A 144179-nucleotide genomic window follows, 5' to 3' on the forward strand; every position below is an offset into this window, starting at 1 on the left:
GCCAGCATGAGGTCCCAGCTAGAATCAGGCTGGCTTTGTGGTGCGAATGATGATGCTCATAGCTAAAGCTCTGACCCACCAAAGGACTGGCGAGGAAAGCGCCTGTGAAAACAAAACACATAAATATCAAAAGTACGTTTTTAAGTGTCTCCCAGTTAAGACTAGATTATCTTCTGTGAGTCTTTTGAATCTGACTTTCCACTTATAAAATGTAACCAGACACTCCAGCTTTGAAGATTCAGGATCTGGGAACAGGACTGTGCAATTTATCTGAACTGACAAAGATGTTAGTGCCTGAGTAATCCATCCTCCTGCTCCATCTCACCATCCCCATCCCTGACTTATCAGAAAGCCACTGCAGCACTGTGGTTTAAAATATATTGTCTCTGTGTTTTTGCTTCATCGCAAAATTCAGGGAATCTGAAGTTCCCATGCATAATGCAGGACCTGTATAACTTAGTCTTTATGTAGAAAGAATGTAAATTTGTATCTCTTTAATTACATTCACGAGTTTTTCTACACCAGCAATCATTTACTGAAGTTTTTATCTGAAAAGTTCCACGTATTGTATAAAAAATTCTTAAGAAAACAAAACATGCATTAATCTAAAGAGCCACAGTATGAGTCAGAAGGAATCAACTCATGACTGGGTATGAATGGGGGGCCTGAGAGGGCGAGTGAGAGGGTGGGGGTGGGGTGAGCCTGGAACTGAGGAGCCAAGGGCTGGAGAATCAGCTCACATTCCGACCCCATAAAGTCACTGGGTGAATTCAGCTCCCCTCTGGAGGATGTTTACCTCTAGAGGAGCATCTGTGTTAGATGCTGGACATTTCCTGGAGAGAGATCATTGCTGGTGACAGGTGCCCTGTGCATAAACACTGCAGCTCCCTCTGTATTTGAAATATCAGAAAGGGCTGCATCCTGGCACAGAATCACCCATGGACTTGGGAACAAATCCTACATAACAAAAACGAAGTGCCAACAGCTGAAGAGAAGTCAGCCCCACTCCCATTTGAGTACCTAGTGAACTTACTCTGTAGCATGAAGCAGCCATAGCAGAATTCTGTACCATGACTGCTCCTATTATACAGAAGAACATTTTTTCACTTGTTCTCTAAGACAAGGCATGAAATTTTGTTTCCAGTCCAAAGCAGTGAGACACACCATTGTGACAGGCACTGAATTTATCAGAAAAGGGACACACAATTTGTTCCTACAAATTGCAACCACCAGGCTAAACTGAAAGCTATGTTCATAGCCTCAATCCTCACCTCTTCGCTCTCAAACGTTAGCAGAGAATGGAATTTGTTTTAACTCTCTCTGTCTACACAATTACAAATATGTAGAAAAATAATAATAATGATGACAAATTAAAACTGAACTTAGCTAATGATAACAGTTGGAGAGTCAAATATCATCAATGGCACAACATTTTCTAATTTCATTGATAAATGAAAACTTTGCATATTTTTATTAAAAGAGTTAATCACATGAGTACTGGGTTTCCCCATGTGCTGATCCAGTTTTTAATTTCAGTTGAAAGCCAAAATGCAAAACCTAAAACATAGGAATAGAAATCGTTCCTTGAGATTATTTTATTTTTCAAATTAGAGTTTATTGCACATTTTCAAACATAGACCAATATTTCCACAAACACAAAGCGTTGGTTATTTTTATACACTGGTGGTGTTCTTGGGCAGAATAATGAGGTAGTAAAGTAGGTATGCCAAGGTCTAAGTGTATGGAAGGGCTTTAAATCATGAGTTGTTTACTAGCAGTGCTACCCTACAGAGCATGCTTAAATGCTTCCTGAAACAAAACTGACTTAGAAGTTAGCCACACTGCTCCTGCAGCTAACCAGCCAAATTACTCTTTATGTAACATTTGAAACACTTCTAACCAGAATTAAGGGATTTTTCCCCCTTATGCTTGGCAAGCATCTGAAAAGTCTAATGTGGAGGAGGTGAAAATTGCCATTTCCAAATCCCAAAAGCCAACTAAGTTGTCCATGGTGACTTAATCCAAATTCTCTCACAATGGAGTATTTGTTAGTGCCAAGTATAGACTTTAAGGAGCAAAGTCAGAGATTTCAAATGGATGATAAGCACATCCTTTCCACCACATTTTTTTTTCCCTACGAGTTAACCCCTCCAAGCTGTTTTCTCCCTCTGCTTTGACAAAAGTCCATCCCCATTTATGTCTCTCAGACAGAAGTCATGGCAGGCTGCACCCACTGCTGTAGGGCCGAATCAAGCCCTTGTTACACCCTGCCCAAAATGTTTACAACTGCATCCAGTGAATGAAAACAACGGTCTTTAGCTGAAACAACGGTCTTTAGCTGAACCAGCTTTGTATCCTTACATGCTTTCTTCCCTTATCTTAGAGGGGCAGCCATCAGAAGACTAGACAACATCTCTTCAAACCAGTCCTAATCCCACTGGGAACTCCAGTTAACACCAGTCTGTATTCCCTTGGTAAGAACACAAAGCAACTATGAGTCCTGTGCCCTGCCTAAGAAACTGGCGAACCTAATCAAACCGATACTTCCTAATATGGCTGTGCTGGCAGGTAGATCCAAACAAACCCTCTGGGGCCCTGAGGGGGCTGCCGGCGCTGTTCCAGCTGGGCATTGCTTCTTTGTAAATTACTCTCACTCAAATGGGAATTCTAGGTTTTGGGTCCCGGTGTAGAGTTTCTTTTTCTTTTTAACCTCCAAGTATACTTCTATGGCAGCATGGCCAAATTTATACCATGTTTCAAAGCCTTCATTGGAGGAGTGAACATGGAATTGCAACATTCAAGAATATTCAGCTTCTGTCCCCAAAAGGCTGGTGAGTTAAGTAAAACAAGGCCTTTAGTAAAATCCTGTCTGATAGTGACTAAAAATAAGCACAGAGCAATCCAAATGTATCTGAATGTATGCTTAATGAAATGTATCTGAATAAACATCATATATTAGTGAACAATATTTTCATACTTCTAATTCAGCAATTTTGAGCTACGCATTTTAATGTTACTCAGTTATGCTGCCTAAAGCAACTATTGTATGTTAAAAAAAGCTTAAGGGCTCTGACATCATGCATTTGCTGATAAAACAAATTTTGCTCTCAACAATATACCTAGCATATGATATATACATAACTCAGTTTAAAGTTTCTAGGATGACTATATACTAAAAGGCTATTGCAAAGTCTGTATTGTTAAATATTTTAGCTGAGGATTTCACCAGACACTAAGTCTAATCTGTTGGTCAAAGTGGAAGTAGGGGCGGGAGGGGAGGTACAGGGGGATTGGCATCCTTACTGCTCCAGCAAAGCAAACCTGCTTCTCGCTCCGAAGGCCTCTGACTCTACCGCTGGAGTGACACCCAGACACTACTGACCTGGACTATTTGCTTTCCCTGACAGATTCTCTGTCCAGGACTATTAGAGCTATAGACATTTAAGTCAAACTAGTAAAAAATGTACTTATGATTATGAATTTTTTATGAAATCTAGATAAAAAACCTATTAAATGCCATTTTGTTTTACTGTGAATTCACCTTACAACAACAAAACCAGAACTTCTGGAATCTGAACAGAAGATTCTGATTCTAAGGAACTTCAAAAGAACAGCCTGCATCAGCAGGGGTGAAAAGCATTTGAACTGACAGATGGGGATCTAGAGACAAGCCATAATTTTAAAAGTAAAATTAACTCCATCACAAAAAAGAATAACCAAACTCAAAATGATATTATGTGTAAGATATTATTTGGAAGAAAAACATTTCCCTTTGCATTCTTTAAAGAATATTTTTATTTTTGTTCAATGTCATGGGACTTCTATGATGAAGAAATGATGTTTCCCAAAAATGTCTGTTTTAATTGGGTGAATGCATTGTTTTTCACGTTTCAGTCACTGTTGATTTAGTCACACTGTCCCTTAGTTCCCAACAGCTCATCACAAATAAAGGGCACTGGTCTTAGCAAAGCCCCGCACACTTGAGAAACTGCCTGTGTCCCAAAGGGCAGAAAAGTTTTCCACATCTGATTTAGTTAAACTTCCTGCCAAGGCATCATTACCTGTAAGAGACAAATAAGCGAATTGTAAATAATATTAAAATTTTTCATGACATAAATAAATATGTGCTATAATTCAACAAATATATTTCATTTAGAAAGGACCAGAATTAACTGGTGTCCTACTTGCTTCTGATAAAGATTCTTAAATATTCAAAGGATGAGGACTGTAGTACTTAGTAGTAATGACTTATTTTCAATAAAAATGTTCTTTGGCCAAGGACCAGCTAAAAGTTATATAACCCAAATTAACTTTATAGCAATTGAAATGGGCCTGCTCTTCTAAAACTCAAATATTCTCAAGCAAATTTCTCAACAGATACCTGATGGTACATGATTCAGGAAAATACAGAGAAAAAAAGGGCAGGGAGGGTGGGAAGAAAAGAAGTGGGGGGAAGAAAGGAAAAAAGAGAAAAAGTGAGAGAAAGAAAAAGAGAGAGGGAAGGAAGGAAAGAAGGGAGGGAGTGAGGGAGGGAGGGAGGGAGAAGGAGAGAGAGGGAAGGAGGGAAAGAAAGATTTGGAAGGAAGGAAGAATAGGGAAGGAGGAAGAATAACATGAACATTTTCATCCTTTTAAGAAAGAAAATCCTGAACAAGCGTTGAATGAATTTTAAGGAATCAAGTCATTTACAGTGTGTGTGTCAAATATTCCAGATTAGCCTACTCTACATTTTCTCTCTGAGAATTCAGACATGCTATGATGAGCCAGCAGAAACTCTCTGGCATGAAAACTTAGTGTTTCCCCGAAAGAAACAAAAAGAGAAAGATTGGGCTTTCTTTTGGGCAATCTCTGAGGGACAGCTAGTTTCTTCTAAAATAAGAAACAGCTGAAGACCCCAACTGTGCATGCACCCCTGTGGCCCCAGTGAGTGTTCTCTCTCTTCCTGATGCGTTAGATCATGAGCCTAATAAATGAGTTACAACACTAAGAGCATCATAAGAAACCCTTCACAGAGCCTGTTGAGAACCCAGTAGAGAGTACACTCCTCACTTATGAAAGGGTTATGTCAGCTCCACACTCTCAGGGGATATTAGCACAATAACAGTGAAAGGTGGAAGCCATAAGGCAGCACAAACTGGCATTCAGAGCAACTAGTTCAGACTTAGAAACAAAGACTAAGATGGGCAGCACATTTCCAGGGGCCCCATTTCCTACTTCAGGACTTACATGCTCCCAAGATAACTTGCAAAAATATAACTCTGCATTTGCCACAGAACCTCATAATTGTCCAAGACACCTGCAAGCCCCTTGAGGATTTAAAGCATGCCTTATGGTTGGATGCTCAGTACCCATAACAGGCAGTTCACAAGAGGCAGTCCAAAAATGCTAGGGCAGAAGCTGAACAAAAAGATTCTCCTTTTCAGTCAAACATGGGTTTGAATTCTTGTTTGGCTGAGTCCTTTGATCAGTGAGCCAGTTTCCTTATCTGTAAAAAAAATTGGATGACACCCTTGTGGCAGAGAAGTTGTGAGGATGAAAGATAATGTGGTGTATGTGGGGTTACTTGCACAAGGCTTGGCACTGAGTAGATGCTCAGTCACCAATAGCTCTCTATTCCATCCCAACTGTGACTAGCAGCCACTGCCTTAGATCTTCTCTCTTGCAGCAACAGATAGTAAATGGCCAAAAATTACTTCTTAGAAAATCAAATAGGTGCATGTTGAACTTTGAAAAAAAATACTGCATTTTAGGTGGAGTTCAAGATGCTGAAATATATTTAATATATAAAACAATTCCAAAGGTGCTGAGTTTATGGCTTACAGTGGTAATGGAGAACACCACCTTGCGAAGCTTTGTCAGTGCTCCACAGAGGACAAGGTCCAGTCAGAATTCCTCGAGAATGTTTTTGACTTAAAGCAAAAGTGCACTTAGGGTCAAGTAAGGACCGTTATACAACAGTACAGAATAATAGGAAAAACAAGGTGAAAACTTTGACATGAGAGATTCCTTTGAATCTTAGACGTGGATTTTACTCATATTGAAGAGTTGATGGGTCTCTCAGGAAGTTCCTGTAATGAAAAATCAAACCATTTACCTGGGCAGGAGATGTCCAAAAAAACAAAAGTATGCTATGAAAACAAAGGAACAGCAAAGTATGTTAATGTATACAGTAGGTGTGGTTGTGGGTTTCAGTGTCCAGACTGAGTGTGGCAGTGGGCAGTTTCCTCAGCCCCTTTCTGATCATTCTGCAGGCTGAGAGGAAGGATGGTCCACTGAGTAAGTACCTGAGTGTGCGCGCCATCCAGATCTTCCCTGCTGTGTGAGGTGTCATAATTGCATACCAGGTATCCATAGTTACTTGTTCCAAACTCATTTTCCTTTGTGCGTCCTTCAGCCTCCAGAAGTACCAGGTTTTCCAGTTTTCTCGGAGTACCTTTCCTGAATCATTTGATGCACCAGTACTCAAAATCCTTGAGGTCACACATCAGGAGACATACTCTGAGAAAGACTGTGATCAAAGTCCATTGTCCACTTCTCAGACAGGTGCCGAGAGTGCCCAGCTTAAACCAAGAGAACAGGTCCCATCCCCAGACTACAGTCCACAGAACCAGATACAGAATCATTAGACAGATTACCTCATTCTCTGACTGCTTATTTTTGCATTCTAAATATAATATAAAAGATCCTACAGAGAGTTCTTCAGGGTTTTAAGTGCAACCTTGTTTTCCCCATGCAGTGTGCACCCCCCACAGAGAGGCACTGCCACTTTGGGGCAGCTCTGTTCTGAACCATTGCCCACTGACTTCCAGGAACCTCTTGGGCAAGGATTTTGATACCCTCAGTGCTATCATCTAACTCCCTGCTATTCTCTCAACCATGGCATGCAGGATTCACCTGGTTTTCTAGGCCTCTTGTAAAGTACGAAATAAGGAGCCAGAGGAGAAAAGAAAGAAATCAGTATAGGTAGGTGAGAGCCCAACTGTTGTCTTTCTTGAATTAACTTGTTGGCTGATCTCTTTCTCTTAGAGAACAAACCAGTGGGCCAAGTGGATCCTGGGTGATGTCAGAGACAATCCTGAAACAGGTACTAATTTACCAAAGGAATAAGCCTCCGCCCAACTTGCAGTGGGAACAGTAGGTCTTTGTGTCATAAGTCTAACCCTAGTCAATGGGGACTGCCAGTGATGTGTCGTGAGCCAGAGACCTCTATAGGATTCTCAAACAACGTTGTAACATTCAATGCCAGGCAATGGTGGTGTATATCAAGATGACTAGGTAGGACTAAAGTGAAAGAACAGTAATGTGTTTTTCTTGTAGGATCTATGAGTAAGACAAACTAGAAATAGACACCACCACAAAACTGGCTCCCACCAAAGGCCTTGAACATTGTCAAATGGAGGCAAAAATCTATTTTTGCAGGTACAATGTGATGAGTGTTTTAGATTTTTGCTTGTCTGGTCTGTAGTGGTGTTGCCAATCTAAAACATCACTAAATGTTCACATCACTAGATGAACCCAGTTACCTAGGAAACAGATTTATTGCAAGGAACTGTAACCAAAGGAAATTGGTGTTTTCCAATGAGAAATGTATACTAACTAGATGGTTGGTTTGATCATACTCTAGCCAGTTTGTGATAAATTGTAGCCAGGAATTGGACTCATACTAAAAAAAGTAAATATGTACAAAGCAATTATTAAAAATTGGGGACGTATAAGTAAATAGTCACCTTAAGCCAGTTAAGGGAAAGAAAGCAGCTAGACTAGAGAAGGAATGCAGATTGCAAAGTGATAATGGTCATGCTCTGGTTCTGTGAATCTGGGATGAAAGCTGTGTCTGTCTGAAGACCAGCTGCCTTGGGAGGGCTCCTCCAGACCCTCAGCTTGAGGTCTTCAATGGGGGCAGTTTTCCTGTGATTGGAAGATGTTTGGTGTCTCTTTAGTTGAGGGCATGGGTCCAATAGTTAACCCCTTAAGAGTTTCACATCTGCTCTACTTGTTAGTAGTACCTGACAGAATCCTTCCAGCCAAGGCTGGAAAGAAAATCTCTGGGCTCTAGATGACGCTTCAGGGAAGCACCAAAGTCAAACACAGTATTTATAGATGGCAGAGACTTAAAATGACGATGGTTAAGTTATTACTGATCATTTCCAAAGTGAAAGATTTGATGAGGATTTATTACAGCAATGCAAATGACAAAGAAAGCCAGTTGTTCCCATGGCATGCAAAGCAAACATAATGAAGGCAACACAAAGTTTTAGACAGAATGTCTATAAAGATAATGATTAGGAGAGTGTTTTCATCAACAATGTATACTAATCTGACTCATAAACACAAATTTATAACGTTTAGAGAACAATTATTGACATGTGTGATTATCCAGCAAGAGAACATATGTAACATACCAAGAATATACCAAGCATTTAATTAAAATATACAAAAGCTATATCAAGAATATTCACTAAATAGATTCTATGAGCCTGGAATAGAACAGATGTAGAACACACATCTAAGGAATAGAATAGATAGACATCTAAGTTACAACAAATAAGTTGATAGAACTCCCTAGGTAAGTCTGATATTTATCCTAAATTGAAAACACTAACCTAAAAGATGTTAGATTCAAGTTAAAGTAAGATTGTGACCAGGAAACATTTTAAATAACAACCAATATTATGGCTGATAACTATATTGTTGTTGTCTAATACCAGGATACTGAGAAACACACACACATACCCACACTCCTCTACACAAACACATGCACACCATGGACAGCGAGGGATTGATCAATATCTGGTTTCTTTTCATTCAGCACATGCTTTATAAAATATTTAAAGATTTTTCCTATGCATATTTAGCATAAAGAAGACCCAGCATCTCTTCTGATTTAACAATTCTTTCAATAAGGCTCATCAATAGTACATATCAAATAATTCTAAGTATTTTAGGCACCCCTTTTTTAAGGTCGAAGAAGAAGTCTTTGTGATTTTCAAAGGTCTGGGAAATCCCCCAAAATCTTTAGATACAAAAAAATTCTATTTTACTTTTGGAGATCAATTATTAGGAAGGAAAAAGTTGTCATGAGATTTGAATACTTGAGATGGGATGGCTAAAATTTGGTTACTCATTTGAAAATGACAATAAAACACAAAAATAAACAGAAGTTAATGTAATTAGCAAGAGCCTTAGTTCTTTCAATAGTAAGGAAGTTTTGTTTTATTAAATACATAATAAAGCCAACTTAAAACAAACAAACGGAAATCCTGTAAAACAGTATCTTAGCAGATTACACAGAAAAATATCTGTGTAATAGGGCCAGACAATAAGTAGTAAATTAAAGAAGCAAGCCCAGTAAAATTGAGTAAATTTTACTTAAATTTCAATACATTTCATATGAAATGTATGAACTCATAGCTTTTATTTTTATTTTTTTAAGATTTTATTTATTTATCTTTGGAGGGGAAGGAAAGGAGAGAAGGAGAGAAATATCAATGTATGGTTGCTTCTCATGAGTCCCCTGCTGGGAACTGGCCTGCAACCCAGGCATGTGCCCTGACTGGGAATCGAACCACGATCATGTGGTTGGCAGGCCCGCGCTCAATCCACTGAGCTACACCAGCCAGGGCAAACTCATAGCTTTTATATTCATTATTTGCATTTATTTGTCCCTATATACCAGATAAGCTTCTTTAATGTTATATCAACTTCTTGCAAATTTGCTCAAATTGATCAATCACATTATAGGACAATTCTTATTCCAATGTCATTTCTGTTGCAGTGGCTACAAGCTTCTTTACCAAAAGACTCTACCCTTGAAGCCTGAATTACAGAGGTAGAAACATCTAATTGTCTCATCTCTAAAGCCTCATCTCTAATTTATTCAGGATTCAACTTTATTTTCATTCTAAAGTGTTTTCAAAATACTCAGTAAGACATTGGATTTCTGGCAATGGGGTTATTTCCCATTCTAGTTTGTGCATATGTATTAATCCTCAATTTCTGCCTTAACACCACTTACCAAAACTGAGGAAAGAGCTGGAGTCCCATATGCTTCAAGAACTGCTCCTGGAAGCTGTCTACGGGTATTAGGGAGCTCATTCTGGAGTTCCTCCACCTCTGCTCATTCTTTGCTTGCAGAATTTCATTAGTCTGTTTTTGTAGAGAAGACTTTGGGTATAGTCTCCAAAAGAAACCTCCCAACATTGATAGCTTTTCTAAGTTCCTCTGGCCTCCTATAAAATTTGGGATCTTTTAAGTCATCTTTAAAGCTTCCTGTTCTGATTTTTATACTCCCAGTAATAATGAATCAATTGCATATATTAGGGAGTTCTGGATTATACATTCTTACAATTATTCCAAGCCTTTATGCAAATGTCTTCCAATCTTGATGAATCTTTGAAGAGTTTAATAATGTCTCTAGGTTCAGAGAAAAACCAGGGGTCAACATCAACAGAAAAGGATGCCTTATCCTGAGAGAGGTTTAGTTTGAAGAAGCAACGGAATCTTAGGGAATTTTGTCTGGTAGTAGGGAAAAGAGTGGATCAGAGGGAGACAGGGGGCATAAGAAAGTGGAGCACAGGGAAGAGGAGGGAAGCAGCAGGACAATTGCTGCTAGGTTCAATTTGGGACTTACCGGCGATCAGATCTAGAGGAGACAGTTGCAAGTCTTCCACACTATTCTTTTGCCATTGCGAAGAAATATCTTAGGGGAAAGATTTTTTAAATTAAAAAAAGTTTCTGATGCTTTCTCTACTTAAAGAATGAGAATTATCAAAATGTATACCCCCTTAGGCCCAGCAATCCCACTTCTGAGAATATGAGGTCTGTCTGGAAAAAATTCAAACGTTGTTAATGTAAGGAAAACTGTTTGCACAATACTGATGTAACCTGGCAGTCAAGGAGAGTGACCTGGAATGTGCACGTGTGAACAATAACAACTTCACTGTACTAGTCAGTGGAAGCACTAGACATTATTGAATGAGCATGTGTACTTTGTGGCTGTCACATTCAAAATGACTGAGTTAATAGAGCAATGAATCTGCGTCAAATTTGTGTTAAACTTGAGTGTTCCTCCACAGAAACTATTCAGATGATTCAGAGGCTGCAGCTATGGGCAACTGTGATTGTAACCCTCATCATGACAACACACCCACTCATACATCATGCAGAGTTTGGGGTGAAACATAAAATTACCCAGATGACTCAGCCTCCCTACAACCCAGATCTGGTGCCCTGCTATAGGGCATCCTGTGTGGCATAGGGAATGTAGCCCAGCCCCTGATTTGGAAAACCGATGGGGAGCGAGGTCGTCACACAGGACCCACACCCTCAGATAGGTTCTCCCAGGGGGAATCAGGCCTGCATTGTACCTAGGCTGCTTTGAGTCTTGCGTTTGCTAAAACTCCCTCATCCTGAATTGAGGCAGAAATGTTTACTGCATATCTTTAAAGTAACCCTAAAATCTATGCTAAACCTCCCAAGGACAAGTATAACCAGTTCAACCACATTTCACTTTGCATTTGTAAATAACCTTCTTCTTTGATGTAGTTAGCAACATCCTCTCCTTTGTTTTCTATAAAAGGTAACCACCTAAAGTGAGCCTGTGCATAGTAAATGAGGACCATCCTCGATGTAGTATGCCAAGAAAAGCAATGAAAGCCTGTACAGGCAGGGGTCGGGGCCCTCTCTCACTCAGAGAGTGGTCATGCCATCCCCTTACCTCTACAGGACTTCTTTAGCCTGTGTGAATTTGTTTGTTGCAGCCATAACACATGGACCCTGCTGGCCTGGGTCTGCAACACCCTGCAACTTTTGGCTTTTCTTAAAACTAAAATTACCTTTGAAAAGGAAGAGATTTCAGACCATCAATGAGGTTTAGGAAAATACAACAGGGCAGCAATTGGAAGGGGCCCACTTTGAAGGAGGCTGAGGTGTCATTGTCCTATGTACAATGTTTCTTGTATCTTCCTCAAAATTTGTGTCTATTTAAGAGATAGATGTCATATTACATGCTCAGATACCTTCTGGACAGACCTCATATATCTGAAGAAACTCAAAATGCTAATGCAAAAGAACATAAGCACTCCTATGTTCATTGCAGCATTATTTACAATCGCCAAGATTTGGAAGCAGGCCAAGTGCCCATCAGCAGATGATTGGATAAAACACTATAGGACATTTACACAACGGATACTACTCAGCCACAAAAAAAAGGAAATACTACCCTTTTCAACAGCATGGATGGACTTGGAGAACATTATGCTAAGTGAAATAAGCCAGTCAGAGAAAGACAAATACCATATGATTTCACTTACATGTAGAATCTAATGAACAAACTGAACTAACAAGCAAAATAGAGACAGACTTATAGATAAAGAGCAGGATGACAGATAAGGGAGTGGGCAGGAAGTTAGGGATGGAGGATTCAAGCAAAACCTAAAAGGATTTGTGGATATGGACCATAGTGTGGTGATTGCTGTGGGGAGGAGGGTATAAGGGGGTTAAATGGTAATGGAAGAAAATACAATATTTTTTTTAAAAGAACTATTGGAAATTTGAAACTTTATTTCACTTTTTTCTAAGATATCTCTTAAATAAACAATCTTAGTCATATCAAAATCTCCACAAACAAAAAAATTTCTTTGGTTAACATATACCACTTAGTAAGATAAGTGCTCAAATTTGGATTATAATGTAAACACATTATTCAGGAAGCAGGAGTCCAGCCAGGAAGAAGAGGCACAGACTTAACTTTAGGCTGAGTAAAATCCATTAAAGTCTGGGAATATTTTATCCAAAAATGTTGCTTATAGATCTCTTGTCTCAGCCTTCTCAGCTACCACACAAGCCATCCAGCTACAAACCCTGGGCAAGTCTTGTGGCCCTCAAATATTGGAAGGGCTTGTAAAGGAGGTATTTCTCAGAACCAGATTCTCCCACTAAAAGGAAGTGAGACTGAGGAAATTTTTTAAATGTTTTTGATGGCAAACTTTGTCCAAAGGATGTCAGTGTTAGACCTCCAGAACTTCCTAGTCCCTAGGCTTCCTTGAGGAATGAGCTCATTTCAAGGTTACTCTTAATGAGGGACAATAAAACCACAGGGACAGAGACTAACAGTAGTGTGAGTAATCAGGTAGACTTTCCAGCAAAGGTAAGTGTTTATCAAATCTGATCAGACAGCCAAGGGGTGTCTAAAGAGCATTCCTTATTCCTTGTAAACAAAATAAACACAGCATCTGCAACGTTATTTAAAGAGATAGTTGTTCTAACTAATAGGAGACCCAAATACCTCAGCATCACAGTCAGGAAGCCCCCAAGCCTTGCAGGGACTCCAGAGACCTAGGAAGACTGGGCTGTTTCCCAAATATTGTGGATAGAAGGTCTCAGTCCTGACTAGATCTCAGTAGAATTCTAAACATCAAAATATTTGAATCCTCAAATATCAGCAAAAGGACCTGTTGATAAGATGAAGGTCAGTTTATTATTTACCGTGTGGTAAGAGACTGTTATCATATCACAAAGCTACAGTCACACCTTAAAGGTGGGAAAGGAAGGTAATAATTGACTGAGAATTGGGAGTTTACTTACAGCCTGGCTCATTTAGGATAAGTAAAGATCATGACACAATATTCCAGGAAAGGAGAAAACAAAGCGAGGACTTTGAGATGAGGGATTCCTTTGAATATTAGAGGATCAACTGATGTTTTCCATGGAAGAGTTGATGTGTCTTTTAGGAAGTTCCTGTAATTTAAAATCAAACCATTTTCTTGGGCAAGAGATTCATGGAAAATTAAAGTTAGGTCAGTAAAGCAGAGGAACAGCAAAAATTCATGGTCATGTAGACAGTAGGGTGTGGTGTTAGTTTTCCGAGTCCAGAAAGAATGTGGAGCAAAGATATTCAAGTAAGACTATATCATAAATAATGTCAATAAATAATAATCTAATAAACAATAACAATAAAACTGCTATTCCATAGAAATTCAAAAATAAACTTTTTAGAACAATCCATGTCAACACTGAGATTAACAGAGTAAAAAATATTTAATCATTTTTTTATTCTACCTGAGGACATGTTTTCATTAATTATTTAGAGAGAGAAGAAGGGGTAGTGGGAGGGAGAGAAAGAAACATCAATAAGGGTTAGGAGCATCAATTGGTTGCTTCCCAAGCATGCCCTTACTGGGAATTGTACCCACCCTCACTAGGGATCATATGCACTAGGGCTAGAACAGAACCTGCAACCTAGGTATGAGACCTGCCCAGGAATTGAACCAGCAACCTTTCAGTTATAGGCCAATGCTCCAACCAACTGAGCCACATTGACCAAGGCAAATTTAATGAGCTTTATTGAGCATTTGTCCAGTGTTAAAATTTCACAAAGTTTCTCATTTATTTTCCATCACAATAGAGTGTCATAAGTATTATTTTCATTTTGGCAGCTGGACTATTGAGAACCCAAGAGGTTAAAATATAGGTTGTCCAAGGTCATGCAGTTGGAAAGTGAGCCTTGATTTAAACGCAGGGTTTTGTTTCTCCAAGACCAACATTGTCTCACTATATCATAACTGCCTCTAAACACTAGAAAATCATGAAGAAAAAGGAAAAATGCTTAATCCAAAGGAATACCCATGCCCAGAAGCTTCCCAGGATCATCATTCATCAACGTATTTTAAGACCAAGACTTCCCCTTTTCCTCTATGTCTTTCTTCCCTTTGGACAAAATGCAGTTGTGCTATGTGCCATATTCCATGTATCAGTGTTCCTGGTAATAGCCCCTGCTCCTGGCCTCTTTGCCGTCCCCCAGCCATGCAAATGCAGGCATAGTCATAAGATGAAAGTCCCTCTCCTGTCCACAGAGAGCCATGGGGTCAAACTGAACTGCTTATCTTGCACATTTCTCACACTGTGCTTTGCATTTCCAGGAGTATATTAGATTACAGTAAGACTGGGAAAAGAACTTCCTTCTTGGAACTGACCTCACTGGAGCCCTCTGAGAATTAAGGGAAAAGAGGGTGATTGCCAGGTCTGGGTGGTTTCAGGATATCCCTAGGGAAAGTTGAGGAAGAGCCTTCAATGAATGCTGCATTTTTTGTCTTCTCCTGAGTTTTTAATGTGTATCTGATCCAGGCCCCAATGACGACAGGATGTGCATGCTCTCAGCCAAGAGGGGCCTTTTTCATGCTTATTAGACCCACCATGAAAACACATCTGAGTAAATTCTAACCTGAGACATGGGCAGGAGACACATGTAGAAGCTGTGATTGTCCAAGTCACTTTTTCATGAGCTCTCTTTGTTCGTATGCTCAGGGCCAGTTTCTTTCAGAAAAATAGAACATCTATGAACTATACATTATCCTCACTCAGATGATGTGATGCTTGGAGAAGTTAAATATATTGCTTCTATGTCTCAGACATCAAGAGAAGTTTTTTACAAGGCTTTGGTCACAAATAGAGCAGTAGAGTGTCTCCCTTCAGTTGGTGGGTCACAAACAGGTATTTGAGGCACTAACAGTCTATCCCTGTCCACTGCTCAGAGCCACCAAGTGCTGTACAAGTGCATATACTGAGGAACATGAGGCTTACAAAGGAGGGTCAGGGAGGGCCTCACAAGAGAGTGGCTGTTTGTGCTAGAGCTCCACAGATGACTGGGAATGGACCACAGAGACTGAGAGGGAGGATGAGCTCATTGGCCAATTGCAAGCATCCTAAGAAGTAGCTAAGTCACCAATAATAATAGCAACAATAATGATATTTCATCATTTACTAAGCATCACATACCATAAACTTTAAGTCTGTGACCTCATTTAGTTCTTACTAAATGCTTACTAAATAAATACTAAATTTTCACAAAACCATCTCCATTTCAGATTCAACACATTTATAGCACCTTAGTAAGTTACCAATTGCCCACATAAGTAGCTTGTTGGTGGCAAAGCCAGGATTTGAAGCTACATCTCTTCATCTAATGCCTATATTCTTTCTCCAAGCCAGGCTGCCTTCCCTTCTACTCCTCAGCCAGTGGGGCCCCACCTGGCCTGGCCTAGGCATGCACTGAGGCAGAGCCACCAGGGGCATGACATGCGTTTACAGTAGCCTCCAACATAGAGACCACCTGCTGAATCACTGATGATTGCTTTTTGGCATTATGTTTTATTTATAACCCTATAAGGTAACTATTATTATTCCCACTTAATAGGCGATTAAACTAAGACTTGGTAAGTTTAGTGATAGGGCAAGTTCCAACTGACTTTTAGCCATTATCCAAGTCAGTTTTGGAAAAAGTAGGTCTCACCTGCAGCTAGCTCATTTCATTCATTAGAATTTGTCCTTGTACACAATTCAAAACTTTCCGACATTCTGTTAGTTGATTTAAAGTGTGCTCATGTTTGTCTTTCCAAAAAAAGAAAACTACTTAGTCAACAATTTCTCTACTTCTCCCCTTCCCAGAAGCTGACCTAATGCTAAATTCTTGAGAGTTTTAAATTGTTTTTACCTCTCAGTGTGCCCTCAAAAACCTCCACTGAAGCAGTTGGTGAAGAAATGGTTGAAACAAGTGAAATAAACTTCCAAATTCCTTAATCCCATACTTCTGTTCTTGATTTGCTTCAAGGTCAAAGTGGTTATGACTTCCCACCCAAGCTATTCACAAGCCCTGAGAGGAACGTGGTGCAGGGGACTGTGTGGGGGTCTCTTCAGAGGATGCAGGGGAGGACTGAAGACTTGGAATAAATATGAAAGCATATTACAGCCAAACTTTTATTATACAGAATGTAAAATTATTACTACTTTATTTCATATTCCACTATTTCTATTACACTCTTACTTTCTGATTCATTGTTTCTGATCTTTTTTCAGTAAGCTGTTTTAGTTAAAAAATTCACTGGATTTTGCCCTGGCTGGTGTAGCTCAGTGGATTGAGCATGGGCCTGTGAAGCAAAGGGTCAACAGTTCGATTCCCAGTCAGGGCACATTCCAGGGCACAATTCCCATTCCAGGGCACATCCCAGTCAGGGCACATTGCAGGCCAGGTCCCCCGTAGGGGACACATGAGAGGCAACCATACATTGATGTTTCTCTCCCACTCTTTCTCCTTCCCTACCCCTCTCTCTAAAAATAAATAAATAAACTATTTTTAAAAATTCACTGGACTTAAAAGTGATGTAATAGCCTCAATGTATTGATGAAACAGTGATACAATGCTTTTACTAATGAAAACCTCACCCCATTATAGTTCAACTTTGCCTTTCCTCAAGTGAATTGAGAACAGTGTATACTCATTTTTTTGTTTTTTTACCCAGTGAGCTAAAGGATTGCACATTCATGTTTCTTATTGTTAGTGTTTTCCTTTTTTCTTTTTTTGGTCTCTTGCTCCCTTTCTCAATTTAATTCACTTTTTTTTTGGTGGTGGTGGTAGGGTGGGATTTGTATAAACACAGAGACAAGGAAAAAAATAAATGTTGCATTTCAATGAAGAACAATGCATTGTTTTGTGGTTTTTTTCAATTTTTTTATTTAATTATTTTTCAAGTACAGTTTTCTGTCTATTACTCCCATCCCATCCCACCCCCCTAGAATGCATTGTTTATAGCACACTCTTCCAGATGGTCTGATTTTTACATTGTTCATTACCATCAAGCTATTTTGTGCCTCTTTGTAAATTACAAGAAAATAAATGTACAGATTTGTCTTGTAGTATATTTCACTGTTCCTATGGAAAAGCCAGTTTTGCCTCCATTTGTAATTCAATTCTACTTACTCCATATAATTTTTTTTTATTTCACTTGATTTGGTTTTAACATCTTTCTGGTTACCTCATTGATTAAGCAGTAAAATAAAATTTTCAATGTGTGTTTATTTTTATGTCTATAAGGATTATACTTTTACCTTTTCTGAAACATTTTCTTTTGACAGAGATACCCCCAGAAAGTAAGTGGTCCATCTGGTTGCTCTGTCCTTGCACAGTGCCCTAATGTGAAAATCTAACATGATGTTACCAGTCACCAGTCTGGGCTTCACAAACTCTTAGTGCCTTTTCATATAACCTAACTAAGATTAGCATAACATTCCACCCTCGTGTCATTTAATGTCTATTGGTAAGTGACTTTTCTTGATGATATTGTGCACTTGTGAAATTCATTGCTCTGTGTTGGCAACATTAAGATGGAATGTGCTGGAGGACACTGGCCTGCAAGTATCATTTGAATGAAAGAACTACAGGACTAATGGCTTTTCTTCCTAGTTAAAGAAAATAAGCTCGGTAAGAAAATAATATAAAATATTTTAGAGTTATTTGGAAAGTTATCTAGATTAGTGATATAGTTCAAGCAGTAGGTTTCAAGAAATGTCTTATCCTCAAAGTTCAATGATAACACCAAAACTCCATTGGTGAAAAAAATCGGTAGTGTTTTTTATGGTATGAAGCCCTTAATGAATACATTTGGGACATCATATTCTTTATTAAAGGGTTTTGGAGCCAAATCAGTATTTCACTTGAGTACAAAGTACAGTAAGCAATTTTAAGTCTGATAAATCAGAGCAGAACTAATTGGATTAAATACTCATCTCTAGATTAAATGGAAAATAGTACTGAAATACCTAAAGATTAAGAAAAAATTAGTTGATACATCTTCGATTCCTGCATGGGTTAGCCAAGGATTTTTGTATGATTGGAAATTAATACTAAAATAAAAATCGGAAAAATCATATTCTAAAAACTGTACAGCAGATATCAGAGAAGGGTACTTCCTAAAATAACCTAACAATTTTTCTTCAGTGCATTTACTGAAAGGCAAAGAAGACTTTTATCATCAACTTTATTAAAAATAATTTTATTTTTAAATTGCAGTTAATGTACAATATTAATTTAACTGTACAACCTAGTGATTAGACATTTATATAACTTATAAAGTAATTATCTGGATAAATCTAGTGCTCATCTGATAACATACATAGTTATTACAATATTATTTACTGAACTCCTTATGCTATACTTTGTATCCCCATGACTATTCTGTAACTACCAATCTGTATTTCTTAATCCCTTCACCTTTTTCACCCATTCCTTCAACCCTTTTCTCACCTGGCCACTTTCAAAATGTTCTCTATATCTATGAGTCTGTTTTTTGTTCTGCATGTTTATTTTTGTTGTTGTTGTTGTTGTGTTTTAGGTTCCACATATACGTGAAATCATATGGCATTTGTCTTTCCCTATATGACTTATTTCATTCAGTGCAATACCCTCTAGGTCCATCCTTGTTGTTGTAAATGGATTTACAGAAGAATCCAAATTGAGACTGGTAGGAAGGGCAGAGGTGCGCAGACTGTTCCTGCACCCATGTGCGGCAGTTGGAAATCAGGAGGGATACCTCAGTTGCTGGGGTCCTGCTTGAGGAGGGAGGGATCTTAGCCCCACACCAGGCTCCTCAGGCCAGTCTTCTAGTGCCAGGAATAGAAGTCCCCGTACCTCTTGGCTATGAAAACCAGTGGGGATTGTGACTGAGTGATACAGACAGATTCTGAAGCCCAGGTGTTCCCCGATTTTAGGTGGTTCTGCATGATGATTGTTCTATAGTTTAGTCGTAAGTTTGTTGTGGTTGTCCATGATCAACTTTTTAAAACAGTATGCTGTAAACAGGAACCTTGATAGAAACTAATGGTCAGTTTCCAGTAAATCTCCACATATCCATACTTTTGGGAAATACAGGTGACACACACACCTTTGAATAACTTCCTTCGGCCCCTTTTTAGCACATCATTAAATTAATCCAAAAATGTAATTGAGAAGCAAAGGAAAGCACACTAAAATATGTTCCTGCTACTATTAAAATGTTTGGATACTGGATCGGAGTATGGAAGTATGGTGTGACTCACTGGATTGAGTGCTGGCCTGCAAACCAAAGGGTCCCTGGTTCAATTCCCAGTCAGGGCACATGCCTGGGTTGTGGGCCAGATCCCCATTAGGGGGCATGTGAGAGGCAACCACATATTGATGTTTCTCTCCCTCTTCTTCTCCCTCCCTTCCCCACTCTAAAAATAAATAAATAAAATCTTCAAAAAATAAAATAAAATGTCTGGATGCCAATTAAACCAGCAACAGGACAAAGTTCAAATTTTGCAAAAAGGAAACATTCATAAATTGATTCATAACATGAAATCTTTTTTCCAAACTACGTATTCCCAAGAACAGAGTTGTAACTTGTTACTAAATTCGTTATAAAATATTATATAGCCTTAGGAACTATAAAGATAGAACATATAAAACAAGGTACAGCCTCCTATATTATCTCTCTTGTGTTTCATCCTCATAACTCAAATCCTTCCCTCTCCACAATTAGTATACCAGGTTTTTCCCAACTTTCTCTAACAGCCAGTTTCCTAAACTGCATTCCAGACTGAGGGTAAACTGCCCCTGCTCTCTTCTCATCCCACTGGCCCCTGAGGAAAAAGGCAGACCCAGTAACAATAAATACGGTATGAAGTTAATGGAGAGAAATATCAAAACCAGAACACTGCGTTATCACATTGTGTCGTGATTCTCAGTTAAAAGTGACTCGGCCTTCCTGCATCTGTGTATCTACTTTCTCACTGTATGGCCATCTCACCAGTGAATGTCAGATCCCCCCCGCCCCCGACCCAGCCCTTACCCTTCAGGCTGGCTGGCACATGGATTCCTTCATGCAGGAATGTGATCACCAGGGGTGCACCAAACAGTCTCCTTGACTCGAGTATGGAAGGAAAGATCAGAATTCTTACTCACATTTATGTTTATTAAAATAGGGAAATGGAGATTTCTTAACAGTTAGTAATGGTTTAAATATAGGACATATATAACATATGTATATTATAGTTTTAAAGAAAAAATCACATAATACAAAGAATAGGTGATATTCATTGAGGTCTTACAATGTGCCATAGGTTAGCTCTTTGATCCCTCATAACAGCATACCCATACCAAAGCTTTTTGAGGAGTCCAAGGGCACTGTTAACCACTGCACATAGCAGCAGCTATAAATCTGGACCAGCCCAGGGAATGGACGTATAGGGCACACTACCACTGGTAGCAGTGTCCAAGCCCAAGAAATTATTAGTTAAGGTCATGCCCACAGATCAGCGGAGCCCTAGTCCTAGGCTGGGCTCTCAACCATACTGTTGCACTGCATGATGGAAACTCAAATTACCAAATTATTTTACTGATGAGCAGCTAACATTAAAGTCATATGGCGGGACGAGATGGAATGACACACCCTCCCCGCCACCCTATTAAGCACAGCTATGAACCCTGGAATAGTGCACAAGGCAACACCAGGAAAACTTTGGGAAGAGGTAAGAGAAAGGCATGTACACCTAGAGCCCAGGGCCATAGGAGCAGCACAGTGCCTGGACTCAGTCCCCACCCAGCAGAGGAAGCCAACCAGGTGTGGTGTTTCCCAACTTCCACCAAACAACAGCAGGCACCCAGGTGGAACAGGATTCCTCTGACAACCTGCTGCTGATCTACCAATGGGTGCTCATTAGAGCCCCACCAGAAATCAGTGGCCAGAGGGCTTTCCTTTCCATTGGGCCTGAAAAGTCCTTTTCCTGCTTAAACACACCTGGGCAGATGTAGTACCAGAGAATGGACCCAGCACAGTAAGAGTTGGTGGGGATACTGTACCATAGAGGGCTTGGGGCTCTTCTGTCTGTCCAGACACACCTGAGAAGCCTGGGGCACAGGTACAAAGACCTCACCACAGTTATCTCCCCCACTGACAGACACCCGGCAGCCAGCCTGAGAAGACCCTTCTGGTCTTCAGGCTGCACCAGCAGGGACCAGGGGAAGCATCAGGGCACCAGAAAAACCCAACAGACCAAAACAACACTGTAAAGATTCTGAAAATTAAACTGCCATTGGAACCACAGTCCACAAAATAGTTCAAGACTCATACGGTAAATCTAAACAAGATGACTATCTGCTAAAACATAAAAATTTAAATTAAATAAATAAATAAAATTAAATAGGGCCCAGAGACCCCTGACATAATAGAATAAAGGTCCAGGATAAAACTGAACTTCACCTGTCATACCAAGGACTAGAAAAAAATTATAATTTGCATGAAAAAGACAATGAACTGATGCCAACAATAACATTAATATAATGTTGGGATTATCTAACAAGGATTTTAAAGCAGTAGTCCTAAAACTGTTTCAATAATCAATTACAAGTTTTCTTCAAACAAATGAACAAATAAATCACAGAAAATAAAAATTTAAGAAGAAAGTGGAAATTGCAGATCTGAAAAACAAAATAACAAAAATGAAAATTAACTTGACAAGGTTAATAGTAGAGCAGAGATGAAGAGGATTGAATCAGAGACCTTAGGACAGAACAAAATATATTCACCCAATAAAAGAACAGAGAGAAAATGTTTTTTAAAAAGTTAACAGAGCCCCAGACCCTGAGAGAAAAAAGATTCAACATTTATATCCCAGGAGTCCCAAAAGGAAAAGAGATGGCAAGAGTGGATGGCTGAAAGTACTTAAAGAAATAATAGCTGTAAGCTTTACAAATTTGTCAAAAATATAAACCTAAAGATTCAAAATGCTGGACAAACTTCAAATAATATTTTTAAGTGCTGAAATTCAAGAAATGTGAGCCATGGATTTTAGATCCAGCAGAACTTTCAGGAATAGAGGGAAAATACATAATTCTCAAGTGAAGAAAAACTAAATAACTTGTTATTAGCAGGGCTATCCTTAAAGATAGGCTTAAAAATTACTTGAAATAGAAAGAAAAAATAGAACAAAACAAATCAGGAGTGAAGATGAAACAACAGAAAGAATAGATGTGGTACATTCAATACACTGTTCTTTTCCTTATGAGCATTATAAAGTATATTTGCTAAATGAAACAAAAATAACACCTTCACACTCAAAAGAGAATGATACTTAAAAGCAAAAAAAAAGGTAAAAAGAAAAGTGGAAGTGAAGTTTCAACACTTTACTGAAAGTGATAAAATACTGATACTGGTCAACTGTTAAAATCACGTATGTATATGTTAATACCCAGCACAACCACTACTAAAACAGTATAAGTAGATAGACTAAAATAATAAAGACAAATCAAGTCAGATTCCCTAAATATGTCCAAGGAACACAGAAAAAAGGAATAAAGAAACATAGAGGACAAATAATGAAATTGCGCACTAACATAGTAATAATCACCTTAATTGTAAATTATCTAAATATACTAATCAAAACAAGGAGATTAATAGAGTGGATAAATAAACATAATCCAACTATATGCTGCTAAAAAAGGTAGATAGAAAGCAAAAGCGCGGAAATAGATTTATTATATAAACATTATTTTATTTTTTAAATATTTTCTTTTTTTTTAATTTTAGAGAGAGGGGGAGGGAGGGAGAGAGGGAAACAAACATCAATTTGTGGTTTCCTCTGGTGCGCCCCCTACTGGGGATCTTGCCTGCAACCCAGGCATGTGTCCTGACTGGGAATTGAACCAGCAACCCTTTGGTTCTCAGGCTGGCAATCAATCCAGGGAGCCACACTAGCAAGGACATAAAAACATTATTTTAAAATACAGCAGTAATTCTATTACTATCTAATAGACTTCAGGGCAACAAAAATTAACCAAAGACCAAGATATGTGTATGTATATATATATATACACATAATATTGATCAATATTATATATATAATATATAATATATATATATAATATTGATAAAAACATCAATTCATTGGGAGGAAATAATGATCCTCATTGTGTATGCAGCAAACAATGGAACATCAAAGTATATTAAACTACTGATACAACTGAAAGGACAAATACACAACACCACAAATATAGTTAATGGTTTCAATAGCTCCTCTCAGCAACTGATATAACCTCTAGGCAAAAATTCAGTATGGAGGATCTGAAAAATAAAATCCATCAAGAGGATCTAACTGACTTATAGAAAACATAATATATAACAATAGCAAAAAAACAAATTTTGTCAAATGTGCATGGATGATTACCCAAGACTGTCCATGTGTAGGGCAGTAAAACAAATTTAAAAGAATTAAAATCATAGGCCCTGGCTGGTGTAGCTCAGTGGATTGAGCACGGGCCTGCGAACCAGAGGATCGCGGTTCGATTCCCAGTCAGGGCACATGCCTGGGTTGCAGGCCAGTTCCCTGCAGGCCAACTCCCAGCAGGGGACTCACAAAAGGCAACCATACACTGATGTTTCTCTCCCTCTCCCCTTCCCCTCTAAAGGTAAATAAATAAATAAAATCTTAAAAAAAAAAGAATTAAAATCATACAGTGTTGTTCTCTCACCATAATAGAATCAAACTAGAAATCCATAACTAAAAGACAAAAGGAAAACTTCCAAACAAACTTATAAATAGTTCATGGGTAAAAATGAAAAACTCAAAAGAAATTATTTTTAAATACACAGAATACCATGAAAACAAAAACGCAGTATATCAAAATAGGACACAAAGTGGTGACAAGAGAGAGATTTATAGCACTAAGTGACTATATTAGTGTACTCTTGGTTAGAAACAAGGAAAGGTCTAATTAGTTTCCTATCTCAAGGAACTAATGAACAAAGAACAAGATATATCTAAAGTGGCCAGAAGAAAAGATATAGCATAAAAACAAATCAATGAGATGAAAATAGGAAAACAATATAGAAAATGAGTAAGACATAGGGAGGAGAGGGGGGAAAGGTAGAAAACTGTACTTGAACAATTAAAAATGTTAAAAAACAAAAATAAAATATTTTTATTAAAAAAGAAAATGAATAAAACACACAATTATTCAATGAAGAAACTTATAAAATTGACAAACTCATAGCAAAAATGACAAAAAAGAATGAGGATACAAATCACAAACAGAATTATTGCCACAGGTTATACTGTCTCTAAAAGATAAGAGAACACCATAAACAGATTTGTATTAACAAATTTTACAACTTAGAAGAAATGGGCCAATTACATAAAAACCACAAACCACCAAAATTCATCAAAGACAAAATAGACAATCTGAATAGTTTCATAACCGTTAAAGTCAATTAAAAGCTGCCCAAAAAAAAGAAGAAGAAGAAGGTTATCTCTAGCACAGATGGTTTCATAACAGGAGAATTCCAACAAGCATTCAAAAAAAGCTAATCTTACACAATCTCTTACAGATAATGAAAAAGAAGAGAACACTTTCCAACTCAATTTATGACTGTATTATCCTGAAATCAAAACCAGACAGAGACAGTGGAAAAAATAAAGCTGGAGATCAATATACCTAATGAATTTAGGTGCAAAAATCCTCAACACAATGTCAGCAAATTAAATCAAATAATGTTTAAAAAGAATGATACAAAGTGACCACACTGGATTCTTCCAGGTATTCAGGACTCGTTCAGTTTCTGAAAATCAATCAATACACCCCATTCAACAAGCAAAGACAAAAAGATATATCAATTGACACAGAGAACAGCTCTGACTAAATACTCATTTATACTCATTCATAATAAAAATAGAAAGAAATTAGAAATAGAAGGAATTATCTCTACCTTACAAAGAACATCTAGCACCTACATAAACCCCTTAAACAAACATCACACTTAATGATGAAAGACTGGATGCTTTCTCCCTATGACTGGGAAAAGACAGGCTCTGCCACTCTTATTCAACACAGGATTAGAAGAAGTTCTGGCCAAAGCAATAGCAAGAAGAAAAAAAAAGACATATGGTTTAGAAAGGAGAAGATGAAATTCTCTGTATTTGTAAATGACATGTGTGTCTACAGAGAAATCCCAAAGATTTTACCAAAAAAAATTTCCTCGAAGTAAAATATAAGTTAAGCAAGGTCACAGAATACAGGATTAGTCCTCAAAAATAATTCACATTTCTGTGTATTAATAATGAGCATTTATAACTGGAATAAAAACAAAGTACCATTTATAATTACTCCAAAAATGAAAATTTAGATATATACTTTCAGCATGTACAGGAACTATGTGTATGAACATTTTATGCATAAATTTTTATGCACTTTGTGCAAATTTTATGCGCTTTGTGCCAAAATTTTTAAGTGCTAAAATAAATAAAAGAAGATGTAAATATGGAGACATATACTATGTTCATGAATTGGAAAATTAAACAAAATATGTCAATTATTTTCAAGTGGGTCCATAGGTTTAATGCAACTTCTATACAAATCTAGCAAGTCTTTCTGTAGTTAGACAAGCTTATTGAAAAAAAAATTTTAAAGGCACAGGCATAGGTAAAATAGTCTTGAAAAGGAATAAAATGGGAGGATGCACTGTATCTACTATGAAGTCGTACAGCTACAGTAACAAGACAGTGTGGGATTGGCAGGGGGACAAACATTAGATTGATGGAACAAAGCAGAGAACACAGAAATAAAACTACATAAATATTTTCAATGGATTTTTGACAAAGGTGAAAGGTAATTCAACAAAGGAATGTAAAGATACTTCTCAAGAAATGGTCCTGATGAAATTGAATGTTGGAGCATGGGCGGGAGTGAACCTCAAACTACACCTCATCTACAGAAATTAATTCAAACTAGGTCATACACTTAAGTGTAAAATGCATAGCTATGCAACATTTAGAAAAAGACATAGAGAAATCTTCAAGATCCAAGGTTAGGCAAATAGACTTGATACCAAAAGCACATCTTTATAAATGAAATACTGATAAATTGGACCTTGTCAAAATGAAAAGCTTTTGCTTTGTGAAAGTTCCTGAGGAGAGAATGAAAAAACCAGCTACGCACAGGGAGAAAAGGTTGGCTCACCACACCTCTGACTGAAGATTAGTATCCAGAATATAGAGAGAGTTCTCAAAACTCAACAGTAATAACAATGATGATAATAGTAATTCAATAGGAATATCAGCAGAAAGCATGAAGAAACAGCGTCCAAGGGGATATCCACACAGCAAATAAGCACATGAAAAGACAGTCAACATCATTAGGGAAATGGAAATCTGAACCACAGTCAGATCACTATATACTTATCAGACTGGCTAGAATTAAAAAAAAAAGTAACACCACCAAATGTTGCTGAGGATGTAGGGTGATTCATGCTTTGCTGTGGGAATGTAAAATGGTATAGCCATTTCTGAAAACAGTCTGGCAGTTTTTTTAAATGAAATTATACATGAAACTACCATATGACCTAGAAATGGTACTTTTGGCCATTTATTCTAGAAAAATGAAAACTTATTTTCACACGAAAACCTATACACAGATGCCATGGCATATTCATTTGTAATGGCCAAAAACTAGAGTCAGCCCAAATATCCTTCAGCAGGTGAGTGAATTAAAGACCCGTGGCACAGCAATACTATGAAATATTATCCAGGAACAAAATGGAACAAACTATTGATATATGCAACAACTATTGATATATTTGAATGAATCTCTAGGAAACTATGCTAAGTGAAAAAAACAATTTCAAAGGATTCACACTGTGTGGTTGTATTTATACAACATTTTGATATGGCGAAACTTTAGAACTAGAAGACAAACTAATGCTTGCCAAGGATAGGAACAGGAGGGAGAAGGAGGGCAAGGGTGGGAGGGAACTGGGCAACCGGAGGGATCCTTGAGCTGGTGGAACTGGTCAGTGTCTTGACTATGGCGGTGTAGACAGGAGCCACACATGTGACAAAACTATATAGAGCAAATAAGCATACACAGAAATGAATGCAAATAAAACTGAATAAGGTAGGTGAACTGGGTCAATATCAAAATCATAGCTGAGATGTTGTGCTACAGTTTTGCCAATGTTTTGGGGGAAAACTGGACAAAGAGTGCATGGGATCCTTCACACTTTTTCTTTGGACCACATGTGAATCTACAACTATCCCAACAAAAATTTCAATTAATGCAAAAAAAAAAGTATGGCTATGACTGGGTCATTCCTGTTTGGTCCAGAGACCTCCATACCACCCCTGTACCAACACATAGACATACAGAGGTTTCTGCTGGCCCAGATGCAAGACAGGAGGATTTAACTGGCATGGCACCTGGGCCTCAGCGAGGATCTATTGCCACATCTGCTCTTGCTGATCTGCATAGATGAGGTTATATTTAGAGTGAACTTGTTCCCCAGACTTAAAAAATTAAGATACATGGCCTGACACAGGGTTTAAAACTAAGGAGCTTCTAGAAAATGCAAGATGTATGTTTGGAATGGATTTTGAAGAAATCTCCTTAAAGACAAGATGTTCAAAATGTCTTCATATTCTTTTCATCTCTAATAGACGGGAAGTAAAAATACAAAAAGAAAAATCAAGCTGTGGGATAAAAAACCTTCCACTGCAAATATTTTCCTATTAACTCTTCCCTAAGAGGCACTGACCTAAATGAGATCATATATGCATGATCTACTTTAACTTCTAGTAACCTGGAGAAGTCGGTGTTGTTACAGATGAGAGAACAGGTTGGTGTAGTTAAGTGACCACGTAACTGTCACTTACAGTGTTAAGTGACACTGTAACCGTGTTTGTCTCTCCTGCAGCAAATTGAGAATTATATGTTTAGAACCTGTTGCCTGTTCACATAGCACTTACATAAAAATCAAATAATGTGTAAAGTAAAGACAGTTGTTTTGAAGTAAAGACTCTGCATTCCCTGCCAGCTCTCTGTGAGCTAGGACACTAGTGGTCATTGAAAGCCATGGAGGATTCCTATTTCTTAGCATTTTAACATGTAAGGGAGCACAGGAGTGGGGCTAATACTACATTTGCCTTTGGGGGTAATTGCTTGAAACAAACCTCTTTTTGAGTATGAGTTTTAGCCTCATCTCCTTATCAAACCACTGGGCAATACTGCTCACAGCCAATTTGCCAAATTAGACCTTGATTCTGTCCCTAAGTCTCTGCCCAACTTCTGACAAGTTCACCCAAATAAAGTCTGTGGGAAGAAAAGGAGCTCCCTAAAACCTATACAAAGTACAGTGATGTACCCAGGGTTCTTTCAACGTACAAGTACTCCTGAAGTCCAGGCAGTGTTTCTGTCAGACGACTCATGGGTACTGACAGATCTTCACATGAAGCTGCATTACTGAAATCTTACCCCAGTGGCCCAGAGCTTCTCCCAAGCCTGCTCAAATCCCGCATATTGGCCAAATTCTGCTCTCAGGTATATACCATGGCTCCTTCTGATTTGCATTTAAAGACTTTTGCATAGCTAGTCCCTGCTTGAGGATTAGGGAAGCTCTGCTGGTATCTGAGGATGACTCTGGCCGGTTGAAATTTTCTAGACCTGGTTGTTTAAGAGGCTTGTGACTGAACTAGAAATACAGCTACATTTCATTTTAATTATTGGTGGTGACAACACAAGCTCTGCCATCATTTTGTATTTTCCCTCTCTACCATGATTTCAAAATGACTTTGTCATAGTTTATAGTTGGTTGATTTCTCATAAATCACTGTTCAGAACCTCAAATCCTTAACATCTCATCCCCTGCCAGACACCTCTGGTGAAGTGAAGCGACATGGTTAAATGGGGAAAGGCAACAGCCCCAGCCAGACACACTAGAGCAGACAGCTAGGTAAGTAAGAACAGTTCCCATTCCTTGGAAAATGGGCAAGGAAGCACGTCCCACGATGCAGAATAGAAAACCAGTCCTTTGAGCCCCAGGAGCTGAGCCGCTCTGGGAACCCAGGAAGGAAATACATTCTTGGCTGGGTCTCAGTGACAGAAAGCAACACAGTTCTCTCAGAGCCAGGCCAGTGGACTGCCCTCCAGGAAAATCAAAGTCTCTACACTTTTGCTGACTGGTGAGGGGCTGCAGGGCCCTGGGCGCTGTAGGGCGGTTGGAACTTTCAACCCACTGCAAGAAACTCGCGCATGCCTTTAGCACCATTGACAGAAACAGCACCTTGTTTCAAATTTGGCTGTAGATAATGAAATTAGTCCCCAAATTACCATAAAGTGGAACAAGTAAACACAAAAGCAGGAGCTAAGGTTTTCAGGCATTTCTCCTCCCCCTATTACAGATCAGTAATGTCTATGGCTATTAGCTGTTTAAATTCAAAGCAAAGCTTCTGTTTTTCTAAGTCGCTATTTTGACCCCAAGCAGATAAAGAACACTAAATGACACATTCAGCAGAGTCGCTGTGTTCTTGCAGGGCTGCTCTGTTTACATCAGGAAATCCAGCGGGGCGCGGACGGGGGGTGGGCCGGCGGAGGCGGCCGGGCGCCGGCCTCCCTCGCGCTTGCCGCCGCGCTCGGCTGGCTCCGCCGCGCTGGCCCCTGGCGCTCGGCCGTTGACTCCATCCAGATGTGCGGTGGCTCCAGAGTGGCTGCCGCGCGCAGTAAATGGGCATCGGAGGCTCGTCAATCTGGGCCAGAGCAATTGCGGTCTCGCGGGCGGCTCCACTGGCACGCGGAAACGTTCGCGCGGGAGGGAACCATGCGGGGCGATCCCTGGGCGCGGGGAGGCAAGCGCTAATGACCGACCCGGGAAATGTTCCTGATACATTAGTACATTTCCTTGTAAATGTTTTACACTTTAAAAGAAAGGGGAATGCTGTATATCATTTGGAAATGTTGGCTGTCTATAGGTCCCTATGGATATTACTGGGTTAGTACGACTTGTAACCAGAGCAAGAGGAACATAAAAAAGTTGGAAACACTGCCAATTAGTCATTACAGGGAGATTGTAAAAACAAAAGAAAGAGAAAGAGGAGGGAACAGAAAAAATAAAGAGAATAAAATGCCTCAGGAAATAAAAATTAAAGAAACTAGATGCGATTTTTCAGTGTTCCCAGAATAGACCGGGGAAGCAGCTGGCAGCCTTCTAACCAGGAGCGACCTGGGAACCAGCAAATTCCCGGTGCGGCCCAGGAAAGACCCCTGAGATTTCTCCAACTATGCCGTGTTGCCCTCCCTGTAAAACTCAGGCTGGGTCAGTGGGCAGACTGTGTGCTTTGAAGCAAGACCCAATTGTGCAAAAGCCAAGTTAGACATTTATTTCTGATCGCCTGCCACCTAGTTGCTTGCTGAGTTATTAAAAAAAAAAAAAAGACAGGAACCATTTCTTTAACAATCACCAGCAGCAGACTTAAAGCAGACTGAGGCCATGCTGGCTGAAAACTGTTTTTAAGATTATGGTAATTCTTACTGAAATCTCCCCCAACCCCCACTTTTTGTCAGATTCCAGAATCAAGAACTTGTAACATCATAAAATGAAATTAATCTGGGTGCACCTCGCATACCTTCTGCAGTAACTTTACTGACCCTGTTCAGAACTTGAAGGTAAGTGAAGAGATATGGCCTGGCCTTCTGTTAAGGGCCCGCAGTGCTTCTTCAGGGAAGAGCTGTGAGAGCTCAGGAGCCTCCAGGAAGTGGGGTGCGGGGGAGGGGGTACTGGAGAGGAAGCTGGGGCCTATTCTCCAGGGAATTCGGGGGGGGGGGGGGGGGGGGGGGGNTCGGGGGGGGGGGGGAGGAGAGGGGTGAGAAAACTTGCTGGTGGGAGAGGAACTGCTTATCTCAGCAGTTTGGAGAGTCCACCTCCAGCCAAACTTCTTCAGCCCACAAGATTTTAGTCCCCACCTCCTCTGAGTCATGAGGACAGCCACATGTGCCTCAGATCCAACCCCTGGCTAGCTTACAATTTTGCTAATCAGCTAGGGTCCTTCTTGGTATCTGGCCACAAATCAGCAGACTCACAGGTCAGCTTTATCAATACAAAATAACTTGCATAAGATATGTTTAAAAACAATTATGTAAGCAAATTAATTTGGTTTCTAGCCACAGATTTTTTTAATCTAGTAGTAAGATCTCAAAAATGAGTAAACCACACATTATTTTAAAATAACATTAACTTAAATAAGAAATGAAGAATTCTTATACAGTCATCAAACATCCTCATGTGTGGGAACTGAGTTCCCAACCACTGTCCCTAAAGTTGAAAGGAGTGAATTAATTATATCTGAGGCTTCTTTAGAGACAGAAACTAAAATAGTAATAATTCTGTATCTCAAAGGGTTTTGCCTTTATAACATATGGTTCTGAAGTCCTTTAATGGAAAGGTTATAATCAGACTAATTGGAACAGCTTTGTAAACTGGGTCCATTCACATTGATAGGTCAATTTTGCCAGTGGGCAACAACGGATCAATTATGTCTTCTCTGAACTAAGGACTCAGAAATGATATAATAGTTTTGCCAGGAAACCTGTTTCAGCTAATATTATTTCTCTGTAGCTTCTCTCTGAACGACACTTGCCACGTGCCCCCATTTCTGTCTCTGCCAATGTCACCCTTCCTGGTAGGTTCATCTCATTCCTTGACTACTTCTTCCATTTCTCACCTTCTGCCTGACTGTGGTTGAACCCCGTTGCTGAAATCTTGGCTTTCTGCTATTCTCCATACACATTCTTTTCTTCCACAATTGCCTCATACTAGAAGTTTATACTAATGACTTCAAAAATTAAAGCTGCACTCTTGATATTTCCTTCGGGTTCTAGGTACATTCTTCTAGCTGCAAATAGATATTTTCATTTAACCTCCACATCATCCTTTGAAAGTCAGCACCTTGAAGAACAAATGCATTATCTTCCCAAATTCAACTAACTTAGCCCTACTGACTCTCCAATTTCTACGAAAGATAATCTCTCTCTCTCTCTCTCTCTCTCTCTCTCTCTCTTGTCTCTCTCTCCCATTGTCCTATTCTAATTTCTATGAGACCTCTGGGTGTCAGGCCCTGCCCCATGCTTGGAGATACAAAAGTGAAAAAGATATTTAGCATCTCTCCACTCATAGCCAACTAAACACGTGAAAGCCATGTGGATCACACACAACCTTGTAGAATACTTGGCTCAAATCCTTGCAGTCCTCATCTTTTCTTTATGTGAAGAAGCTCGTGTTCATTAACCTTAAAATTGCAATCAGAGCCGAGCTGTTCTTCCACTGAGATTTTCAATTCCTCCAGAAACCTCCCCTGGGGAGAGACTCTTGTCCTCCTATAGCATGCCTGCTGAAGCAGCCCTACTTCCCACCTTCTGGAAAGCCATCCTTCTACGTATCTTGAGTTCTAGAAGGAGGCTTATGTTCTTCCCCCTTTCTTCCCCTTTCCAGTAGGGTAAATTCTAGGCAAGCCTTAAAGTTGAAATCAAGCCTGCAGTCCTGCATAGGAGCCCCATGTCCCCAGTGGGGCATTATCCACAGCCTACTCTATAGATAACTGACTAATCTCCAGCACTACCTCTTTGTTTCCCAGTTTTAAGCCCCTACTTCCAGGTCTGTCTAGTATCCCCACTAGATGTCTCATAAGCACTTGAAACTCAAAGGCACTAAAACAAATCACCCTATTTTTATCCTCAAAGTCTTTTCATTCTTTCTCCATTAATTTTGTTAATGAGATTTATCTCTTATTTAAATTAAAAAAAAAAAAAAACCTTAGGAATCCTTCCAAATCCCTTTCTTTCCTCTACCCTGCAGTCCAATCATTCAAGTTCCACTTCCCATAGCTCAGGGCTGCATTGGGAAGTTTGTGTTTCCAAGATAGTCACCTCTGCTGCCTTCACCGAAGTGCCCTTCAGACCCACTTCTCAGCCTTCTCTGCTGCACCTTGTGTGTGGACATGCCTGTCCTCCAGCTTCCAGGAAGGAGTGCATCTCTCCACTGTCCCACCATTCACCCCAGGCCCAGTGCCATTCTTTGCTACTTTTCATAAAGCCGCCCACAACTTTGTACATAGTCCTTTCATTAAACTGTCCTCAAATCACCTAATTTGAGAGTAATTTCTGACAGGAAAACTGAGTTACCAACACATATACAGACCTCTGTCTGTCATACAGCTTTATCTTCTCAGGCCCAACACAACTCCTAACACACAGCAGGTAACTGATAATAGTTTACCAAGTGAATGAGTGAATTACTTAGTACAGGGGTGTCAAACTCATTTTGGCTGGGGCCACATCAGCTTCATAGTTGCCTTCAAAGGGCTGACATAATTTAAGGACTGTATAAATGTAACTAATCCTTAACTGTTAAGGAGTTGAAATTGCATTCTGCCCTTTGAAGGCAACCGTGAGGCTGATGTGGCCACAGGTCTAAATGAGTTTGACACCCCTGACTTAGTGAATATACATTGTTTGATACGTAAGTCTCTAGCGTAACTTCCATAACAATTTGGTCGTAAGTTTAGGGGCATCTCACAGAGCATCTAACCATATACTTACATATAATAGGTGCATTATTTACTAAATAAAGCTCAGTTAGTGAAAGATTGAATGTAGTCTCTGGCAGGAAGAAGCTAAAAACAGGAATTTTTTTTTTTAAAAAAAGGGGATGAAGAGGAAAAGGAGAAGAAAGGAGAAAGAGAAGCAGAAAAATTCATTCTGGGTTAAATGATAGCAGAATCACTGCGTTTATATTACTCCTTCCATTCTTCTGTGTTGGGGTGGCTGACCTGTCTCTGGTTTATCATACCACAGCCTTTTCAAACTGAGAATCTAATGAAAGATCAGAAAGGTATCTCACTCATACTCATTTATCCCTTAATTATTTTTCTCAATAAACTTTTACTGGCACATTTATTAAGTCAATCGTCAGTCAGTATGCTGAATATAGAAGGAATTCCCAAGAACTTATATCTTGTCTACAATAGCTAAATGTGACATTGGAAGGAGAACATGGACATGAACACAGAATGGTAAGGACTGCAAAAGAGTTAACGCCCTGCCACAGGAGCACAGAGAAAGGCATATGCGATTCTCTAAAAACAAAGGAAGACCTCATCCAGCTGATGACATCTGAACAGTGAATTGCCCCCTAGCAATTCAGGGAGAGTGAATGCATCCTTGGCAGTCCTAGGAATTTAGATCATCAGATGTCTACACAGAGAAACAATCATTAAGTAGGTCTGACTCCTAAGCCATTCTAGACATTAATTGGATCGCTAAGATTCCACTCCCCATGTCTGATAGTTTGAACTAACACACTTACACTTTGGTATCATTCAGGAATTACATCAGGAGGAGGTGGATTTTGTTTTCTCCAGCTGGAAAGCATTGAGCACAGGAAATATGATGTGATTCTAGTTCTCATGCAGCCCTGAGGAAATGGCCATAGTTCCTAACATGGACACTGGTCAGGGTTAGATACACAGTGTTGGGATGCCTGCACACTATTCCTAGTTCTGTAGATACAGAGAGGTGAACTGCATGTCTGTGCGCTGTACGTCCCTGTCCTCCTGTGTCCTTGGGGTTCAAGGACCTCCTCTTCTAACACAATTGCCTAAGGCTCAGTGTACATCCTTTCTCTTAAACAGACTTCGAGTAGATGACTCCTTAAGTTGTCTCTGATGACAATGCTGGTTTACTATTGTAAAATCCATTTCCCCCACACAGTGATGAAAAGAACGAGGTGTCCTGTCTGCCATGTGGTCAGGCAATGTCAGCGTCACATCACAGGGACTGCACAACAGTAAGAGCCACCACAAAGCAAACTTCCTTGTGAATTGAGAAAGCTTTCTCAATTCAAAGAGCTTTAAAACAAGAGTAAGTGACCCAGTTACAAATAAATTCTTTATTTTTCGCCTGCCCCAAACAACATTGGAGTCTCTACAATTGAAAGGATATTTTCCCTTTTTAATATTAAAATAAATTAGTAATATAAGTGTAGAGACATAGTAGCACAAACGGCATGCCTTGGGCACAGAGGCTGTGAAAGAAAAATCAGCAAATGAAAGTGAGGTTTAGTAGAGCACAGCCCTGAAGTCTTGGCTCACAAAGCACAAAAAAGAAGACCAGTGAGTGGGGGAGTTTCCTGAAGCCATGAGTACATTCTGGCAGAAATACAGCCTGTTTTTGGTTCCAGTCCACATGACATCACAATCTATGAATTTTGCTTCAGATTGGATTTGAATGAACTTGTAGATTCAAAACAAAACCCATTTGAAACAAGCTGCACAAAGCTGCTCTATCTTCCCAGCAGCAGTTCACTACAGTTCCTGATGGCCCTCTTCTGTTCTAGATTGCAAAGGGTATTGGAAGGCAGGCACAGGACTAACAGACCAAAGTCCAAACCAAACACACATACACACACACATATATAAACACACATACACACACAAGCACACACAGAGACAGACGCACATTCACACACAGAGACAAGCACACACCCGGAAACACACTCAGAGACACAGCAGCAGGGGATGGAAGAGACACAGGGACACTGGCCGGCACTTTGAATCTTCCATGGATAGCCTGCTCCTCTCTTTTCCTTCTTTCTTCTTTTTATTCCTATTGTTTTAATGCTGTCCAGGAGGGGTAAAGAAAAAGATTCACAGCAGCCTGCACATATGATCTGGGCTTTGAAGAAACCAGGGTAGAAAAAATGAACACTACTCAACAGTCCTGGTGTGGCAGCTAACATATTGTATCTATTCCAACATTTTCTTTTCTTCGGTGGAATTTATTTTCTAAAGAAGTGGGGGTAATATGTGTAAGGATCAGATACATTTACACATAGCAGGCATTTTTAACACTGAAAAACAAAAACCAACATGCTTGTGGACATACAGGATCATTACACAACAACTAGATTAACCAATTAAAAATGTCGGTTGTCCAGATATGCCTCATAGTGAATAACTGAACAACCAACATAGCCATCGTATTTAGTATGTGTTTTGATATCCAAATAATCCTATTAGTGAGCACCTGTCTCTTTCCTTACTCCATGAATATCCAGGCTAGGTGCTAAAATACCCTGTCTTTGATCTCCATGTAGCAGCCAAGAATGTCACGCTTTTCACATGGTGGGTGATTTTTGTCCCCTCCTGTCCCCAGAGGATGTTTAGCAATGTTTGGTGACATTTTTAATTGTCATGACTGGGGGATGAAGGTGCTACTGGCATCTTGTAAGGAGAGACCAGAGATGCTGTTAAACATTCTACAGTGCACAGGACAGTTCCCTTCCCCCTAAATACAGAATGATCTGGTTCAAAATGTTAGTAGTGTCGAGGGTGAGAAACCCTGATTTAACACATAAGCCTACCTTCTTCCCCTACCAAGAGAGCATCTCCACATAGCTCTCCCATTATGTCTCTTACTTCTTGTCTTCTTCTGTCATGTTCTCTTAATTACCAAGGTAAGAAGTCCCTTAGCTACCAAGGCATGAAATTCACAACTGCTGGGCTAAGAAACTTAGCAATTTGGTCTGTTAAACAGAGCTAGAAGTTAGTGTGGTGTGCACTATATATGCAAGCAAGTGTGATGGCCCAAACCCCTTGCAAAGATAAGTTGGAAAACAAATCAATGTTACTTCAGACCATGGTCATCTCTGCCAAAGAAGTTACTGAGAATAACAGTCCAAATGATTTCCAGAAAAATATTCTATCTTAGTAAGTTTTACAAGAGAAAAAGGAAAGCATTTTACCCATTTAGTACTACTCGTTTGAGGTCTGTATTTGATTTCTTTGAGTAAAATGCAAAGACTTCATAACTAATGTCAGAATAAATGGCAGCTTTTGAAATGGCAACCATCAGAATTTTCAAAGTCTTTCCCTGGCATAAGCTTGCAGAGGTCCTACATAAGCAAAAGAGGACAAAATTCCATCCTCAGCAGAAGACAGGGCCTTTCTGTAGTGTTGCCCTCTGTTACAGATTTTGTTGGGAGTTTTGGACAAAGTACGTGTTTAAGAAACTGGTAGGCTGGCTGCCTAATTGTGTCATTTTGAGTAAATCATTTCACTTCCTGAACGTCAGTTTTCTCACCTGTAAGATGGGATTTAATATCAATACAACAGTTAACAGTGACTAAGTTATTGCTATGTGCTGAGCATTGTTGAGGTGGCTTTCCTACATCAACTCTAACTTAAATATCACTGTAGCCCTGTGGTGATTGGGCATGTTGCAAATGAAGAAACTGAGGCTCACAATGGTTAAGTATCTGCCCAGATCGCAGAGATGGAGGGAGATAAGATTTCAGTGCAGGCCATTGTCTCTTAGCAATCATGCTCAAGATGGGTCCTGGAGGAGGAAATGAGATGATGCTTATAGTATCCCTTGGTGTGGTTTTTAATGAATGGCAGTTATAGTATAATTAAATCAATAAATTTACTTTTCTGTTTCCCCCTCTGTAAATGCTCCTGAAAGAGTCACATAAGAGAGAAGCTGGGTCTACTTTCATATCATTGTAGAAAATAGTGGTTCCTACTCTTAAATCTGCTGTCAACTCAGGATTCTATGCTCCCTGAAATTGTACATTAGGCATAGGATTGATGAAATCCTGATGAAACTCTAACAAGGATCAGTCATTTTAGTTCAGTCTTTTTTTCTTTAAGGAGAATCCCTCAGTCTCATTCTCACTGGAAAAGTGGTAAGAGTTCTTCAACATCACTGTTATTTGAAAGAGAGGAGACCTACATGTTGCCATTCTCAGATGAAGAGTTTGTTTATAGTCTTTGGAAGGAACAGTCCTGGTGTTGCACCTTTTCTAATTTTGTACCTTACTGCCTACATTGTGTTGAGTATGGAGAAGGATTCGTATGGGAGCTGGGATATAAAAGTTTCAAATTCACCTTCCCACTAGTTGACCTCAGAAGTGAGATTCCTCATCTGTAAAACATGGGTACCTCATGCTGATGGGGCAATTAAACCAGAGGTGAGGAAGTGTTTTGAGTAAAAATTCAAAGAACAAAATATGAATATGAGTGGCACTAATATGGGTACCTCTCATATGGGTGGCACCAATAGTTTCAAACCCTATGCTGACTTTCTAGTTTTTTTGGTATCTACTCTAACAGAAAGTTATCCTGACAGTATCTCCCTCCAACATCATTTGTGTTTACTCCTACTATGGTATTTATTTGGAAACCAGACAACTTTATTTAAGACCTTTATTCTACCAGAAGTCAGTGCAGCCAACCATCAAGGTTGAAAGAGTCATTTCTAGACTCAACAACATTTTCTAGGGGGTTCATGTTGCCTACAGTTAGACCTCTAGAAACTAAAGTATTTCTGGTTTTCACATCTATGTATCTATTGATCCTCATAAGCCACAAACAAATTCAGCAAATATTTATTGAGTGCCCATTTTGGGTCAGGTACATTCCTAATCATTGAATAAGATAGAAAATGTCTCATAGTATTGGACAAGACTCGCATTCCATAGAGAGGGAGAAAGAGATAATAAACAAGTAAGTACATTCATAATAAATTGTATGGGTAGGAGAAGTGCCGAAAGGACATACATAGGAAGATGTGATACAGTTTTTAGTGTGGCAGGAATGGAGCTTGTGATATTTGGGCAAAGCTCTAAATAATGTAGAAGCAGCACAACCATGTGGAGGGGTTTTGCGCTCCCTCTACCTCACCTAAGACTTTTACTCAGTTAGTATTTTGTAAGCGCCAGATCTGTGCCTAGCACTGTGCTGAATGGTGGGGCTGCAAAAGTATGTACTTGTGTGTTGGTCCTTCCATTCCAGTTGGAAGAAAAGAAGAGCCAGCCTCCCCACCCTCTGCTCCACTCCTTGGACTATGATTGAGGGAGACTGTGGTGCAACTGAGACAGTAATTGGGAGCAGGCCAGCACCCTCAGGAAGGAGGCGGCATATGAGGGTCAGCCATCTATCTGGTCACTGAAAAATATCTTGCAGCTGAGATAAAATCTTCATGCACTGTGATGGTATGGTGTCGATAACCTCTTTATTTGTTGGAAAGAACATCACTCACACCATTTCTGAGCAAACTTCTCAGACCACATTTAAAAGGGAAACATGCTCCCAGGGTGAGTCTGCACCAAAGATGTCACTATAATGCAATGGCAACCAAGAACCGTGTTGTATCTAAGTCTCAAGATTACAAACCAAAAGCAAAGCTTCCTCTTAGAATTTCTAGGTATGAAGAAGGAAAGCTGAAAGAGCACAAACAACATAGTGTATCCACATCTTCTGCTCTTCCCCTCCCTAATCCTTATGTCTTCACTTAGTTTTTCAAGGAAGTTCCCAACTACACTGTCAGCATTAATTGCACTACGCCCTAAGCCTAGCACATCACTGCCAAGCATGCGCCTCCCTAGAAAAGCCTCCAAATAGGCCCCAAGAACCACATCTGCCCGCCCAGGGTTAACAAAGAGGTCAGAGCTAGAAGGGTCACCGGCTAGTCATGTTGGTCTTACTTTACCAGCCTTGCTGGACAGTAGTTCCTAAGTTCCTAGGACAAGCACCAAGCACTGCGCAGGCCCAATCCCCAAGCACTGGGATGGAAATGTTATTCACAGGACACTTGTTACATGCTAAAAAGGGCTTTCCTCATATATATTTCATTTTCAGAGCAACCTGTGGTGTTGGCATTGTTATTCCCCTTGATGAGAACAATGAGAGGTTGAGACTCACTGTGACAGGTACTAGATTTAAAGTAGTCTACGCCCTGGCTGGTGTAGCTCAGTGGATTGAGTGCAGGCCAAGCACACAATTGTGGTTCAATTCCCAGTCAGGGCACATGCCTGGGTTGCAGGCCAGTTCCCATCAGGGGGACTCACGAGAGGCAACCATACATCGATATTTCTCTCCTTCTCTCCTTCCCTTCCCCTCTAAAGATAAATAAATAAATAAATAACTCTTTAAAAAAATAAAATAAATTAGTCTATTCCTTGCCAAAGTCCAAAGCCCAAACTCTTTCCAAAATGCCATACTGGTTCCCATCAGCCCACTGCCCCTACCCCCACCTCCCCCAGCAGCTAGAACTTGAACTGTGAATTAGAGATTCAGGGCCAATATCCAGTGTCTGGGGCAACCCCTGGCTTCTCAGGAATGCCCCCTTGAGGCCAAGCCAACCCATCCACTACCCTGTGCACTCCATAGGACAAGTTGGCTGGGGGGGTCTGCTGGAACCTGGCCCACTGGGACTTAAGCTTTTCCCTAGACATCAGCCTAACCCTCTTCAACTCTTGCAGCAACCTCCTTGAGAGAAAGGGGCTTTGCATGTCTAACCCCAGCTCCTTGTTTTACACATGAGGAGATAAAGGCTGAGACTGGTAAAAGGAGAAGCCCAGCATCATAAGTATCCCAGTGGCAGAGGTGCCCTGGGGCCCAGTCCCTACTCCCAAGCATCCTGCACAGTGTGCCTGATGCACTCAACCTTCTGGAGCTCCTCCCAAAATTGCATTTATGATGTCACAGCCTCCCAGGGCTATCCTGATGACACACTGTGTTTCCAGGATTGACAAAAAGATCACTTCCTGAAAACACTGACCACCTTAACCATAGAGGTATGGACACATGTATACAAGCCTGATGTCAGCCTGAGCTTACAGTCATGGAACATATATAGAGCTGTGTCACTGTAGATAATTAGGTATAAAGGGTGCCATGCAATAAAAAATCAGGCTTCTTGTCAACAATGCATTTTTGTTCCAAATACAAGCAAAAGCTTGCGTATATCGTCACAGAGGTAGAAGTGAGCCACAGAAGAAATGGGCTCAAGCAAGGAATGTGTACGTGCCTAAGGAAGGGGGTGGAGACAGGAGTGGTTGTACCCTCTAGAGAGAGCCACCACAAATACTTTTTAAAATCCTCACCTGAAGACATGCTTATTAATTTTGGAGAGAGGGGAAAGGAGGGAAAAAGAGAGGGTGAGAAACATCAATGTGAGAGAGAAACATGGATTGGTTGCTGCTTGTATGAGCCCAGACTGGGGACTGAACCAGCAGCCCAGGCATGTGCCCACCGAATTGAATTGAACCCATTCCTTTGAATTGAACCCATTCAAGGGATGACGGTCCAACCAACTGAGCTACACTGGCCAGGGCAACCACCACCAAAATTTCTGGAAACAAATACCATCCACTGATCTTAGTGTATATTGTCTGGTAACAAAAATACAAAAATTAAAACCTTAAGAACTCTAAAGAATTTTACTTATAAACAAACCTTATTTTACACATATCATCTGTATGAGGTATAAAGCAAAGCTGGGGGAATTTGGCTTTCTTTCAGCTTGCTGAATTATGTAAAATAAAATAGTATATTCTAGTGGTGAAGTTCCATTCTCAAGTCCAATTATGTGACTTCAGGTAACTCTTTACAGTCTTCCTCTAACCTGCTACCACATTTATGATAACGAAGTCATAATAATGCTGCTTGCTACCTGCATTTCAGGAAGCTTGAGATGATCCATTGAAATAAGGTTGAACAACATAAAAACTTAACAAAGTTATAATAATGTCATAATTTTTTCCTTTTGGTTCAATATGGTACTTCTAAGCACTTTAAAATTGTGGTAAACCAAGACAAACTAAGTGAATTCCTGAGAGTTATGCATTAATCACCACCCTTTGGGGGAGAGAAATAATATTTTTAAAAGCGCAGTAGAGGACTTGCTTGTTTATAACCAGCTTTGTGGAGAATCTAATCCTTTCATTGTTAATTGAGAACATATATGTTGAATTTGAGGCTTAGAATTATATTAAAACATACTTCATTTTCAAGGACCACAAAATGACTATATTTAATGTGGAAGAAATTGCTTTATGAGCTATTAACAAAAGCTCTTACACTCGTTGCCTGTTACGGGTTGGCAGCCATCACATTGTGGGAGCCCTGTCGCTTTGGGATTGGAGGGTTCTGTGTTCCTCCAGTCTTCCTAGAGAAAGCTGATGCCTGGCCAAAATAAATATGGGATAAAGTGGGCTCAGCACTCTCATTAACTCTGGTGTTTTCCTTTAATGGGACTTGAGAATGGAGCTTTTCCACTAGAATTTCCTGTTTCATTTTCCTTTCATCTCTATCTCCTTTATAGTCTGTGTCTTTCATTTATATTTTGATGTTATTCTTCCATGAAGTTTAGTTTTTATATCTTCCAAGAGGGCCATGGAATTGAAAGTGTGATTTTTTAAAAAAATCTCCAAGCAGATTACACACTTCACATTTTCTTATCATTTACTAAACTTATCACAAAGTCCTGAAACCTGGAAATTAATATAAGTCCTGGACTCCAGGACTGGTGAAAGGGCACATTTTTAAGCAGTATCCAAAATAAAACTTTTCTTTATGTATTCATAAAATTTCTCCTTAAAAATAATTGGATTCTTTAACAGGTGGGGAGGAGGTGAAGAGAAAAACTTTCTCTGAAATCTGTCTTCATACATTTTAATTAAGAAAAACATCTCTGCTCTACATTAACACAACTTTTAAATCTTACTCAGCTGGGTGCTTTTTCTCTTCCAACAGAAACACTAAAAAGGTCCGATTGCTCTCGTGCTTTGACTTATAATACGTACGCCCATGGTTGATCTCAGGAAAAGAAAAAGCTAAAATAAAAAAGTAATGTGTTGATACTGATTTTCCCCTAGGAGCAAAGAATATTTATAGTTTCGTTTTTCTGGGATCTTTTGCTTTTTAAGTACCATATGATTCAAAGGCTTTTTTCTTTTCTTTTTTTTTAACCTAGCAGAGGGATTAATGGAACCTTATTAGGCTGCACGAATTAATAACAAACTTCATCAGATTCCTTAAGGAATCAGAGAACTCTGTGTACAAGCCCCTTTCACAGAACATTTGATCCTCTCTAAATCAGATGACGTGCGCCTCACAGACAAATGCTGCTTGATGTCTTGGAAGCCTGGGCAGCTTTCATGTTTCACCTGGGACTGGCTCTCTGAAACCAGGTCATTCTGAGAAGCCACAGGGTATCTTGTAAACAGTGCGCCCAGCCACTTGTGGCCTGATATAGAACAGAAGCACAATTAAAGGGAACTCCTGAGGAATTTCTTCTGCTCTGGAGGAGGCTGACTGGACATGTGACCTTCTGGAAAAAGAACAAAAAGACACTCCCTTCAGAAGACAACGGAAATATCTTCTTTGAAAGGCATTCTTCAGGTGTGGCCTGGCCTCACCGGCCTGCTGCTGCAGACACAGCCTGGCCTGGTGACTGATTTCACAGGGTGCAGCTGCTGCTCGCAGTGCTTTCTCGGGGGCAGAAGGGAACCGCTAAGAACTCTGGAAGCTGGTTAGAGACGCTACCCACTTTGAAATATTATGAAGCTTCTCTGAGTATAGTTTACATTTTTTAATACAAACCTTTCCCCCTCTCCACTCTACTATAAATTTAGCAGCTCTTGAAGAATGCACATAGAGAAAAAAGCAAGGCCATGTGCTTCCTTTCTCAGCCATGCACATGCTCTGTGTCAGCAAAGAGCTTCAGGGTGTCTGCAGAAACTTCTGTGTGAATCTCAGGCTAAATCTGCTGATCCCACACGCTGATGACTGTTCCTATTGGGGTACAGGGAAACCTTAACAGTGATATGTTTATTTTGTTTTTCAAAAAAAATATGATCGATTCTAAGCATCTATTTCTTAGAGTTAACTCTTATTTCTAATTCTTATTTCTTAAGAGTTATATGATGAATTGACAGGGACGAGAAGAGGATGGGCTGTTTTGAATTTGGAGTGCTTTTTCTCCCTCTTTTTGTTTCTCTCTTTCTTTCATCTTTCAACTGTAAGATGGTTCTACATCTGCATAATACAAAGTAAAAAGGACACAATCTGATTGACACAGAGTTTCTCTGATGAGGCAAACCAGACTTGATAACACAACCCAGAAAGGCAGGAGGGAACAGCTGCTTAGCTGCTTCACTTTTTGAGTAACTCAAGGCGGATATGAAAAATAAATTTTGTAACTATGTGTGTGAAAATTAAAAGAGCAGAATGTTTATCTCCTTTCTGAATTACAAAAGAGGGGTGGAATAAAAAAATCTTGATTGGCATGATGGCCAAGTTGAAGATGGGGATGGGCTGTCGCGGAGACTAAGAACAAAGCTGGGGGGAGCAGTGTGCTCAAGGGAGGGCGACTCTGGACAGACCACAGGCACCCCCATACATGAACTCGGTGGGGGCTCACTCTGTACACCCACCTTGGGAATCCAAGCATGCCATTTCACTCACACAGTGAATACTATTATGTGCTAACTATTTTTCTATGTTCCGTGCATACTACAGTGACTAAGACTAAAAAGAAAGAAGTGTTACATAGTGAATTAAATTGACTATTGTGCTAGAGAGTGATGGGAGAACTACTCTAAATGAGCTTGTCAGGGATGAGCTCTCTGAGGAGGGGGCATTGGAGCATAAGGAAAAGAAGGAGCCAAGCAGGCCAAGTTAAAGATCAGCCAGACAACGAGAACAGACTGTGCAAAGGCCCTGAGGTGGAAAGGAACAGAAAGAAGTTCACCAATGGCCAGATGTTTGTGCAAGTGGGAAAGCACAGCAAAATGGAATGCAAGAGGAAAGTGGGATGAAGGGGTGTGTGTGTGTGTGTGTGTGTGTGTGTGTGTCAGGGTGGGTGATGGTCCAGGAGAAGAGCTTAGTGAAAAGCACTGTAAGACAATAGGATTATGATCATGGACAAGAAAATGGCAAGGTCAACCTTGGCAATTCCAGAGTCACAACTCCCACCTTCTATAGGATTCTTGGAAACTCCCCAAAGACTTCGTAGTGCCCTATGGTGGCCCCCTCGTCCTCCTCAGAGTACAGTCCTCCCTGCAGGTACACACAGTCCCCATGGTGCTCCATGGTGCTTGTTCCTCTCAACCTCACATCCATCCTCGGACGTCTGAGTCCTCCTCACTTCTTCCTGTGTAGAGGGAGATGGGCCTGGTTCTTCCCTCCCAGGCCCTCCTTACCCCAGGAATTCTTACCTTCAATATAAACACAAGTGGAAAAGAGCAAACATTGTGGGGAAACTTCCACGTGTCCTGCAATGTGCTCTTCAGATGTCCTTCAACAGATGACAGGCAAGCCCAGAGAAAGTGAACTGCTCCAAGTGCTGAGCCACTCCACCTCAGAGCTTACATATGGACTCCCTAGGGCTCAGCACTCCCAGACTGTGCTTTGCCTCTCCTCCAAGTAAGCAAAGTCTCTTCTTTTCCTTGCAGTGCCCCTGGAAGCTACTAAGAAATGTTTTCAATTACTTGTTTTCTTACTAAATCTTTCAGAAATTGCCACTTCAGTAGACTCTTTTGGTTTTCTTCCTGCTTGATGTCTTTGCAGCATCTAATACTGATAGCCAGTTCATCTATTCACAAGAGTCTCATCCTCATTTTAGAATAGCACTGGTCCTTATTCTCCTCTTGGCTCTGCTTTTCTGTTTCTCAGTAACCTTGTGTGTTCTATCTCCTCTCCCTTCTCTCATCTTCTCTTGATTAGCTTCCACTCCTTTCCTCCTTTCTCTCCCCTCTCTTTCCTTCTGTCTCCCTATTTCTCTCCACATCACCTCACTGAGTGCTCCCATCAGCTTCCCAGTTTCGAGTTCCATTAGTTCACTCTATACATAAATGATTCCCACACCAGTTCTCTAATTCCCACCCTTTCAATTTTCAGAATTATAAAATTCCAACTGCTTCTTGGATGTTCTATAAGCACTCAAACTAAATGGTTTTAAAACTAAAACCATTTTTTTTAAATAAATCTTCTCCTCCTGTATTCAAAAATTGTAACTGGCTTCATGCTTTACCCACCTATCAAATTCTTATCTTTCAAGACCTAGACCAAGTGCCGCTTCCTCATGAAGTGCTCTCTCAGACCTAAGCCACCCTTTTCTTTGTTCCCCTTACTCTTCTAGTTATATATACACATATATTATATTATACTAATTTATTTGTTTATTTGCCTCCGCACTTAAGAAAAAAATCTCTGTCTCATTCATTAATTTCTGCCAAAAAGGACAGAACACTGCATGAATGTATCACAAACAGTTACATTAATAAACTCTGGACATTTTAATTTTCTCAATATTAATTCATATTTGTGCTTCCCAAGACACAAATCCCCAAGGCTAGCACAAGAAGCTATTATAGATGGTTTAGAGACCTGCGGTCCTAAGTTTAAGAACTAAACCAAGCAATGTCTTAAATTACCTTTGGTTTGTAGCTTTTAGTCCCTAAATTTTGCTTTAGTGCTCAGAATATTTCACTGGATTAATGTTATGAAACTTTTTTCTCTCATAGCCTCCCAATCTCTGAGCTGTGAGTTGTGCTTCAAATAGCTCCTAGCTCTGCTGTGTTGTCAGTCCCCACCAGGCCTTGGGGAAGCACGGCAAGCCAAACACTGTGCAGCAGCAGAGACAAGCGGGAACCAAGGTGTCCAAAACAGCTGAGACCAAAACAAGCTGCAAGTCAGCCCCAACATCCACTGCTTAGAAATTGAGTATATGAAAAGGCTCACATGAGAAATAGAAAGTTTATGATGGTGCCTTGCATGGTTTGATATTCTCATGGTTAAGGAAGCCTTGAGGGCCCGGAAAAGCAAACATAAATCTGCTCTGAGGACCACATTCTTTCCATCAAGACCACACCAGATTGCAGGAGAAAATAAAATCTCTCACAAGAGCATCTCATAATCAAAATTTTATAACACACAAGAAAGTATTCATTACAAATGAATCGGCAGGTGTAGCTAAATCCAAGAACCTGAAATAATAGAACAATATTGTCAGGTAAGTTATAGAGTAAATAAGTTTAAATTATTAAAAAGATGAAATAATAATATCCATACATAAATAAGATATTTTAAATAAGATATGTATTAGAATTCTTAGGGAAGATACAGTCATTAAAATTAAAAATTCATAGTTGATTTGAATACCATATTAGACATAGGTGAAGAAAGAATTCGTGAGCCAGACTGTATATCTGAAGAAGTCACCCAGAATCTAAAGATAAAGAGAGATAAAGAGAAGATACCATAAAAGTTGCACTGACAGACATGAGATGGAGTACAGAACCCCAACACACTTCTGGGCTGATCTGCTTATGGTGTGTACACTTTTCATTCTGCTGTCATTACTCAAAGATCTCTGATTTGTTTAAGATGATAATATGCCCAGCTAGAAAAAATATATCTCCAAGCCCCTCATCCTGTCTAAGCAAGGGGATAACCAAATGACCCAATGAAATAGAAGCAGATGTTTCCAAGTGAAGTTCCCGAGGGTGCTCTTTAAAAGCTTATCCTTTTTTCTCTAATTTTTTTCTATGTGGACACTAGTAGCATGCTAAAGGTGGAACAGTGATCTTGAAATACATAAAGAATAATGAAACAAAAAGCTAAAAGGCCTTAAGTCAGCTTACCTCTGGACATCTAGCCATAATTTAAATGGGCAGCATGGGGTCTGGTTGTTTATTGCCATGTATACAACAATACAAATTTTGTATGGAAGGGAATAGGTTTTTATTAACAGGGTTCCCATTTGGGGACATGGGTCTGTGAACATTCCTCCTCTGAACCTTTGCATAGAACCTTTCTTTCTCTCCAAGATATTGCACACGAAATCCATGCTCAGAAGTTTCCCATCATTGTTTATCTGCCCTTCTGGAGCTTCAGTTAGCCATGCAAACAGATCTCTAACTTCTCTGGGGTATGCATCTGTGTGGGTTGCCATCATCTCGCAGCAGCTTTCTTTCAGTAGGTCTGGGGTGCATGGCCGGATCACTCTGGCTAGTTGGGCAAGGGAAGCTCCATCCACAAGGAGCCTCTGTGTGCAACCCTCCAGGAGTGACAGTGGAAGCGTTCAGGACCCATGTGCTGTCCTGCACTGGGCCATAGTGTCTCAGAGGCTGGAGCTCGCTGAGGCATGCATTCCAGTGTGGGACCCTCCTTATAGGTAGCTGGCTTCCAACCACATGGGACCTAAGCCCCAAGCAGTCCCAATGTCTGCGACTCCCACCAACAGATTTGCAACTACAGTGGTCTTTGGCTGGAAGAATGCACAGGGGGTGGGAGAGCAGCTGTTGTGGTGGCTTCCAGGTGGTAGGCCATGGCACTGGAGCTGTCACTTATGGGGGTCTGCACTGGAGGAGGCAACAAGTGACAGGTGGGTGGGTGGCTGCTATGGCAGCTTTCCACAGCTTACCACTCAGGAGAGAGATAGAAGGCTTGTTTCCTGAGCCAAGCTCCCCAAGCCCTCTAGCCCAAGCCTTATCTCATCCCCTCTTACCAGACCCTACTGTACTCTAGGCAGGCCCTGGAGCACTCAGGAAGGGACCTCGGGAATGTTTCTTGACCACCAAGTCCCCAAGGCCCAGCACCCAAGAGCTCCAGGACCCAGCAGCCAGGAAACAGGGGAGAATCCAGGAGAGTGGTGGTGTTTCCACACATTCTCCTTTTAAAAACTCCCCCAGTATCCCTTGGGTGGCCAGCATGCATTGACCTGGTGGCCAGCATGCATCACCCTTGTTGCCAGGGTGACAACACATTGGTTCAGAAGCCATAGTGTGTCTGCTATTCATGAGCCATCCCAGGAGCCTTCTAACATCTCCCCCATGTCCAGGATGAGGGGGTCCTTCCCATTACAACTTTTCCCTTAACACTTTGGATGTTTTGGATATTTGTAATTTTACATGGGCAAATGGATGATGGTCTCATTCCTCTGTAACTATTTCCTGCTGATCAAGAATGTGGTCATACCTAACCCCTGGCCCAGAGATCACTAATGTAAGGAGGTCTAAAGTGGAAGGGAGCTTTCACAAGAGGGAAAAGGATCTTGCAAGGTCTAGGTCAGTTGGTTGTCCATAGAAAGCAGCATGTGCAATGTCCAAAAGATGTCCAAGTTGTCATCCTTGTATTTTCACCACCTTAACCGTTTAGTCTTGAGTTCCAAGAGGAGGTGATGCATGTGGACTTCTCAAGTGGGGCCTGCACTGTTTCTGAGTCCGCAAGACTTCTCAAAAGGCATTTTGAGAAGATGTCCAGTTGGAAGGCCTTTGCTGATATGATACCAAGCAGTGACAATGTGATATCAGGTGAAACCAGTTCAACTATCAAATGGAAACAAACTTTAAAGATAGTTAGCTGTGCTAGAGACTCATGTTTATGACTGAGCACTGTAATTTTCCTTAAAACCTGATTTCTCTCCCTAGTATCACCCTCATTGTCACAAAAAAGACTGACAGTTTTCAAGGTTCCCTCATTGTTAGTGTAAAGACAATAAGAACAGCAATTGGTCACATAGACTGCTCAAATCTGCTTTGCTGGGATTTATACAAAGAACCTTTAGATGGACCCTTAGTCAACCCTTCAGTACACAAAAGCCAAGCCCCACTCCTACCATCTAGTTCTGCCTGCAGTACCTATATTTCTCAAGTCCTTGAGGTTCCCATCATTTCTTAAGTTTTCTCCTTTCCATCCTTCAGGAAAGCAACCTTCATTTCTTTCCTAGAAAGATTGCCATGAATCAAACAAGGTACCAGGCCATTTCTTCAGTGGGCTTGTGTTAGCTTCCAAAGTCAATCTTAGTTTTTCAAGGCTTTTTGGTAATGACCAGAACACAGACATGCCTCCTTCAGGCATGGGATTCCAGTCATAGTCTTGGTCATTAAAACTATTAATTCGAAACCAGTCTTACTGGTTTCATGCAAAGGAAATTTTGTCATTACTCACTCACTGTGAATGCCAAATTCTAAAGGGATCAGGTAGGGAGGAAAATATGAAACAGAAAGGAAAATCCTTGTCCTTCCAATATCCACCAAAATTGTATTTCTATGCTTTATATCTTTCATTATTTTACATCCTCACCTAATGTGAAGTTTTAACCGTTAGAAACTTCAATTTATTTTAAAAACAGAAACAAAATAAAAATATAAAGCAAATACAGACCTCAAAAATGGGGGGACTAGAAAAATGGGGGGACTAGTCCCCCATAGAAAATTTCCAGCAAAGTAGACAAGTACTGTTTGGAGAATAGCATACTTTTCAGGATTTTGCTCATTGTTGATGATGCTCCAGGACATCCTCCTTTTATTGGTGGTCTTCACCCCACTATAGAAGTAGTGTCTCTCCCTATAAACACCACCTCTTTTATCCAACCAATGGATCAAAGAGTTATAGCAGGCTTTGAGGCCTATCTGAGGAAGACCTTTGCCCAGGCTGCAACTGAGGAAGACACTGAGAAGTCAGTGATGCACTGCTGGAAGGATTACCACATCTATGACTACATTAAGAACTTTATCTTGAGCTGAGGTGATGTCACCAGGGAGTGTGCGAATGGCATGTGGAAGAAGACACTCAAAAGGTTTGTCCATGACTTTAAAGGATTTGCCAAGGATGAGGTGATTTCAAAAGTCAACAAGGCTATGGTTGTGATGGCAAACAAATTTAACATGGGTGTGCATGAGGATGACATCGACAAAATCTTAAAGGTGTTTCCAGAGGAATTGACTAATAAAGAGTTATTAAAACTGCAACAGGAATGAATAGCTGAAAAAAAGAGGTGAGAAAAAAAAGTTAAACTGCTGAAGTAAGAAAAAAAGAACCCCCATTAAAACTCATGGTGAAAGGTTTAGCACAACCTTTTTCTGATTTCAATAACCTCCTTAAAAACTTAAAAACATGGACCCAACACCAAAAGATTTCATTAATAGACAGAAATGTTCAAGACGCATTATGTACTTACAGTCTATGATTTCTTAAAAACAAGAAACAAACCAAGCAAACCACCATCCACACATTTCTGAAAAGAGTGATACTTCATCAACAAGAGCCTCAGGAAGGTATTTCAGAGGTGTTCCAGAAGAAGGCACTGTTATCATAGGAGGTGATAACTCACGTGATTACCCCTGAAAACCTCCTAGTGGAAAAAAATATGGAAGTGGAAGACAGGGATACTGTTAATCCTGACCCTGTGTAAGCCTGGGCTAATGTATGTGCTTATGTCTCAGGTTTTTTTTTCATTTTAATTGTTGTTGAAGTACAGTTTTCTGCCTTTTACCCCCCACCCAGCCCACCCCACACCCCTCTCCAACTCCCTCATGTTCCCATCCCCCTCGTTATTGTCCATGTGACCTTTATACTTGTTCTTGCAAACCACTCACCCTTTTCCCCTGAAATTCTCTCCCCTCACCCCTCTGGTCATTGTCAACTTGTTCTCAATTTTAGTGTCTTTGTTTATACTTGGCTTGTTTGCTTGCTTTGTTGATTAGATTCCTGTTAAAGGTGAGATCATATGTTTTTTGTCTTTCACCGCCTGGCTTATTTTGTTTCATAATGCTTTCCAGTTCCATCCATGCTGTTGCAAAGGGTAGGAGCTCCTTCTTTCTTTCTGCTGCATAGAATTCCATTGTGTAAATGTACCATAGTTTTTTGATCCATTCATTTGCTGATGGGCATCTAGGTTGCTTCCAACTCTTGGCTATTGCAAATTGTGCTGCAATGAACATTGGTGTGCATACATTCTTTTGGATTGGTGTTTCAGGGTTCTTAGGATATAATCCTAGCAGTGAAATTGTTGGGTCAAAAAGCAGATCCATTATTAGTTTTTAAAGAAAACTCCATATTTCATAGTGGTTGTACCAATCTACAATCCCACCAACAGTGTACTCCTTTTTCTCCACAACCTCTCCAACCCTTTTTTGTTGCTTTCTTTATGATGGCCATTCTGACAAGTGTGAAGTGGTATCTCATTGTGGTATTAATTTGCATCTCTCTGATAGCTAGCGATACTCAGCATCCTTTCATATGTCTCTGGACCCTTCAGAAGTGAAGAATTCAGAAGTGTCTGTTCAAATCCTTTACCATTTTTTCACTGGGTTGCTTGTCTTCTTAGAGCGGAGTCATGTGAATTCTATATATGTATATATTTTGAAGCTCGAACTGTTGTCTTAGGTATCATTGGCAAATACATTTTCCCATATGGTTGGTTCTCTTTTTATTTTAATACTGTTTTCTTTAGCTGTGCAGAAGCTTTTTATTTTGATGAGATCCCATTTGTTTATTCTTTCCTTTATGTCCCTTGCTCTAGGGGACATATCAGTGAAAATATTGCTGTGTGAAATAACTGAGATTTTCCTGCCAAAGTTTTCTCCTAGGACTTTTATGGTGTCAAGACTTATATATTGAAATCTTTTCTCCACTTTGAATTTATTTTTGTGTATAGTGTAAGCTGGTGATGGAGTTTCATTTTTTTTGCATGTAGCTGTCCATCTCTCCCAACACCATTTGTTGAAGAGGTTATTTTTACTTCATTTTATGTGAATGCACTCTTTGTCAAATATTAATTGACTGTAGAGACTTGGGTTTATTTCTGGGCTCTCTGTTCTGTTCCATTGGGCTATCTCTCTGTTTATATGCCAGTACCAGGCTGGTTTGATTACAGTGGCCTTCTAGTACAGTTTAGTATCATATATTGTGATCTCCCCTACTTTGCTTTTATTTCTCAAAGTTGCAGCTGCTATTCAGGGTCATTTATGGTTCCATATAAATTTTTGAAGTGTCTGTTCTATATCTGTGAAATATGCCATTGGTACTTTAATAGGTATTTCATTGAATCTGTAAATTGCTTTGGGTAGTATGGACATTTTGTTGATGTTAATTCTTCCAATCCATGAACACAGTATATGTTTCCATTTGTTTGTGTCTTCCTTGATTTCTTTTTTCAGTGTTGTGTAGTTTTCTAAGTATAGGTTTTTTACTTCCTTGGTTAGGTTTATTCCTAAGTATTTTATTTTTCTTTTTGCTATATCAAATGGGATTTTTTTGTATTTCTGCTTCTACTGTTTCATTAATGGTATAAAAATGCCTTTGATTTCTGTATATTGACTTTCTATCATGCTGTTTTGTCAAATTCATTTATTAGGTCAAGCAGTTTTTTGGTAGAGTCCATAGGATTTTCTATGTACACTATCGTGTCATCTGCAAACAATGACAGTTTTGTTTCCTCCTTTCTGATTTGCATGCCTTTTATTTCTTTTCTTGTCTGATTGCTGTGGCTAAAACTTCCAATGCTATGTTGAATAGAAGTGGCAAAAGTGGACAACCTTGTCTTGTTTCTGAACCTGGTGGAAAAGATTTTAGTCTTTGCCCATCGAGTATGATGTTGGCAGTAGGTCTCTCATATATGGCCTTTATTATGTTGAGGAGTATTCCCTCTATTCCCACTTCGCTGAGTGTTTTTATCATAAATGGGTGCTATACCTTATCAAATGCTTTTTCCACATCTGTTGATATGATTGTGTCATATGATATGATTTTTGTCTTTGCTTTTGTTTATGTGATGTATTACATTTATTTATTTGTGAATATTGTACCATCCTTGCATTCCTGGAATTAGTCCCACTTGATCATGATGTATGATCTTTTAAATGTATTGTTGGATGTGGTTTCCCAGTATTTTGTTGAGTGTCTATGTGGATTTTAGTGTCTATGTTCATCAGTGATAGTGGCCTGAAGTTTTCTTTCTTTGTTGTTTCTTTATCCGGTTTTGGGATTAGGATGATGCTGCCTTCATAAAAAAAAGTTTAGGAGTTTTCCATCATTTTGTATTTTTTTGGAATAGTCTGTGAAGGATAGGGGTTAGCTCTTCCTTAAATGTTTTGTAGAATTCTCCTGTGAAACCATCTGGTCCAGGGCTTTTGTGTGTTGGGAGTTTTTTGATTACTGCTTCAATTTTGTCTTCTGTTTGGCCTGTTCAGGCTTTCTACTTCTTTGTTGAGTTTTGGAAGATCATATTTTTCTAAAAATTTGTCCATTTCACCAAGGTTTTCAAGTTTCTTGGAATACAGTTCTTTGTAGTAATTTTTTACAATCATTTGTATTTCTGTGGTATCCGTTGTAATCTCTCCTCTTTCATTTCTGATTGTGTTTATTTGGGTCCTCTCTCTTTTTTTCTTGATAAGCCTACTTAAAAGCTTGTCAATTTTGTTTAGCTTTCCAAAGAACCAGCTTCCGGATTCATTGATCCTTAGAATTATGCTTTCAGCCTCTATGTCATTTCATTCTGCTCTGATCTTGGTTATTTCTCCTCTTCTCCTTGCTCTGGGCAATCTTTGTTGTTGATCTTCGAGTTCCTGTAGGGTTAGGCCATTTGTTTGAAATGTTTCTATCTTTTTTATGTAGGCCTGTATTGCTATGAATTTCCCTCTGAGGACTGCCTTTGCTGTATCTCATAGGTTTCAGGTTGTTTTGAGTTCATTTTTGCTTATTTCCAGAAACTTTTTCATTTCTTCCTTAATTTTATTCTTGACCCATTCATTGTTTAATAGCATGCTATTCAATCTCCATGATTTTGAGTGTCTTGGGATTTTTTCCTTGGGGTTGATTTCTAGTTTCAGTCCATTGTGGTTGGAAAAAATGCTTGATATGATTTCAATTTTCTTGAATTTGTTGAGGCTTGTTTTGTGTCCTATCATGTGGTCTATCTTTGAAAATGTTTCACGTGCATTTGAAAAAAATGTTTATTTAGCTTCTTTGGGATGAAGGGCTCTATATATATCAGTTAAGTCCATTTTATCTAGGGCATTGTTCAATGCCACCATATCTTTGGCGAATTTTTTTTTTGGAAGATCCATCCATTTTTGACAATGGATTGTTAAAATTTGCTACTATAATTGTGTTGCTGTCAATATATTTCTTGAAGTCTTCCAAGATTTTTGTTATGTATCTGGGTTCTCCTGTGTTGGGTGCATATATAATTGCAATGTTTATGTCTTCTTCATAGATTCTTCCCTTGAATATTAGAAAGTGACTTTCTGGGTCTCTCTTTATAGCCCTTTTTTTGAAGTCTACTTTGTCTGATATGAATATTGCTGCCCTGGCTTTTTCTCCCCTGTCCATTTACTTGGAAAATTTGTTTCTAGCCCTTCACTTTCAGTCTGTGTAGGTCTTTTGCCCTGAGGTGGGTCTCTTGTAGGCAGCCTATATGTGGGTCATGCTTTCTTATCCATTCAGCTATTCTATGTATTTTGATTGGAGCATTTAATCCATTTACATTTAATGTTATTATTGATAGGTACTTATTCATTGCCATTTTTGTACCAGAGTTCCTCTCTGTCTCTCTCTTTTCCTTCCTTTCCTTAAAACAGTCCCTTTAGCATCTCTTGCAGCACTGGTTTGGTGGAGGTGTATTCTTTTAGACTTCTTTTCTTTTGGAAGCTCTTTATTTGGCCTTCTGTCTTGATTGAGAGTTGTGCTGGATAACGTAGCCTTGCTTGCAGGCCTCTGGTTCTCATTACTTGGAATATTTTTTGCCATTTTCTTCTGACTTGGAATGTTTTCATTTATATGTCAGCAGCTAACCTTATTGGGGCTCCCTTGTATGTTACTTCTTTTTTCTCCCTTGCTGCCTTTAAGCTTCTCTCTTTATCTTGTAATTTTGCCATTTTAATGATGATGTGTCTTGAAGTGGGCCTCTTTGGGTTCCTCTTGATTGGGACTCTCTTTGTTTCCTGGGTTTGTGTGACTTTTTCTCTCATCAAATTAGGGAAGTTTTCCATCGTTACTTTTTCAAACAGGTTTTCTATCTCTTGTTCTTCTCCTCCTCCTTCTCGTATCCCTATTATACAGATATTATTACGTTTCATGTTGTCCTGCTTTTCCCTTAACCTCTCTTTGTTCTTTCTGGGCCTTTTTTATTTTTCTTGCTTTTTCTGGGAGTGTTTTTCTACCTTGTCCTGCAACTCACTGATCTGATCTTCTATTTCATCGAGCCTGTTTTTTATTTTCCTACTGTGTTCTTCAGTTCAGAAATTGTATTTCTCATTTCCTCTTGGCCCTTCTTGATAGTTTCTATTTCCTTTTTCATGTTGATATAGTTTTCAGTGAATTCATTGTAGTTTCCTTGTAGTTTCTATGAGCTCATGGAGCTTCCTTTATAACCATTGCTTTGAACTCAATATCTGATAGTTGAGTTGCTTCTATTTCACTTAGCATTCTTTCTGAGGTTTCCTCCTTTCCTTTCATTTGGGGATTGTTTCTTTGTCTTCTCATTGTTTGTGAGACTCTTCTTGTTAGCCTCTGCTTTTTAAACTGATCTATTCTGACTCCCCAGGTTTCTGGTGTAAACTATGGTAGAATACCTATGAGAGTCAGCAGTGCAGTCTCCTTAATCTCCAGAGCTCACTGGTCTTGTCCTTTTGTTTATGTTGGCTCTCTGTATGTCTTTGGATTTTGATTGTTGCTGGGTCTTTCTTTGTTGGGTCCTTCCCTATAGCTGGTTAACTGAGGATCATTCCATCCATCATGTCTTGTATTCTGTTGTGCAGGTGTGGACAGGTTGTGTTGAAGCTGATTCTTCTGTCTGTATAAGGTTTTGAGGCTTCTCTCTTGTTCTTGTTCAGTTGTTTATTCTGGGTAATTTCTCCACCTTTTAGTTGTATTTCAAGATTGGTTCTGGATTGAGGTTAGTGTGGCTTCCCCTTCCTCCTTCACCTTCTTTTGTTGTTATTTGTTGGTGGATTTCCTCTTCCAGCAAGTGTACTGATGTTCACTGCTCCCACCTTGCAAGTTCTCTGGAATAGCAAAGTAAAATTTGTCTCACTGTCACTGTTTTTACGATGACCACTGTTTGGATCTAACTCTGGCTTTTTCTTCACTCCAGGTATTATTGTCTCACCTGCTAGAAACCCATCCCTCTTAGAGAAGGGTACCTCCTTAGGGGGTGGGGGAAGAGGAGCTGGTAGAAAAACTCAGCCTGGTCTGGCAAAGAGGGCTAACTTCTTCTGGAGTGTCTCTGAGGCTGGGAATCTGTGTCTTAGTTTTTAACAAAAAAATTAAAAAGCAAATAAATAAATAAAATAGTAAAATGCTCATAGAAAGGAATAAAAATAAATATAATATTTTTGCACAGCTGTACAATGTATTTGTGTTTTAAATGTTATTGCAAGAGTCAAAAAGTTAAAAATTTTAAAAGTATATAACAAGAAAAAGTAAGCTGAGATTAATGTATTAATGAAAAAAATTATAAACAGTGTAGCTTAAATGTACAGTGTTTATAAAGTCTATAGTAGTGCACACTAATGCCCTGTACCTTCACATTCACTGATCACTCACTGAGTCATGCAGAGCACCTTCCAGCTCCAATCATGGGAAAATTACTGTATAAGGTACACCATTTTTAACCTTTTATACTGTATTTTTACTTTTCCTTTTCTATGTTTACATATGTTTAGATACACAAATATTTACCATAGTGTTATAATTGCCTATGGTATTAAGCACAGTTGTACACTGTACAGGTTTGTAGCCTAGGAGTAATAGACTATCCTGTATAGCCTAGGTGTGTAGTTGGCTAGACCATATCTAGCTTTGTGTAAGTGCACTCTGTGATGTTCCCACAATGACAAAATAACCCAAGGACACATTTCTTAGAATGTATTTTTGTCATTCAGTGACTCATGACTATAATAAACTCTTAAAAGTGTATATGAAAACCTAGATGAAATTCAACAAAAGCTTATGATTAAAGAAAGTGTCTAGGTAAGAAGCACAAGCAGTTACTTCTCTGCTATAGTTTTTCCAGCAAAAACTGCAATCAGTTACTCTACAGATTTTCTTGTCTGCTTGCAGTCATTTCTCTGAGAAGCAGACAATAAAGTTAAAATATCTACCACAGGGAGTACTTCAGGTACAAAGGGACTTTTTCTATATTTTCTGGTGCTATATAGAAATCTTGGACAATTAACATAATTTCAGTCTACAGATTTTAATCAGGGAGGATATAAGTTTTAATTGTATACTATATAAGAAAATTAAGTAGTTTTTCCCAGAAACTTGTATTATATCTGACCATCAAATATTGCCATCCCCTGAATATACTACTCCCACTATCTAATCTCCCCTTTTTATCAACTTCATCACATACACTTACACAATTAAACAAAAATGATACAAAGTCAGGGGGTCAAATCACTAAGGCTGTTCAGCACGTAGTAAGAAACTTCTTCATGGCCAAACATTTTCATGGTATCACCTCATGGTGATGTGAGATGATATATAATAATTTGTTGAATCTTCTTGCTTTGTGTTGATACTTGTTTTACTCTTTAAAAATAGGGTAAGCCTTTCATCCAAAATCATATAATATTTAAAAACACAATGAAATACCACTTCACACTGGTGAAGTTGGCCATCATAAACAAATTAACAAACAACAAGTATTGGAGAGGATGCAGATAAAAGGGAACCCATTGCACTGTTGGTGGGAATGCAGACTGGTGCAGCCACTGGGAAAAACAGTATGGAATTTCCTCAGAAAACTAAGAATGGAACTGCCTTTTGACCCAGCAATTCCACTGCTGGGATTATAGCCTAAGAATCCTGAGACACCAATTCAAAAGAACATATGTGTCCCAAAGTTCATTGCAGCACAATTCACAATAGCCAAGTTCTGGAAGCAACCTACGTGCCCATCAGTAAAGGAGTGAATCAAAAAACTGTGGTACATTTACACAATAGAATACTATGCAGCAGAAAGAAGGAGCTCCTATGCTTTGTGACAGCATGGATGGAAATGGAAAGCATTATGCTAAGTGAAACAAGCCAAACAGTGAAAGAAACATCATATGACCTAACCGGTTAGTGGAACCCAGTAATCAAAACAAACAAGCAAGCAAAATACAACCAGAGGCATTGAAATAAAGAACAATCTGATAGTAATCAGAGAGGAGAGGGAGGAGATATAATAGGGGATAATAGGGGGCCATTAAGGAACATGTGTGAAGGACACATGGACAAAGCCAAAGGGGGTGGGTGGGGCAGGGGGGCATGGTGGGGTGAAAATGGAGACTCTTGTACTTGAACAACAATTAAAAAAATTATATAACATTGGGTTGACCAAAAAAGTTCACTTTTTTCCCTGTAACATGGCTCTAGTGGTGCTTAGTAGCCTATAACTTCATTCAAAAGAATTTTGTTAGATTTTATTGTGATAGCTGTCATATCCGTGTGCATTTTTTAAAAAATTATCAAATGAGTGGATCAAAAAACTATGGTGCATTTACACAATGGAATACTACTCAGCAGAGAGAAAGAACTCCTACCTTTCACGGCAGCATGGTTGGAACTGGAGAGTATTATGCTAAATGAAATAAGCCAGATGGTGAAAGATATCATGTATAACAGGAACATAATGAAAAAAAAAAAAACAAATAAACAATCAAAATAGAACCAGAGGCATGGAAATAAGGAACAGACTGACAATGACAAGAGGGCATGGAGTAGGGAGAGAAGAAGGGGAAAGAAGGGGAAAGATCCAGTCAGGGAGCATGTATAAATGACCTATGGACATGGACAACAGGGTAGGGACTGACCGTGGGAACAGGGGGCTGGATGGGGCAGTGGAGAGCAACAGGGGAACATTTGGGGCTATGATAAAGAATAGCAAAAAAATAAAAAATTTAAAAAATCAAAGTTGGTGAATTTTTGTGTAGCCATTTTAATATTGAAGATGGAAGAAAATAAGCAACATTTTCAGCATATTATGCTTTTTTTGTTTCAAGAAGAAGCACAACAAACACAAAAAATTGTGCAGTGTATGGAGAAGGTGCTGTGACCGATCAAAAGTTTCAAAAGTGGTTAGCAAAGTTTCATGCTGGAGATTTCTTGTTGGATAATGCTCCATGATTGGGCAGACCAGTTAAAGTTGATAGTGGTCAAATTGAGATATTAATTGAGAACAATCAACATCATACCATGTGAAAAATAGCTGACATATTCAAAATATCTAAATCAATAAAGTGATTGGTAAAAATGAAAAAAAAGTCTTTCGTTTTACAGAAAAAACTAAATGGATTGTCTGGCCAACCCAATATTTAGCCCTGGCTTTGTGGTTGGTTGGAGCATCGTCGGTACACCAAAGTGCTGTTGGTTCCATCTCTGGTCAGGGCATAAATGTAGGTTGTGGGTCTGATTCCTGGTCCAGATGCATACACGAGGCAGCTGATCAATGTTTCTCCTTTTGACATCTCTCTCATCTCTCTCTCTCTCTCATTCCCCCACCCTGTCTTTCTCTCTCTTCCCCCTTCCCTTCCTCTATCTCTAAATTTATTTTAAAATAATATACTCAGGTAAGCGTTAAAAAAATCATATGGTATTTAAAATCCCTACCTTGTTTTTCAAAAGTTCATTATTCTTTTTCTTTATCCCTCCCATCCTTTTTTTTCATTGAATTTTAAAACAAGAGACTATTATCCACTATTCTTAAAGTTAATTTCCTTTGGAATAATTATTTCCAAATGAAGTTACAGAAATTACCTGTTAGATTCCTATGACTTTTTCTGACACTTGTCAAAAATCTCTTGACCTAAAACCAGGCCAGCTCTAGCCATTATAAGACATAATTTGATATGTTTGTCATCTCAAGTTCCATTTCCACTCATCCCCAGATTAGAGACTTTGAATCCTTTGATTCATTAGAGAATCCTTTTAAATATGCTGGGGGTTGACTAAATATTCTCAGGAGAAAAAAAACCATTGCTTGTCTCTCTTACTCATAAACACAACATGGAAACAGGACCTAAACCCCAACGTGTTAGCCCTGCATGGTCACATTCCATTCCCAGGCCTGACTGATGAGGTGGTCTGGGAAGCATTCTGGCTGGGAGAGATCACATTGCTAAATGGGGATGTGAAAAGTAATGTGGTTTCCTGAAAGTTTCCAGCAAGTACATGGGAATGGAGCTCTTGAAAGAGCATGGAGCTGGAAGCACTTCCCTTCTGAGAAACACTTCCAATTCCCCCACAGAGCCAAGTGTAATAACAGTCCTGACATTATTATTACAAAGGGGAAAAAATCATTCATGCAGACTTGCTGCTGTAATTTGGGTATTTATAAGCTACACCCACTTCACAACCTTAAAGCCATGTGGTTTAAAATGGAGCCCACACAAAAGAGGGGGTTGTTAGTCAAAGCCATACAGCAATTTCTGCCCAGTCTTTCTGAAAGTGACAGGCATAGCTATTTTTTAAGTTATTTGAGACACTTTTTAAAAATTGCTTTCTTTCTCCCTATGTGCAATATGTATCCTCAAAGATTTAACAAAATTTTCCTTTTTTTTTTAACCACAAGATAGAGTTCCAGACGTGGGCTAAGGATTCATGTAATAAGAGCTCATGGTTCAGGGGAACTTAATACAATAATCATGTGTTCAGGAAAATTTTCTGCAGTTGCAGCTCATTTTTTTCCCTTTACTGAATCTGCTTTATTTAGAATGAACCAATGGCTCCCAGAAGTCACTGTGGCCTCCCACCACGCACATGTGTCATCAGTTACATTTGGACCAGCTTCCACAGTGGTCATGAGTAGAACACTACTTTAAGAGATGTAACATTACACATTGATTTTGTGGTTCCTGTGCAGTGACAAGATGATTTCTTTCTTTTTTTAATTAAATTTATTGAGATGACATTTGTTAATAGCAAATGTCTAGAATATATCATCTGTATATTGCCATGTGTGCTCACCACCCATAGTCTACTTTTCCACCATTATCATATAATTGACCCTTTTTACCATTTATTACCCCCAACCCCCTGCCCCTTTGGTAACCACCATACTGTTGTCTGTATGAATAAGTTTATTTCCTTTGTTCATCTGTTGTTTTGTTTTACATCCCACATATAAGTGAAATCATAAGGTTCTCATTCTTTTTCATCTTATATTTTTCTTAGAGTGATGTTCTCAAGATCCATATAAGTTATCACAAATGGAAGTATGCTATTTCTTTCTTTTTATGGCTGACTAGTATTCCATTGTATATATGCCCCACATCTTCTTCATCCAATCATCCATCAAAGGACACTTTGGTTGTTTCCACATCTTGGCTACTGTGAATAATTTTGCAATTAACATGGAAGAACATAAATCTTTACAAGTGAATGTTTTCAATTTGTTTTGGGTAGATACCCAAAAGAGAGATTGTTGGGTCATATGGTAGCTCTATTCTTTTTTTTCTTTTTTCTGAATCCTCACCCAAGGACATGCTGATTGATTTTAAGGAGAGGAAAGGTGAGAGAGTAGAAAGGAGAGAAAGAGAAGAGAAACATCAATGTGAGAGAAACATCAATTGGCTGCCTACCATACACGCTTCAGTCAGGGATCAAACTTGAAACCTAGGTACATGCCCTGACTGAGAATTGAACCCACAACATTTTTGGTGTATGGGACAACTCTCCAACAAACTGAACCACCTGGCCAGAGTGGTAACTCTATTCTTCGTTTTTTGAGGAATCCCCATACTCTTTGCATAATGACTGTGCCCAATTTACATTCCCATCACTACAGGGGTTCCCTTTTCACCACAATCTCTCCAAAATTTGTTACTTATCTTGTTGATAAGAGCCATTTTAAAAATTGTGAGGCATTATCTCCTTGTGGTTTTGATTTGCATTTCCCTTATAGCTGGCGAAGTTGAGCATTGTTTTCATATACCTGTTGGCAATTTGTATGTCTTCTCTGGAAAAGTGTCTGCTCAGGTCTCCTGTACATTTTTTAATAGGAATGTTTGCATTTTTGTTGTTGAGTTGTGTGAGTTCTTTATACTAAACGTATTTTGGGTATTTGCCCCTTATGCAGGTATTTTTTGCAAATATCTCCTCCCATTCTATTGATTGCCTTTTTGTTTTGTTGAGGCTTCTTTTGCTGTGTATAAGCTTTTTAATTTGATTCAGAGCCATTCATTTATTTTTGCTTTTACTTCCCTTGCCACTGGGTCAAGTTTGTAAAAGCCCCTGTGAGACCCAGATTCACAACTTTAGTACCAATGTTTTCTTCTATGTATTTTATTATTCCAGGTCTTATATTTAAGTCCCCTAGTCCATTTTGAGTTAATTTTTGTATGGTGTCAAACAGCAATCTAGTATTATTCTTTCACATGTGACTTTCTAAGTTTTTTCCAACATCATTTATTTAAAAGGCTTTCCTTTCTTCATTGTATGTTCTTGGCTCCTTTGTCAAAAATTATTTGCCCATACACACATGGGTTTATTTGGGGGCTCTTAATTCTGTTCCATTGATCTGTGTGTCTCTTTTTCTGCCAATACCATACTGTTTTGATTATTGTAGATTTGTAGTATAATTTGAAGTTAGGAAGTATGATAACATTGATTTTGTTCTTTTTCTCAGGATTGCTTTCACTATTTGGAGTCTTTTGTGGTTCCATACAAATTTGAGGATAATTTTTTGTTCTCTATCTTTAAAATTCCAATGGGATTTTGATGGAGATTTTATTTAATCTGTGTATTACTTTGAGTAATTTAGCCATTTTAACTATGTTGATTCTTTCAATCTGTTATCACAAGATGTCTTTTATTTTTTTTTGTTTTCTTCAATTTATTTCAGCAATGTCCTGTAGTTTTTGATGTATAGGTCCTTGACTTTCTTTAAGTTTATGTTTAGATATTTTATTCTTTTTGTTGCAATTGCAAATGGAATTGTTTTCTTCATTTCCTTTTTGGATAGCTTATTGTTAATGTATAGAAACACGATGAATTTTTGCACCTTGATTTTGTATCCTATAATTTTACTGTATTTCTTTATTGTTTCTAACAGTATTTGGGTGGAGTTTTTAGGGATATATATATATATATATATATATATGCATGGGTATGTATGTGTGTGTGTATATACACACTCTGAATTCAGTGATCTGAGTTCAAATCTTGGTAAGATTTGACTCTGATTTTTTTCTAATTGTGGTGAATATATATAAAATAAAATTTAGCATTTTAGCAATTTTAGGTGTAAAGTTCAGTGGCATTAAATACAGTAACATTTTTGTGCAACCATTACCACTGTTCATTTTCATAACTTTTTCACCTCCCTTACCAGAAGCTCTGTCCCCATTTAACAATAACTCCTCATTCTCCCCCCTCCAGTCCAATTCTACTTTCTGTCTCTGTAAGTTTGCCCATGCTAGATATTTCATATATGTGAAATCATAAAGCACTTTAACTTTTATGTTTAGCTTGTTTCACCCAACATGTCAAGTTTTTTCCATGCTATAGGACATATCAAAATTTAATTCTTTTTTAAGGCTTAATAATATTCCACTGAATGTATGTACCACATTTTGTTTATCCATCCTGCAAAGCCATTGGAATTCTCAGATATGGCAGTATATGTTTTAGAATGAATGATATACTTTATTCAATTTATTAAGAATGAATTTTTATTTTGGTAATATTTTCTTCTAACCCATAAACACAGGATGCCTTGCTGTTTATTTCTGACTTCTTTTTTAAAATAATATTTGTAATTTTCAGTGTAAAAGTCTTTCACCTACTTAGTTAAGTTTTTCTTAAGTCATTTTTGATGCTATTATAAATGGAATTGTTTTTATTTTCCTTTTTAGATTGTTTATTTTTAGTTTATAGAGACACAAATGATGTTTTTTGTGTTGAAGATTGTTTAAGTGTTGATAAGTTAGGTATCACCAGGAATTAAAAGAAACAAAGTTATAAAACATTACTTGTTTTCACTTATACTTGTTTTTTAAAACAAAACAAGTGAACCAACAATACAAAAGAGAAATTCATAGATACAAAGAACAAACTGATGGTTGCCAGAGAGGTGGAGGGTTGGGGGTAGGTGGAAAAAGAGAAAGGAATTCAGAGGCACAAACTTCCAGTTACAAAATAAGTCTTGGGGATATAATGTACAGAATAGGGAATATAGTCAATCATATTGTAATAACTATATATGGTGACAGATAGGTTCAAGACATCATGAAGATCACTTTGTAAGGTTTAAAATGTTTAATTACTATGTTGTACACGTGAAACTAAAATAATATTGTATGTCAACTATAACTAAAAATAAATTGAATATAGCAAAATGTTAAAAACATTGTTATACTTAATTTCCTTTTTTCCCCAGACATACAGATGGCCAATAGACATATGAAAAGATTCTGAATGTTTCTGATCACTAATTATCATAGAAATGCACATTAGAACCACAGTTAGGTATTATCTCATTCCTGTCAAAATGGCCATCATCAATAAATCCACAAACAACCAGTACAGGTGAGGATGTGGAGAAAGGGGAACCCTTGTGCACTGTTGATAGGAATGCAGACTGGTGCAGCCACAGTAGAAAGAAGTACAGAGGTACCTCTAAAAATTGGAAAAGGAACAGCCTTATGACCAGCTGTCCCACTTCTGAGGATATATCTGAAGGAGCCCAAAATACTAATTTGAAGGAACACAAGCACCCCTGTGTTCATTGCAGCATGTGTTATTTACAATCGCCAAGATATGGAAGCAGCCAATGCTCATCAGTAGATAAGTGGATAAAACAACTATGGGATATTTACACAATGGAATACTACTTGACTGTAAAAGAGAAGAAAATTTTACTTTTCACAACAGTATGGATGGACCTGGAGAACATTACACCAAGTGAGCCAGTCAGGGAAAGGTAAATGCCATATGATTTCACTCATATATGGAATCTAATAAACAAACTGAAATAACAAGCAAAATAGAGACAGAATCATAGATAGAGAGCAGGATGACAGCTGGAAGTGGAGTGCAGATTAGGGGGTGAAAGGATTGAGCAGAAATAAAAAAGGACTCATGGACATAACAGTGTGATGATTGCTGGCGGGGAGGGGAATGTACGGGGACAAAATGTTAATGAAAAAATATAATAGAGATTAAATCAAAATAAATAAATAAATAAAGTGAAATATAGCATTTTATACTTACCTTCCTTTTTTCCAGTTTTATCAAGACAGAATTGACATACAGCACTTTAAAGTTTAAGATATACAGAATAATGATCTTACTAACACATATTGTGAAAAAATATTACCACATTAAGTTTAGTTAACATGAATCATATCATACTGATACAAAAAAAGAAAAAAATATTTTTTTCTTGTGAGGAGAACTCTTAGGATTTACTTTCTTAACAACTTCCATATATCCCATAAAGCTGTGTTAACTATAGTCATCATATTGTAAATTACATTCCTATTACTTAACTTATAATTGAAAGTTTGTAGCTTTAGGTACCTTACTCCATTTCCTCCTCCCCCTACTTTCTCTCTGGTAACCACAGATCTGATATCTTTTTTTTATGAATTTGGTTTCATTGTTGTTGTTGTTTTCAGAGTCTGCATATAAGTGTAATCATGTAGCACTTTTCTTTCTCTGACATATTTCATTTGGTTAATGCCCTCATTATCACAGTTAAAACAATTTCCTTTTTTGACTGGATAATATTCCATTGTATACACACACCTCTTCTTCATCCATTTATCCATTGATGAACTATAAGTTTATTTCTATGTCTTAGCTATTTTAAATAATACTGCTATGAGCATGGGGGCACAGATATCCCTTTGACATGGTATTTTCATTTTCTTTGGATATATTTCCAGAAGTAGAATTGCTGGATCATATGACAGTACTATTTTTAACTCTTTGAGGAATTGCCATACTGTTTTCTACAGTGTCTGTACTTACTTACAACCCCAGCAACAGTGCACAAAGTTTTCCTTTCTTCCATGTCCTCACCGGAATTTGTTATTGTTTCTCTTTTTGGTTCTGAGAGCTTTCATCAGAGACCTATTAGGATGCCAATGACAGGAAAGGAATGAAAGAGCCATGCTACATTAGAAGCTGATCTTTCAAAAATATAAAACAAAATAGCTAAGTAAAATATATAGTATGTCTAATGATGATACATGCTATGAAAATAAAGCAACAAAAGAGAAGAGAGGGATACTCAGGGGAAATTCAGCTTTTTAATGGCAGTGAGAGGTGACTCAGTGAAAAAGTGACCTTATGGTAGAAATCCAGAAAAGGTGGATTTCAAGCATAGAGAGTCTAGAGGACCCCAGGACAGTAAGTAGCATGGGAAGCAGTGCCCCCTGGTCAGAGTCGGGGCTGATGGAGATTTCTGCGCTCTCAGTCTTGGTATGATTGAGCACCAACAATCAGCCACCTGCTTTGTGTGTGATCACTCTATCTGTGTTAGTCAGGGTTCTTCAGGAAAACAGAAACAATAGGATATGTATATCAGCAGGGGGAGATTTATTGTAAGGAATTGACTCATGTGATTATGGAGTCTGGGAAGTTCAAAGTCCACAGGATTGGCTCTGACAGGCTGAAGATCCAATCCAGGAGATTGATGCTTTGGTTCAAAGAAGGCTATAGGTCTCTTTGGGGGAACACTGGGGAAATATTAACAGAATAAAATTTGGGCAGTGCACCAGGGTACCTTCTGTGGAGGGAGACTCCACCTCCTCTTCATTTAGAGGGTTCTGTGTCTGTAAACTGGCTTCAGCCTAAGAATCAATTGAGGGGCCATGACTCTCTGATTTTAAGATTCACAGTAGACTTTTATCCTCTTGACCTAGAACTTTTTTGCTTTTACAAATCAAATAAAAATTTAATAGGCTTCCTATATATTTCACTTCCAGAAACACCATGGTCAACTATCCAATGCTGTAGGTCTGCATAAGTCAAACATTCTGGTTGCTTCTTTGATTCTGCTGTCCATTATGGAACCACATCCACCTTACCTTTGACAGTTGAATGTCACCTCTTGGTTCCTGGTGCCTAGGACCCAATTACTCCCATTGATACAGAGAATGAACTGATGGTTGCTATTGTTTTTAGGTTTTCCAACTGTTCCCACTATGAGGTCTAGCCTACAGTAAAGAATAAACACAAAGCTCTTCAACAGTGTTGGGCCCCCATCATAAATCACTTAGACTTATCCTCTTAGCCCTCCCAGCTTGGATGAGTAGATCTTAAATGACATTTCCATTCAAACATTCAAGTCTTACCAACTCTTTGAATCCCTTACTCTACATTAAATAAAAGTTATTCAGCATTTTCAGTTTGTTCCTTGTGGGCTCTTTTGGTTCATGTTTCAGTCAACAAACCAAGCTGTTTGAACCCTCTTTGCTCATGAAGCTGCAACATTAAATGGATAATCTCTGCTTAATGAGCTCATGTCAATAAATTTGTCCTGATTCAACTTTCCTTCTATCATTATTCCACACCCATACTCTCCAACATGCCCCCATTCTCATCTTCTTTCTAGGGAAAAAAATCCACCAACTGGGAAAACATTGGAGATTTTATATACATACACACACATATGTATACACACATATAATATAATATTTATTATTTATACATATAATATATTATATATTGTAATGTGTATATAATGTATATGTGTATACATATATATAATATAAATATATAGTGTGTGTATATGCCAGATTTCTTAAATTTAGTACATCACATGGAGGGAAGAAAGGAACAGAACAAAAAATGGTACAACTGGTCATATTTGACTTCACTGGGCGCCTATTCTAAGCCAAACTGTGGTGCTCTACACACAGCTCTGGGAGGTAGGTGCCCATTTGCTTCATGTTACCAAAGAGGACACAAGGATAAGAAAGTAACTTACTCAGTAACATAAGTAGAAGGTGGCAACAGTGGGCTTCAAGTTCAAGTCTGGCTGGCTCCAACACTTCTTAAAATAATACACTGGATTAAAATCTGTATTCTTTTGATGTTAAATGCTTAATAATGCCTCCTGGGCTTTCTTGGGACCCAAAAGTTTTACATTTAGGCACATTCTCCTTTGTGCCAAATCTGAGACTGAAATGTTATGGAAATAAGATTAAAAGGAAATAGCCTCCAATTTTATTTTAGAGCTTAGAAAATGTTCATTATGTATGGTCAGGCCAACCAAAATCAACATTGTTAAATTAAATCATGACTTTTGCAGAATTACTGATTCACATTGATACCACATGTCTTTGGAGAGAACATGTGAATTTTAGGGAAACCAGTCTGCCTCTAACAGGGAGAGATTCTGCTGTACACATTCTGGTTCAGACTTGCCTCTGGGCATTTTGAGATGCCAGAATCTGGGAGGTCAGCGTGGCCATTGCACACAACCCTTTTTCAGAAAGTATGATGTATTACGTTTGAAAAACAAATAGAAGCTCCAAGTCAGAGGCTGAAAGGCCAGTAAGTTTTAAAAAGACCTACAACTAAGTTTTTTTAGGAGAAATGAATTATGGTTGTATGATTTATTAAGGTCCTTTTGGCTTTCTAATTCAAGTTACACACTAAAGAAGTTGTTATGCAAGTTCATTTTGAACCAAAAAGAAAGGATATTCTGTGGTTGAACCCAAAATGGGCATCATTGGTCTTTATCTGGACCGGAGTCACATACCCCAGGACCTCTGCAGCATGTGGTAGGCACACAATGGGTTTACCAAAGGTTTTATCACCACAGTGAAGGGAATTTTCTCACCACTGACTGTACATGAGATTAGGTCAAGAATCTAGGATTAGACGCTGAAGCCACAAACCATGCATCAGTCATATTATGAACATTAAATAAGGAAAATTCTTCATAAACAAAGAAGACATAGAATAAATGGTTCATGTTAAAGACAATTATTGACATGTTGTGAAATGTCTGAACTTGGTCCCCTGAGAATAAGTCATCTCGATGTGTGTCTTTAGCTTAGCTGAGAAAAATTCAACAATAATAAACATGAAATGCCTGCTCTTTTCACACACCAAAAGAAAAAAGTAAGAGCCCCACTCTGGCTGTCTCAGCAGCAGGCCCATGTGTGATGGGTAAACAAACTAAAGCTTCAGAAAGCATGTGAAGGATGAGAGCTTTTCACAGATCTCAGGGGTTGCCCACCCATCCACATAAACCTTGAGCACTGTGGGAATTAAAGGGCAATAGGCAAAGTCTGGGTCCATTTTTTTACCCAGAGACTCAAAATTTGAGAATGCTTAAGTGGAAAAGGCCTCAGAACACCATGTGCACTACTCTGCTCCCAGAAACAGGGCATAGATACGGGAGCAGGAGCTTAGCACTGAGCAGGAACTTAGAAAGCGATGCTGCTAGATCTTCCCTCACACCTTCTGCACAAATGCCCTGATATACTGAGGTCTGGTTGGTGAGTTCAACCTAGCTTCCCCAGGCTTCTTGGAAGAAAACGGTGGCTAACTAATATAAAAATAAATGCAAACTTCGAAAATGCAACTTAGAAAAATAATACAATGTTCAAAAGTAATCCACAGTTTATTTATTTTTAATCACTGCCCAAGTATACTTTTACTGAGAGAGAGAAAGAGAGAGATGAGAGAGAAGCATTCATCAGTTGCTTCCTATGCACCCTGACCTGGGACCAAACCCACAACCTAGATATGTGCCCTGACTGGGAATCAAACCCACGGCCTTTCTCTGGTGCACAGGATGGCACTCCAACCCACAGAGTCACATTGACTAGGGCATAATCCACAGTTTAAAAGAAGAAATGCATAGGAAGGATTGGGATTTCTGGGAGACCTGCTCTCAGGGTTGCTGTTTGAGCATGTTTAGTTGACGGGCTATAGAGAGTGACCTAGAATATATTTAATGAGTAAAGTGTTTACCCATTAAATATGAGTAAACTTTTTTACACAAAAAAGAAAGAAAGAGAGAGAGAGAGGGAAGGAAGGAAGGAAGGAAGGAAGGAAGGAAGGAAGGAAGGAAGGAAGGAACCAGCACCTATGATCAACTGCAGAGACCGGAGTTACTGGAAACCAGGACTCACCTTATGGAGTCCTGGTTGCCTGCACATCCATGTAAATGGAGGTAACATTCAAACCTCCACAGAAACCAATGCTCACAGAGAAAGCAAATGTGAGGACACCTCAGACAAGCTTGCAGAGAGGTTCAAATGTGTGAATATTTTTAAATATATGTTCTACTGGATAGTTGTGTCCACACTAACAAAAAAACAAAACTTTTATTCTCAGTACTAGTTGGTCATTAAGCAAAGGTATAAAAATACTCATTTTGTGAGTCATTCTGCTCATTAAAGTGCTCTGCATAGCTTGAGGACCAAATCAAACAGAATAATGCTACGTATTCTGAACATATTTCTCTCATGGCAGTTGAATGAAGGATATACTTTATTCAGATCACTTATAAAGCACTTGATCCTGATTCCATTAGGCCAGCAGAGGACTCACTGACCAGGAACATTTCCTTTGCTCTGAAGTGAGTGGTCAGCACCTCCAGACAGTGGGCAAGTCCAGAACAATCAGGATAATTCCTTGAGTGCAGTCACAAAGCAGGGATGATCCTCTCACCCCCCCCCCCCCACAGTGGGCTGAGTCTGGATTCCAGCCACTTCTGGTCACTACCACCTAGAACCCTGACCTTAAGGAGTCTATAACTCCCCCACTTACCTATTCCAGGCTGTAACCTATTCTAGAAAAAGAACATTATTTATTAGAGATAGTTTATCATTCATACCTCTGATGCTCATTCATCGGATAGTATTCAGCACTTCCACTGGTGTCTAAGAATTCTGAAAAATCATGGCCTTTGCTCATAAGTGCTCACAAGCCCATAACGTGTTAGAGAGTCTGTACCTAACATGTGCCTCTGTCCCAATACCACTTGTCCCTTCATGCTTTCTCAGTCGGCCTGTCCCCAAATTCTTCACTGCAAACTGCCGTTAATTCTCATGTGCAAATAACTGGAAATCTGCTGCCCTGGGTCCAACCAGGCCAAAGGGCAGCAGCCCACCAATAATAGTCAACATGGAATATTGGGCAGCCAGGTGACAGCTAATTAGGTAGGGCTTGGGTAATTAACTACTCAGGCTTTGGTCTTTTCTTCAAATATTTCCAAATGTCCCATATCATTTGGCTTTAGATATCATAACACTTCTCCACAATTAGCAGATCTCTGCTTGACCTTCTCTCCACAGCCAAGGGAGCCAGGAATGCAGATAAGCAAGCATCCCCCACAGGATGTGGGTAAAGCCTCTTGTCTCTGAATTGAAGCAGGAGCCCGACCTGCTCAGCCTGGCAAATCACCCGAGGGGGAACCACTCCCCAGGTTTCCTCAGACAGTTTGGCTCTCACATCAGATGGAGCAGGTTTCCCTGTGTGCCAGGAGAGGCATGGATCCCGCCACCCACCCTTCACAGCAATGCCTCCTGGACTCAGAGAGGAGTGCTTGCCAAGTACAAAACCCACCCCAGGAACTGAATCATCACACCCACATTAGGAGTTTCCTCCAAGGACACCTTACTTTACACCATTTCCTGTCCCTAAAAGGACTGGACAAGACAGGAAAGCCTACAAGGCTGGGTTTTGTGGTCCTACATGGACTCTGTGGAAAATACTTCCCAAGTTGCATTGTAAGTGTAATAGAAGGGAGATACTGAGAAAATGCAGGAAATGGCTGGAAAATTGGCTTGCCAGTCCTTCTCCATTTTGAAGATCAGGTGGTCAGGAGAAGAAACTGGTAAAGAAAGCAAATTTGCAACAATGTTTTGGATCTGTTACCAAGGAATAAAGCATCACACTTCTCACCCAAACAAATTATACTGACAACATACTCAGACTAGGAACTGTCATCCAGAACCTCTTGTTTCTTCAGGCTTGCTACCTCCCTAAAAGAGGCTGCTCCATGGAGATCATCCTAGAGAACACACATGCCAGACATAATGGTGTGTCTCTTCCTAGTGAGGAAAATCATCTGGTTTTGCTGCCAACCACTAAGTAGTTGTTCATTTGCTTCTGCTGCAAGGAAAAACCTAATCCAGTCCCTTATGTAATACTCAAGAGTGTGTGATCTGGTAAAAGCCTGGGGTCCTGCTAGCCCCAGCGTGTAACACCTACCCAGCTTGACAGAGGCTCTGACAGATGAAGCACCATCTCCCTCTTTGCTGCCTGGAGGTACTGAATCTCCCAAGAAATCAACTCATATTGAGACTCACTGAGAAGCCTGGCCATACTATCAGCTCCTGGAAACACTGGCCTCCAGTACAAATCTGTACAGTCCTGTCACTGCTTCTCTTATTCTGAATAAAAATAACCACTTACAAAGAAAAGGCTGGATATGGGCAAACCTTCTAAGTAAAATGAGAACCCACTCCCTACACTGTATCTGCAGACTTCCCCAACCAAACAGGAGCCTAAATGTCTGACCTTTTCTCTTACTTCATCTCTGTAAACCTCAACTATCAAATAAGCACAATCTTTTAACATAAAACAATGGAGAGTGAGAAGGCTGTTTCATTACTTTTCCATCTCTGGCTCAGACATGGGAAGGCTATTCTGGGCTGACTCTTACAGGAAGTATTAAAAACCTAAAGAGAAATAGAGTTTATGCAAGATTTCCAGCCCAACTTACTGTTTGAGGCTCTTTGAGGCATTTCGTACAGGTTTCTACTGAAGACCCAAACATGTGGATGCTAACCTGAACTAAACCCACACCTTTGGAATTTTACACCTCACTCCTGAAAATATCTCTGCGTGCTTCAACTTGCAGCTCCCTAGGTGCTGTCTGCTGCTGGGAGTAAGAGTCACCTTTCCATACACCTGTTCTGCCCAGTGTGGTTGGGAAGCCAACAGCAGCCACGTGGTGCTTCTTCCGACTTTGCCTGTAATTCTCATATTCCTTCTATATGGTCTGTGCAACCACTGAGTTTTAAAAGGAACCCCATTGGAACACTTCGTAGTTGGATGATCATAGGAGGGCTTTATAATAAATCCACTTAAAGCAACTCAGAACAGGTATCTGCTAGAAGGACAATTACAGTGCAGGTTATGCCAAGAAATTGTGCCAGTTTTTACCTGTCGGAGCAATTGGGAAATAGACCTGTACTTGCTGAAAAATTTACTTGTACATGCACGTACGATGAGGGAGGGTGAGCAGGTGTTTGTAAACCACAGTTATATTCTTAACAGTGATCCCTGAATCATTAAAAAAGAATGCTTGGTGCTCAACCTCTTACCACAGTGGGGAAAATGCCCTGTGGAGTTTGAAACCCTCATCGGGTGGTTGACATTTCAATGCGGAAGAGTGTTTACTATTGAGCATGAATTTTCCCCTACATATTTGGGATTTTTTATTTGAAAGCAAGTAGTTCAAAATTTTTATTCTTAACTCTTCTTTGCTGCCAAACAGTAAGAAAAGAATTAGCCCATGGTGCACGGATACCATCAGCCACTTCCAGGTCCTCAGGCTTTAATTTGCCTAGGAGCAGCACTTCTCCTGTGGTAAGGGAACAAAGAGACAATAAAGTAATTCACTGAGCAATCCTGCTGAGAAATGAATCCCCCTTTCAAGTCAAATCTAATTGCACAGAGACACTAAATTAGTCAATGATAATGGATAAGGAATGCTTTCATAATGCCATAAGTGTAAGTGAAACTCTTCTCAGGAGTGTGCAAAGCACACTGTATATGTAAATAGGGAGTTGCATTTGTATTCTATACACCAATTTATTATTAAAATGGCATGTAAATAAGACAAGTTTTCATGACAAAAAATAATTTGAGGTTTCTTTATAGCTTCTTTGGCTGCCTACTCCTTTTCTGGGTTAGAAGCTGTACAGTGTGGTTTCTTCTTTCCTGTCATCTATGAACAGCTGCTTCCCAGAGAAATCTGAAACCCAGGTGTTGGCACACTGCAATCCTCAGCTTCCTGTACAAGCAAAAGCCCAGGTGAATCCTGCACTTTTGTTCATAGCTGCCATGGCCTCCATGGCCCCAGCAAACAAAGCTATTGTATTCAGGAAGCAGTTGCCTGTTTATTCTCGGTCTGTGGTCCAGACCATTCTGGTCAATATTGTGGTTTCTTCCTGGATGTTTATTCCATGAAGGTACCATCTTTCATGTTGCCAATTTATTGCCACCTTCTCTCTTCCCCCAAAAGAATTTTCTATAGCACATTCCTAACCATTGACTACTTATGAACATAGGTCAATGAACTTTTTTCCTTCTAGCGTGGGTGTTCAGGGGCCCAAAGCCTACTTCTTATACTCACGATGCTGCAGAGGATTTCATTTCACCAAGCTGATGATGCTCCGAGTTATAGGAACAAGTGGTAGAAAGATGGGAGACCCAGACTCCCAGACAAACGACATCCATGAGTCATCTACCAAAATGGATAGATGTGGACACTGTGCACGTGAGCACAGGTGGGCTGCCCACTGGATTTACAAAACAGAAAATATTCAACCTAGTCAACCAATTTCTTCCTGCACTACTTCACAATTTCACAGGCTATTGGTTGCCGGTAAAGCTATATAACTGAGGGTCCCATCCATCTGTCTCTCACAGCAGCCTTGATTGAAATGGAAAAAAAATGCATATTTAAAAGGAACCCCAGGGAGGGCCCTGCATCTGGGAAATGCAAATCTGAACACAGGGACCTCAGATAACCAACAGACAGACACATTTTATCTTATAGCTTCAGAGTCAAACAAATTTGCTTATAAAACCTTAATTAGTTCGTAGAATTGTTATAGCACTCTTGTAAGAGGGCATGGTGTGTACAATAAAGTGTCCATTCCCTAATGGTACCTCTATCTTAATCTAACTTCATTTGGGAAAGCAATGCCCACTGCCCAACAGCCATCTCACTCTGTGAGCAGCTGCCAGGGCAGAATAAAGAACATTGGTTGACTCTGTTTAATATCCTCATTCTCCACATCTCCATGTTATAGCCAATGTGCAGAAATCCCCCCTCCCAAGTGAGCTGAAATGTTTAAGGTCATTTAAAACCACTAGAATTGCTGGCTTGATTTCAGGTAAGCACTATAAATAAACTCCTGCCCAGAGTGGAAAATGCTTTCAAAGTCAGCTTCTCTAACTCATCAAAGCCAGTCTGCAGACCTTTCTCATGTTTTCCATTGTTTTTTTTTTTCCCAGACACATCCTGAATCTCGTGATCCTTTCACATTTGTGTCTCTAACAAGCCATTTGCAAGTGATCTTGAGACATTTCAGAAGGTCTCAGACAACTTTCAAGTTCTCCATCTTTGAAGTGGACAGATCCATTCATTGCAAAACAAACTACCTGCAACTCAGCCATTCAGATACACTCTTCTTGAGAGTACATCTCTTGCTAGCTCATTGTTGGCATCTATTGTAGGCCTTATGGGGTTCTAGGGAATTTGCAGGTGTTACCTCCTAATGATACATTTACAGGATGCTATTAGGTAAATGACATTATTACTCCCAACATTGTAGATGAGGAAGCTAAGGCTGAGCATTGAAGTTACTTTCACAGGACACACAGCTAGAAAATGGAAAATGTGATACTTCAACCAGGTCATCCATCTCAAAACTCTAAGTGCTTGACCACAGCTGGGCCTACAAGATACAGAGTAAACGAAATATCACAAGCTGCCACCCTGGTGGATGTTACAAGGGACGACACAGAGATTAAACAGATTCTCATCCTATATTAAATAACTGCAGGAGAAATAGAAAGTACAGATTACTATGAAAACATGTAACAGTGGCACCTTGCAAACCAAGTAGTATCCTTGTATAGAAACATACATCACCTAAGAGACCAAAGAAGCACACACAGGAGACCCATTGGGCTCATTAGATCTTGATCCCTGGCTGTGGCAGGTTGCATTTTTAATAAGATGTCGAAAAAACAACATAAGACACCTATACTCTTTCATTGTTAATTTACTCCCACCTAGAAACCTAAGAAAATTGCTAACACACACAAATACAACCTTATGAAAAATTCCGCAAATTGACATCATTTACATTTTTCCCAAGATAGTATACATTCATCTGAGTTAAAAACAATCATTCTCCCTGAGATTTGGAAACTAAGGTGTAAATGAATAAATGCTGCTTTCTGTGTACATTTTTCACTCGAATTTGATTTTCAGAGAAAACTCAGCTTTCAGCCAATGTTTTCTCTCCTACGAAATGGGGATGGTACAAGGTGTCAATATTAAAGCAGAAAAGTAAATCAAGGAGAGGAGACATGGCCAATTTGCTCTTTTATAATGATTTTTAAGACGACTTATGAGGAAGGACTTTGAATACACTGACCAGACTGAAATATTTTAATTTATCCATGAATTTTATTTATCTATGCCATTCTTATAGTAGTATCAGGTAGCATGTGTTGAACATGTATTATTATGTCCTAAATACTAGACTTGGTCTTTGATGGAGTTATGCCTTTGTAGGCAGGCATTGTCACAACAGTTTCACAGAATGCAGAAAAGAATCTTTGTAACAACTAGCGTCTAGCTAGTGTGCTTGCTCCGTACAAGCTGTTATCAGTCTTAATTAACTTTTTCCATTGATTAGCAGTTTAACATCTGATGGTATTTCGAGGAATGAGTCCCACTTTTACTCCATACCTACCCTCGTGCCTCGTGTCCTGTCCTTCAGATAGGCTACTTCATCCAGAGAAAATGGTTTTCTCTTAGCAACAGTTAGCAAGTCTCCCCACTGAAGGGGTGGAGCTGAGTCCTGCAGCAATGCAAGACTCCCAAACGGGGCTCAGAGCCATCAAGGTCCAGCCCTCCTTGGTTCTTGCTTATTTTCTAAACTTACTTCTGCAAGTGTGCTGTGCTAGACTTCTCATTAAGCTCTGTCCCTGCTTAAATGAGCCAGAGGTCATCTACATTTGCAAGCCAGCGTTATAGCTAAAACACGTGTATTTTCTCAATTAGTCCTAGTGGCAATGAAATGAGGTAGGGACTTTTACTGTGCTCATTTTATAGGCAAGAAACCAAGGAACATAAATGGTAGACACCTTATTCAAGATTGCACACTTGCTGCTAGGGTTGAAACCTTGAACAGTGTGACTCAAAAACCAACTTGCAGAGATAATAACTTACCCAAGCAACTCTGGGTACAGTTATTATCTGGCTTGACTCTGCCAAACTGGCTTTCTTTTTTTTATGATAAACTCAACTGAGACACAGGGGAGACACAGAGTCCCAGAAAAGCAGATCCCAGAGATTGCCATGATCTATAATGTAACACGTCATGGCTTGTCCTCCAGAGTCCTAGGACCTTCCAGATGCTCTGCATCCCAACTCTGTTTCAGGCGCAAGCCTGCCTTTTCGAAGTGGAGCCTTATCTCCTCACTGTGTCTTGATCCCAACACACAGAGGGTCAGATGAGGTCCAGCAGGAGGGAACATTAACACTGACTTGCAAGAGGTAGGTCTCCTTGCCCCCCCTGGGGAGGAGTGGCCCCCACTGTCCCTGCACCTGCAGACGGGCAAAGGGAACTTTCTTCTTCTTTTTTTAAATCACTCTTTATTTCCATACATCTCAGACCTCTTAACCTCCCAAACTCTGCATAAAGGTACAGTGTTTCCCCTTCACAAACAGCATACTGTGCCCTCCCTTCTCATCAAGGCAAGGGTCACCAACTGCCTGCTGAAAACAGTCTTTCCTTTGAGAAATGTTTGTGTTGCTTACTTTCCCAGTAGTTTTGAATCTTCTTTCCTTGTCCATTCAAAGGTTCCACACTGATAACAACTTCAGCCTCCCCAGTGTTCACATCAAATGGAAGACCATGAGAGAGATTAACTTCATGGCCCCAAGGAATTTTGAAGATGCTGGGAAAGGGATAAGCCCCTGAGGCTCCTGTGGAAGCAGCCGGTGGAGGAGCTCTGCAGCCAGGCAGCTCTTGAGCACATTAACACTTTCACTGACTTACTTCATCAGATGAAAACGAAAGAAGTCAGACTGTTCTGAAATGGTTCATTCTGCTTTCCTGCCAGTTACTCATTGCCAGAGGAAAATTGCTGGTTGTTTCAAATGATATTTAATACAGAGGAGAATGAAGAGGAAAAGAAGAAGGGTGGTTGAAGAAAATTCTCACTTTTAATTTTCATTTTGGGGGGCTAATGATGATGTTTGACTTGAAAACTGAGCTAATTTAGAATTCCATAAGGGGTTGGCTTCAGATTCTGGTATCTCTTGTGTTCTTGGGTACAAAGTCTTTTGGATGGCTCAGTGTAGATGAAAGAAAACTATTTTTAATATGAAAGGTAAAATAAGTCATTCTATGCATTTTTCTTATCAAGTAATCCTATATTGTGTGTGTTTTGTATAATATGTATACAGCACAAATACTTATTAACTTTTAAAATAATTATAATTTATTTACAAATACATACACACATATTGATATTTTTCATTTGTTGCCACAGAAAATTTATATTAGGTAATTTGTACTAGGCAATTTAGAATTTAATTCATCTTAGCAATTTAAACCTTGAAAAGTATATTCAGGTGGAAATAACAAAAATGCTTGTGTTTTTAACATACTCTGACACTGACACCAATAATACTTGGAGTCCTTTTGAAGTGTCATGTCCAAGGTATCACACTGACTCTGAAGAACAGGTATACTGCCTTCATGGACAATTCCAGGAAAAAGGCTCACTACCCAGGCCACAGTACCTCTTCCCCATTGCAGAAAAGTTCCAGCAAAAAAGTTCCCCCACCCCAGAGTGTAGTAAAAATGTGCCCAAGTACATCTCAAGGAATGAGTGCAACAAGTTCTCCTGCTGAAATGGAAATCTTTGGAGAAATGAGCTTTATGGGGTAGGTGGGAGAGAGAGCTCTTCCTCCCTGGGGACCTCTCTTGGAGCAGGAAGAATAAGAAAGTCTCCTTGATAGGTTATTAGGGAATGTTCTTACCACTCTGACCTAGCAAGTGACCCAACTTTAGTGTTAAGTTTGTATTTTTTAAAAAAATTAATGCAACTGTCCTGAAGCTGTAAGACTTTATGACTGGGAGGCAACATAACTGGGCAGTCTCCTTGGAGACCACAGGCAGGCAGAGTGGAGGGGGTGAGAGGCAGCCACTGAAGTCACACCAGCCTGATGCCTTCCTCCTTAAGCCCTCAACATCCAAGTCAAAGACAGAAAGTGGAAGAGCGTTGTAGAAATATTTATTTGCTACCCTTTCTTAGAAACTATACTGAGATAATTTTGAGTGCAGTAGCTAGTAATTTACAGTAGCATGTGGAATAAATAGGGTTACTGTCATTTCCAAAGAGCCACAGAGCGCTGTGATGAATTGTCTTACCACCCCACAGTTTATCGATACTTAAAAAGAAAATGGAAAACAGATACTATACCCGAGAAACTATTTAGTTCATGTGCATCAGACGTTATTGGTAAAGTGAAGGGTGAAAAAATGATGGAACTTTTCGTTGAATTCTTAATTACAACTTTTAACACTCTTCTATTTTCATCTGGAGACCGCCCAGAGCATAGTTTGCACTTTGCTTTTCCTGGGGTCAGCAATCGCTGAGTTCTCCTTGCCCCCTTTCAGGCCGCAGATGAAATCCATTTTCTGTCTTTCATGGGAATGGAGGCAGGACACAGAGGTAGAGGGGAGAATCGGGTTTAAAGACCAAGAAAACGAAAACAGATGCGTGGAGAGGTGAGGCTAGTGGGAATGGCGCGACCAGAAGCAGTTCCCCAGCGGCGCCGACGGCATCTGCACCCCACTCCTCCGCCAATCCACCCCCACCCCCATCCCTACCCCACACCCGGCCCCAGTTCACCAGGAGGGGCCGGCCTGGGGATCGCGGCGCCAAACAGGGAATCGCTCCTCTCGGGAGAGCAAACTCTCTTGGATGCCTCAGAGCGGACTTTTTCAATAAACTGTTTTCAATTAACTGTAAGAGCCTGGGGAAGGGCAGGTTGGGGGTGAGGGAAGCGCTGTAGTAGGGAGAAGACTGAGAAGGAGACCAGACCTTAAAACCAGCGAGGAGATTGAATGCAGGCCTTGCTCATTTGCAAGCACAGACAGCGCACGCACGCCCCACCCGGCTTGGGGTGCACGTCTCGAGCGCCGCCAAGGCCCGCCCAAGAGTCACTGTGGCCGCAGCCCGCCAGGCACGGCGCTGATTTCTCCATCACCGCCTCGCCCAAAATCAGACACCCTGTATTGTGCCTCCAAGGATGGGTAGGCGGAGTCCGCCACGCCCCAGCAGTGCCTGCTTCTCTTTCTGCACCTCCGGCGGACAGGGCGCAATATCAGGCGGGCCACAGCTCCTCCTGACCGCCCTCCAACCTGCTTCTGCAGCAGTGTGTGGGGTAGCGAGAGGAAGTAACCCTCCTGTGACACAGGAGTCTAATGTATGTCGGGTCCTGGAACTGTGTGGGCTCGGCAAAGAGGACACTGCCAAGGACCCAAGGAGAACCAGGAAGAGCCCTGGGGCAGTGAACTCAGTACTCGCTACACACGGGGAGCTTTACACCTCACAGGCCTGTTCATCCCCAATAAATAGAAAGCCCAAAGAAAACCTTCACAGTATCCGACAAGGAGCATTTATTTCCGGGACCTACCTGTGGGGACTTGGAGTCAGAAACGGAGGAAGCTCCAGGTTATGCCAGGAATGCGGTTACTCTGAGTGCAACATAGAAGAGGGCAGGCCTGGGAACTTCAGGCTGCACGAGGGTCCTGGCCAAATTCCTCACAGATGCTGGTGGACACCGGCTCACACAGGCAGGGCTCCCCCACAGATTCCTGGGGACCTGTGAGGAGGGAGACTTGCAGTTCAAGGGAAGTCTGGGTCTCCCTTGGAAGACAAGGCCACCAAAAAGCACTAGCTGCCTTGAAGTCCTGACAGGAAGGCCTACACAAACACAGAGATGCAGTGGGTTGTCTGTTTTGCTTTTTTTTTTTTAATCGCTGCAAATTGGGACTTTAAAAATTTGTATAACTGCTTAAAAAGATATGCCAGTATTTTAGAACTCTGTCTTAAGTGTACCCTATATTGTTTCTTAGAACCCCAAACAGGCCTACTGTGGTGCTGGTATTTTCCCTTGAACTTGCCGTCTGACCACACATGAGTTTTCACAGACATTCACAACCATTCAAATGTGGTGTGAGGGATAATACTTGCCTCTTCTCCTTTTAGAGACCACCTGCTCCACTGCCCAGGTATGGGAGTGTGTGTGTGCTGATTCAGTGGACTTAGTTTTATGAATAAACCTCCTGAACAATGGAGTTCATTCATGCATGTATATATACTGATATACGTTACCTCCAAGTATAAAAATCTCATTTTTATTTTATTGATAGTAGAATTTCTGCCATCCAAGAGAAACAGATACTGGCTCTTGTGGGAATAGGTTTATATGGAAAACTGAGTTAGCAAATCTGTTTTATTGAGGGAAAGTAAATTTACAGGACTGATTTTCTTCAAACTGTTCAAAATACTCAAAAAAGTCCTATATTTACTAACCAATGATCTAGAAAAACCTTCATTTCAAGAACAAAGGCAATCCAGAGCTACAACGATTTCAAATAGTCCATCTGTCTTTCCTACATTTTGTTTTGAGTTTTTATCCATGAAAATTTAATAAGAAAGTGAAATTTGAACAAGACAGTTTTTTAGTTGAGCCTGGAAGGATTTGGCGAAACTATACTTAATATTACCAAATCATATTTGCTAGTAGCCCTCTCCAGTTGTGATAAATTGATGATGAAGGAGGGAAGGTAAAGCAAGTACAAATGTTTTCTTTCAACAACCTGTTCCTCTCCTGAAACATCACCTTAATTTAGTTTGATTCTACCAAGATTGTTATCTAGGTCTGACCTGGAGACCACAATGATGGTTCTTTGGGAGTAAGGCCAGATTTGATTCACAGCAATAATATTGCAACAGCAGTTACTGTTTGCACTGATAATTTTCACTTTCAAAACTTTCATGTATTATATTATGACAACCCTTCTATTAAGTATTTTATTCCCATTTTACATATGAGGAAACATAACTTCAGGTAGATTAAATAACTTCCCAAGAGTTACATAGCTAATGAATAATCAAACCAAGTCTCAAATATGGGCTCTCTGATTCCAAGTTAAGGGCTCTTTCTACTATAGGTACCATAGATCATGGTTAATTCTACAGGATTCATAGAATGACCCTGAATAGAGCCCCTAAACCAGAGGTGTCAAACTCATTTTGACCAGGAGCCACATCAGCCTCACAGTTGCCTTCAAAGCGCTGAAGGTAATTTCAACTCCTTAGCAGTTAAGGAGTAGTTACATGTATACAGTCCTAAAATTACACCAGCCCTTTGAAGGCAACCTCGAGGCTGATGTGGCCCCTGGTGAAAATGAATTTGACACTCCTGTCCTAAACCATCTTAGAAAACATCTCCTACACTTGTAGTTCTAGACCAGTGTTTTCAAAATCAGCAATGAATATTTTATAAAAAGTACAGATTACCAGCATCTCTCCAGAGAGTAGGATTGGGTGTGTAGATGAGGACTAGAATCTGTATTGTAACGTGCTTGAGATTGTCAGCCTATGATCATTGGCATCAATCCAATGCCAATAGGAATCCCCAATTTGGAGTGTGGTGAAGGAGGTGACTTTATTCAGTCAAACAGCTCAATTGTGATATAGTAAGCTTATAAATCAACTGGCTGTGAAGGGGTCCTGGGACAAGTTGGCCCTGGCCCCAGAGTTGAAACTCAGCCCATCTCAGGGTTGAAACTCAGCCCATCTCTTCTTTCTGCTCCAGTCTGGTCCACTCTGTTCCACTCTGTTTCTGTCCCTGCTGATCCACCTAGATAGCTACATCGTAGTTTGCTGAGATGACTCCACCGTGCTACTGCTCAACTCCAGTCCAGCAAGATTGCTCAGCCTTGGTGTTACACCTCCAACCAGGGAAACCAGGAAGCACAGTCTTCAGTGAAAAGGGAAAGTACAATCTCCAATCTCCAAGCCAGCAGGGGAGTTGACTTATATAGGGAGAAGTCCCTGTTCCTAATCCACGATTGGCCCATCCTTCTACAAATGGGACGCCAAATCTTCACAGTTTAATTGATCCAAAAAGCACTGTCTTGATTGGTTAGAATGCAGCTTCTTTGGTCAGTGAAGATCCTAGTGAGGAGATAGTATGGCAACTCTGATTGGACAAGTAAAGTATCTGGCCTATTGGTTGAAATAAATTTCAGGAACCCTTTTACAAGGAGCAGCTTAGATGGCAGAAACAGTATAGGCAGACAGTTCATTGCAGAGTCAGGTAGTTCTGTGCAGGCTTCTCCCTGAAACAGGGGTTGGGTGAGAGGACCCTGTTCAGCAATGGCTGGTAGGTGCTGTTTTCATTTTTGTTTTTTTTTTCTCAGCCCAATAAACCACAAGGAGTTCTTCTTGGATTCCAAGTTCCAAGTTCCAAGGCGAACCTTGGTTTCTTCACACATAGAATTGGAATAATAAAAAGTACTTATTCTAGATAGATTTTTAATGATTTTTTAAACAAGATAAATCATTTAGTGGTGCTTTGTAGAGGTTCAGGGGATCAGTAAATTCCAGCTTTTCTCATAAGACTACGGGTATTTTCTTTCTTGGGGTCAATAAGATGAACTCTGATATTCTCTTTGGGAACCACTGTTGTAAATGAACTCTTTGGAACCCAGGACATTTTCTCTGTCTACCTAGTACCTGCTATATTGCCTGGCATATGGTATGTGTTTAAAATATTTGTAGAACTCAAAACAAAATCCACAAAACTCATCTACTTGTTAGCATGTGGAGTACTGTTAGGAACTTAACGCACGTATCCTTCACCTTCAAATTTGTATGTTAAAGCCATACCCCCAGTATGACAGTATTTAGAGATAGAGTCTTTAGGAAGCAAACTTAAATGAAATTGTAGGGGTAGGGGCCTGATTCAATAAAATTAATGTCCTTATAAAAAGAGACACCAAAGAATTCATTCTCTCCCCCTGCTGTATGACCACGCAGTGGGAAGATGACCACCTGTAAACCAGGGAGAGTCTTCACTAGGAACTGACTGTGCTGGACTTTCATCTGGGACTTCTAGCCTCCAGAACTATGAGAAAATAAATGCCTGTTGCTAAATCCATCAATTTATCATATTTTGTTATAGTAACCTGAGCTGACTAGTGTAAGTACTGATAATCTAGTCCAAAGGTTGGCAAACTATAACCCATAAGCCAAACCTGACCATCCATTCATTTATGTATCATGCATGTCTGCCTTCATGCTGCAACACTGGAACTGATTAGTTTTAACAGAAACTGCATACCCTGGTACAACACCCATTTATGATAAAGGTACTCAGCAAAGTGAGAAAAGAGGGAGCATTCCTCAATATAATAAAGGCCATATATGAAAGACCTACAGCCAATATCATACTCAATGGGCAAAAACTAAAAGGTTTTCCACTAAGATCAGGAACAAGACAAGGTTGTCCATTTTCACCCCTTATACTTAATATAGTATTGGAAGTTTTAGCCTCAGGGATTAGGCAAGAAAAGGAAATAAAAGGCATCCAAATTGGAAAGGAGGAAACAAAACTGGCATTGTTTGCAGATGACATGATAGTGTACATGGAAAATCCTATAGCCTCTACCAAAAAACTGCTTGAACTAATAAATGAATTTGGCAAAACAGCGGGATACAAAGTCAATATCCAGAAGTCAAAGGCATTTTTGTATACTAACAATGAATCAACAGAAGCAGAAATCAAGAAAAAAATCCCATTCGATATAGCTAAAACAAAAATAAAATATCTGGGAATAAACCTAACCAAGGAGGTAAAAGACCTGTATGCAGAAAACTACACAACACTGAAGAAAGAAAGCAAGGAAGACACAAACAAATGGAAACATATACCGTGTTCATGGATTGGAAGAATTAACATCATCAAAATGTCCATACTACCCAAAGCAATTTACAGATTCAATGCAATACCTATTAAAATGCCAATGGCATATTTCACAGGCATAGAACAAACACTTCAAAAATTTATATGGAACCATAAAAGACCCCGAATAGCAGCTGCAATTTTGAGAAAGAAGAACAAAGTAGGAGGGATCACAATACCTGATATCAAACTGTATTACAAGGCCACTGTAATCAAAACAGCCTGGGACTGGCAAAAAAAAAAAACAAAAAAAAAAAAACCAGGCACATAGACCAATGGAATAGAACAGAGAGCCCAGAAATAAACCCAAATCTCTACAGTCAATTAATATTCAACAAAGGGGGCAGTAACATAAAATGGAGTAAAGATAGCCTCTTCTACAAATGGTGTTGGGAGAACTGGACAGCTACATGCAAAAAAATGAAACTCGAGCACCAACTTACACCATACACCAAAATAAATTCAAGGTGGATAAAAGACTTAAATATAAGCTGTGACACCATTAATGCCCTAGAGGAGAGCATTGGCAGGAAAATCTCAGATATTCCACGCAGCAATATTTTTACTGATACATCCACCAGAGCAAGTGACATAAAGGAAAGAATAAACAAATGGGATCTCATCAAACTTAAAAGCTTCTGCATGGCCAAGGAAAACAGTGTCAAGATAAAAAGAGAAGCAACAGCTTGGGAAAACATATTTGCCAATGATACCTCAGACAAAGGTTTAATCTCCAAAATATACAAAGAACTCACAAGACTTCACTCTAAGAAGACAACTAACCCAATTAAAAAATGGGGAAAGGACTTGAACAGACACTTCTGCAAAGAGGACATACAGAGGATCCAGAGACACATGAAAAGATGCTCGATATCACTAGCTATCAGAGAGATGCAAATCAAAACCACAATGAGATACCACTTAACACCAGTCAGAATGGCTACTATAAACAAAGAAACAAACAAGAGTTGGAGAGATTGTGGGGAAAAGGGGACCCTAGTTCACTGTTGGTGGGATTGCAGACTGGTACAACCACTATGGAAAACAGTATGGAATATGAAACACTAAGAAAGCTAAAAATGGACGTGCCTTTTGACCCAGCAATTCCACTATTAGGATTATATCCTAAGAATCCTGAAGCACCAATCCAAAAGAACCTATGCACCCCAATGTTCATAGCAGCACAATTTATGATAGCCAAGAGTTGGAAGCAACCTAGATGCCCATCGGTCAATGACTGGATCAAAAAGCTATGGTACATTTACACAATGGAATTCTATGCTGCAGAAAGGAAGAAGGAGCTCTTACTCTTTGCAACATCATGGATGGAACTGGAAAGCATTATGCTGAGCGAAACAAGCCAGGCGGTGAAAGACAAATACCATATGATATCACCATTAACAGGAATCTAAACAACAAAACAAACAAGCAAGCAAAATGTAACCAAAGACACTGTAATACAGAATGTGCTGACAGGGTCCAGATGGAAGAGGGGAGAGAATCACAGGGGAAAAGGGGAAGGACTCACATGAACAAGTATAAAGGACACATGGACAATAACTAAGGTGGGGGGCAGAGATGGGAGGGAGGTGGGGAGCAGGGGGGGGTCAGGGCTGGGAATACAAGAAAGAAAACTGTACTTGAACAAGAGTTAAATAAAAATTAAAAAAAATAAAATAAAAAAAATAAAGAAGTTAAAAAAAAAGAAACTGCATATGAAAATGAAAGGTGGGGCAGAAAGTAGGCTTATAGTTGTGAGCATGCAGAACACAGTTTACTCTTGTATTATTATTAGTTAATAACTACCAGTTATTGAATGTATTGTTTTCCAGAGGAACAGCTATAAAGCTATAAAACCACTGTTGTTCCACCCTGTGTTTACTATCTGGTCATTTACGGAAGACATTTGCCCACCCTCTTAATCTAGGTAAAGGAATCTTAATCTAATCAGCCCTTACAATCACCTGGGGAGGTTCCTAAAAATATCAATTTCCAGGACATACCAGAAGTAACACCAATGTTAAATGCCAGTATAAACCTCACAGTTACCAACTAGGGCTGTCCTGAATCACTGTATTAGTCACCGTGGGCTGCTTTAGCAAACTGGGTCTCTAAACAACAAACCTTTATTTCTCACAGTTCTGGAGGCTGGAAGCCTTAGATCAAGGAGCTAACAGATCCAGTGTCTGGTGAAAATGTCCTTCTCAGCTTGCAGATGACCGCCTTTTCTAACCTAATTATCTCCAAATGCCATCATATTGAGAGTTAGGGCTTCAACAAATGAATTTCATGGGGAGGAGAGGAGCACAGTTCAGTCCATAGCATTCACATCCAGATGAAGATTTTGTTTCTGTGCTTGTCCTTGGTTTTGCTGGGCCCCTATGGTAGGCCCTGACTGACCTCTGTAAGAATGCACATCTATGATTTCAAGAGAAACTGCACAAGGCACAGGCTTCCTTCCTGTACTGAGAATAAACTTCATGATGGTCTCACAGAGAAATACAAGATAAACATCTATTAAACAGCTAGAACTTTCTGGGAACAAAAATATATATCAAATATACCCAAAATATTTTTGCTTAAAAAGTGACCAGGAAAAGAGAAAGGAGAAATTAACTTACCAAGTAATTAGTGGGATCACCTTAAGCTTCTCCCTCATTAATTGGTCTCACTGAAGTGTTAGTTTTGTAGGATTATGAACCAAGCTCAAAGGACATGGAGCTAGAATCAGGGACTGACCTCTAAATGTGACAGTTCTATAACTTTGGGCAATTTATTCTAACTTCCAAGGTGAACCTTGGTTTTTTTCATATATAGAATTGGAATAATAAAAAAGTACTCATTCTATATAGATTTTTAATGGTTTTTTAAAACAAGATAAATCATTTAGTGGTGCTTTGTAGAGGTTCAGGGGATCAGTAAATTCCAGCTTTTCTCATAAAGCTACAGGTATTTAAAAATAGAATACCACATAACTAAAATGAAATAAGTTAAGGACATATGCCCCCAAAATACTTACTATTTTATTTGAGGAGGAACTCTATCTCAGATAATTTTTCAGCTGGTTTTTGGGGAACAAATCAGTTTACACAGATAATTCAGCCATCACAGGAAAGCTGGGAAATCAAGGAATTCACATTACAGAAATAAAAAGAGTTTCATCAAGTGATAACCTAAATAGGTATTACATTATTTCACTTGGGTCTTTTCTCTCTACACAAGTTCAAATAAAATAACCTATTGTGCTTAAAAGCCTGAGTGTCTTTGACCTGGCTCTCTGAAGGCCCCCTAAGCTCTGGGCTGTGAGTTCTGTTCAAAGGTGGAAACCTTCAGCCCGCAGGCTGGGGCTTGCCTATAACTCCTTTGACAGTTAAAGAATTACTGGGAGTCAGCATAAGTGAGGATGAAAAGGAAAAGGAGGAGGAATCTGAAGTAGTCCTTTAATTGCTTAGTTTTCTGTTCCCATTTAACAAAAATGAAGACCAGTAAGATCCAAAGTTAAGTAGGACTGCAAGACAATGTGGCCCTCTGCTTCAGAGGCATTATGATGTGAACCACACTTTGCTTCCACAGAGGAAATGTCAGTCCCTGGAGAAAGCAGTGTCTTCTCTATGGCACCACAGACCTAGACCATTTGTAAATAAAATAGCTCTGCATAGGTCCATATCAGAGACATGCCTCAGCAGTGGCTTTGGACAGCCCTGTGAGTCATGATTTATCACTGACCTGAATGACAGTTGAACAAGCAAAGCTGATTGAGAAGTCAAGGCTATCTATTTTGGCAAGAGTCTAACTGATGAAGGATCTTGTAGACCTGGCAGGGAGGTTTTGGGGCGGGGGGAAGAAGGAGGCTAGTAAGAAACCAAAAGCACCCAGATTGATAATCCACACTGATTTAATTTACACATAAAGTATTTCACTCATCTTTTTTTGCCCATATAGACCAATGACTAATCTCTGTGGTCTGGTATTTATCATGAAAGATACAAAAATAGTTGTTTATTTGAATAAGAACTCTTTTAAACAATCCAACTTATTTTGTGTGAGATCCTTAGTGGAAAATACAGGAATACAGAGTGAACAGAGAACACATCTACATCTGGTTGTCAGACAAAATGATCCATATTTGTGGCATGTATATATAATCTGTTTGCCTGTGAATTCCATGAGTACATGGGCCATGACTTCTATTTCTTTTGTACCCGCCGCTACACCTCATATAGTAGTCTACATGAAATTAATGCTCAGTGAACATTGCCAGTTGTCTCATGTTTAGACCTATGTTTTTAAGGGAGACATTTATCACTCCTCCCCAAAAAAGACCATACTGTAATACATTTGGTCACATACACTGTGCTTTTTTGTTTTGTTTTGCTTTTTGACTAATCGCCCTTCCCTGTACACACAAATTTTTTATAGGGTGTTTTTGTTTTGTTTTGTTTTGTTTTTTACTGTGCTGGTAATCACTCCATCTTTGTAAATACTGGAAGACACAGAAATCACCAGCACTCAAGAACCTGAGTGGGATTATTTCTCCCTCTCTCAAGCATCACCCCATTCCTGAGTCTCTCAAGGCATTCTTACAGTGATTAAATATGCTTTGATTATTGTTCAAACCACAAAGGGTTTATTGTTCCATTTTTTAAAATTATATATCAGCCACTGTTGCTCTAGTTGAGAATTACATTGTGAGGGGAAATTATGTGGAGAAAAACATTTATGTTATATATGTACCCACTTACACAAGTGTAAGTGGGTACTCTGAATTAATTTCTGGTTAACTATCCACCTAGTATTAGTTCCTCTCCTCTTCACTGTGGTTTTGTTTTTTTATCTAAATCCTGATTTACCACAATACATTCTGGGTATGTGACAAATCTGTGAGAATTTAGTCCTCAAGCCAAGATAGACAATCACCCACAAATCACCCACATACACACAAAATATCTAAAATATATCAATCAAATATCAGCTAAAATTTACAAGGACATTTTCAACCAAGTATCATGAAATTTACAAGAAAAATTTAAAAATATATGAAGAAAATATCATTTGCAGACAGTTGATAGATTCACATATTATATATACTATTGTCATTATAATTTAAAATATTATTTCTATATTTTACAATTTCTCTCTCTCTCTTTTTTCACAGCCTCATCATATTTCTGAGCCTACTTTGTGGGGTCATATAACTGCCTGGTCAATGGAATGTGGGTGGAAGTAACACATGATTTCTAGCCTGAATCTCAAATTTTCCTTGTGATTCTATATGCTCTCTCTTCTCCTACCTGCTCATCACTACAGAAGAACCAGGGAAGGATGCTGAGGCCCTGGACCAGTCATTTTCAACTAGGGACAATTTTGGTTTTCACAACTGGCCATTGTGTGATTGGCAACTAATAGGTAGAATACAAGGATACTGCTAAACATCTTATAATTCAAAAGACAACTTTCCCCTGCCCCCTCCCCATAGCAAAACTTATCTGGCTTAAAGTATCAGTAGTACAGAGACTGAGAAAGCCAGCTGCAGATAATGGCTGAACTTCTAATTGAAAAGAGTTTGGATCTCTGAATGACTATGTGGAGAAAGCACTCCCCAACCCTGCTCCACTGTCACTACTTTCCTTTATGATACCCAGACCTATAAGACTGCGAGAAATACACCAGTAACAGTGGCTATCATCGATAAATTCACAAACACGTTCTGGCAAGGATGTGGAGAAAAGGAAACCCTCATGCACTGTTGGTGGGATTGCAGACTGGCACAGCCATTATGGAAAACAGCATGGAGTTTCTTCAAACAATTGATAATGAACCTGCCTTTTAACTAGTGATCCCACTTCTGGTAATATATCCTAAGAAACCCAAAAGACTAATTTGAAAGAATATACCCCCCACCCTGTTCATAGCAGTGTAGTTTATAAGAGCCAACATTAGGAAACAGCCCAAGTGCCCCTTAGGGGATGAGTAGATGAAAAGCTGTGGTACATTCACACAATGGAATACTACTTGGTCACAAGAAGGAAATCTTACCTTTTGCAACAGCATGGAAGGACTTGAAGATTATTATACTAATTGAAATAAGCCAGTCAGAGAGAAACAAATGCCATATGATATCACTTATATGTGAAATATAATGAACTAAACAAACTAATAAATGAAATAGAAACAGAGGCATAGATACATGGATACATTCACTTGACAGCTGTCAAGTGAATGAAGGGCAGTGGTGGGGGCTGGATGAGAGGTGAAGACATTAGCCAAGAAAGAGATATGCATAACCCATAGACACAGGCAAGAGTATGGTGATGGCCAGAGAGAAGAGGGGCAGGGGCTAGGCAGAGTCAGGCAAAGGAGGGGAAAATGGGAATGGAAAAAGATTTTGCTTGAGGCAATGGGCTCATGATGCAATGTGCAAATGCTGTTTTATTGAGTGGTACACTTGAAACCAATGGGGTTTTGTGAACCAAGATCATCTCAATAAATCAATATAAATAAATAAACAAACAAATAAATAAATAAAAAGACTGTGAGAAATAAACCGTTGTGGTAACTTTGAGATATTAAAATTGTTAAGACAATTGGCCTATCCTCACCAATATACTAGAAGAGGCAAATAGCATTAAGGAAAATGTAAAGTTATTTCCAGAAAATTGACTACAGGAAAATATAAGGAAAATGTTGTGTTCTATTTTTTATTTTATTTTTCTTTTTGGGGGCTGTGCTATCATAGTAGTTGAAGTCCTGGTGCTATCTTCAGGGTAGGCCTTCTCAAGGCATGCATGCTCACTGGGCAACTGTTATGCAGTAAGAACACACAGGCCCATCAGGCATTTGAAGCAAAGCAGTAAGGAAGTCATAGCTATTCACACACACATCACAGCTCATTATACCACGTTCCCTCACCATTTCACTAATGGTTAGTGTATAGTCCAACAATGCCACTTCATTGGAAGCTTACAAGGAACAACAAACACAAGAGCAGGATGAGGACATGCCTTCAGAAGGGGTTTTGAGACTGGGCTGTAGTGCCCACTGACTTGTCTTGAAACCTTCTTATGGATTCATTTTCCCAATTACTAAGCGTCTCTGGTGATTGTCTATATTGGCTTGAGGACTAAATTCTCACAGACTGGTCACATACCCAGAATGTATTGTGGTAAATTAGGATTTAGATAAAAAAAACAAAACCACATTGAAGAGGAAAGGAACTAGTACTAGGTGGATAGTTAACCAGAAATTAATTCAAAGTACCAAGATCCTAGAGTTAAACATGACAATTAGACAAAATAACTGAAATCATAAATCATATACATGAACTCTGCAGTGGACTACAGAGTCAAAAAAGATAAACTAGTTTTCAATCTGAGGCCTTGAATGGCTAAACCTCTTTTGGTACTCATAAGGCAAAAGAGATAAGTGCTATTCCATCTAAAAGTTGTCTTAATAATATTATTTCTGTATACTATGAGCTTAAAAAGTGATACAAACATGAATATACCCACTTCAATGTCCTTCAGTGAGTTTGCACTGTTTTTGTTAGTTTTAACATCTTTTGCAGTTTCCTCAGCAGATCTACAGTTCACTACTTGTTGGCATGCTGTTTAAGTGTGACTGGGCCCTTTAGGGGGTGCCCCACTCCTTTCTGCCATCATCCCTGCACTGACAATGCCCCGCACAAGCCCTCCAGCTACCTCCCCTGATCTTCCTCGAGGATTTCTTCAGCTAAAGGGAACTATAATCTTCAGGCCCTAAATGGAAACTCAGGAGCAGAGACTATCATAGAATGGGAGACACGCAAGTAAACAGAGGGTCACAATAAATCACACTCAGTGTCACTCAGAGGCACAGTCATCACTGTGAAGGGTTATGAAACAGGCCCAGAAGTCAGCACTAAGCACTGTGAAAGCTGCCCACTGTGCTCTCATTTGAGGAAACTGAGAAGCACCTGTCCATGTTGCCCAGGGAAAGCTCCCTGGAGGAGAGGACAACTCAGCCAAGCAAGGAAGAATAAATATCTGTGAAGTTGGAAAACGATGGTCCAAACAAGGGGCCAGCCTGAGCTAGGACACAGAAGCAAGGGTGAAAGTGTAATTTGCAACACAGTTTAAGACTTCTTATTTATTTATTTATTTGTTTTAAAAGATTTTATTTATCTTTAGAGGGGAAGGGAAGGAGAGAAGGAGAGAAATATCAATACATGGTTGCCTCTCGTGAGTCCCCTGTTGAGAACTGGCCTGCAACCCCGGCATGTGCCCTGACTGGGAATCAAACCACAGTCGTGTGATTCGTTGGCCTGCACTCAATCCATTGAGCTACACCAGCCAGGGCTCAAGACTTCTTATTTATTAAAAGCTGTTTTTACTTTAAAGTAAATGATCCCAAGCCTTTCAACCTTTGACTGAATTTCTAATTCATTGACCATCCTTGACACCAAAGTGTCAAAATCGGTATCTTAACTATTTTTCAATAAAAAATCAATTGAATTAATCTATCTAATATATGCATTATTATTCATTTTAAAGTATGTACATGTACTATTGTATTATTATACCATGTACATAAATAATATACACACCCTATAAAGGATAAGATAGACAATACGCATTAACAGCATATCTAACATTTTCTACCCACACCTCAGTTTATCCTCTTTCTCACCAGACTAAGGAAAAGAGCAAGTTTGTTCATCACTGTGCACCATTGCCTGATACCTAGCATGTCTTCAACAAATATTGAATGAAGGACTGTAAACCCAACTTATCTCTAGAGGTTACGACAGCAATGACAGCAAAAAGCCCTTTGGTAGAGAATGTCTAACTTCTTCTCCTGAAACAAACACCAAGAGTAGTGACATCTTAGAGACTTATTTACATAAGGTACAATTTGTCTTATTCAGAAAACTGAATAGCCAGCCATAAGGGCATCAATAAAATCAGTGGGAAGCAATAGAACAGGGTGAGGAAACAGAGCATCTGCCTCAATTTTCCTGAGTCTTCAATACAAAGAAAACACCAAATTTATTTCCATGAGTTTTATTGGTTGTTCTTTACCAAAACAATAATATATGTATTGTAACAGAATAATCAGTAAAGAGCTAAAGGAGTGATTTTTACCTCCCAGGTCTTCAGCTGAGCTGGAATCTGTGCACACTGCTCCAGCAGAGCCAAACCCTGGCGTCCCAACGTTTTCCAGGTAAACTCCCTTTATCCCCAAGAGCACCCCACAATTCAAAGGAAATGAGGGGCCCACTGAGTTGGTGTGTATCTGAGAGAGGAATCAAATTACAGAAAGTGCATTCTAGCTGATGTTTTGTTTCATCTTTGTGACTGTAGTAACATCTATTTTTTGGGCTAGAAGCATGGATTTCTTGAAAGTAGGGCAAAGGTATATCAGATAAAGACAAAGTATACCTCTCAAACATGGGAAGTTCAGGGAAGTCTGCTCTTTCTAGATCATGTTAGTCCCTGTACTCATATAACCTGGTGCTTATTGAACATCTACACAACATGTGAGCTCTGAGGAAGAAATAAAGTTTCCCCATATAGGGCTTTTCCAACAAATTCTTATGCATTTGACATGCCAAAGAATTCTACTCATGAGCCACAATAAAATCAGATAAACAAGGATGGCCCTACAGAGCACACAGCTGTGAATCTGTAGGAGCAAGAATTCCCTCTTTTCTGAGTGGTATAGAAAGGTCTGGAAGACAGACAAGGAGAAGGAGAGTCCTCTGGTGAGAGTAAGTAGCAATTGTTTTATTCTTATTTTAGATCTTAAACACGTTGATCGTGTGAAGTAAGGAGCACACTTGTTTTGATACATGAATTTGTTAAATAATGTCATACCGAAGGAGTGCCACCAAACTGCATTAGATTCCCAAGAGGAAAAAAGGCTTCAGTTGTTGCATTAGAATCCTTAGGGTGACTAGCATCAGCCCTTAAAAAGTAAGATCATTCAAAGTTTTGGCAGGTCAGGTGGCACAGCGAAATTAAACCCTGTGAACTAATTATCCACCCTCACAGAAAGGGGCAGGGCTTGGTGGGAAATGCATAATCCACAGTTTGCAGTGAAACACATTCAATAAACAGGTTTCACAAGCTCCAGGAAGCCAAGTGTCAGGAGCCACGTGTGGGAAAGCTGCTTTGTGGGCCAGGGCTCAGCAAGGTAAACTATAAGCAGTGCTGGGCTGCAAGGGTTGGGCCCCGCTAATGGCCAGGTGACAAAGCCGCACAACAGGTTTCAGTTCCCAGCAGGTTCCCAGCTTGTGGAACGGGCCCCGCTAATGGCCAGGTGACAAAGCCGCACAACAGGTTTCAGTTCCCAGCAGGTTCCCAGCTTGTGGAACACATGGGAAATTTTCTCATGCTTTTGATAGGATGGGAAACTGGCACAGCCCTCATAGCCCAAACCCATTCTGGGAAATGACATTTATTGGAGTTCTTGCCTGATTAATTGTAATGCATAAAAGTAGTACACATTTATTAATATTGTATTTTAAAAAACATAGAAGCATAACAAAAATGCAAAGGTTAGACCATGCTATTTTCTTTAGAACATTTTAGTATTTATTGAAAAATAGGAGCATAGGGTATGGGAACCTAAACATTCTTAATGTCTAAGTTAGGTTTGTTTGTTTGTTTATTTATTTACTTATTTATTAAGTCAAGTAAGTCCCAGCCAAAAAACATGGGAGACGAAATAAAGCAGGTAGCAGGACTAGTGAGATACTGATGCCACTATGAATTTTCTTTCTATTCCTGTATAATTTGCTATTTTAGAAAGAAAATATATAACTATTATGTATTATTTTATTATATGTTACATATTTATACATATACAAGTATATGGGTATGTTACTCAAAGAGAAATAAATTTAGTTGGTTTCAATGACACATCTAAATATATTTTCTAAAGGTGAAGGGATGAAGAAGTACAAATTGGTTTCAAAGCAATCATGGGAATGTAAAGTACAGCATTGGGAATATAGTGAACATTTCAATACTATGTATAATGCCAGGTGGGTACTTGGAATATTTTGTAAAGTACATGATTTTCTAACCACTATGTTGTACACCTGAAAGTAATACAGAATGATATTGAATGTAAACTGTAATTGAAAAATAAAATTAAATAAATTAACTTAATGTATTTTCTAGTGACAGCTCTGGGCACAGGGGAATAGGAGAGGGGGATGAAACAGGGACATTTGGCATCTCATTACTGAGCACTTTTCCCAAAGTTCCTCAGTTTTCTTTACTAACTGACTGGTTAAAAACGAAATCCTCAAACATCTCATTTAATCGTTCTGTAATTATTGGGTGCCTGCTGTATGGCAAGAGCTGTGTCAGGCTCTGGGATCAATGGTGGGAGAGGAATGGCCCCTGTTGATATTCCCTTATGTGGAAACCAAGAATGCATTAGTAGATGCCAGGTAGGGAAAAAATTAAATACATTCAAGTCCACTCACAATACCGCTGATTCCATCCACATTCCTCGTGATATTTGCATGATAAATATCTCTGTGCTTTATAAATATATATGAAGAGTCATTACCAAAAAAAAAAGTGAGTAGATTTGGATTTGAATCCAAAATATTCAATATCCAATATTGAATTCATATTGGATATTCAATATTCAATATCCTTGGATCTAGGCTAAGAAGAAATTTGAGATTCATTGGGATTAGCCAACCAGTCAGTTTTATTTATGGAGTCTCAGTAAAATGGATTCAGAACAGCAGACATACAAAAAAATAGTTGCTCTTTCCCTCTTAGCTCATAACAAAAATCAGTTTAAAACAAAATGCCAGCACATGATGTCCACTAATAAACAATGGAAATAAAGTTCTGTCAAGAGGACAAGGTGGGTAAGTGCTGTGCTCACCACTTTCCATGACCACCTCAAAACTACGACTATTATACAAAAAATCAACCAGGATATTCCTCGGGAAAACTAGCTGTATGGAAGTCCTATAACTAAGGATATAAAGAAGAAGCCACATCGAGACTGGTAGCGGTGGGGAGAAGACCCGAAACAGGCTGCCCTCTCACCTACATGCAATGGTTGAGAATTGGGAGCGATATGGAGGCTGTCATATCCCCAAGTGAGAAGTGAGTGGTGCCACCCCCACACTAGGCTCCCTGGCCCAGAACACTAGTGCTGGGAAGAAGCCCCTACATCTGGCTGTGAAAATGAGTGGGTATTCCATCCATCCAGGTAAGCCAGAAGGCAGCTGAAAACCTAGACATCCTTTTAAACAACCTGGGCACAGACTTACTCATTCATGGCTGGGGGGGAAAGGTTGGCAAGGTTCCAGAGATACACAGGAAGAAAATGAGTTGTGTGGCTTCAGGGTGAGGGCTGTAGAAACAGTTGTCATAATACTGAGGCCAAATCTAAATCTGCATTATCCTGGTAAACTCCACCAGCTCCACCTTCACAATTCTCTGAGACATTACCCAACCCAACTCACACCAAGGCCCTTTCTGTGGTAGGTTACGTCTTAGGCCCCAGATGGTGTACCCTGTGACTTTTGCTGAGTGACTCCAGTCTCACCAGTGAGGCAAAATCTATCTCTATCTCCTAGTGAACATCACTCACCCCACCTTGATGACCCTCAGAGACCCTGTTTCACCCAAGTTGCAGACTGCCCAAGACTCTCAACAGCTGAGTCTCACAGAAAGCTGACAGAGGGTGACAGGCCTTAGTGTGCATTTTGCTGACCTGCCCCAGACGGGTATAGGTGCAGCTACTGGAAAATGCAAGATGTATGTTTGGAATGGATTTTAAAGAAATCTGTTTAAGAACAGGAGCTGAAAATGTCCTCATATTCCACATGTCTCTAATAGATAGGAAGTAAAAAAACAGAATAGTGAGATAAAAATAATTTCCACGGAAAATATTTAAACATTTATCTATTAACTCCTATGTAGGAGGCACTGATCTAAATTAGATCATATGCATGATTTATTTTAACTTCTAGTAAACTGGAGAAGTAAGTGTTGCTGTTAGAGACAAGAAAACTGAGGTTGGTGTAGTTAAGTAACCATGTAACCATGATTGTTCATTCTGTAGAAAATTGAGAATTATATATTTACATAAAAATTCAATAATGTGTAAAGGTAAAGACAATTGTTTTGAAGACTCCTATGCTCCCTGTGAGTTAGGACACTAGTGGTCATAGAAAGCCATGGAGGATTCCTATTTTGTAGAAGTTTAACATGTAAGGGAGCACATGGGAAGGGACTAATACTACATTTGCCTTTGGAGGTACAGGAAATTGCTTGAAACAAACTTCAACTTAAATATGGGTTTTAGTCTCATCTCCTTATCAAACCACCAGGCAATGCTGCTAACAGTCAGTTTGCCAAAATAAACCTTATTTCTGTCTCTAAGGCTCTGCCCAGCTTCTGACAAAATCATCCAAATAAAATCTGTAGGAAGAATAGGAATTCTCTATTAACCAATACAAAGTACAGTGATGTACCTGTTTCTTTCAATACAATACTCTTGATGTCTAAGCACTGTGTGTGTCAGATAACTCACGGGTACTGACAATCATACCTGAAGCCACATTACTGAAATCTTACCCCAGTGGCCCAGCGCTTCTCCAAAGCCTGCTTATATTCTTCATATGAAGAACCTCATATGAAGAATGGAATTATCTTCTGGAGGGTGGGGTCCTTGTAGTATATATAGGCTTCCCCCACAAAGTGAATGTCTAGGAACCCATCTATATCAGGGTACCAACTGGCATTGTTGTGAAAGGCTACATTCAGCTCAGTGAAATTCCTTTGAAGACTCTTTCAACTCCTTTGCCTATTTCATGATGTATGATTTATGAGCACACCTGCCCATAGCATGCTAAGTGTTCAGCAATTTTTGACCAAAAATAGCATGACCCCCATGCCCCAGCCTGCCCATTAACCTAATCATTCCCAGAGGGGTTTGTTTGTTTGTTTGTTTCCTTGGATTAAAAAAGGCCTCAAAGGAAAACATTTTGCTGATGTGGAAAAGGACAAACAAAAAATGACAGAACCACTAAAAGGCATCAAAATCAACGAGTTCAAAAACTGTTTTGAGCCCTGGCTGGTGTAGCTCAGTGGATTGAGCATGGGCCTGCGAAACACACGATCATGGTTCAATTCCCAGTCAGGGCACATGCCTGGGTTGTGGGCCAGTTCCCAGCAGGGGACTCACGAGAGGCAACCATTAATTGATATTTCTCTCCTTCTCTCCTTCCCTTCCCCTCTAAAGATAAATAAATAAAATCTTTAAGAAAAACTGTTTTGAGCAATAGGAAAAAATGTCTCAATAAGTGTATTGCATCAAATGGAGAGTACTTTGAAGGTGACTAAAGTTTAAACATGTAAGAATACACATTTTTATAAATAAATTCTGTTTTGGGTTTTTTCTCCTCATCATAACTGAAATTAAGAATACACTAGAAGAAATCAATATCAGATGAGATGAAGTAGAATATAGAGTCAGCAGTTTGGAAGACAAGGTAGCAGAAAAAAACCAACAGAACAACAATAAGAAAAAAATTTTAATATGAGTATAGTTTAATAGATCTCTGGGATGAATCAACAATAACAACATTTACATCATAGAGGTACTAGAAGAAGAGAGACTGCAAGGGATTAAGAACCTACTTGAAGAAATAATGACCAATAACTCACTAACCTGGCGAAGGGAATAGACATGCACCTCCAAGAAGCACAGGAAATTGCAAAGAATATGAGCACAAAGAGGTTAATGCCAAGATACATCACAATTAAAAAGGCAAAGGTTAAAGACAAATAATCTTAAAAGCAGCAGGAAAAAAGCAGTTAGTTACCTACAAGGGAGCTCCCACAAGACTGTCAGCTGATTTCTCAACATAAACTTTTAGGCAATGAAGGAGTGGCATGAAATATTCAAAGTGATGAAAAGCAAGGACCTACAACCAAGACTACTCTACCCAGCAAGACTATCATTTAAAACTTAAGGAGAGATAAAGAGCATTCCTCACAAGAAAAAGTTAATGGCATTCACCACCACAGAACAAGTATTATAGGAAATGTTAAAGGGANGTTAAAGACAAATAATCTTAAAAGCAGCAGGAAAAAAGTAGTTAGTTACCTACAAGGGAGCTCCCACAAGACTGTCAGCTAATTTCTCAACATAAACTTTTAGGCAATGAAGGAGTGGCATGAAATATTCAAAGTGATGAAAAGCAAGGACCTACAACCAAGACTACTCTACCCAGCAAGACTATCATTTAAAACTTAAGGAGAGATAAAGAGCATTCCTCACAAGAAAAAGTTAATGGCATTCACCACCACAGAACAAGTATTATAGGAAATGTTAAAGGGATCTCTTTAATAATAAGGAAAAGGAAAGGAAAGGAAAGGAAAGGAAAGGAAAGGAAAGGAAAGGAAAGGAAAGGAAAGAAATATGAATAGTAAAATGGCAATAACTATGTACCTATAATCACTTTAAATGTAAATGGGTTAAATGCTTTGATCTAAAGACATAGGGTAGCTAAATGGATAAGAAAACAAAACCCATACATATACTGTCTGCAAGAGACCAACATCAGATTGAAAGACACACATAGACTGAAAGTGAAAGTATGGAAAAAGATATTTATGTAATCTTATTAATATGACTAAGACTATGAAAACAATAAAACCTCTGTAATTCAACATGGCAGGGCATAGGGTATTCTTCAATTTTACGTGCTAACAATGCTGAATTTGAACAGAATCTTCTCCTCACACATTGTGAGGGAGCTTCTTCAGGAACTCTTATCAGGAATGCCTCTCTGTGCTGGTCATTCAGTTAAACATCATTATTTTTTAAAATACAGAACTTTAACCCTGGCTGGTGTAGCTCAGTGGATTGAGTGCGGGGCTGCGAACCACATGATCGCAGTTCGATTCCCAGTCAGGGCACATGCCTGGGTTGCAGGCCAGTTCCCAGCAGGGAACTCACGAGAAGCAACCATACATTGATGTTTCTCTCCTTCTCTCCTTCCCTTCCTCTCTAAAGATAAATAAACAAATTCTTTAAAAAATAAAATAAAATACAGCACTTTATTAGCCACATGAATATTCCTGGTATCTTCTATATGGAGAAAGACCCTGTGCTGTGGAGACCAATCAGACTCCTTCACTTATCAATGTTGACTTGGATACCACACTACCACTTTTCTAGCCCTTGGCCTCTCCATATCTTAAAAGGATAATAATTCCCTCCTCTAATGAATTGTTATGAATAATTAAATTACATGATTTAACACAATGCCTGATACAGTGTTGGGCATATAACTGATACTCATTAAATATTAGATTTTTCTGTAAAGAAAAAGAAAAATTCTACTTAATCGTTTTAGGAATATAACTTCTTAGAATTGTAGGAAAGTACAAGGAATTTGATAAAAAAGAAATGGCACCAGATTTTTTCCTATATATTAATGGGGCAACTAGAAAGGGCTTTCTTTTTAAATTAACTGCTAATTAAATATATGATAATGTTCAAACTCAAAGTTGCAACTTGTGCCATAGTTTAAAGAATTAACCCAATTTATACCTTGATTTAGAAAGAAGAATGAAGAGTCCTAAGCAGACTGAGACTGTGTAGACTCATGGTCAGACAATAAATATTTTTGGCTTTGGAGACCATAAGATCTCTGTCACAACTCTTCAGCTCTGTTATTGTAGCATGAAGACAGCCAGAGACAATATGAATGAGAATGATTGTTTTCCAATAAAACTTTATTTACAAAAACAAGCATAGGCTGCATCTGAGCTGTTGAAGGTAGTTTGCCAACCCCTCATGTTATAAATTATGTATTTATGTCCTCAAATTCATGTTGAAATATAATCCTCAATTTGATAGCATTTGGAGGTAAACCTTGGAAAGATGATTATCTCATCCTGGCAAAAGCCTTTTCAGATGGGATTAGTAGTCTTAAAAAAACAACTCAGAGAGCTCTCTTGCCCCATCCACCAAGTAATAACAATGCAAGAAAACGGCTGTTCACCAACTAAGAGGTGAGCCCTGGTGAGACACCAAATCTACCAGCATCTTGATCAATGACTTCCCAGACTGCAGGACTGTGAGAAGAAAACTTTTGTTGTCTATAAGCAAATAAAGAAATAAATTTTATATTAATATTAAATGTACTATTACAGTGTGCATGATTTTAAGCTACATTTTAATATTATTGTAAGTTTTTCAGAGGGTAGCAAACAGGTCTAATATCTTTTAAAAACTCAATCAAATATTATTTCTGCCAACATATTCATTACAAGAAAATCATATTAAATCTTAAATTAAGCACTCAATAATTACCTTTTTTAACGAGCTACAGCTTAAGTTTCCAAATCTCACATTAAAAACTAAACAGTTTAAATTTAAAATACATTGTCAAAGGTGAACATTTTAGACAGAGTACCACCCAGTTACCCCTACCAATGGCATACCTGGAAGGCACCAGACCCTGTTATAGGAAATAAAATAAAAGAAATTTTTACCATCAACATTTTTATGACACATGCTGATAGCAACTTTAAAAACTTATTTTAAAGCATAGTTGTCTCTAACGCATGGATTATCAGAATGTTCCTAAAGCTTATTTGTTTATTTTACAATATACTGAATATGAGATACAAACTGGATATACTCAGCTTTGAAATTTATAGAAAAATAAAATTAGCTGACTACTAGAAGTAGATGTATGACACAGTTGCTAGCAGTTCCTTATTCCCCTTGCCTGTGTGGGTGTTTCTGTTAAAACCTGACACGTAGCCTGAATGCAGGGGCCAATCACAGGATGAAATCCAAACAGCTGGCTGTGTATTGATGTGTACAGTGTACTCAACTTTTTCCCACATAATGTGGGAATCCCATAGGAAAAAAGTCTCAGCCTGGAAATGTTTCATGAATCATTCTCTCATCTCAACTCTACCACACCCCCAAGATATCTTCCTGTTAGTAAAGTGTTATTGCAACAAAGAGAAGGGAGGAATGACCTCTGCTGGACAGTGTGGTCCAAGTCAAACTGAGAGGCCTTGTTGTCCCTTTAGTCCTAAGCCCAATGTGAATTGTGAAACTTCGAAAGGAGCTCAACTTGGCAGGTAGTCACTCTGGAACTCTACCATTTTGAAAAGAAGATTCTATCATCTGATGATAAAAGGTACAGTCGCTGTGTTTATGGGATCTGGAGCAGAGTGTGTAAGTCTCATTTAGGGTGTCCCCTCTCAGGCACATTATCATAGGGGCCTTCCCCTTCCCTGTTCCTTCGCTGGTAGAGGCAGTCCTGTCTGAACAGGTCTTCGGAGCACCATTATTCACAGAAAATCCCCAGGGTGCTTTCCCCTGACAATCAATTTACTTCAGGTTTTGATGGAGGTTTGAGGAGGGGAAAAAACTAAATTGCTCTCTTAATTTCTTCCATCAAAACCATTTTTTCAGCTTTCTACTAACTCCCAATTTGACATCTGATCAGAATAATTTATTTACCTAGTCTAACCATTAATTATATTCTGTTCTTTCTACTTTGTTTTCTACTGTTAAAAATGTTGATTTGCAGAATTAAGACCAAATGAGGAAAACAATTTTATTTTAGAATGTAAAGATAGATACAAAGCCCATCCTAAGCCCAAACAGGACCCTTGTCCTTATTGTCCGACAGTGTAGGCCATACCACACAAGTCCCAGTGTTTCATGCAACAACTGTCCCAGTCTCCTTGACAAATGTTGATGCAGCACCAGGAAACATTGGCAATTTCAAGGCCAGTTCTGAACATGGTCCTGAGTGCCTGCCACTGAGTAGGTTAATGGGTTGCAAGGATAAAATCTCCAAGATGCACCAAGGTGACACTACAGGGAAGTAAGAAGCAGTAGTGATAAACTTCACTGTGTCAGGAGAGAACCTGTTTCTTTTGTGACTTTCTATGACCCCTCTGTTTTTCCAACTAGCCTGCAAGGAATTGATTCAGACATTGGATTGATTAATAGTAGTAAAATTTTTAAGTTGCTTTTGTAGTTATCAGCTTGGGAACTTCCACCAAATTCTACTTTAAACCATCTTTTCACAGTGACTCTCCTCAAAATATAAATCAGAAAGAATCTTTCTAGAAAACATGGCGAAATGATGGACAGAATACTGATCTGAGGATAGAGTTCTAGTCCTTATTAACTGCCCAACTTTGGGCAAATAGCCTAGTTTCTCTCTGTATAAAGTGAGCTGTTAGATGAGGCAGTGGGCTTCCAGGCATCTCACTAGGTGGCTCTGTATCACCTGCAACATATTTCCTGAGGTGATCATTAAAAAGACAATTTCAAGAACATTTTGGCAACTTTAGCAGAACAGAATCTTGGGGGATGATCCTGGGATCTACATTTTTAACAAGGTTTGTTGGTGGGTTTTGTGCACACTAACATTTGTTCCACAAACTAGAGCTGAGGATTCTTTAAAATACTTCCTACATCTCCTGAAGTTTATTTTGTTCTTCAGAATAGCTTCAGGTTTAATCCCTCCCCTGCTTCCCAAAACTACCACTAGAATGTGCAAGTCCTAAGATAGAAACACATCTTTTTGGTTAAAAGGAGTATTAGCAGTTCCTCTTGGTTGTAACTAATCCTACAAGGTGTTAATAAGAAGGTTAATATTCAATTTTCTTCCTGTTGTAATGTGTAATATTGACAAAGAAATACCTTTCATGGAAAATATAGACAGTGGTCCAAAGGTTTCATGTCAGAAAAAAAATACCTTTTCTTTAAGACAATCTTTTTGGAACTTATTTACTGTAAATAGGCATAATATTCTCCACCAGTTTTTTCCTCCTGAGAAAAATCATGCTCTGTTCAATACTCCTTAATGAAGTTCAGGACCACTCTAATATCCCCCATGATTGAGGGGGAGAGAATGCATTATCAGAGAAATCAAATTTCAGAGTGTGCCTGGAAGACCTGCAACATGCATTCCATGTTGCCCCCAAAGTCTCTGGTTTTGTGCCTCAGTTTTCCTAGAGGGAAGAACTTAACTGGCTGGGAGTTCTGTGATAGAGATAAAGAAGCCTGTCCTGATATCAGAGTTTCAGTGGGGAAAAGGGGTTCTAGCCATACAAATTCTGGGAAAACTTAAAATTCCTTATAAAACAGGGGCATTTCCCTAAAGACTGATTCAAATCCTGTGAAGAAGCTCCTGGTACAGGCTTGTTTCAGTGAAGAGTGGATAGGGACACATGGAGACAACTCCCCTCTGCAGACCTGCAGAGAAACACATTGGTCTCTGCTCATACTCTCTCGCTCAGGTAAGAGAACCTCAGCCTCACCCAGCCCCTCATTTTGCTGCTATTTAATTCAATTCAGTAAATGTTTTACAGAAGCCTATTGAAACTCTTGCCATCTGTGGTAGACAGATTTCAGAAGTCCCCAAACTTCCACTTTCTGGTTCTCACACTCTGTGCAATCCTTTCTCCCTAAGTATGCATAGGACCTGAGACTTCCTTGAAACTAACAGAATATGGCAACAGTGATGCTATGTTATTTCTGTGGTTAAGATCCATTATATAAGGCTCCATTTTACTAGCAGACTCACCCTAGAGACAGTCCTTGCAGGACTGATGAAATAAGCAACTGTGCTTGGGAAGCCCATGTTACAAGCAGCTGAGGGCACACTTGGCTGACAGCCAGCAGAACACTGAAACTCTCAGTCCTACAACAAGAGACTGAATGCTATCAACAACCGTTCTAGTGGGGAAACAGCTCCTTCCCCAGTCAAGCCTCCAGAGACTGCCTTCCTGACCAACAACTTTTTTACAGCCTTGAGAGATTCTATCTATCTATCTATCTATCTATCTATCTATCTATCTATCTCTCTATCTATCTATCTATCTATCTATCATCTATCTATATTATTGTTCAAGTACAATATTTTGTATTCGAACAAGTACAAAACAGATATTTTTGTTGTCTGTATTTTCCTGCCACCACTTTCCCCCACCGCGACCAACCCCACCTTGAACCCTCAAACCTTCCTCCCTTCGGCTTTGTCCATGGGCCCTTTATATATGATCCTTGATGACCCTTCCTTTTCTTTACCTCATTATCCCCAACAACCTCTCCCCTCTGGTTGTATCAGTTTGTTCTTTATTCAGTGTCTCTGGTTATATTTTGCTCCCTTGCTTGTTTTATTGATTAGGTTTCACTTATAGGTGAGATCATATGGTATTTGCCTTTCACTAACTGGCTCATGTCACTTAGCATAATGCTCTCCAGATCCATTCATGCTGTTGTAAACAACAGGTGCTCCTTCTTTCTTTCTGCTGCACAGGACCCCATTGTGTAAATGTACCATAGACTTTTGATTCACTCCTTTACTGATGAGCACTTAGGCTGCTTCCAACACTTGGCTATTGTAAATTGTGCTGCTATGAATATTGGGTTGCATAAGTTCTTCTAAATTGCTGTTTCAGGATTCGTAGGGTAGAGTCCCAGCAGTGGAAATGCTAGGTCAAAAGGAAGTTCCATTTTTAGTTTTTGGAGGAAATTCCATACTGTTTTCCACAGTAGCTGCACCAGTCTGCATTCCCACCAATAATCTACTGGGGTTCCCTTTCCTCTACATCCTCACCAGCACTAGTTGTTTGTCTGACCAGTGTGAAGTGGTATATCATTGTGGTTTTAATTCGTATCTCTCTGATGACTAGTGATGATGAGTATCCTTTTGTATGTCTCTGGGATCTCTAGGTGTCCTCCTTGGAGAAGTGTCTTTTCAAGTCCTTTGATCATTTTTAACTGGGTTGTTTGTCTTCCTGGAGTGCAGTCCTGTGAGTTCTTTATATATTTTGGAGATCAAACCATTGTCCAAAGTATTATTTGCAATTATATTTTCCCATAAGATTGGTTCCCTTTCCATTTTGTTGATTTTTCTTTAGCCATGCAGAGCTTTTTATTTTCATGAAGTCCCATTTGCTTATTCTTTTCTTTATATCCCTTGCTCTAGGGGATGTATTGGTGAAAATACTGCTGTGTGGAATATCTGAGATTTTCCTACCTGTATTCTCATCTAAGAGTTTTATAGTGCTGTGGCTCATATTTAAATCTTTTACCCATCTTGAGTTTATTTGTGTGGATGGTATAAGTTGGTGGTCAAATTTCATTTATTTGCATATAAGCTATCAAGACCTCCCAACAGCATGTGCTGATGAGCCTATTTATACTCCATTTTATGTTTCTGCCCAACTTTGTCAGACATTAATTGACCGTAGAGACATGCCTTTATTTCTGGGTTCTCTATTCTGTTCCATTGATCTATATATTTGTTCTTATACTAGTACCAGTCTTTTTTGATTACAGTGGCCTTGTAATATGGTTTGTCAGGTACTGTGCTCCTTACACCTTTGTTCTTCTTTCTCAAAATTGCTGCACCTATTTTGGATCATTTATGGTTCCATATAAATTTTTGAAATGTTTGTTGTATATCTGTAAAATATGTCATTGGCATTTTAATAGGGTTAGTATTGAATGTATAAATTGCTTTGGGTAGTATGAACATTTAGATAATTTTTCCAGTCCATGAACATAATATATGCTTCCATTTGTTTGTGTCTTCTTTAATTTCTTCCTTCAGTGTTGTATAGATTTCTAAGTATAGGTCCTTTACCTCCTTGGTTAGGTTCATCCCTAGGTACTTCATTTTTCTTGTTGCTATAGAAAATGTGATTTCCTCCCTGATTTCTGCTTCTGATATTTTGTTGTTAATGTATAAAATGCCTTCTATCTCTGAATATTGACTTTGTATCCCACTGTTTTGCCAAATTCACTTATTAGATTGAGTAGTTTATTGGTGGAACCTATAGGATTTTCCATGTACACTATCATGTCATCTTCAAACAGTGACAGTTTTACTTCCTCCTTTCCAATTTGGATGCTTTTTCTTTTTCTTGTCCGATCACCACATGTGGCTAGGACTTCCAGTACTATTTTCAATAGAAGTGGTGAAAGTAGACACCCTTGTATTGTTCCTGATTTTAGTGGGAAAGCTTTTTGTTTTTCCCATTGAGTACGATGTTGGCTGTAGGTTTCTCCTATATGGCTTTATTATGTTGCAATATGATCCCTCTACTCCCATTTCGCTGAATGTTTTTTAATTATAAATGGGTGCTGTACCTTATCAAATGCTTTTTCCACATCCATTGACATGATCGTGTGATTTTTGTCTTTCCTTTTGTTTATGTGATGTACTATGTTTATTGATTTGCAAATATTGTACCATCCTTGCATCCCTAGGATAAATCCCATTTGATCATGATGTATGATCTTTTTAATGTATTGTTTGATGTGGTTTTCAATATATTGCTGAGAATTTTAGTGTCCATGTTTGCCAGTGATATTGGCTGTAGTTATCTTTCTTTGTTGTTTCTTTACCTAGCGTTGGTATTAGAATGATGTTGGCCTCATATAAAGAGTTTGGGAGTCTTCTTTCTTCTTTTTTTTTTTTTTTGTAATAATCTGAAAAGGATATGGGTTAGCTTCTCCTTATAACTTTGTAAAATTATCTGGTCCAGGGCTTTTGTGTGCTGGGAGGTTTGGTTTTTTGTTTGTTTGTTTGTTTGTTTTTTAATTACTGCTTCAATTTCACCAGCTTATAAGTCTATTTATGCTTTATGCTTCTTCTTGCTTCAGTTTTGGAAGATTATATTTTTCTAAAAATTTTGCCATTTCACCCAGGTTTTCAAATTTCTTGGCATATAGTTGTGCACAAGAGTTTCTTACAATCCTTTGTATTTCTGTAATATCAGTTGTAATTTCTCCTCTTTCATTTCCGATTTTATTTATTTGTATCTTCTCCCATTTTTCTCTGGATGAATTTGGTTAAAGTCTTGTAGATTTTTTTTTATCTTTTCAAAGAACCAGATCCCGTATTTGTCCATCTTTTGAATTTTTCTTTTAGTCTCTATGTCACTTAATTCTGCTCTGATCTTGATTATTTCCTTCATTCTACTTACTCTTGGCTTTATTTGTTCTTGTTCCTCCAGTTCTTATATGTAAGTTTAGATTGTTTATTTTAAATGTCTCTATCTTTTTTAGGTAAGCCTATATTTCTATGAACCTCTGTCTCAGGACTCATTTTGCTGTGCTCTATAGACTGAAGAGAGAAAAAGTCACACAACTCCAAGAAGCAGAGAGGGTCCCAATCAAGATAAATACAAGAAGCCGACTCCAAGACACATCATAATTAAAATGGCCAAATTCAAAGACAAAGAGGTAATCTTAAAGGCAGCAAAGGAGAAACAGGAAGTAACAAACAAGTGAGCCCTGATAAGGCTAACAGCTGACATCTCAATAGAAACACTAAAAGCCAAAAGGGAATGGCAAGAAATATTCCAAGTAATGAAAAACAAAGGTCTGCAGTCAAGAATACACTACACAGCCAGACTCTCAATTAAAATGAAAGGTTATATAGTGAGTTCCTGGACAAAAAAGAATGCTGAAAGAATACACCTCCACCAAACCAGAATTGCAAGATATGCTAAAGGGATTGCTTTAAGAGGAAGAAAAAGAGTGAGTGAAAGAAAGGAACACAGGTACAAAGGAGGTAAAATGTCAATGAATAAGTACCTATCAACAGTAACCTTAATTGTAAATAGATTAAATGCTTCAATAAAAAGACATAGGGTACCTGAATGAATCAGAAAACATGACCCACACATATTCCGCCTCCACGAGACCCACCTCAGAATAAAAGACCCAACAGCTTGAAAGTGAAGGTTTGAAAAAAAATTTTTCTGAGCAGACAGACAGGAAAAAAAAGCTGTGTGGTATCAATACTCTTTTCAGACAAAATAGACTTCAAAACAAAGACCATAAAAAGAGACACAGAAGGACACTTCATAATACTTAAGGGAAAAATTCATCAAGAAGACATAAACACTGTAAATATATATATACCCAACATAGGAGCACCCAAATATATAAGAAAAATTTTGGAGGACTTCAAGGAAGATATAGACAGCAACACAATTATACTAGGGAATTTTAACTCTCCACTGTCAACAATGGATAGATTTTCCAAACAAAATATCATCAAGGATATTTGGAACTGGGTGATGCATTAGATCAAATGAATTTAACTGATATACATAGAACCTTTCATCCCAAAGAAGGAAAAATAAACGTTCTTTTCAAATTCACATGGAACATATTCAAAGATAGGCCACACTAGAACACAAAACAAGCCTCAACAAATTTAGGAACATTGAAATCATATCAATCATTTTCTTGGACAGCAAGGGACTGAAACTAGAAACCCACCTCAAGAAAAAATTTCAAAAACATTCAATCTGATGGAGACTGAATAACATACTATTAAACAATGAATCGGTTAAGAATGAGATTAAGGAAGAAATAAAAAAGTTTCTGGACACAAATGAAAGTGAAAACACAACAGCCTTGTGAGATTCTGAGCAGAGGGCCTACTTAAACTAGACCCAGACTCCTGACCTGCAGAGACTGTGAGATAACAAATGTGTGTTGTTTTAAGCTGGTAAACTTGTGGGGGTTTTTTAATGTAGACTGGTATATCCTCTATCTTTAATGTTTATTCATTGATTTTTTCTTTGTTCAATACATTAGGTTAGCCACCCAATATAGTAAAAGCTAGGTCCTAAATGTTAATGTAAACAAATGATGCATGACTTTGTCATTTCAAATCTACCCATAAAACTAAGTACAAAGGAAGTGTGTGAGATCCCACAAGTGTACAGATGAAGAGAATTGGGGCTCAGAAGAGGGTGATTCCTCTTCTAGTTAGCACTGCTGGGAAGTAGCATAAAGGAAGGAGACAGGGATTTAGAGAGATTTGGGAAATACAGTGGAAACTAGTTTCTTAAAGGGAGCAGAAATTGATGAAATATACAAAAAATAGTTCTATTTCTCTAGTTTCTGAGTCCAGTCATATTCCATTGAAAGAGCTGACAAACTACAGCCCACTCACCCAATCTGACCAAATGCCTATGTTCATAAATAAAGTGTTATTGGAATACAGCAATGCCCACTCATTTACATACAGCCTATGGTTACTTTCTCACTACAACACCAGAGTTGAGTAGTTCGAACAGAGAACATATGGAACCAAAGCCTAAATCATTTAATATCTGCCCCTTTACAGAAAAAAGTTTGCTGATCCCTGTAATCTCCATTATGCTGAGTGAAATAAGCCAGGCGGTGAAAGACAAATACTGTATGATCTCACCTTTAACAGGAATCTAAACAACAAAACAAACAAGCAAGCAAAATATAACCAAAGACACTAAAATAGAGAACAGGCAGACAGGGACCAGAGAGGAGAGGGGAGGGAATTTCAGAGGAAAAGGGAAAGGATTCACAGGAACAAGTATAAAGGACACATGGACAAAAACTAAGGGGGTGGAAATGGGAGGGAGGAGGGGAGCACTGGGGGGGGGGCACTGGGAAGGGGATAAAAGNGGAGAGGGGAGGGAATTTCAGAGGAAAAGGGAAAGGATTCACAGGAACAAGTATAAAGGACACATGGACAAAAACTAAGGGGGTGGAAATGGGAGGGAGGTGGGGAGTACTGGGGGGGGGGGCGCTGGGAAGGGAGTAAAAGACAGAAAACTGTACTTGAACAATAATTAAATAAAACATTCAAAAAAGAGTTTGCTGATCCCTGTAATCTCCATTTCTTATTTCTTCCTGAAATTTATTCATAACTTCCTTGTCCCTTCCAGTTAGTAAATCATACTTCCACATAAAACTTAAACCTTAAACCCAATTTGAATTTTCTCTTCTCCCCAGTCTACAGTGCAAGGTTGAAATAGGACCCTGATTTCTTGGATTGGAGGTGATAAGTTCCTCTTATTGCTCTGAGATGACGCCTTCCTATCTCTTTTCATTTTTATTTTTTTATTTTTGTTATTTATTTATTTTTCCTTTTTATTGAATATAATTGCATGACACTGGTTAACAAAATTGTACAGGTTTAAGATGTACAATTCTACAACACATCATATGCACACTGTATTATGTGTTCACAACCCAAAGTCAAATCTCTGTCACCTTCCTGTCTCTTTTTAAAAACTATCTTCTCCAATTTATTGATGTGATAATGCTGCTGAAGAAACAGGAAAAGATCTGTATTACTTACCTTTCTGTGCCTATATGCCTCTCAGACCAATGTTGACCAGTTTCTACATCATCTTTTCATCTGCCTTGTAAGTACTGCCTCTTTAGTGAGTGCATGGGGAGGATTCCTTGGATGACTCTGTGGGGAATCTCCCTACACAATTCCCTGGTATGAATATTCTTATTGCAGTTTGACTTTTTCTTCCACTTTCAGCTCCCACAATTGGAGTTTCTTGAGGCTTGCATCTTCTTGCCTCAAGAGCATCCCTTCTGAACTCCAATATCGATTTGAGAAAATAAACAGAGAGAATGTGTTTCTTCACCATTCTCTCCAATCACCATTATTTATCCCCAACTCAGATAGGCAAAAGTGAACACAAGTAAAACTTTTGCCTAAGCAGATATTGAACTGGGAAATGGAATGGAAGTCTTAGATTTTTTGTAAGAGCCCCAATCCCTCTGTTGTCTAATCGTCAGAGAGTAGGAGAAGATATAGGAATGGAAGGAAGTAACTTTTTGTCATAAGTGCTACCATTTCCCTATGACCTAAGATCCCAATGATGATTTTCTCATTCCTTTCTGCTCCAGCAACCCACTCTTTTAATTTTATATCAATTGTGAATAGAAAAGTAGAGTAGATATCCTGGTAGGAGAGGTGAGCTACCCTTAGTTAGTAATTCTCACATGTATGTTTGGCTTGTTTAGGTGTTTCTCTCTGTCTAGACTGTAGGAGTTAATTAGTGAGTCTTCATGCAAATTCAACAATATATTACAAGGAAATAGAATTTTTCACTCCAGCAAGCATTCAGAAAACTTAAAGGTGTTACAGATACAATGATTTAGAGATTGAATGAAAAAGGATCATAGCATACAGGATCTCAGTCCTATTAATTACAAAGCCCTAATGTTTCCTAACAGCAGTCTATTGACATTTTAGACCAGAGAATTCTTTGTTGTGGGGAGCTGCCCTATGCGTTGCAGGATTATTGTCTCATCAATTGTTACAACCAAAAGTGTCTTCAGACATTCATAAATGTCCCTGGGATGGCAGGATAAGGATATGGTTGAGAAGTACTCTTATTATAAGATTGGTTAACCATCCAACACCAACTGGGTTTATAATGAGAAGGAGGATCATTGGTTTGTCAATTTATCTTGTATCCTTTATTTTAAGGGTATTTTATGCAGTCAAACTCTAATAATTATGAAAATAAAAGACTACTCTGAAAAACCATCTAGAAAATATCAACTTAACAGAATGGCTGAATATACAACACCATAAATGATGTCACAGTAACCACTTTTATGGATTCATATATCATTTATTTTACTAAAAACTAATTTCTATCAGTAGGGTTTTGACCAATAAAATCATCTAACAAATCAGGGAAGCAGCAGGTCCTCCACCTAAACTTTAACTCTGCCTTGGTTCTTTGTAATCATTCCAGAAATGTACTGAACTATTCATATCTTCTACTCACTGTGAAACTTAAGAACAACTTAGCTGCTTCTATAAATGTGGGGATCTAGAACAGATATAGGTACACTCAGTTTTAACACTCAACACGTGATTCTATTCAGCTTTAAAATTTTATAGGCCTTGACTATTGCTGCTGATGTCTTTAAAAAAACATTATTATCTCTTCAATTAGGACTGATATTTTACCCTACCACATCCTCATTTAGTCAACCAGTTAGTGATTGATTGACAGTTCCACTGGATGATCTGTGCATGTTTATGTTCTCATAACTGGAACTAGCTGTCAACCACCACTGCTTAGAACAATGCAATAATACATACTGCGCAAGATGGCCTTCCACAAACAAAGTGATTATCCTACAGTTTTTTAACATGTATCATTTGTAATTACAAAAACTATGTGAGAAGTCAGGGCAAGAAGAGAGAGTAGAGTATTCAAATGTGTTTATCTTTAATAAATAGAGAACCCTTCAAATAAAATTTAAATGTAAGCCCAATGTATACAAAATAATTGATTGTTTAGATTAAAGTTATTGGATCAAGGCCTGGAGTCTTACTTGGCCATCTCTGACCACCTAAAATGAATATCTTTTGGAAACTTCCTACAGACTTCCCAAGATTTCAACAAACATCTTTAAATTGTTATCCTAATAAAATAAATTTTGGAAAATCAAATAAGGACCTTCTAAGATCCACTCCTCAATAAAAGCAATGATAGCACTGTAAATAGTTCAAAATCTATTTATTCAGAATTCTGAAAATTATCCAAAGAATTACATAAATCCAAAGAGCATTTATTCAAGAAAAATGGCTGAATCTCAGTAAGAAAATTGAGCATTTTACTTGTCCTATCCCAGTTTCCCTTGCATTAGTTTTCTTTTACCACATATTTACTAGCTTAAAAATGCACAAATTTATCATCTTATATTCTATAGGTCAGAAGTTCAACATGGACCTCACTGGGCTAAAATCAAGACAATAGCAGAACTGCATTTTTTTTCTGGAGGATCCAGAAATCAATATGTTTCTTTGCCTTCTCAATTTTCTGCAAGCTGCCATCATTCTGTGACTCATGGTTCCTTGAGCCAACAATGTAGTGTTGAGTTTTCCTTGGATCACATCACACCAACCTTTTTACATCCCTCCTCCACTTTTAAGAATCCTTGTGATTACACTGGGCCCACGCAGATAGTTCAGGATAATATCCCTGTCTTAAGGTCAACTAATTAGCAAACTTAATTCCTCTTTGCCATGTAGCATAACATACTCATGGGTTCTGGGAATTAAGACATGAGCATGAAGTAGGGTACCATTAATTTGCCTATCACATTTCTCTCCCAAGATCTGCAGTAGGGTTTAAAATCACCAATTTTGCAAGTACACTTTCCATGAAAACCAACAGCCTCATAGTCACAAGATGGGGCAAAATCAATTTGAAGTTCTTCAAAAAGATCCTTCACCAATTCTGTCACTATTTAACCTACCTGGCAGTTCTCTGAAAAGCTCCTTTCTCAGAGCTTGTCTTTAATTGACCTGACTTAGTACTTACTCTATACAAACACTCTTATACCTAGGATTTTTGAGGAAAATAATCAATAACAATTATTTAACATCGCAGCTTCCTGACAGTGGTATCAAGGGGAGCAAACAACAGACTGGCCATAAACCTTAGAAGAAAGACCTGAGGAATTAGATGTATAAAAGTAGCTTTGAAAAGTTCTGATATATTGCCGGGGAGTGAGAAGGCTGTGTGTATATGCAGGGCTGTGTGAATGTACAGGAAAAACATGAGAATGCCTTAATCTCTTAATTCTGGATAACATATAGGCCTGTGCAAGTAGGAAGCGAAAGCCCAAGTACAGTTGTAAACTGCCAGAGTATTAAAAGTATGCAATGATATATATACAGAGCCCCTCAGCAAATAATAAGAGAAAATGGTTTAAGATTTAAGAAAGTCATTGTCCAATCATTAGCTGACCACTAAACTAAATGGGGAGACATGGGTGTTCATATGTGACAAGAATATAAAAGTTACATAATTATTTCAGGAAAGCGACTGCCCAGCAGCAAGAAATTCTGGGATGGGAAGAAGGAAAGGGAACTGCGATTCCCAGGATTGCCACATTATATTATATACAAAATATGCAACTTTCAACAATAAAAACATACAAGACACACAAAGAAACAAAACAGTATGATGCATAAAAAAGACAAAAATGGGTCAATAGAAACTGTCCTCTCACAAAGCCCATATGTTGGACTTAGAAAAAAACGCCTTTTATATAAATATATATAAGTCAGGCAGAATATCAACAAAAATATGAAAGACTGAATAATACTATAAACTGTAAATATATACAGATGTGCATAGTATATATTTACAGTTATGAGTACAAGAAACAGTTCATATTTGTGTTACTATTTATTAATTATTGTATTATTTTCCATACAAATAATAGTAAACCTACTTTTTAACCCACCTTGTATACATCTAAAGGCTAAAGAAACCATATTTAAAGAATTAAAAGAAAGATTGAGAATGTCATCTCACCAAATAAGAGATACTAAGAGAAGTGGAAATTATTAAGAAATGAATAAGTAAATAAACCAATTAATTCTGGAATCAAAATGAATAATCAAAAGGTAAAAAAATTCACTAGAAGAGCTTAAGGGAAAATTTCAGGTAATCAAAAACAATTAGTAAATTTAAAAACAGGTCAACAGAGGGTATCCATTTTGATGAATAAAGAGAAAAAGATTGAAGATAAAAGAACAGAACCTCAAAAACCTGTGGGGCACCTTCAAGTGGATTCTAAAAAGAGAAGAGAAAAAAAGGCATAAAGAATGGCTAAAGTTTTCTAAATTTAATGCAAATATTAATCTACACATCCAAGAAGCTCAACAAACTCCATATAGGATGAACTAAAGAACTTCAAAAGGGGAAGGGGAAGGATTTACAGGAACAAGTCTAAAGGACACATGGACAAAAACTAAGGGGGGTGGAAATGGGAGGGAGGTGGGGAGCACTGGGGGGTGAGTTTGGATGGGATTAAAAGAGAGAAAACTGTACTTGAACAATAATTAAATTTAAAATAAAAACAATAAAAAACCAAGACAAATTATTATCAAACTATCAAAAGCAAAGGACGAAGATATAATCTTGAAAGCAGTGAAAGAAAATCAACTCATCACATAGAAAGGGGTCATCAATAAGATTATAAATTGACATCTCATCAGAACATATGAAGGCCAGAGAATAGTAGAAATTCAAAGTGCTAAAAGACAACAAATGTCAACCAAGAATTATAAAACCAAAAAGCTATTCATCAAAAGTGAAAAAAATAAGATTTTTTAGAGACAAGACTGACAGAACCTATCACTAGCAATTCTCCTTAAAGAAATACCAAGAGAAGTTTTTCAAGCTGAAAGGAAGACATGAGACAGTAATTCAAATGCCTAAGAAGAAATAAAAGACATATGAAAAGGCAACTACATAGGTAAAATAAAACACAGTATAAGTATATTTTCCTTTGTAACTCTTTCTTCTCTAGATGATTTAAAAGATAATTGATCAAGAAGAGTTATTAAACTATGTTGATAGGTTTATACTATATAAAGGTATAATTTGTATGATAGTAATATCACAAAGGAGAGTAAAATAAATAGATCTATACTGGAGTAAAATTTTTGTATTACATTGACATTAAGTTTGTATATTTCTAAACTAAATGGTTTTTAATTTATGTTACTTTAGAGCAGTCAGCATTAAAATAATGAAAAGTACATGCTGTATAATAATTAATAAAAAATTAAGATGACACAATAGAAAATTTCTACTTAACACAATGAAGGAACTAATGAATGAATAGAAGACCATAAAACACATAAGTAATAGAGAAAATAAATAGCAAAATGGAAGATGTACACCCTACCTAATCATTAATTATATTAAATGTGAATGGATTAAACACTCCAATCACAAGAGAGGTATTAATAGAGTGAATTAAGAGAAAGCATGATACAATTATATACTTTCTACAATACACATGCTTAACATGCAAAGATACCAAGATATTTAAAGTAAAAAAAATGGAAAAAGATATATGCTGCAAATAATAACCAAAATGAGCTGGAGAGCCCATACTAATATCAGACAAAATAGACTTTAAGATAAAAATGTTTAGTTGAATTAAAGAATTAATATGGTTTTAAAATGATCAATTCATCAGGAATATATAACAGTTGTAAACATGGATGCACCTAACAACAAAGCCTCAATATAAATGAAGAAAAAATGACAGAATTAAAAGGGAAAATCAATGATCAAACAATAGTAATTGGATGTTCTAATACTTCACTTCAAATAATGAGTAGAGCAGACATAATATTAACAAGAAAATAAAACACTCAAACATCACTATAAACCAACTGGATCTAACAAATTCCACTCAGCAACAGCAGGATATACATTTTTTTCTAAAATCCTCATGGGATTTTTTCAAGTACAGACCATGTGTTAGGCCATAAAAAATTCCTTTGTTAAATTTATAGTGATTGAAACCACACAAAATATGTTATTTCACAAAATAAAATCAAATTAGGTGTCAATAAGAAAATAAAGTTAAGGAAATTCACAAATATGTGAAAATCAAATGCACACTGCTAAATAAAAAAAGAGCAAAAACAAGAGAAATTATGAAATATTTTGACGTGAATGAAGACATAAGAACACAAAATTTATTGGATGCAGCTAAATCAGTGCTCAAAGTAAATTTATAGCCAATATGTAAATGCCTACATTAAAAAAGAACAAAGATCTCAAATTAATATAAAAAATTTTAATGTAAGCATATAGGGAAAAATAGAAAACTAAATCCAAAGCAATCAGAAAGAAGAAAACAGTAAAGACTAAAGCAAAAATAAATACAACAAATGAAAGACAAGCAACAAAACCAAAATTCGTTTCTTTAAATGATTAATAAAATTGACATTCATTTAAATAAACTGACCAAGAACAAAGGAGAGATGGTTGAAATTACTGAAGTAAAAAATATAAAGCCCTGGCTGGTGTGTCTCAGTGGATTAAATGCTAGCCTGGGAACCAAGAGATCACTGGTTCGATTCCCAACCTGGGCACATGCCTGGGTTGCAGGTCAGGTCCCCAGTTGGGGGCATATGAGCAGCAATCAATTGATGTATCTCTTGCATATTTTGATGTTTCTCTCCCTCTCTTTCTCCTTCCCTTCCTCTCTCTAAAAATAAATTAAAAAGTATTTGAAGTTTTATAAAATGATGACCATTCTGACCAGTGTAAAGTGATATCTCATTGTGGGTTTAATTTGCATCTCTCTGATAGCTAGCAATAGGCAGTGAAAGACAAATACCATATGACCTCACCCTTAACAGGAACCTAAACAACAAAACAAACAAGCAAGTAAAATATAACCAGAGACACTGAAATAGAGAACAGGCGGACAGTGACCAGAGAGGAGAGAGGAGGGACTTTCAGGGGAAAAAGGGAAGGATTTACAGGCACTAGTATAAAGGACACGTGGACAAAAACTAAGGGGGTGGAAATGGGAGAGAGGTGGGGAGCACTAGGGGGGTGGGCTGGGAAGTGAGTAAAAGACAGAAAACTGTACTTGAACAATAATTAAATAAATTTTTAAAAAGAAAGAAAAGTATTATAAGAAAATACTGTGAACAACTTTATGGTAACAAATCACATAATCTAGATCAAATGAATAAATTTCTAGACAGGCACGATTTACCAATTTTGATTCAAGAAGAAATAGATAATCTGCGTAGACAAAAAAAGTAAAGAGATTGAATTATAGAATTATATTTCCAAACTTTGACCAAGAGAAGCCGAGAATATGATGTTGTCACTGGTATATTATATTTTAAATAAGTATACAAATTACTTAAAATATGATTAGTACCAATACTTCATGAATTCTTCAAAAAAACAGATGAGGAAAAAAACTGTTATCCTCATACTAAAATCAGACAAGGAAAGAAAATTAAGGGTCAATTTCTCATATTAAAATACACATGAAAATAAAGTACTAGCAAACCAAATCCAAAAACATATATGAACTATTATATATCATGACCAATTAGGAGTTATCCCAGGAATGCAAGGTTGGTTTAAAATCCAAAATATATCAGTGTAATACACCATTTTAATAAAATAAAGGACAAAAACCTATCTTATTGGCTCAATAGATACAAAAGGAGCATTTGAAAAAAATCCAACACAATTTTATGATAAAAATCATCAGCAAACTAGCAATGAGAAGGAGTTCGTTCAATCAGTAAATGACACCCATGAAAAACTCACAACTAAGATTATACTTAATGGCAAATGACAGATTACCTTCTCCTGAAATCAAAAACAAGGTAAGGATGTCCATGTTAACCTCTTTCATTTAATGTTGTACTGGAGGTTCTTGCCAGAGAAATTAGGCAAGAAGAAAAAAAACAAACAACAACAAAAAAATGCATGTCATCCAGATTTGAAAAGATGCAAAAACGGTTTACATCATCAATGACATGATTTTATATGATAAAAATCCTGAGGAAAAATTATGGGAGCTAATAAGTAAGCTAAGCGACACTTCATGATACAAGACCAATATATAAAAATCACATGTACTTATACGCAATAGCAATTTACAATCCAAACAAAAAATAGCAAAACAATTTCACTGAAATAGCATTAAAAATAATAAAAGTAACTTTAGGAATAAATTTAATGAAAGAAGTCCAAAATTTGTTTACTAAAAACTACAAAACGTTGTTTAAAAAATTAAAGAGCTCAGCCCTGGTTGGTGTGGCTTAGTGGATTGAGTGCTCACCTGTGAGCCAAAGGGTCATGGGTTCGATTCCCTGTCATGGCACATGCCTGAGTTGTGGGCCAGGTCCCCAGTGGGGGGCATGTGAGAAGTAACCACACATTGGTGTTTCTCCTCTTCTCTTTCTCCCTCCCTTCTTTTCTCTGTGAAAATAAATACATTAATTTTAAAAATAAAAAAATAAAGAGCTTAATAAATTGAAATTAATCCCATGATCATGGATCAGAAGATTTAATATTAATAAGGTTATAATACTCCACAGATTAATTTATAGATTCACTGCAGTCATTTACAGAATCTCAGCTTAAGTTTTTAAAGAAATTGACAGGATTCATCATAAAATTTATGTGTAAATACAAGGGACCCAAAATAGATAAAATAATATTAAAAAAGAACAAAGTTAGGGCACTTCCACCAAGATGGAGGTGGAAACACTGTGCCTCCTCTCACAACCAAGTTTAAAGTCAACAAAGTTTCAGTAACAAAAACGCAGCCAAAACACAGAAAATTGAACTATATAGAAGTCTGACAACAAGGAACCGTTCATCCAGACCGTAAGAGGAACGGAGCCAGCAGTGGAGCGGGGTCAGACAGGAAAGATCTCCCAACCCAGGCACACAGGCAGTCCTGGGTGGATCCCAGGTGTGGCGTAGCAACAGGCTGACCCAGTGAGGGTGCAGGGCAGCAGGCTAACCGTGGTCACACATTCGAGCACAGATAAACCAGCAAAGGAGTGAGCAGTGAGACAGACCGCGCAGGCCCCAGTGACGGGAAGCAGCACAGAGGACCGCCATTGCCCCTCTCTGACCCCGCCCCCACATACAGCATCACAAACCAGTGACTGAGTTGCCCCGCCCTGGTGAACACCTAGGGCTCTGCTCCTTGTATGTAACAGGTTCGAACAGACCAAATATGTGTCTTCATGAAGAACTTAAAGCCCCAGAGCCAATAACTCTAAGTGACCAAGAAATAGTCAACCTATCAGATGAACAGTTCAAACCACTGGTGATCAGGATGCTCACAGAATTGGTCGATTTGAGTCACAAATTAGAGGAACATATAAAGGCTAAACTAATTGAAATGAAGGGAAATGCATAGGAAACCAATAGTGATGGAAAGGAAACTGGGACTCAAATCAAGGGAGTGGACCAGAAGGAAGAAAAAAATGACCAAAAGAAGAGAAAAAAGAAACAAGAATTCAAAAAAATGAGTAGAGGCTTAGGAACCTTCAGGACATCTTTAAACGCTCCAACATCCGAATTATAGGGGTACCAGAAGGGGAAAAGGAACAGCCATGAGTGGAAAACTTATTTGAACAAATAATAAAGGAGAACTTCCCCAATCTGGCAAAGGAAATAGACTTCTAGGAATCCAGGAAGCTCAGAGAGTCCCAAACAAGTTGGACCCAAGAAGGAATACACCAAGGCACATCATAATTACATTAGCCAAGATTAAAATGAAGGAAAGAATCCTAGAAGCAGCAAGAAATAAGGGGACAGTCACCTACAAAGGAGTTCCCATCAGGCTGTCAGAGGATTTCTCAAAAGAGACCTTACAGGCAAGAAGAGGCTGGAAAGAAGTATTCCAAGTCATGAAATCCAAAGACCTACATCCAAGATTGCTCTATCCAGCAAAGCTTTCATTTAGAATGGAAAGACAGATAAAGTGCTTCTCAGATAAGGTCAAATTCAAGGAGTTCATCATCACCAAGCCCTTATTATATGAAATGTTAAAGGGACTTATCTAAGAAAAAGAAGATAAAAAATATGAACAGTGAAAGGACAGCAAACTCACAGTTATTAACAACCACACCTAAAGCAAAAGCAAACTAAGAGGACAGCTAGACCAGGAGGGGAACCATAGAAATGGAGATCACATGGAGGGTTAGCAACAGGGGAGTGGGAGGTGGAGAAGGGAGGAGAAGGTACAGAGAATAAGTAGCATAGATGGTAGGTAGAAAATAGACAGGGGGGACAGCAAGAATAGTAGGGGAAATATAGAATCTAAAGAACTCGAGACACGTGAACATAAACTAAAGTGGGGGAATGGTAAAGGAGGGGGTGTGCAGGGTGGAGGGGAATGTAGGGGAGAAATTAGAACAAGTGTAATGGCATAATTAATAAAATATATTTTAAAAAAGAAAAAGGAAAAAAGTAAAAAATAACAAAGTTAAAAGAATCACGTCCCTGATATTAAAACTTACTGAAAAGCTATCATAATAAAAAGTGTGTGGTATTGGCATTAAAATAGACATTTAGATCAATGAAATAAACTTGAAAGTGCAGAATTTAACCTGTATATCTATGGTCAATTAATTTTTTGACAAGGATGCCAAAATAGCTCAATGAAGGAAAAAATAGTCTTTTCAATAAATCCTGATGGGGCTGGATATGCACAGGTGAAAAATGAATTTGGATCTTTACCTTACAAGCTACAAAAACTATGTAAAAATGGATCATAGATTTAAATGTGAGAGCTAAAACTATAAAACTCTTAAAATAAAGAATAAGAGTAAATCTTCATGACCTTGGGTTAGTTATGTGTTGTCTATCTATTCTTTTGATGGCTGTGTCTTAGAAGTGATGCTTACAGTATGAGTGACAAATACCAGAATAGACAAATTACAGAAACAGAAAGTATATTAATGATTTTCAGAGTCAGGAGAAGTGTGGTGGGTTTCTTTTTGGGTGATGAAAATGTTCTAAAATTAGATAGTGGTAACATTTGCACAACTCTATGAAAATACTAAAAGCCACTGAATTGTATACTTTGAAAGGGTACATTTCCTGGTATGAGAATTATATCTAAATATAGCTATAATTTTAAGTGTCAGTCTAGATTTTGGTACACCAATAGGGATGATAAAGGTATAAGAAAAATGCCATGAAAAGCTACAAAAATTCTTATATTTAAATGTGACTAAAAAGTTGGATTTCACATTATTTACTATGCACTAAGTTCTTGGTGCATAATACATTAGAAGTGCTATATGAATGTAAGCTATAGTTGTTTATTATCATTATTAATAACAATATTATTATTTTGCCTTGTGTAATGAAGTTGATACTGGCTTTTCACCTGGTACCCAGTGTGGTGGATGGACTATATGTTGTGTCAAGCTGATAACTACATTTCCCATAATTCCCTTTCTTGAATATTTCAATTTAGATTACCAAAAAAAGGACTTTTGCTAGATTTAGAGAGCAGAAGCTGAAGGTTTTCTTTCAGATCAGATGTGGTAGAGCAGAGCTGTGAGGTATTCAGGGAAGACTAGTCTGTCCTTTCCAGTCTAACTACCTGTCTTAACTTCTGACCCCACCAACCAAGAGTGACTCCAACCCCTCAACAGAAGCCGGTTGGGATCCCCAAAGCAGCAGCTACACAATGACAATGTGAAGCTCACACACTGCCTTCTCTGCTGCCCCCCTTTGGTGGCTGGACAGGCTGACTGTCTCAGTCTACAGGTGTGTTGAGGCCTCCCTAATCCCCACCTCTTGCTAGGACCCCATCTCTTCCCTTCATGGTGTAAGACAAGGCTTCTACCCCAAACCCTTCATCTCTCGGTGCTCTTAGGATGGCAGCTGTCATCAGTGAGCCTTGTTTGACATATTGGATCTTCTCTACGTTTCAATTCATTTGTTTATTCATTTATGAAACAAAAATTTTTGAGCTCTTGGTATGTATGAGTCATCCTGCTTGCGTACAGTGATGAACAAGGCAGATGCCATCCCTGTCTCTGCACTTAAACCATTTTCTCAACAGTTTGACACAAACCAGGGGACACAGGCTTCTTTGGAAGGCCTCACATGAGGTCATGAGAAAGGGACAAAATGGCATACTTCTAATATCTTACAGGAGGGAGCAAGAGGGGCCTGAAGGAAAAACCGTTTGTTACAGAAAAGCTGTTCCCGAGGAATGAAAACAATCCATCACCTGGGTACAATTGATTAGGACAGGCAAGCTCCTGAACAGAGTGTGAACACTGGAGTTGAAGAGGCAGAAGCTACAGGGAAAAGGGGTTTCAATGCAAACCTAATCTTATCACTCAAGACAAAATATCTTCCTATTGCCCTACTGACCTGGTCTCCAGTGCCTACTGCTCGTCTCAGGCCATCTACTGGGCCCAATCCCAGACCAGTCCTCTGGGAGATGTACCTGAGGAACCCTGCCTAGGTGTTCTTTCCCTCTTCCTCCCTTCTAGCACCCACTCCCACTGTGGCACAGCCCTGGACTGCCTCAGGAAGTAGAAATTGTGTGAGTTACTTCCTGTAGACAAGGAAAAAGATATAAATGAAACAACATACCCACTAGAAAAAAAGACTGCATGAAGCATATTAATTTTTTTAATGTTTATTGATTTTAGAGAAAGACATAGAGAGGAAAATGCCAGAGAGAGAGAGAGAAAGAGAGATAAAAAAAACACTGATTGGTTACCTCCCATATTTATCCTGACTAAGAATCAAATCCACAACCTAGATATATGCCCTGACCTGGAATTGTACTCCCAACATTTTGGTTTTACGGATGACATTCCAATCAACTGAGCCACACAGTCCAGGGCTGGATGAAGTATATTAGATGAAATGTGGAAAATAAGTTGGAAATAAGCTAGGCGGTGAAAGACAAATATCATATGATCTCACCATTAACAGGAATCTAAACAAACCAAACAAGCAAGCAAAATACGACCAATGACACTCAAATATGGAACAGGCTGTCAGGGCCCAGAGGGGAGAGGGAAGAGAATCATAGGGGAAAAGGGAATGGACTCACATGAACAAGTATAAAAGACACATGGACAATAACTAAGGGGGGGTGGAAAGGGGAGGGAGGCGGGGAGCATGGGGTGGGGGGCGGGCAGGGTTGGGAATATAAGACAGAAACCTGTACTTGAACAACAATTAAATAAAAATTATATTAAAAAAATAAAATAAAATACAAAAAAAAGAAAATAAGTTGGTAGAAACATATAATGCATATACATAAGTGTAATTTATTTCAATTTCCCCACTTAAAAAAGATTCTTACATGAGACACCATACTATTTACATTAGGACACATGTATAAAACACAATCACAAAAACAGATTGACCATAAAAGCTAGAAAAATATATAATGAAGGGAAAAAAGCCAGTGAAGGCCCTGCCTGGCCAGTTCAGTTGTTTAGAGCATTGTCCCCATATGCCAAGGTTGTGGGTTTGATCCCTGGTCAGGGGACATACAAAAAACAACCAATGAATGCATAAATGGGTGGAGTAGTGACATTAATTTTTTTTCTCTCTCCCTCTCTCTATTCCTCACTCCCTAAAATCAATAATAAATTTTTAAAAAGCTAGTGAAGTAATTAGCTTAAAGGTAAATATCCATCATGGATAGGGTGGCCAGAGAAAACACAAGTCCCAGTTAAATTATAATTTTACAGTAAAATAAACATGACCAATGTTTAATCTAAGAAAGTTCCATGTAATATTTGGGACATAATTATATTAGAAATATCATTTGCTGTTTATCTGAAATTCAAACTGAACTGGGTTTCAGTATTTTTTTTTTTTGTTAAATCTGACAACTCTAATGCTGGAGTTGCTCATTCAGGAGTTCTGAGAATGCGCTCTGGATACTGAAGTTATTTGCAATTGGGTAAGAAAGTAGAAATAAGCATGTTACTCTTATATTATTCATTTCCTCCAGAGAAAGTCCAGTTTACTCTAGGCAACTATCAAATGTCTCAAGGCCCTCCCTGGCCCCAGGCACCTGGGCCAACTCACACCTGCCATTACTTCCAGCCTCTGGGCAATAGTTTGCCTCAGAGGGTGACTTTGTAAAAACGGAAGCACCTGGAACAGCACTGCAGCTTCTTTCTGAGCCACACTAGAGCACCCAAGATCTGGAATTTTGGTGTATCTCCTACCACATTTTGATAAGGAAGTCCTGGTTCATGCAGGATACACTGTGGATCTCCAGCTCTAGTCTGGAGCCTTTCTATTGCACTTCAAGACCGTCCTTGCAGCATTCATTTCTCTCAACGGTCTCATTGTCCCTCAAACACCATGGAAAACTCTGGACACTGGAATAAACAAAGACTGTATGAAATATCAACACCCAAAAGGCAAAAAAAGTCTTCAAATTCAGCAGACTCATCTTCTTATAACTTGATAGCTTGTCTATGTGTAACACAATTCCAGGACATGTGGATTTTGCTCAGTAAATGTCTCATTGATCAGTAAAACATGGTGCTAAAAGCAGCCTCCTTGCTTACTCTGTCCTAGTGCTGACTCTTCCTAGAGCTGAGTTTTCACTCTAACTAGCCTTTTGCAAAACCCTTACCATTTTCTTCTCAGCCCCCACAGGCTAAGGGCAGCCATACTTCCTGCTCAGGCTGTGCTTGAGTCCACAGGATTCTGACCCTGAGTTCAAGTGAGTACCAAGAACAATGGTTTGCTACTGCAGCGGTTGGAGCGCCCCTTTATTGTCACCAGACAAGCAAGAGATTCTCATAGTAAAAAATCTCAGGCATTGATTTTGGCTATGTTTGACTTGTGGATTCATCAGTGTTGCTCCATTTGCAGTGAGCCAGCAAAGGTTAGCAGCTTTAAGAATGAAATCAAAGCTTTTTTCCCACTGTATATAAGATCCTTGGTGAAGTCACAGTGACTTATTCTAGGAAATAATTATTTGAAAAATTAAATTAATACTAGTTAACATCTGCTAATTTATCTAGAACTCTCTGGGGAAATATAAGATTTTTGTCCATTACAATAAGACATGTAACATGGTTTTCATGTTGAGGAGACATTACTGTGATCACTTGTATATTGAATTATATGAATGATAGGTCATGGGTGAATAGTTTTGAGGACTTAGCCTATATTATGCCATTTAATACTCCAAGCAGGAAACATTGGCTCCATTTTCTAGAAGAGGAAGCCAATATTTTCATGACAAATATTCTAAATACTAAAACCTATTTTAAGCGAAAAGTCTCTGTGTATGTTCTGTACACTATTTAATCTTCTTTTAAAATGGAAGGGTGAATTAAAATAGCTTCATCTCTTACCCTCTAGTCTATGGACATCTCAAGAGAAGAAACACAACCAACTGAAGTTTCCGGGTCACCCCAAGGTACATTGTTAGGGACACTCAGTACATCACCCATAGACAAAAGGACATTGGATCAGCCCAGGCCACAGTGGCTCAGGAGTGGACATACCAGCCCTCCAACCCCAGGCTACAGCAGTGAGTTTGGGCACCTGGATTGACTCAGTAAGATGTGTACTTTCTCTTGGGCCAGCCTGACTGTCAAGAGTGATCCTGTAGGGCACAAGATATTTTAAAGGCAGCCCCTCTTTTGACTCACAAGCCTAGTCCTCAGGTCGCCTGTTGTCTTATACCTTCACTTAACCAAAGGACCTCAGCTGACCTAGACCTTGGCCTTTTGGAAACAGCGTATTAATGGAATGGAATGCTTCACAGGCAGTAATTTCCCACTGGGACAGGTTTTCCTTCCATATGAACTGAGTATACGGCCTCTCTATTTTAATAATAATGGCCAAGGTTTTTGAACACACGTTATATTCCAGGCATATATTATGTTTTCTCATGTAACCTTACTGACAACCCTATGGATTATATATTATTATCCCCATTTCACTGATTAAAGACAGCTAATGCTTCAAGGGGATTAAGGGACTTGCCCAAGGTCTCAGCTGGCAAGGGATGGCATTAGAGTGTGTTTATGAAGCAAACTGCAACTTAGCCAAGGCTGCACTGGCCAAAAAACATGAGTGGTTATAACCAGCAATAACCCTGGGGTAGGAGTGATGTCCAGCTCCTCCGCCTCCTTCCTGGCCATGTTGCCTAATTTAATTTAGTTCCAGAGAGTCAATAAATTTATTATTTTAAGGGAAATAAAAACATTCCAGAACATTTGAGTATAATTTCAAGCTAAAAGAACACAAAGATCACTTTACAAAGGAGTTCTATAATGAATAAACTCTTCATGGGGGGTGGGGAAAAGCATAAAAAATAAAGTTCGATTTCCTTGGGATCGATTCAACTCTTTAACTCTGACTCTCAGTTACTAACAAAACATTTTTCTCTGCAGTTCTTCACCCAACAGTTTTATCACTCAGAAAACTATGACAACCTTTACCCAAAGTGCTGTGTTACTTTTTTCTCATGAATCATCAGTTTTGCTATTGTTCTTTCAGGAAATTTTTAGGAAAGAAAAAAATTAGATTCTCTAGAATTCAAGAGTTAGTGATAGATGCCTGCTGTCTTCCTAGCCTTTCTCTGTAAAGAATTTCAGACAAAGGAAAGATACATTATTAAAATATAAAAAGATAAGAGAAAATAAAAAATAATGAAGAGTCTAAACAGTTACATTAAGAAAAATGAATACTATATTAAAAGGAAAAGTGGGAAGTGCATATTACAGTACACCTTCTGTGATACTGGATGATCTTGACCATCTTTCCCTCAGGCCATTGCTCCCAATGCCTCCCCAAGTTACTCCATGGGCTGGTGTCCTCTGGACTTTTTTTTCCATACTCTGCTTTCCTTCTCATACTTGCTTTGGGGAATCCAACTCCACACAACAGCTTCATTTGTTATGTATATATTGATAAGACCCACCTTTATATTTTCAGGCAAAATTTCATCCTGAATATCTAATTGTTTGCCTGGCATTACTTCTTGGGTGCTATGCACATACTACAACCAAGGATTTCCTAAACTAAACTCAGTTTTCACTCCTCCCAACCTACCTTCTTTAATGACTTCCCGTTGTTCTCCATTTAAAGTTAAGGCTTCTGGAAAGTTGTGATTTATGCCATACTTTCCTCTCTAACCATGTCTCCCAATACTATTCTGCTCAAACCCTGAGGCTGCCATAATAAAATGCCTAAACTTCTGAAGGGCCTCACACTTCCTCCTGTCTTGCATTTTCTCGTGTTCTTCTTTCTGCCTTGACCATTATTTCTCTGCCCCTTTTTGCTTGATCGATGTCTATTCTTCCTACAAACTTTAACTTAGATATATCAGATCCCAAGAAAGACCTTAAGTATACTTCCTCTGTGGGTTAACACTATCCTGTACTTGCCTGGCACTGCTTTGTGACATCTGCTCATGTAGCATTTGTCCATTAGACTGTGGACCCCTGGGGGCAGATAGTATTTCTTATTCACTATTTAATTCATGATGCCTGGCACATACCAGGAAATCACTTCATATAGGTCATTCAAGTGGATGAACAAGTGATAACATGCATAAATAAATAAATGAATGTGATTGATTGCTGGTCAGGTCAAAACTTCCTACTGAGAACCCACTTTGAAGAGGAAGCCACGGAAGTATTCTAAAAGCTTATATTTGACACTGGGTTATTTTTGCTCCTAAAGATTTTCTCCAAAGATCATGAAAAAACTCAAAACCTCATGACTGATAAAGTCTTACTTCCTAGAGAACCAGATTTACTCAATGATTAACCAATACAATAGGTAACAGAAAACAATATTTTATAATGAAGTCTTGAAAAGATAAAACAACAGACCTCCAAGAAATCTGTACTTTTGCACCTGGTTTCCTGAGCTAATGCTGCAGAATCCCAAATGGGACCAGTTGAGCCAGTCTATTGGATTTCTTCTCTGCAAAAGTTTGGGGAACATTCCCGGGTGCCAAAGCTTTAGTACTGTATTCCTGAGCACTGCACAAAGCAGCATTTAAGGTCATTCTCAAAATAATGGTATTTGGTTCCTTTCCCAACCCTCTCAGTGAGCACTGAGAGAGTTTGTAAAAGAACAAACAGAGTTGGGAGAAGTTAGAGCAGGAGGTTTGATGAAGAAAAGCTTTACCACTTACAATCAGGTACTTGCAGAGTATTAAAGAAACACAGACTTTGGAAACAGCAAATTCTGCCTCTGCCACATACACTTGTGTGACCTTGGGCAACTTAAACCTCAATTAACTAAATTCAGTCTGAATAGAAGGACTGATTATGGGCCTACCTCACCAGGCAGCGGGGACTGGTAGGGATACAACTCTATTCTAATCATATGAAAGACTGATTTTTTAAATCTATACACTATAGACTCACTTACAAATTTATAGTAAAAGTGGCAAAAGAAAGTTTGATGAAGAATAGGCAAAACAATGTTCTGTAGTCTCATTAATATCCAAAACTCCACTTCCTTCCTTGCACATATAAAAGATGTTAGAAGTCAATGTCAAGTACTGAAGTCTTGATGAGTGTTGTAAAGCAGGTTGTACTAAAGGCAATTCACACAGAGTGGGCCTTTCTAGCTCTTTGACATTGTACACTGGTCTGTCTTCTCCAGTGAACATCAGGAGGCACTGAGAGGGAAGTAGCAGAAGTCAAAGCAACTGAGGCAGCACCTGGGGGGTGTGTCTGGAAAGGGGTAGTCAAGGCGAATAGAACGTACATTTCAAATGCTGTGCGGGCCCAGTTTTGAGGCCCTGGATAGCAGCCAGTCAGTCCTCTTGGTTTTTTTTTTTTAAGATTTTATTTGTTTATCTTTAGAGGGGAAGGGAAGGAGAGAGGAAGAGAAACATCAATGTATGGTTGCCTCTTGTGCATCCCCTGCTGGGAACTGGCCCCTGCCGGGAACTGGCCTGCAACCCAGGCATGTGCTGGGAATCGAACTGCGATCCTTTGGTTTGCAGGCCCGCGCTCAATCCACTGTGCTACACCAGCCAGGGCTCTCTTCTTGAACAGCTAATTAATTCCACATTGCAACCACCTGCCTACAGGCTCTTACACTAAGATCATTTAACCACCCACCTTAACTACCCCAGAGCCAGGCACCAAAAAACCAGGGACAGACCCTATACTCCAGAGCCTGCTGAATTATTCAAACTGGCCTATCCTACACTTGCTAATCTGCCTCACTGTATCATTACAAAACAAACAGAAACAAAAACAAAAAAACCCTCTACAAAGTAAGCACATGGCCAGAGTCCCTTTTTTCCTCTGCCTCCTGACCAGACCTAGTAGCTCTCATGCTGTGTTCTTTCCAGAAAACCATAACAACACTGTAAAACTCCTGGTTCCTCTCTCTCGATCACTGCCTGGCCTCATCACACCCCACTCAAGGTATTCTGATTAAGACAGGCAGACACCCTCTTTGCCCTGAGCAGCAGCAGCCGAGGAATCAGAGTATCTCCAACAAGATGTTGACTCCCTGGTATCCACTAGGCTGAGGACAGGGTGATCTGACCTTTTGGGAGTTAGTGAACTGCTAACTTTCTGGGGAAAACAAAAGAAATCACTGCTTTTCTGCTCTAATGTAACAGTTACTGTTTGTTCCATTCATCTTTCTTCATTATTTCAAATTTTCACTTAAATCTTGAGTTATAATATCACATTTCAAATGTCAGAGGTCTTCCTCCCTGAGGCAAACCTCCAGGGGTGGGAGAAGCACTGGGTTGTAGTGAGAAACCTGAGCTTGCATCCTGCAACCTCCACTCAAGGACCAGGGAATTTGGTCCAGGTCACTGCCAAGACCTGAGGTTCCATTTCCTTAATTCTGAAATGGAAACAATAATGCTGCCACACAGAGCTATAACGAGAAAGAAAAGAGGGAGGATTGTGACAGCCCTGCTGCAACAACACTAACTTTGAACTGACCTAGTACAAGGCTTTCCCTGCATGGTGGTGAGACTCTCACAGTCTTTACAACTGCTATTTGTATCTCTACTTACTGCCTTTGGTCTAGAGGATGAAATGCCTCTCACTGGCACATGGGTGTGGTGCCCTTAGAAGCTTGTTGCCAGTGGAAAAGAAGTTATTCCCAAATAATTTCAGTGCTGCTTACTGGTGAAATGGCACATAAATGCTTTCTCTCTCTAAACCTAGAATTTGCCCCCATATAGATCTCTTCCCACAATTTATCTTTCTATGTCTTGCTCTTCTAATGTAAAGGTACTTGGCATCTCCACCCCCCCCCCAAAGTGTAGCTGCCTAAAACTAAGCATCTATAATTTAATCTGTTTACAAAAATCCCTTAAGGAAAAATAATGATGAAAAGCATTTTGGTAAAAAAGTTACATTGTGGAAAAATGATTTTGCTACTTATGTAGTCAGGTTTCCTTCTAAAAGCTAAGTATAAGCCCAGAAATTTAAATATTCTGAGATGTGGTTTTTCTTTGAAAATCACTGAATTGTGTTAAGCGTTGGAGTTTGGTTAACTGTGAGTTTTTCTTTTTGATGATGTAAAGCAGGTCAAACTTTCATTACCCTAAGTAGAACAGCCTCTAAATCTGCTCTACAGGGAAGTTAGTGATCTGCATAGAACAATGATCGTATTACTTAAGGCAACTAATTTTTCTATAAATGAAAAATACTTCTCAGCAGGAAAAGTGCTACAGATTTGATGAATACTATTCAAAATCATGCTTCTGTTTTTATGTAAGCGAGTTAATCACAATGAATTCATAGCATCAAAAGCAATTTAAGAACCAGTGAGCAAATTGTGTTGAGTCTTGGCTTAGTAAGAAAACTATTTGTTTTTAACTCACCTTTATTTGCTTGTGAAAGGTTGACAATGTTGAACTTTAGCTAAGTCCAGTATTCCTGGAAAGCAGTTAAGAAATTCCTCCACACTTTTGTGTTTCAAGAAATGCATAATCACAAAGGACCTCCTGCTCTTTCATATCTTGAGCTGAGTAAAATCCACCTCTTTCCTTTCTCAGGGACTCATACAAGACCCAGCTCCTCTTCCTCATGACTCCCAAAGACTATGAATGAGTCTGTTCTCTACCTGCCTCCACAAATATGTAGGTCCCCTAGATTTCCTTTGAGATATTCTCATGAATGAACCTTTGCCTTACTGCCCTAGCCTGAATAAAATCATCCCCTTAATTGTCCAGTGCATTTGTCTTTCACAGTTTTGGTGCTGTGACTTGGGCATTGACCAGACTTTGCCTTGAACCACCACTTACTCCTCCCAGGTAATGAGGCTCTCAGGGCTTTTTGTGCACCATTTCTGACTGGTGGTCCAGTGACTCAAAAGTTGGGTTAGCTCCCAATCCCATTCTCAGGATAACGCAGTAAGGATTCACACCCACTGGGAAGAGGACAGCTCTTTAATATGTAAGTGGGCTTCATGATTTTATGTTTACTCTTGATTCAAAATTTAATTTTGAATTGAAACTCTAAGTCATCTTTCTGTGTGTTGTGTATTTGTGTATATAATTAATAAAGACCTTTACCCCTTACCTCTTTACCATTGGGCCAGAATGTAACATTTTCCTACCTCCAGATGGTATGAGAAAATTAGTTTATAAAATCTCTTAAGTTATAGAAACTCTATTTTGATATTTTGACTGGCTTAGAGATAAATAAGTGCTTACATATATTGAATATTTCTAAAATTCTCAAACATTAAGAAAATTGGACTTCCAATACTTTCAATATGCTTTTCAAAAAAGTATTCTCAGACTTCTGGTCAAGATAGTGGAGTAGGTAAATGCTATGTTTACCTTTCATGACCACATCAAAATTACAACTAAATTATGGAACAACCACTCTTGAGAACCTGACGACAAGCCGAACAGAACTTTTAAAAGTAAGGATATAGAGAACAAGCTGTGTTGATACTGGTAAAAGGGGTGGACATGTGAGGCAGGCTGGTTTCAAAACCATGTGTGGCAGTGAAGGATCTACAGGAACACATCAACTGTGGAGGACCCCCCCTGAGGAGCAAGGAGTCCCAGCTCCACAAGGGGCTCCCCAGTCAAGACTGCTAGAAACCCAGGCATCCTCTTAAAGGACCAGAGCACAGACTCACACTCAAAAACACTTGTGCTAAGGTCAAGAGAAGGGACAGCAGCTTGAAAAGTGCCAAGGACATATGGGGAAAATGGAATTGGCTGGCTGCAGGGTGAGGCTGGAGGAGCAAGTTTCTCTGAAACTAAAGTGCCAGCTGGCACCATTGCTCTGTTGTTAAGCCCTCCCTGACACAGCCTGCAAATGCAGGCAGGTGCCAAAACTGAGTCTCCATTAATCTTGGCTAACACTGCTCTTACCCCACCTGGGTTCTCACCCCACCCAACTCACAGACAGGCAAACCTCTTTTGGCAGCTGTTACTCACAAGATCCAGCCTCTGCCAAAATGACAGACTTTCCTAAAATCTCTCAAAGGTCCACAAACACTAAATGAGCAGAAGCTGGCCCCAGGGTTCCCTGTTCTTCTCACGAGGCCCCATGTTCAGTACTGGTGGTGGGCTTGGTTCACAGAATAATCGTTCCCAGGTGTCTCCAAGCTCAGCACAGACAACCATCAACTGCAGATCACTCTAGTTCTAACCAGGTGGCCCTGGGATGAACACAGGCAGTAGCTGAAACTGACTGCACTGGAGCCTCTCCTAAGGGACCCCCAATTCAACACACTAGCTTTAGGCGACACTAAATCACTAATCACTAACTTTTAAGTTAGTTCGAAAACACCCAAAGAGTGGACTCAGAAGACGCTAGAGCCCTGTTAAAATGAATTCCACTCTCTGCGGTCAGTCCCTTCACAACAGCTTGTCATAGTTAGTCCTCACAGCCAGTAAGGCAGTCAGCCTGAGGGTCAGCCCCACCCACTAGTGTGTCAAGAGCAATCAAGGATCAACTACAATAGGAGACCACACACAGCCCACATAAGGGACACTCCTGGAGCACCTGACTCGGGTTAACAGGAAGCCTTCACAATAGGCCCCCAAAGGACACCTACTACATAAGACTACTCTGCCAAGACAGGGAAACATAACAGATCTGCTTATCACCTAGAAACAAACACAGGAGGCAACCAAGATGAGAAGACAAAGAAACACATCCCAAAGAAAGAATAGTACAAAACTCCAGTAAAACAAAGTGGAGTCAACTAATCCACCAGATGCAGAGTTCAAAGAAATGTTTGTAAGGATGCTCAATAAACTTAGGGGGAGAATAGGTGATCTCAGTTAGAACTTTGCAAAACATAAAAAGGAATCGAAACAGAAATGAAGAATACAACAAGTGAAATGAAGAATACATTAGATGGACATCAAATTAGATGAAGCAGAGGGTCAAATGTGATTTAGAAAACAAAATAGTGGAAAACACCCAATCAAAACAACAGCAACAACAACACTTCTGGCCAATTTGGAGGCCTAGGTAGATGTACTTTGCTTCCTTGCACAACAAAAATAAGGACAACAACCAATTTAAAAACAAAAAAATAACCAGAACTGTCGAAATCAAACTGTATGGATGTTCAACAATGAAGGAGTTAAAGAAGAAACATTCATCCAGACCAGCAGGAAGGGTGAAGACAGGCAGCTGGGGTGGAGAGGACATATGGCAAGGAGGCGTCTGGAGCACCAGGCAGTCCCACATTTGTGTGCAGATAAACCAGGAGGAACAACTGGGCAGTGAAACACACTGAGCAACTGAGGGTTTCAGTGCAGGGTAATAATGCCTCAAAACCTCTTAATGAAAAAACCTGTGGGGATTGAGGTGGCAGGAGACACTGCTGGCCCCACAGCAGAAGTTCTTGGAGAGCCCCACAGGGTCCTAAAATGTACACAAAACTATCCACCCAGGAATCAGCACCAGAAGGGCCCAATTTCCTCGTGGATAGCTGAGGAAGTGACTGAAAGATGGCTGAGAGCTGAGCAAGTGGCGTTTTGCCCTCTTAGACCCCTCTCCCACACACAGCACCACAACACAGTGATGTGGGATGCCCTACCCCAGCGAATACCTAAGGCTCCCCCGCCCCTTACTACATAACTGGTGAGCCAAGACAAAAGAACATGGCCCAAATGAAAGAACAGATCAAAATTCCAGAAAAAATACAACTAAGAGATGAAGGGATAGCCAACCTATCAGATGTTGAATTCAAAACACTGATAATCAACATATTCACAGGAATGGCTGAGTAGCAAAGGCTATGCACAGTGAAATAAAGGAAAATGTACAGGGAACTAACAATGACAGAAAAGAAACTGGGATTCAACAGTTTGCAGCAGAAGGAAGAAAGAAACATTCACCCTGAACAGAATGAAGAAACAAGAATTCAAAACAATGAGGAGAGGCTTAGGAACCTCCAGGACAACTTTAAATGTTTCAACATCTGAATCACAGGGGTGCCAGAAGAAGAAGAGGAAGAGCAAGAAATTGAGAAATAATTTGAAAACATAATGAAGAAGAACTTCCCTATTCTGGCAAAGGAAATAAACGTCCAGGAAGCTCAGAGAGTCCCAAAGAAGTTGGACCCAAGGAAGCATACACAAAGGCACATCATAATTACATTGCCCAAGATTAAAGATAAGAAAGGAGTCTTAAAAGCAGCAAGAGAAAAGGAGACAATTACCTACAAAAGAGTTCCCATCAGAGTGTCAGCTAATTTCTCAAAAGAAACCTTGCAGGCAAGAAAGGGCTGGAAAGAAGTATTCAAAGTCATGAAAGGCAAGGACCTACATCCAAGATTACTCTATCCAGCAAAGCTATCATTTGGAATGGATGGGCAGATAAAGTGCTTTCCAGATAAGGTCAAGTTAAAGGAGTTCATCATCACTAAGCCCTTGTTATATAAAATGTTAAAGGGACTTTTCTTAAAAAAAGAAGAAGATAAAAATATGGATAGTACAATGACAACAAACTCATAACTATCAACAATCAAACCTAAAAAAATAACAAAACCGAAAATGAACTAGGCAAACAAGTAGAACAGGAACAGATTCACAGAAATAGAGATTACATGGAGGGTTATCAGCAGGGAGGTAGAAGGAGGAGAATAGTGGCAAAGGTACAGGGAATAAGAAGCATAACTGATAGGCATGAAATAGACCAAGTTGGTTAAGAATAGTATGACAAATGGAGAAGCCAAAGAACTTATATGTATGGCCCATGGACATGAACTAAGGTGGAGGAGTGATGGTGGGAAAGAGGATACTGGGCAGAGGGTAATAAAGAGGAGAAAGAAATGGGACAACTGTAATAGCATAATCAATAAAATATATGTTAAAAAAGAACAATAACAACAAAAAATAGAATTTAATAAATAAGAATAGTTAAGAGATTTCTGGGACAACATCAAGTATAATAGTACTTGCATCATAGGTGTACCAAAGAAGAGATTGGGCAAGGTGTTTAAAAGTTATTAGAAGAAATAATGACAGAAAACTTTTCTAACATGGTAAAAAAAATAGACGTAGAAGTCCAGGAAGCACAGAAAGTCCCAAGCAAGAGGAACCCAAAGAGGCTCACATGAAGACACATTATAATAAAAAAGGCAGAGTTTAAAGATAAAGAGGGAATCCTAAAAGCAGCAAGAAAAAAAATAGTTGGTGTCCTGTGTGGAAGCTTCCAAACAACTATGATTTCTCAAAAGAAATTTTGCAGGACAGAAAAGAATGGCACAAAATATTTAAAGTAAGGAAAAGTAAGGTCCTACAACAAAGATTACTTAGCAAGACCATAAATTTAAATCAAAGGATGGATAATTAGCTTCACAGGCAAGAAAATGAAAAGGAGATTATTATGATCAAAATAGTATTACAAGAAATGTTAAAAGGAAAGGGCTTCTTTAAGAAGAGAATGAAAAATATTTAAAGCATGAATAAGAAAATATCACAAAGAAAAAATTCTCACTGACATAGGCAAACACATAAAGGCAGTGGATAAACTAACACTAAAGCTATACAAAGTTTAAAGGCAAAGATAGTAACATCATGTATAATTACAACAGTAAATTAAGAAATACACACAAACACAAAAGAAGTAAAAAATAATAACAAAACCTAAATGTGGAGGCATGCAGGGGGGGGTAGGTACAAATGGTAGTGATTCTAGAACATGTTTAAACTTAAGCAACCATCCAGTTAAAATAGACTGCCACAAATGGAGCTTGGTACATATGAGACACATCATAAGCACAAACCAAACATCTACAAGAGGTACACAAGAAATAAATAAAGAAGAATAAATCTAATCACAACACCACACAAAGTCATCAACTTTGAAGAGAATAAGAAGAAGAGAGCAAGAGAATAAGAAAGAAACAGAGAGCTACAAAAACCATCGGGAAAAGAATTAATAAAATAGCAATAACTACATATTGATCAATAATTACTTTAAATGTAAATGAAGTAAATGCTCCAGACAAAATACAAATGGATAAAGAAGATGTGATACATATGTAAAATAAAATACTATAAGCCAAAAGAGAATTGAATCTTACCTTTGCGATAACATGGATGGTCCTAGAAGGTATTAAGTTAAGTGAAATAAGTCAGACAGAGAAAGGTAGATGCCACATGATTTTACTTATCTGTGGAATCTGAAAAATTTTTTAAAAATCATCAAACAAAGAAACAAATTCATAGATACAGAGAAAAAAAACTGATGGTTGCCAGAAGGAAAGGGGTTTGGGGAGCTGGGTGAAAAAGGTAAATGGATGAAGATAGATATTGGTAGTTACAAAATAGTCATGGGGAAGTCAAATACAGCATAGAGAATATAGTCAATTATATTATAATTGTATGGTGTCAGATGGATATAAGCCTTATAGGTAGATCACTTTCTTAAGTTATAGAAATGTCAATCCACTATGTTGTACATGTGAAACTAATATAACAATGAATATCAATTGTAATTAAAAATACACATAAAAATAAAAAAGTCAAATGCATTCTCATAGAAACTAATTCCAATGTGTTACTAGTCAATTTTAACTCAGGTAATTTTTGCAAATAAGACTAGTTTAATATTATTTAGTTGATAAAAGCTATCTCTTCAGTGCCATGTACAATACAAGCTTATGCTTTTACTCTACTTGGATATGTTCTTCTTAAACCTATATAGGTTTCCTAATTAAATAAGCTAGCACCATTTCCACTAAATATTTAAGATAATTAAAAATGTTAGTTGTGTTTGTAATAATTCAATGAGTATTTTGACAAATTTTGTTTCAACAATAATTATGTTTTGTACATTTTGTAGCATGTCAGCTTGAAGATCGTTTCCAAAATCTTCAGGTAACTTTAAACTTGGACTGATACCAAATTAACTAATTAATTTTCATTAGACACCTACATCATTTCTAGGTAAGAGAATGCTGAAGCATTAAATACTAAGCATAATTTTAAGTTTGTATAATTTTGCTTCTAAATTTCATGTACATAGAGAGGTTATATATATTTTGGTCTGTTAATAAATGTGTTCATTTCTGCCACTTTAAGAAAATGCACTGTAAGGAAGGAATATGTGTCATCAGAAATTGTTAGATGTATATTCATGAACTCTGCTAGTCTGTTGCAAAACGCTGGGGTTTGCCAGACGCTTCACAATTATGTACTTCCTAGCTTTCTCTGTGAAATAGAAGTTACTTTGGTTAAAAGTTGTAATCAGCATTGGTGAATGAGACTTTACTAGATGCAATAAGGCAGAGAGGAACAACTTTGAATGCAAGGTAGGTAGATTTTTTTTTTTTAAGAAAAAGAAGGTAGTTTTTTTCCTAAAGTAAAATGACTCTACTTCCAGAACGAGGAAGAAGAAAGGGGAGAACAAAACCTAAATGGATAGAGAAAGTTACAGAAGGTTGTCAGAGAGTTTTGTTTGCAGCAGTCACAGCTGGCAAAGTTTTAATATGTTTACTTATAAGATTTTCAAAAAGAGCTTTGTTTACATTTCTCTTGGGTTATTGGTGTGTTCTCACTAAGAGTTTGTGAAAAGGTTGTCCTCTACTTCTGAGTAATCTGCTTAGAAAGAAAAGATTGTGTGATTTACCAGGATTTCCTTTGCTTTATATTGACTTTATTGTGTCCTTAACTATTCACTAAGATACCAAGTATTTTTTCACTTTTGAAACAGTTAAGCTTCTTTATAGTCGTATTACCCTCTATGTTTTCTTTTAAAAACTTTTATTGTCACTTTGCTTAAGTACATAGCCAAATATTCTTTTTCAATAATCCATGATTATATCTCCAGGGTCTTAATCTTTAACTTTTGAAATTGTGCCATCCCAAAATCAAAGCTTAAATTATATCTTTTGCACCTAAAACTATTTTTGACACTTCCCAGGAGGCCCTTAGAAAATCACAATAAATTTATTATTTCATCTTGTAACTATGGAGTTGTATAGGAAATGTGATCAAATTGGAAGAGATGCTTCATCTTCCCTAGATTAAATTTCTAAGGGGCAAAATGCTGTTAGCATAAATATTGCAGAGAGTGTATAATCTACAGCAGGGGTGTCAAACTCATTTTCATTGAGGGCCATAACAGTCTCCTGGTTCCCTTTAAGGGACGAATGTAATTTTAGGACTATGTAAATGTAACTACCCCTTAACTAGTGGCAAGGAGCTTGGTGCTGCTGACAGGTAGTAACAAGGTGCTGGGTCAGGTAAAACACGCGGGAGGTCAGGGGTCGGCCCACAGGCCTTGTGTTTGCCACCTGTGTTCTACAGGAAGTCTCTAGAGATTTGTCAGTGTCCTTGCTGCCCATTTGTTCTTCTTCAGAGTCCTGCTGGTACTTTGCTAATATCCTACAACAATGGGTTACTGTTATCAGCCATAATTTCAGGTATTTTTTTAAAGATTTTATTTATTTATTTATCTTTAGAGGGGAAAGGAGAGAGGGAGAGAAACATCAATGTATGGTTGCCTTTCATAAGTCCCCTGCTGGGAGTTGGCCTGCAGGGAACCAGCCTGCAACCCAGGCATGTGCCCTGACTGGGAACCGAACTGCGATCCTCTGGTTCGCAGGCTTGTACTCAATCCACTGAGCTATCCCAGCCAGGGCTCAGGTATTTTTTAAATGTCCACTTAGTTACAACTTTACTTCTTTACTTTAAACCAGTTATCTTCTTAGCCAGTGGTTTTCTAATGGACTTCACATCACTTGCCTATGAGGTTTTATTAATGTACAAATGTCCAGGATCCAGTCTAGCCTTCCTCACTCTCCTTACATGACGTGCCTGATATATACTACATACATATAATATATTATATATACACATATATCATATATATTACTTTTTATCTCTTTATTCAGTGTTCAAGGTTTTAGTTTGTGGTTTTCAGAGTCAAAAATATGTTAGTTTCATTGTATTTAATATACACATTCTATTCTTATTATTTTAAACACTTTTTTGAATTTTTATTGTATTTTTCCCATTACCATCTATCCCCATGAGTTCTTCATTTCACACCTCCATTTCAGGCCTTCTTTGGAAGTTCTCTCAATTTTAAAGCTGCAAGATACTCATTTGTCTCTCACTGGGGTCCTCTGCCGAGCGTGTTTAATGCTGCCTACATTCCAACGTAAGAGACTCAAGCCAGACTTCCCTGGAAGGTGGGGACAGCTTAGGGGGGACTCCAAGTCCCAGTGTAGCTCTTCAGGAGGATTGCATGCATGGCACACTTCAGGCAGCTTGCTGCCAGTCTTCTTAGTTTCTTTCTTCTCTGAGGGACAATAGCACATGTTAGACATTATTTAAAGTTTCCCTTTTGTATTTTAAAAAAACCATCCTGTGTGCTGTCTCCCAGGCAGTCAGTCAAGCACCAGTTCCTACCAAGGCCCAGACCAGGAAAATTTCCCAAGAGAAAGACCTTATGCTCCTGACAGTACTCACACACAACTGAGACAACTGTGACTGTCTTCAAACACAGTGAAATAGTGTTTTACAAGGTAGTAAATAGGAAAAAATGAATTAAAACAAACACAGTGTATCAACTGTATTTAACTCAACAAATAAGTACTATTTTAATTGCTGCCAGATCCCAGTGGGTTCAGCAGCCATCAATTAAACAAAGAATCCCTAAAATTTAGGACAGAATCTGAGTTTGCTAATGAAACTATTTGTTCAGCACATAACTATCACTCTTCAAACTATAGTACAGAGCATAAAAGGAGACCTGATAATCACTCCATGTGGCACAATTTACTACTGAATTCTGTAGCAGAGATGTCCAGCCCATGGTCTGTGGGTCATGTGCAAGATGGCTATGAATGCAGCCCAACACAAAATCGTAAATTTAGTTAAAACCTTTTTTCTGTTGATCAGTTTTTGTATTTAATGTGTGACCCAAGACAACTCTTCTTCTTCCAGTGTGGCCCAGAGATGACAAAAGTTTTGACACCCCTGCCAATAAGGAGCATATGTATTGAACCTTTTTGAAGAAGTATAAATACTTTCTTATTTTTCAGATTTATCTTTCTTTTTACTTAATATTTTATTCCTGACATTTTTGTTCTTAATGTTGAAATATTTATTTTCCTGTTGAAATATTTTTTACTGTCATTCCTATTTCTTATAATACAATGTTCCACATTAAAAAAAAAGACCAAAAAACAGAAAATAGGAACAAGAATGCGAGGCATCCTGGCAGAGTCCTGGGCCAGACATGAAGACATAAGGGGCTCTGAGCAGATGGTTAACCAGTGCAGTAGGAGCTGAACTACATAGAGGAAGGCTGAGTAAATAATAAATATACTGA

General features: G+C 38.8%; 1 long non-coding RNA gene across 2 annotated transcripts; it reads left to right on the forward strand.

Annotated features, from left to right (window-relative positions):
- The first annotated feature begins 30230 nt into the window (after positions 1 to 30230).
- LOC118989942 (uncharacterized) lies at positions 30231 to 47174 on the forward strand. 2 transcript variants are annotated; one of them, XR_005067131.1, is made up of 3 exons: positions 30231 to 30409; positions 31172 to 31273; positions 46971 to 47174. It is a non-coding gene; the product is annotated as an uncharacterized LOC118989942 (long non-coding RNA). The 2 variants fall into 2 exon arrangements; XR_005067130.1 differs by lacking the exon at positions 46971 to 47174 and adding an exon at positions 43418 to 44619.
- The last annotated feature ends 97005 nt before the right edge of the window (positions 47175 to 144179 follow it).

The sequence above is a fragment of the Sturnira hondurensis genome, unplaced genomic scaffold (genome assembly GCF_014824575.4).
Source record: "Sturnira hondurensis isolate 20B ecotype Veracruz unplaced genomic scaffold, ASM1482457v3 Scaffold0006667, whole genome shotgun sequence".
NCBI classification, from domain to species: domain Eukaryota; kingdom Metazoa; phylum Chordata; class Mammalia; order Chiroptera; family Phyllostomidae; genus Sturnira; species Sturnira hondurensis.